The following is a 144,179-nucleotide window of genomic DNA, read 5'->3' as shown; positions in this document are numbered from 1 at the left end:
ATCCCAAGTTGCAAAAGACAAAGTTCTGAGAGTTGAGGTCAGATCTGCAGAGCAGCAGCACGTCCTGTGGGCCGGCATCCAGACTGTCTGAGAAGGGCCCATGAAGCCTCAAAATCTACCTGTGATGTTATTCTATTTCCTTTACCTGCTATTCAAAACTCTGATTATAGAATATGATATGTAGTTCAGAAAACAGAACCTCAGGGGTGGCTGCTAACTTTTCAAACCCACCGGCTGTGCCTGGGAGAGAGGTGCACTTTTGCTCCTGTAAAGACTTAGGGTCTCGCAAACCCACACAGGTAGTTCTACTCTGTCCTATAGTGTCGATGTGCATAGACCTCAACTACGTGAAGTTTTTTTTTATTTGTGTGTTTCAAAAAAGAGAGTAGAATGTAGCATACTTCAGGAATATTCTCTTAGATGTTGTTTGGCAAAATGACTCTTCCACAAGCTAAGATTCACTTTCAGATTCGTTTGTGTAAAAGTATATACATGGCTCTTGAACAATTTTTACATTTGTGTGGGGGGCAGGATTGGCTCCTCCGTCTCAAAAGTTTGCCGACCCTCAGTCTACAGACTATGTGGCCAACCACAGACAGCCAAAAGGCACTCAGCAAAAGGCTGGGGTTGGGACTGGGGGAGGGCAGTGGAAATCGTGGACATCATAGTCAGTAAAGAGCATCGGAGCCACCTAGAAAAACAAATGTAGGAGGAAAGGATTCCGTGGGATGGGGCTTTTTAATATGTCATGGTCTGCCACAGGGGAAAGGAGTCAATTATGGGACTTCTAGTTCAAACAACATAGATTAAAACTCCCGAGAAGGCCTCCTGACTAAAAACTTCTGTGTAACAACAGAGGCCACAGGTGGTTTTGGCCCAAATTCACACCATTCTATAATAGAAGATCACAAAATTAGCATTTCTATTCAGTTGGTTCTATTTTTTATAACACTGCCCAGTAACGCCAAAGGTAATCATAAATCTTCTCTGAAGAACTTCATATTAATCATAAGTCAACTTATGAGCTGCTTATAGGATGGGGAAATAAATCACAAATATAAGGAAATTGGGCATCAAGAAGAAAATCAATGAAAACAATCAAGAGCAGAAATAGGTAATATTCACGGGTATCTGAATATCCAGACATAAAATGAGTATATGGAAAATATATAAAGAAACAAAACATACTACCAAATGATAAGCCAAGAATACTGACTTTAAAGAACTAAGCCTGGCTCAGTATTAGAAAATCAACGTAATACACCATATCAACAGAGCACAGGAAGATAACTACATGATCCTCTCTACAGATGTAGAAAAAGCATTCGAAGACAGAAGAATGGAATCTAAAGAAATCCCTCAGTAGGATTCAGGGTACATGTGAAAAGGCAGCACTCAACATAATACTTAATGGACAAGACTGAGCGCCTTCCTCTTGAAGTTGGGAAGAAGACAACAATATGAACGAATGTACAAGAACTGGATGAAGTAGGCAAATTCTCACAAGTACACACCCTACCCAAATTCTCAACAGATGCACAACAAGTGAAGAGAGGGAATCAATGATGAACCACAATAAAAGCCCCAACCCAGATGGTTTCACTTGAATATCAAATCTTTATAGAAAAACTGAAACCATGCTCTTTCAATATTGTTTAAACTCTTCCGAAGAAATACTCCATAATTCAGCGTATGAAGACAACATCACTCTGACACTGAAACCATAAAAAGACACTATAAATGAAAAAAACAACAACCATAGACCAAGATCCCTTATGAATACAGATGCAAAAATCCTCAACAAAATGCTACTGAACAGAATCCAACAGCAACAACACTCGTCCCCAGGGACAATGCGGGATTTACTGCAGGGGTACAGATGGTTCAACCTTAGGGAGCCAACAAAGAAGAACAATGACACGATCACCATCAGTGGATGCTCCATAAGAGCATTCTTGATAGAAGCGCAGCAGATTTGGCATAGAAGGGAAACAAAGATTCAGAGCATGCATGGGGTGCCTACCCCCAACCCAAACAGGGATTTTTCCTCCTCGAGTTTGTATTTAAATGTGTTTACAGAACAACCTTATCCCCTTCAAAGCACTCTCCAGTACACTGCATTCATTGGTCAAATCTGTGATTCCATTCTGGCAAACACCTTTCAGAGCATCTGCTTGGATGGCTGACAGCACTCCCTTGTTTTTTGCTTCACCTCTTCTAATCGCTGTCGTTTCATGTCCCTCCTCTTTCGCGGAAACAAAAATAAGTCCCAGGGAGCAAGGCCAGGTGAGTCAGGTGTGTGGGGCAAGAGAGGCATGTTGTTTTGTCGTCAAAGAGTGGTGCAGTGAGATGGCTGCATGAGCAGCGCATTATCATTGGGCAAAAGCAGTCCCCCATCTCCACACATCAGGCCTTCTGATGCACAATGCTATGCAAGCTTTCCAGAACCTCTGAACAGAAAGCTTGATTAACAGTCTGACCTGATGGAATGAACTACAAATTGACATTTTCATCCATTCGGGAAGTTGACAGATATCCAGAATGAGGTTTGACATCAATCAACATTTCACGTTCTTTTGAAACAAGAAAATTACTCATTGTACACTTGAGTTTTTCCCATAGCGCTGTCCTTGTAAGCTGTGTTCAACATCACAACTGTTTCTGCAGAATTCTTCCCTGCAGGAAACAAATTTCACAGCCACATGCTGTTCTCTTAAATCAGCCATCAGAACAAAACGAGGTGGGAGTGAAACTGCTTTCACACAAAAATTCAGTGGCCAGTGAGAACATTGGCCAAGAATCAATCTAAGTCTCCCACATGGAGGATGAGGATTCGACCACTGAGCCCCCACTGACCCCCTACTTTGCCTTAACACCCACTGTGGGTAAGTCCATTCTAACTCGCAGCAAGTGGTGGGACAGACAGAAGTGCTCCACAGGCTGTGTACGGTTGTTAGTCTTCATGGGAGCAGAAAGCCTCCTCTTTCTCAGTTAGAGATCACCATCCATCTGCTGCCCCCATGCCACCAAGGAAGTTCTTACAATTACGTGCATCTTTCAGGCCTGCTCTCAACAAGAGGGCAGAGTCCACGTCTGTCTGGTTCATCACCAAATGTAGGGCCTTGATCTGAGGTTTGAGTGAAACTACTTTCATGAAAAAGTTCACTGTGACCAGAGAGAACCTTCCCAGGAGACACCACTGGGTGCACTAAGTGGGAGTGAATTGTTCGATGCTCACCTAACGGGGGATATATATTAAGAAAGTTCCAGTCCACCTGGTGAAATTCTGGCTTTTGTTTTTTTGTTGTAAATAAACACAGAACAACCAACATTAGAGAAAGACTAAGAATTTCCCTCCGTCTTAGAACTGGGACAAATCAAGGGGGTCTGGTTCTCATCACTTCTATTCAACATTGTATTGGACATTCTAGTCAGAGAAATAGAAACAGAGAAAGAAATCAAAAGTAACCAGATTGGAAAGGAGCAATTAAAATAATCTCTCTTCACAGATACCTTCATATATAAATACACACACACACACACAAAGAGGCTTCAAAAAGTTCTGTGGAAATGCAATTAATATCATTCTCTATATAGAAAATCAAAGATTCCACCAAAAAATTTCTGCAATCAAGATAGGACTAGAAAAGGTGAAATGTCCATAAAAAAATTAAAATCAGCTGGGTTTCTAAACACCAGCAACGGGAATCTGAAAGGGAAATTCCAGAAACAATTCCATTTACAATAGCATCTAACAAAGAACATGAGAGTATCACATGATGAAAACAACAAAACACTTGTGTAGAACTACACCGCAGGCCTGGAGCCCCGTCCTCACCCCACCCCACAAGTGGGCTCTAAGAGAATCACCACTTTCTGGGCCAAAGAACCTTTAGCACAGAGTGTGCAGGAAATCCCTGGACCCTTCGGGCCCCTAGCCCTGCTTGGACATAGGCCTAGCCCGTCTGCTGAACCTCAGAAGCAGTGGCGGGGGCAGGGCTGCACAGGGGATCCCGCTAATGGCTCAGGCACAGGGAAGCGAGTGCTGGCATGGTGGACCAGTTCCCAGTGCTGATGCCCTAGTGATTCCTCCACTCTGTATGTGCTGAGCTCGCTGAGCTATGAAATGACGATCAAAATACCGCTGAAAGAGGTTAAAGCAGACTTCCATAAATTTAAGGATGACTCACTATAGTTAAGATGTCACCACGACCCAACGTGCTCTATAGATTCAATGTAATCCCAATAAAACACTGCTAAGCCTTCTTTGCAGAAATAAAGTTTTCACACCTCCAACTTCGAAGGCATGGTAAAAGACCCCAAATAAGTGTTGAAAGAACAACAAGGTAGGGGAACTCACACTTACTGGTTGGAAAACATACTACAGGTGCAGCAGTCCCCAAGACTGGTCCAGGTCCAACAGGGGACACACAGATCAGAGGCATACAACTCTGAGTCCAGAAGTGAACCCACATAGCTGTGCTCAACTGAATTTTGACAAGAGTGCTAAGTCCATTCAATAAGGAAATAAACAGTATTAGGAAACCTTCATTACAAATGGAGAAAAGTGGAGCAGAATCCATGCCTCACTCTAAAAAAAAATTAAATCAAGATGTTAATGTATACACTGAAACCATAAAATTATTAAAAGAGAGCAGAGTCAACACTTTTAACACTGGATTTTCTATGTACAAGAAATAAAAGATAAAATAAGTAACCTGGAAATCATAAAAATGAAAAAGTTCTGTTCATCAGAACACTGAGCCAAATCTGAGAAGGGAAGCTACTGACAGGAGAACATCTGTAGAGAATAAGATATTGGAGAGCAGCTAGAAAGCAGGTAAGGACCTGAACAGACCTTTCATCAAAAAGCCATTCAGTGGTCACCAAACGTATGAAGTGATGCTGGAAGTCAGCAGCCCTCAGAAAGATGCTGCCAAGTCAACCCACTGGGATGCAAAGTTACAAACAATAAAAAGGATCAAATGCTGGTGAAGAAGTGGGGAATGGGAGCCCATGTGCATTGCTGGTGGGAATGCAAAAGGTACAGCTACTGAGACAGCGCCTCCAAAAGGTAAAAGTAGAACTATCATGTGACCCAGCAATTCCACTACCAGGTATTGACCCAAAACACTTGAAACCAAGACTCAAAAAGAGTCTTACACCACTGTTCTCCGCACCAGCTTTCCTAACGGCCCCACCGGGGAATCCGCTAAAAGCCCACCAACAGATGACTGCTCAACAAAGCATGGTACTTACATGCAATAAGCACTAGTCAGCCAGGAGGAGAAAGTCAGTCTGGATACATGCTACAGCATGCATGGACCTTGTCGATATTATAGCGCGGGAAAGAAGTCAATCACCAAAGGAAAAATATTGTATGACCTCACGTATATAAAAATAGTGTAGGATCTCATGTATGTAGATGTGAAAATATATAGAGACCAACGTTTATGAGTGGGCCTCAGGGGTGGGAAGGTGTGTTTACCCTAGTGGTAATTCCTTTGAGTAAGTGTAGGGTGTATTGCTGAGAATTCTAATTGCGGTCAATAATTAGCACACCTGTAAAAGTTGAATTGGAAAAAGTTGTGTGATGAGTGTACTTATAAGCAAAGCAACACAGAGAATACCTGCTGAAGCTGCTCATGTGTAACCAAACACATAGTGGGTTTGGTTCCTTAGGCTGGAGGTTTAGGGTAACTGTATGTGGTCATAGAGCAACCTAGTTAATTGGCCTTATAACACGCTTAGTGCTTCTGTTCTATCTCCTGCTATATTGGTTGCAAGTGGTGATTCAAGGCACACTAACTGGTCTCCATTCCCTTGGAACAACAGAGGGGGGAAGAGTCCAGAATAGAGAAAGATCGGGGATGTTTGGCTAACTGCTCCCATCAATAATTCTGCCATCAGAGCATGAGAACTGGGTGGTGTCCAGATGCCACTACTGAACGCTTTGATCAAAGGCTCCACAGAAAAGATCCTGATCACGGGGGAAAATGTCCATTACATCTTCCCATTTTCATGGACTCTAGACTTTCTATAGCTGCACAGGGCAGATGAATCCCTTAAACTTTGCCCTAAAATCATCCTAAAAATCGTAACCAAAACATTCCTTGAAATACTCTTCAAACCAAACAGTAGTTTGGCTTAACTAGTGAAAAAGAAGAAGAAAAGGCTTGCCTTTAGAATTGCGTTTTGAAGAAACGCCTGCATGGGATCAAATTGACAACAGCAACACAAAAGGTTCCGTAGGAACACTGGGGGGATGGGGGCTGTTAGTGAACTTAGGTCAATGAGGAACAGCGCAGAACAGGAGGTGAGTGGTCATACAACTCAGACTGGAAGCAGTGTCACTGAGCGTCCATGCTGAAACTGTTGGGGTGAACTAGGTTCTGCTCTTTGTAGAACTCAACAGTAAACAACCAATTTTTTAAAAGAGGGAATAAAAAAGGAAACCAAACACAATTTTTAGCATGAAATGGAGAAGTCCAATGGAAGAACTAAAGAGTCTCATCAGATAGAGCTCATGAAGAATCACCTAGCTCCAACAATGATGAGCTCAGGGCTAACCTTCCATCCATTCCCAACTGTCCCCACCCTCCTTATGACTGGGACTAGCTGCTGAGTTCTAGTTACACCTTTACAGCCTATCTATTTCTCTTCTCTGAACAACAAAACTCACTGCCATCGAGTTGATTCTGACGCACGGCGACCCTATATGGCAGGGTGGAACTGCCTCTGAGTTTAAAGACTACAACTCTTTATAGGAGTGCTAGTTAGATGTTGTATCTTCTATCCCGCATGTCTCTAAATATCTCTTTTATAATTTCTATATCTCTGTTTTCAGCATTTGCATTCTGGTTATGTTTTTAAGTTGCCTTGTTCCATAAATTAAGTGTGGAAACATGTAAATGTTTTACATTGTCATAAAATAAATTATGGCTCATTAGACAAATGGCTGATTATAGAGCTGAAGCAAAAAAAAAAAAGATTAAGATGATGCGAAATATTTTGTAAAAGTAGTAAAAAGGAAGCAAAGACCCAGGAGCCAAAATGGAGCCCCTTCTCCTGGCCAAAGGTAGGGTTATTTGAGCATCAGTAACAACTACAATGGATTAAAGCACATGTATAATTCTACAATTTACTTACCCATCTAACTATACATTCTTTTAACATTTTAGCTATTATGATACATGTATATATTAGTTTTTATATGGTACAGCACTTGGGAACCTTACTAGATAAGAACAAACTGCCCTTTAAACAATTCTAGCAACGTTATGTGGATTTCAAATTAGAAGGAAAACATGTCAAGCACAGTATATTCCAAAATGGCAATAATTTATTGATAACAACAGAACAAGCAGAATTTTGACATTGTAATTGTTAACCTGCATTTTTGTATGATAATCACTATACTTGTGTCGTAAAATATTTTTAATAAACACCACAATTTTGAGCTTAACAAAACAAAACTACTGGATGCTACCTGCATATACTTACACTGCCACAGGAATTAGGTCCTCCATTGAAAAGGGAACAAGCCATCCTAACAATTTCTGCTTCAATCTTCCGGAGTCCAGGGAAGATATTTGCATGCAGTGGGTTACTCCATGAAAAATCTCTATAAGCCTAAAAAAAAAAATCCAGCATGTATTACATGAAAGAACATTACACTACATAGGACAAAGAGCAATGCACCAAACAACAATGTCTAGGTATTAGAAATAACACTAGGAATTGGAAAATCAAAGAAAGCTCCGTTCCCTGACCAAATAGTGCAGCTGGCCATGCAAATGTGTTAACTCATAAAGCGGGAAGGGAGAGAGTATGCGTGTAGTTCACAACACAGCTGTGGACGGCAAAGAGAATCAGTTTGGCGTCTTAGCTTTGACTAGCACTTTTAGGTCAAATGACCTAACAGAGGCAAAAGGAGATGGTTCCGCTAGCTACCTTATTGAGCTCTATTCTAATTGAAGAGTATAAGTCACGCAAAGAACTTACTTAAGATGTGATGAACTGAGTATATTTTTGCCTTAATTCTTTAGTAAAACAGTTGGGTGGTGGGGGGGGGGGGTGGTTCCCTTAAGGCCGGGAAGGTTACCTTTCTTTCCCATAGAGTTCTTCCCCAAAGAGCTTGCTTTTATTGAGATGATGGAAATATCCTGGTTGAACTGTAAACACCTTAATGGTGTGATATTTTAGTCTGGCCCTGGCCTGAAATCTGCCAACTGATTGGGCGATTATACGCACCTTGCAGGGATTGGTCCACCAAGAGAAGATAGGTCAGTTGTGGTCCTGGAGGGAAGGCTGTGCCTTGACACTGACCAGCAGTTTGCATATATGTACACACCAAGGTTCACAAAGAGAGAAGAGGGAGAAGAAAGAGGGAGAGATGGTGCGGAGACTCCTCAAAGAGCTGAGACATGGGTCTCAGTAAGAAGCCTGGAGAGGACCCTAAGGCAGACCAAGTGTCAACAAGGCTGAGTCAGCTTTTGACAGGAAAACCTGCCCCTGGGGATGCAGCTCAAAGATTCCAACAAACCTGCCCCACCGGCTATGGGGCAGTTAAGTAGTGTGGAGGCCAAAGGCAGGAAGGCCACCAGCAGAGAGGCCTGTCCCCAGGGAGCTGGGTTCTCCTGGAGGGGCGAGGGAGGGCTGAGAGAAAGGTCTGATGTCTTGCATGGCTGAGACGAGGTAGGGCACTATTGAGAAGTGCTAGGGGAGCTGTGCAGGTTTGGCCGGCAGCTTCCTGACCCTGACCCCCCAAGCTGTAGCCCGTTCCTTCGTAACCCCTAACTGGAAGGACAGTTCTTGAGTTCTGTGACAGAGCTTTGCAACAGATTGCTGACCCAAATGTAGGGGGGAGGGAAGAGAGTTGAGGGGGAGGGTGAACGGTCAGTGTCAGAGGAGGAGTGTTACAGCAGCTTAGAAAAGGAAGAAAATTTAGTTAAAAGAAAATGGCACTTCTGCATGACCTTTTGGAAATACTCTCATCTTTGGTGAGCTCTGCGCCCTATGAACTGGTTTGCAGTGATGCGCACAAGTGCGTAACACAAAGCAGTCCCTGCTGGGCAGTACAGCACTGGATTTGGGTACATGGTGCTCACAAATAGCCCGAGTCCTCGGGAAGAGTGTGCTGAGTGAATGTGGAGAGAATAACGTGATTCATCCCTCAGAACCAGGCGGATGTGGAAGAGGAAGAACAACAGAGTCAGAGCGAGATGTGTTCAGTAAAGAGATGAGGCACTTTATCCAGTGTGGATCTATGGGTCTCCGAACATCAATGACAGTCCTGCCCTGTGTCCTGTGGGGTCCTTATGGGTTGGAATGGGCCCGATGGCAGTGAGATGGGCTCCACATTGTACATAATGAGAAGCTCCTGAAAACTTTTGATGAATACAGAAGTTCTGATCAGCAAATCTATAATGCTTAGTAGGGTGTGAGCAGCTTCAGGCCTAAGAAACAAAGGCATTCAGATCATTCACATGACAAGAATAGACTTCAAAACCAAGTTTGATTGATTACCCCAAGAAGACATGAAAGGCAATACTAAAGTCAATAAAGGATAAAATTATTTAAATGAGAGACTATTGTGGGTTTCTGAGATGTAAATCGATATAGGAGTGGAAAGCCTTCTCTCTCTCCCGAGAAGCAGCTAGTAGTTCCGAGCTGCTGTTCCCGAGGTTAGCAGCCTGGCATGGAACCCACTTTGTACAGGCTGATGACATCTTTGGCATCTTGTGAGTCTGCCTCTGTGTGCGCAAAGAGAAACGTCCAAAGTGGTATGGTTTTATTTTCACCACAAATTTCTCTAAGTCACTGTGTCCAGTTAAAAAAGGAAGGGAGAACCCTAGAAGTATGTGCTACAGAGGACAGTCCTAACCTACAGGTTGGGGAGAGGGGCCAGCCTACCACGCCCACACAAAAGCAAACCAGGAAGGAAAAAAGAGAGAGCAAGGCTAGATCGCATACTGTCATACCCAGCCCTGAGGATGACATCCCTGCAAGGAGCTGCTGGGGCACAGAGAAGACTGAAGGACCGACAATAGCTTGAAACATGATGTCCCCTCGCTGGAGCCTACCACAACAAAGGACAATACTGTGGACACACGGCGGGGAGTGAGTTCAGCCTGACCACCCCCACAGTGGGGCGAACCAACATGGGAACATTACAGATCAGAAATGGACACAAAGCAAATCCACAAAGCCCCTGAGAGGTCCCAAACATAGACTTAAGACTAGGAGGGGCAGTTCCCTGAACCCCCAGAACAGATGGGGAGATAGTCATAAAGGTCAGTGGATACAGTTGGAATTATATATTCATTGTGGCGGTTTTTGCTAGTTTACTCCCCCTCTTGCTATTTAACCTTTTGTTTTCTTTTTTCTGTGTTATTGCTATTGTTTTGCCTACCAATATAAGATAGGCATAGGAAGTCAGCCAGAGGAGAAAGCAAGAGGGCTGATGGTTCTGGATGGATTTGAAGGCAGGAAGAGGCAGGGGAAAGGAGCAGTGAGCAAACAACTCGGGAATTAAGAACAGCAACAAAGGACGTAGAGACCCCAGTGGTGTTAAAATAACAACAATCTAGCTGAGAGGAATTATTAAGAGGTAGAAGGAGGGCAAGCATGATGGTGGGGCAGGAGGAAGGCAAAATGAAACAGAGGAAAGATCTAGAAAGCAAAGTTATGATTAGAGATATAAACATAGGTGTGCACTTTTATATATATATTCATTCATAAAAAGTGGTATGTATATTTATATGGCACTACATTGAGGAAGTGGACAGACTTAGGGCCTCTGCCCAAGCCCTCCCTCAATGCAAGAACACTTTGTTCTAACAAACTGCCCCTCTGTGATGCACACCCTCTTGACATAATTGCTGAAGACAAAGAAGGTGCATAAGCAAATGTGGTGCCAGGCTATCAGAAGATATAGTGTCTGGGGTCTTACAGGCTTGAAGTTAAACAAGCAGCCATGTAGCAGAGAAGCAACAAAGCCCACATGGAAGAAGCACACCAGCCTGTGCGATCACGAGGTGCTGACAGAATCCGGTAAGCAGGATCAGAATACCCCAAACAAAACAAAAACAAACATATTTTTGAGAATGAGGTGGATCAGAGCAGAGACCCCCAAAGCCATCAGTAGACAGTAGGACATCCCCTCACGGAAGGGTCACAAGAAAGGTTGTGTCAACAAGGGCGCAGTATAACACCCATGAAAGACACAATATTCCTCTTGTTCTTTGAGGCTATCTCACACCCACTATCATGACCACTGCCCTGCCTTTCAGTTCCTGCTAGGTCAGAGCATATACACTGGTACAGTAAGAGCTCGTGACATTCAGAATCCAGGTGAATAAACTCCTCAGGAACAGGAATGGGAGCAGTGATACCAGGAAGGTACAGGGAAGGGGAGGGGGAAAGAGGAGCAGATTTCATGGTTTGACCCGTAACAACCCCCACCCAGGGGACAAACTACAGAAATGTGGGTGAAGGGAAACAGCACTCAGTGTAAGGTCTGAAAATAGTAATAATTTATCATTTATCAAGGGGTCATTATAGTAGGAGGGAATACAGGGAGAGGAAAAGGAGGAACTGATACCAAGGGCTCAATAGAAAGCAAAAGTTTCGAAAATGATGATGAGGGGAGGAGGGGAAATGGGGAAAAAAGAAAGAAAAAGATGGTGAAAATGTATGTACCAGTATGTTTGATATACTTGATGTATAGGTTGTTGTAAGAGCCCCCAATTAAATTATATTTTTGAAAAGGGAGGCAGTGCAAGGAAATCAACTCAACTGTCAAGGAGCACCCATCCCAGGTGATGTGTCCATCCCGTGGTGGGGCTTACCTTAACGAGGAGCTCCGTGAGCTTCTGTTCCCCGTTGTACACGGCTCCCGAGGCACGCCCTTCTTGCCAGGAGACATCTGCGGAGTAAGGGAAGGCCACAGGTCAGTACACGGGAACCCTTGGGAAGACTCTTGGGATTTAGTCTGATACACTTAGGAATAGCCCCTCTGGATACAAAAGAACAAGACCACGTTGGAATGGGATTCCCGGGGTATTCTTATGTTATATCAGAAAGAAAACATTGTCCAGAAATTACTAAAAATGCAAAAAAATATTAATCTTCAGTTTTTCCCAATGGCTAATGGGAAAGTCAAGCACAGAACAAGACGGAAGGCCACCAGCCAGTGCGGGGGGGTGGAGGGGTGGGGGGGAAGGAGAGGACTGAAAGCAACCGCTGTGACTTCACCTGTGTGGAGTAGTCTGAGCTCCGTGGGGCTTTCCCAGGCTGCCATCGCCGGGAAGTTGGTTGCCAGGCCTTCGTTAGCATCTCTGGGTGGGATCACACTGCCAACGTTCAGCCAGAAGGCAATAGCTTAAAACTGTTGGCCTCACCAAGGCCTCCCTTGATGCCAGCAGCGGTGGCACAAGTGCTACAAGCCCTTAGGCACAATAAAGAAAGTTTAGTATAAAGTTGTCCTGATCCATGCTCACCCATCTTTGAAACGCACGGGCATTTTCCTGGTCCATGCTACTGCTCTGTCATCTAGCCCTGGTCTTCTCCCTCCTCTCCTTCCCATCCAGTGGTTGGGAGGTGGGGAAGCTGTCAGAACAGTTGGCAGAGAAAATAGACGCATTGCCGTTGAGTCAATTCTGACTCATAGCAACCCTAATGGGCAGCGCAAATTTGCCCGTGGGTTTGCAAGACGGTAACTCTTACCTCTTAAGGGGAGTACAAAATGTCATCTTTCTACTGACCTTGCGGTGAGCTGGGTCAGAGGCAAGGAACAGAGCCCAAGTCTAGACAAACGATGATGAGAGAGAATGACTATCCAGCACCCTGGACTCGGCCTCCACCCTTCAGCCGAGCCGGACCTCACGCCATTGCCACTGGCTGCTGGCATCAAGGGAAGCCTTGGTGGGGCAAACAGTTTTAAGCTATTGCCTTCTGGCTGAACGTTGGCAGTGTGATCCCACCCAGAGGTGGTGAGCAAGGCCTGGCAACCAACTTCCCGGCGATGGCAGCCTGGGAAAGCACCACAGAGCACAGACTACTCTACACAGGTAAGTCACAGCGGTTGCTTTCAGTCCTACCGCCCCCACCCCCCCACTGGCTGGTGGCCTTCTGTCTTGTTCTGTGCTGGAGCTTACTCGCACCTTAGGCTGCAACCCTGCAGATCTGGGGCACGGTCAGCTCTGCATAAAGCTCAGAGGCACAGTTCGTGGAGGAACACAGCCGGAGGCCAGAAGTGTCACTTCCTGCCCACAGAGCTCCCTCCCAACTTACTACTTCAGATCCACAAACCTAGTGACGCAGGGGCCATGGGTCCTTCTGCTGCAACCATGTCAAATCGTATGGAAAGCGGGTTTGTACAGAAACACACCGTCATGGAGTGAACGGCTTCACATGGCTCTTCCACCCAAGTCTCTGCAATTCCCACCAGTGACTGGGTGGCACTGTGCACGTAGGGCGAGTGTCACACCAATAGAGGGGACTGGTCAGTTGGAGTACTACCACCCCTCTCTGCTGTAAGGATGAGCTATCTGTGAGGCAGAAGCAGAGAGACAAATCCCTGGACCCCTGAAAAGGGAGCACATTTGAGATCTCCGTCTGAGCAGGAGGAGCCAAGGACAGGGTACCAGAGGCTGAGACAATGAGACCCTGAGACAGAACAGAGGAACAACTCCAAAACTTTGAGACTGTGAAGCTGAGCAGTGGGCTGGCTTACTGGCCCACAAGACAGAGGCCCAGACCACATGGCTGAGAAGAAAAGAGACATGGTTTTGGGCTGAGCAGATTTTAAAAAAAGACAAGAAAACTTCTGGTCCTATCTTGTGGTAATTTGTTAATTCTGCTCATATCCCCCCTAATTTGTGAGTGCTATCTGTGAGTTCTGTGTGGCCACTGCAATGAATTTGGGAACTCAGCACAGGAGTGCTGTCGGTTGCACTGCGGGTTTCAGAAGAAGGTACAGAAGAACAGAAGGAAGTGGCCTGGCTGACCCCTGTCTCACAACAACAGGAAAGCCAAAGGAGGGCAGACAGGGCCGTCCTGTGCCATTGACCGAGCACACACTGAAAAGCGTCCCGGGCCAGAGACCGCACAAAGGCCTCCGCTCTCTGGCAGGATGACAGCAGTTTGGACAGCAAATCCACAAACTGATCCCTGACCTACACCTCAGTCTAGAAAGCACTGGCAGGCTGTGAGCTCACTCTCGCACTGTCCCCAGGGGACACTGCTCAGCACCGAACCCATCTTCAACCAGAGGTGCCACCAGTCTTTTACAAACAGGAAGAGCCCACTGCTGTTGGGTTAATTCCACTCAAGAGGAACTTGATGGGCAGAATAGGACTGACCCTACCCGGTTTCCAAGGCTCTCAGTCTTTATGGAGTCAGACTGCTTCATCATTCTCCTAGGCGCAGGCCGGGGCTTCTAACCACGGACCTGCCATTGAACAGCCCAGTGCTAGCTTTGAGGGAGAAGCAGGAAGACAGATCCCTGGACCCCTGGAAGGGGAGTATATTGAGACCTGTCAGAGCTGACGAGACCGCACCAACAAGTTTCCAAGGGACTTGGTCCATGATGTCATTTCTTGTCCTTTTATTAGCACTACAGATTGTGGCAATGGCCAATACCTTAAGGAAAGCAACATTTGGGAGTAACCAGCCCTCTCAATCACAGGACCTTTCAATACACAGGCTTTAGGGGGACACCCCTAGGTTTACACCACGAATATGGACGCTTCAGTAAGTTCAAGTTTATTGTGCCAACCTGGCTGTAAACACATGAGGAGTATATTGCAGGGCAGAGAGACAAATGGTTCAGTGAGCCTCGCCTTTTGAGTTCTCAGGTCTCTTGCTTTGTGATGGCTGGACCAGGGAGCAGCGGCCTTAGCCAGTTCCCTGCTTGCGCTGGCAAGACTCACTTCCTGCAAGACAGCCCCAAGGAGATGCTGCATGAACCTACCCGATGCGGCCCTGGGTGCTGGAGCAGCCATGTGGAGACCACTGCCAGCACTGGGATGCTCACAAGTTCCTTGATTTGGTTTTCCTCGTGCAGTCGGAGTCAGCATGCGTGTTTTGTGAGATGGAGGAGGACTTTGTGGACTGGTGTCCAACATATGCATTAATGTTGGACTTGTGGGTTTGGGCAGCACTGGGTTGGGTTGTTTTTTGATGTGCACTTAACTTTTATATAAAACTCTCTCTTATACGTGAGTTTCTGTGGATTCGTTTCTCAAAAAGTACCCAATCTAACACAATACCCTAGACTCTATCTAATTCTGTACCACCCAAAGCACACCAACTAGGAATGGAAAATGTATTTGTCGAAATCCAATGTGGCAACCCTGACTGGACCCTCGAACCAAACCACACTCGCTGCTACTGAGCTTATTCTTTGCACAGAGTCAAACTGCCCCAGGGATTTCCAAGGTTGGTCACCTTGCGAGTTGGCAGCCTCATCTTTCTCCCAGGGAGCGGCTGTTGAGTTTGAGCTGCTGACCTTGTGATGACTAACTCATAAGTTACTATACTGAGATCCTAGAGTAGAAAAATGAGCACTAGTGATGGAAACACGGGGAGACTTTGTAGAGAACTTGTAATTTTGCATGACTTTGTATGAGAATCTGTAACTTGTAGTATTTTACCAATAGTAATCTCTCCGTTTTCACACTTGTGAAATGTGTCAGGGTTCTCTGAGCGGCTTCAAAACTTCAAGGTAAAAAGAAATCAAAAGTTAATGAATTTTTTAAAAAGATAATTGAATTGTTGCATAAACTTTCTCAAGCCCTTTTACATAAAGATATTACATATAAGGAGAAATTGGGTGAAGGTCTATGAGAACTCTGGACCATTTTGCAACTTTCCTATACATCTAAAATAATCTCAAATTAGAATGATTTGAAAAAAGTATTTTAAGTATGATCTTAAATTGTAATAAAAGGTGTCTGTGATAAAAATCGTTATAACATTTATAAAGCACTTACTGGATGCAACATATTTACACACAGGATTTCACTTACTCCTTTATAATATCCTTTCAGAAAAGTATGATTATTCTGGCCTCCATTATAGAGACATAGAAATGGAGACATACAGAAGTTATGTAACTCATCCAAGGTCATACTTTTGAAGTGAGTCTAGGCTAATCCAATGGGCTGTATTTTAATCACTAAGCTAGTCGGTGTATTTACCCTTCCCATACGTGCATACCCATAGCCTTAATAACATTCTGGTAGCAGAATATCAAAAGTGTTGTGACTGGGGCTCTGGTTCGTGCATGCGTGTGTTTATTCCACACAGTATGTGTTTAAGCCTGTCTCTGGGGTCAGTAGATGCCTGCATACAAGTCCTCTCCATAAAGTACTGGTCTCACTAGGGTGCCTTTAAAATGTTCCAGTCCCAACAGTGGCTTGCCAGGGGAACTACAGGCCCCTCTCTAACATTCAAAGCAGAGGGTCGGCTCCGAAAATAGTGGTGACTGCTCCTTGTGTTCCTAAGCAACGAGCAAAGGGGTCCCTGGAGGTGGAGAGGGTTACTCCATGTGCTGCTAAGCACAGGTGAGCAGTTCAGACTCACCAGTTCCTCTAATGAGGGAAGATGAGGCTGCCTGATTCTGTCAAGATGTGAAAGTCTCAGAACCCGAAGGACCAGTTCTGCTCTATCCTATTGGGTCACGGACACTTCAAATGCATTCAATGGCAGTGGGATTGTCAGGGGTGAGCATGGGGAAAGCTGAGCAGCTTCCTCAGACGTGACTCAGAGACACCTAAACAAGGCACCACTCTTCACAAACTTTCTCTAAGGACAGGGATGATCATGAGGGGCTTCCTAGGTTTAAAGAAAACGTAGTGCTTCACTGGTAGTAAAGGACCAGGAAAGCTTTTACCAGGAATATCCCTCATCCTAACGACGTGCCTGCTTATTCGTCAAGGGAGCAAAGTTGTCCCCGCAGAGTTTTGTTAGAAACCCTTAGCCCGCCCTTCAGACCTTGTCCCTTCAGACTTCGTTTGGCTGTGAGGTCTCAGAGAACACTGCAGAGGAGCACAGCCAGAGGCCCTCGAGGAGGCCAAGCTGTGAAAGGGACCCGGACAAACCGGTCTCCCACGGGCTCCTTCAGGGCAGGGCTGGGGAGAGGGGGCGCCACACTCAGAAGGGGACAGCCACCGGGAATCGAGGCAAGTGCTCAAAGCAGACACAGCACCGGGGTAAGGGCCCAAGGGCCCGCGCACAGCGAGCACCTACCCATCGCGCTGTACTCCTTGAGCTGCTCCAGCACTGCGGCCGCACTCAGACCCTGGGCCGGCAGGGCTCTCACATAGTCCTTGTGCATATACAGGAAGGACATGTTCCTATTAACATCACTCTTGACCTTGTTCAGTGTCTCTTGGATCTACAAAGGCAAGAAAAGGATGTGAAGGAGCCGGGAGGGCAGAGGGTGGTGAGAAGAAGAGCCAGTATGATATCCAGCAAGGACTCAATGGGCACCGGCCTGAGGCTCCACAGCTAGGAGAGTATCTTCTTCGTGGACAGCGGTGGAACTCTGCTGACCATTCACTGAGTTCTCGCATGTGTAATGATAGCCCCTCACACATCTGAAAAGCCAACTTCGCCCTCAGAGGTTGAAGAGGCACTCCATTCCCTCATAGGCCTCCCTCCACCACTCTGACATCAGCGCTGACACTGGGCGTGGTTCTGCTGAAGGCAGGCCTTCTGGGAGGGCAGTGTTTGGACCCTGCACTTGCCCTGGCAGCAGCTACAGCAATGGAAGGAGAGCCACCAATGGCACCAGCAATCAGGCCAAGCTACAGCATCCCGTGCAAGTGAGAAGGGGCTCCTTCGGTGCCACGAATTTGGGGACCCTGCACAACTCCCCATGTACCAAATAAGAATGGCCAGGAGGACTGCATTACATCTCAAGCTGTTCACATCTTGTAATGTTTGACGCTAATGTGCGTAGAAGCACGAAGGTCCTTTCTGCTTTGGCATGTGTCCGCCATGGCTCTTTAGTTAACATCCTCCTAGCCATAGCTTCAGAGGCATTTTCACTCGCGCACCAAATATGAGCAGCTACAGCCAAGTACTACTGATATGAGTTCAGGCAACAATGCTCAACCTACCTATGTTTAGGTAGCAGGAGGAGGGGCTTGCTTAAAGGGAAAAGCTCAGTCTAGCGTTTGCAGTTGCTGTGAGCCCACCCTGCCGGAGCTGTGCAAAGCCTGACAGCCCCAAGCCTGAGCAGGACAGAAGCTTGGGCTGGTGGTACATGCCCTGCCCAGACACCCACAAGTAGATATTTGTCGGGAAGTGTTGGGCTGCAGTTTCCTTGCTCTATCCTTCAGTGCTTCCAATCCCAGCCAGGCTCTCCTCAGGACTGCTGGGAGAGCTCCAGGTGCTCACAGAGCCAGAGCAGCTTGCTCAAAGTTACTTTGATTAATGTTTATCCAGTATATACAAACATGCATACTACACATACATGGTGTTCCCACAACATCCAATAATGTCTAAATCACTTAACATTGTATTTCACTAAATATATAGCTTTAAGTGACAAATACCCATAGGAAGCACAGAGATTCCCATGGAACTGTCTGTCAGCGAGGAGAACAGAAAGGAACTGCCAAGTCATGAAAAGCACTGAGGAGGAAAAGCACTAGAGCAGGGTAAAGGGGTAGAAGGACAGGGACTGCTCTTTGTGATCAAAGACGTGCAGGGTCGGTGTGGAGTTTGCCTTACATGTAATAGTTTATACCTATTACAGTGAATGGTCTCGGCAATATATCGACAAGACCTCATTCTTAACTAGTTCAATGGTCTCAGTGCCCACCCTGGATGATTAGAATACAGGCAGATCTGCACCTCAGGGAAATCTGCATAGGTAGGATATGCCAGGGGCATATTTGTAAAGTTGTGAATAAATGATGGCTCTGTATAAATCACATGCCATTTGAATAGCATGAAACAAATAAAATGATAATGAGCTGTATTAGAGAGGCCAGCACTACACATCTCCACTCCAATCCTTGCCCAATAGTGTCAACCTCATTACCCAATTCTAGTATACTAAAAGAATTGATTTCAAAGTGAAATCCTTACGTATTTGTCTATTAATTTTCAGTCCTTCCTACTAGCTCGCATTACCATGCCAGGAAGAACTTGGTGCTGTTTACCTTGTATGCCCCGTTTCCAGACAGTGTCTGCCTGTGAGCAGGCACTCAACAAATATGATAAGTAAATGGATGTGAATCAATGAATAAGAGAAACGCACACACACACACACACACACACACACCACTAAATGACTTAGAATCTGCTTCTGAAAAATGAAGGGTAACTACTTAGTCCCTCGGACCCTCGATTCCGTTAGTTTATAAATTTAAGAATAGGCTCTAGAACCCTAGCCTTCACGCTGGGTGATCAAGAGGAGAGTGAATGGATAAGAACAAAAAGATGGGGAATCTGAAGGAGAAATCTTACTATCTTTAGTGTGACGGTCAATACTCTGTAAGCCTTCTCTTACCCCGGCCTCTGACAGAGTGGAGTGCATTGACTCAAGGTCCATGCTCTGTAAGCCTTCTCTTACCCCGGCCTCTGACAGAGTGGAGTGCACTAACTCATGGTCCATGCTCGGTAAGAGCTTCTCTTACCCTGGCCCACGGCAGACGGAAAAGGATTCAGTTCACAGTCTACCCGCTATAAAACCTCTTACCCTGGCCTTACTCAGACTAATGGGGATTTATTTCTAGGACTTAATGTGACTGGCAAGTAAATACAAGGGGACTTCAAAATGCCCAAGGGAAATTTTCTGCTAATGCTTTATTTCATTTTCTCACTAATATTTTGAAAGCTTTTTGTAGAGATCTACTCATTCACATTCCCCTTCTCTACTCGAGTTATTACTTCAACTTCTCTCTCAGAAAACCAGCCTGGCCGCATGCGTTTGGGGAAGGTAGCACAATGGTGTGTCTGCATGTGTCTAAGTGTGGCCAGGAAAGGGAACTGGGATTCTCACTGAAAGCTAGCTCTTGGGCAGGGGCAAAAGAAGTCCAGAGAGAATGGAGGAAAGTCCAGGGGCAGGCAGGCTTCATGTGCCAAAGGCACACCCTGTTGATCTTCATCTGCCATAAAGACAAAAACAACAGGGTACAAAGGTGGATATCTTACCTTCAAGGGAAGGTGGAGGGTGGAGGGGACGCAGTGGAGGAGCACAGCGCAGATAGGTACAAAGACCAAGAGACTCACTTGTTATCTCCCTGAATGGCTGCACCTGCAATCAGCAAACTACGGCCAGGGGCCAAATCCAGTCTTTATACAGAAAAGTTGAGTAGAACACAGGCAGCTGCGTCCTTTCCCAGCTGTCCCATGGGTGCTTTCCTCCACACAGGCCAAAGCAGCTATGCCAGAGCCGACTGCCGGCAAAGCCTAACATGTTCCTTATCCAAGCTGTCCGAAGAGCCTACACAGCCCTGAATGGCATTAGCACGCAATCCCCGTTTAAACATCGAAATGGAATCCTGCTAAGACCTGCTCCAACGCTTCATTCCCCGTCTCTCAGGTCTCCAGTATTCCATGTTCATCAAGCTTCTCGCATCTCGCCGTGGCCCAGACAGATTTGTTGGGGAACAGCACAGGTCAGACTGTCTCTATCTTGACAGTGCTGACATTTGGGCCAGATCATTCTGTGGTGGTGGCTCTCCTGCACATCCAGGATGCTGACAGCCTCCCTGGCCTCCATCCAACCCCATGCATGACAACCCAATGTGCCTCCAAACACTGCCAAGCATTCCCTGAAGATGGGGACAAAGTTGCCCCGAGAATACTGGGATAAATGGATAGAAGAAAGAAAGTACCATCATTAAGGGGAGAAAAGAGAAAATCTACGAAGATTCTACACACCTTGCAGCCGACAAAAGGCATCTTTCTGGCCAGCTTAAAACATTTCTTCTTAAACCTTGACCATAAATAAATGTTCATGGAATAAACAGCTTATCATAATATGCAAACTATTCCTTATGTCGCCCGCAACCTCAACTTGTCTTCAGAATACATGTGGAAACATTTACTCTTCTCAAAATGTCTGCTTTCAACAATCTTCACAGGTACAGCTCAGTGACATTACATATATCCTTCATATTGCTCAACCACCACCATTACCCAGTCTTTACTGGCTGTTTTGATCATCTTAACAGAAGCTCAGTGCCGTCTACACATCGTGTCTTCCTTTTGCTTCCCTCCCGCTGACCTCGGAAAGTCACTAAGAAGAGTTGCTTTCTATGTATTTGCCTTTCCTAGAGACTGCTTTCCTATTTAATGAAACCTTTAAAATGTTTGAATAAATGCTACATAGTTCAAAAATACATTGATGGACACCTACACAGAAAGTGAGAGATTTCCCCATCTCTCATCTATCCCACCCCTGAAGCCAACCCCAAGCATTACTGGGTACTACTGAGTCAGAGTAACTCATAGCAACCTTGGGCACGCACGCATGCACGTGCACACACACACACACTAGACCCCATCTTATATCATCTCAACAATTGAGCCCACTGTTGCAACCACTATGTCTACTAATTTTGTTGAGGGTCAGTCATGCGTTTTCTCTGACCCTCTACCAAGGATGATGTCCACCTCCAGGGACTGACCACTCCTGATCACGTATCCAAAGTAAGTGATGCAAAGTCTTGACATTTACCATCCTGCTGTCCTTCATCCAAGAGAGACCTGTTCATTCATTGGCAGTCTGTGGCATGCTCAGTCTTCTTCACCATCCCATTATTCCAAGGTGTCCACTAAGCAATGGAAAGTGTCAGGCAAATCGTAGTCATCAAAGTAGCACTTTTCCTTTCTAAGGGCTTAGAGAGGTTCAGTGCAGACTTTTGCCCAATTCTTTCGTTTCTTTGTTTCTTTTTTTTAGCTTTATTGCTGCATAATTCACGGACCATACAATTCATTGGTTTAAATATATTAAAAGGAGTCCTGCTACATTCTTTGATTTCTTGACAGCTCAGAAACCTAAAGGGGCAGTTCCACTCTCTCCTAAGGGGTCGCTACAAGTCAGAATCACTTAATGGCCGTGATTTGGTTCATCCCATGGGTGTTGATGACACTTTCAAATAAAAGGAAAACCTGGTAACTTCACTATCTATCATGATGTTCCTTGTTGGTTCCGTTCTATTGACTTTGTTTCATGTTGAGGTATAATCTATATTGAAGGTCTCTCACCTTCATTAATAACTACCTGAAGTCCACTTCGTTTTCTTAAGCTTGGGTCACCTGCACATCAGAGATTCTTATGAGTCTTCCTCCAATCCTGATGCCACATTCTTTGTTACATAGTCCAGCTTCTGGGGTTAATTGCTCAGCTACACACTGAGTAAGTATAGTCAAAGTGTACAATTTCGACAGTTTTTCTGATATTAAAACCATAGAATATTCTCTTGATCTGTGCGAACAGATTTTTAAAATGGCAAACCTAACAAAGTAAAAGAATGAGATGATAAAAAAACACACTGAAGAAGTAAAAAGGGCAACAAACAGCACAACAGAAGCTGAAGAAATAAAAATAGTAACGAAACTATGAAGAACTTACTGAAAATTTTGAAGACCTAGAATGAATAACAAATTTCTGGAAGGATCTAAGTCCTCCAAATTATCACAGACTAAGATAGCAATGTTGAACAGACCCATAGCAAAGGAAGAAATGGAACAGGCCATGAAAAAAGTCTCCAACAAAAACAAAAAGGTTGAGTCCACAGAGCTTCACTGATGAATTATACCAAATCTTAACAGAAGAGCTGTCACCAATTCTATGCAAACATTTCTAGAATGTACTAAAAGATGGAGTACTGCCTAAATTATTTTATGAAGCAAGTATAATCATAATACCAAAATCAGTGAAATATGTTACTAAAAAGGAAAATTACATGCCAATATCCCTCATAAGCACAAACAGAAAAATTACCAGCAAAACCCCAGCAAATAAAACCCAACAACATAATCAGAAAGTAATATATTATGACCAAGTGAGATCTATACCAGGCATGAAAGGATAGTTTAACATTAATAAAATAATCACTATAACCCACCACATATATAAAAAAAATCACATGATCCTATCAGAAAAGGCATTTAGAAAATCGAATACCCATTCCTGATCAAAATTCTCAACAAAATAGAATGGGACATCCTCAGCATAATTAAATGCATGCTTATAAAACCAATGGTCCTCATTAGTCTCAACAAAGGGAGATTGAAATCATGTTTCTTGTGAATGAGACCCAAACAAGGATGTCCTTTGACTCCATCCTATTTAATATTATACTGGAAGCCTTAACAAGAGCAAGAAGGCCAGAAAGGAAATAAATGGCATTCAAGTAGCAACGAACTCACTCTCTCTATAGAAAATTCCAGAGACTCAGCAAGAAAACTACAGGAACTACCTGCAGATTCAGCAAAGTGGCAGGTACCAGATCAACAAGCAAAACAGTCAGATTTCTCTACAGTAACACAGAGAACTCTAACATGGATATACCATTTATAATAACCACCCCACATGAAATACTTCCTAATAAATCTAACCAGAGAAACTAAGACCTACACACAAAAAAGTAACAATAAAAGAATATATCATGAATAAGAAGACTTGTTAAAATAAATGCCAATACTACCGCAATCAGTTTATATATAAATATATATACACACACATATATATATATTATATATATAATGCAGTCCTGATCTAGAATCCATCATCATTCTTTCAAGAAAGAGAAAAATGAATCACCAACTTTATACTGAAAGGAGAAAGAACCAGATAAGCAAAGCACTATTAACCAAGGACAAAGTAGAAGACATTCACACTCACCCATCTCAAAGCCTACTCGCCAGCCATGGTCATCAAAATAGCCTGGTACTAGTACAACAACAGAGATGTAGACTGATGGTACAGAATCCAGAACCCAAAAGTAGATCTTTGATAAAAGTCTGAAACTCGTTAGATGAGAGACAGTCTCCTTAACAAATGGTGCTGATAAAACTGAACAGCCAATTATAGAAAAAGTAAACTGGACCCATATCTCACACCATATTGAAAATGAACTCACGATGAACCAAAGACTTCAATGTGAAACCTAAAAATAAAGACCATCAAAGAAAAATTGCAACAAGCTTACATGTCCTGATACATGACACAATATATCAACCATAACTTAAAATGGACAAGGAGCAGAAGACAAACTAGATGACAGGGACCACCTAAAAATTAAGATGCATAGGCACATCAAAAGAATTCAGTACAAGAGGAAAAGTAGAAATAATGAAGGGTGAAGTGGAAAGACAAGGACATGCATGAAACAAAGACTAGTGCAAACACAAGGCCATTACCAATTCCCCTTGAATCAATTCTAACTCATGGTAGGCCCATGTGTGTCAGAGAGAACGATGCCCCTTAGGGTTTTCAAGAGTTGATTTTTCATAAATGTACCAGCAAGCTTTCCTTCCTTCCGGCATTTTGTGAGTTGGGTGAACATTTACAGAGAACATCTGTTTTCCACTCGACACTTTATACTCATTTTGTTTCATGTCGTTGACTGCAGTCTCCACAATGGAATGACATATATCCCACTTCCTACCTGTGTGTTGAGCTCTGCCCCGTGTCTTCCTCGGTCATCATCATTTTTTCTGACCTTCCTCTTATTTTATATTGCTTTCTCCTTTACACAGGGAGCACTGTCTACTCATTAGTCAGTGATTGTGCTAGTCCAGGTGCACTAGAGAAACAAATCATAAAGAGTGGATGCTTGTGTGACGTCTGCCTCAGGGTAGTTTTTCTTCTTTGGCTAGCCAGAGGTCAGAAATTGCTAAGCTGTTTACTGGGTTGTTTTCTGGAAAGAATATGGGAAGTTAAACTTTTGTTCACATTTGTTGGCTAGTTATTCCTGTTTGAAATGATGAAAACGGATGTTGCTATTGTATATTTTGAGCTCAGGGGTAGAAATCTCCCTTGATTTTCTCAGAGACCATGCTGGTTAGCGGAAATGGCTGACAGAAATCCTGGGACTGGAATGATGTAGTCAGAGGCTTAATTCCATATTTTGTATCATTCAAATAGTTTTGATAAGGATTTAGATAAGCATTGAACTTGACTGCTTTAATACTTGAGTTTAGGATCTGATAATACTTTGTTTACACTGCTTTCTTCTGCTTATTATTTATATAATGATTGATGACATGATTATTGGGAAGTATAAATAGAGTTTGTATGCTGTTTTAGCCACCAATTTGAATATTCAAATGGTTAGGACAAGCCTGCAAAGAAGGCTCTGCAAGGAACAGCCCCACCCTGCTCCCCCAGTGCCACTGTCTCCATCTTTTTCTTCCCCCCTTTTCTCCTTCTCCATCCCTCTTTCCTCTTCTTTTTGTTGGAATGACATGTACATCTTTGGGTTTGATCTGTCTCCCTCCTGATTGCCTGTACCTAAGACCAGAAGGTGTGAGATAAGTGGCTTTTCTTCTATACCTACTGTGCTGGTTCTACTTACCTCAGTGGACTCTGTGCCACAGCTTTCTAATCCACTCATCTATCGATGGAAATTTAGTTTGTTTCCAATTCCTTGTGATTGTGAATTGTATCACAATAAACACTGGGATGCAGATGACTGGTCCTAGTGTATTTCTTACCTCTTCTGAGTATATGCCCAATACAGGGATTACTGGGTTGTAAGGTAACTCACTTTTTATTTGCTTTAAATATCTCCAGAGGGCTTTCCACAGTGGCTTTACGACCACCAGCAGTGGAAGAGAATTCCTATCTCACCATACCTCTCCAACATTTGTTGCTCTCTGATTTTCTGGTTTAGGCTATCCTCAAGGGTGTTTGGTAGTATCTCAGTTATTTTAATTTGCATTTCTCTGATGACTAATGATCAGGAGCATTTTCTCATATGTTTATTGGCCATTCAGGTCTCCTTCCTAGTGAAACTTCTGTTTAGGTTTGTTGCCCACTTCCTCAGGGGGTTAACTGTTTTCTTCTTTTTGCAGGCTATGAAGGTATTATTGTAGATTTTAGTAATAAGCCCTTTGTCTGTTGTGTCATTGCTAACTACCCTCTCCCAGTCTGTGGGTTCTCTTGTTACTCTTGGTGAAGTCATTTGTAGTGTTTTATCCTTAGTGTATCCCATTTGTCAGTTTCAGCTTCATCTGTGTGTGTACACTTCCCTATTACAGTTAGCCTATGTATTCCCTGCACCAAGGTTCTTAGGCTTGTCCCAATTCCTTTGTTGATGGCCCTGATAGTTTGGAGCTTTACTTGTAGGTCTATGATCCACCTTGAGTTTGTTCTTGTGCATGGAGTGAAGTAAGGGTCTTGTTTCATTTTTCTACAGGTGGAGATCCATTGTTTCCAGCACCACTTGTTAAAAAGAGGGCATCCACCTCCTATTTGATGCTTTTGGGGCCCTTGTCAAAAATCAGTTGTCTATCTGCTGATGGGTTTATTTCTGTTCTTCTCCATTGGTCTGAATATCTGCCATTATTCCAGTACCACACTGTTTTGACCACTGTGGCTGTATAAAGTGTTAAAGTCAGGCAAGGCAAGCCCTCCATCTTTGTCCTTCTTTAGGAGTTCTCTGGTAATTCTGGGCTTCTTCTCTCTCCATATGAAATTGGTGGTCAGTTTTTCCAATTCTTTGAAGAAGGTGGTTGGTATTTGAATTGGGACAGCTTTAAACTTATACAGTGCCTTGGGTAATATTGACATCTTAACTATATTGAGTCTTCTGATCCACGAGCATGGGATATTGTTCCATTTGTGGAAGTTTCTTGGTTTCCTATAGTAGGGTTGTGTGGTTTTCATTGTATAAGTCATTTGGTTTTTTGGGGTTTTTTTTTTTTGGTTAGACATATCTATAGATATTTCAGTTTGTTCTTGTCTATTATGAAGAATACTACCTTCATGATTTCCTCGTCCATGGTCTGGTCTGATGTATATAGCAAACCAATAGATTTCTGTTTGTTGATCTTGTATTCTGCCACTCTTCCATATTCCTCTATCACAGCCAGAACTCCTGTTGTGGAGCTTTGGGGGTTTTCAATGGATAGAATCATGTCCTCTGCAAATATCCATAGTTTTACCTCCTCATCTCCCAGACAGATACCTTTAATGTCCCTCAACTGTCTCACATTGTTAGCTAGACCTCTGGTACGATGTTGAAAAGCACTGGAGACAAAGGACATCCTTGTCTAATCCCCTTTTCAGTGGGATTGTTTCGTCTTTTTTTCTGTTAACTATGATGTTCTCTATTGGCTTTTTGCAAATAGCTTGTATTAACTTGAGGAATTCTCCTTCCATTCCTACCTTCTTGAGTGTCTTAAGGAATTGGTGTTGGATATGTTGTCAAATGTTTTTTCTCTATCAATATTATCATGTAATTCTTATCCTTTTTCTTGTCAATGTGGCAAATGATATTGATGGACTTTTAGATGTTAAACCATCTTTGCATCCTTGAAATGAATCCCACTTAATCATAATGTATGATCAATTTAATAGATTTCTGTATTCTATTGGTCAATATTTTCTTAGGGATTTTTTCCATCTATGTTCATTAGAGATATTGGTCTGTAGTTCTCTATTCCTATGGGATCCTTTACTTGCTTGGGTTTCAAAGTTATACTGTAGAATGAGTTTGGGAGTTTGCCATCTTTTCCTCTGCTCTAGAATAATTTGTGAAAGATTTGTGTGAGCTCTCCCCTAAATGCTTGGTAGAAATCTCCTCTGAAACCGTCTGGTCTTGAAGCTACTTTCATTGGTAGTTTCTTGATAACTGTATCGATTTCTACTTTTGCTATGGGTCTGTTGAGGTTCTCGACCTCTATCTGGGATAATCTAGAGAAGGATTGTTTTTCCAAGTATTTGTCCATGTCTTCCATGTTGTTGAATTCATTAGAATACAGACTTTCCCAGTAATTTGTGATTATCCTTTTAATATTGTTGTGGTTCATTGTGATTTCCTTGTTTCATCCCTCATTCTGGCTATTGATGTTTGCTCCTTCCTTTCCTTGGTAAGGTTTGCCAGAGGTCTGTCGATTCTGTTGATCCCTTCAAAACATGATTTTTTGCTGCACTGATTTTTGTATAGTTCTTTTGTCTTCCCTCTCATTTAACTCTGCCCTATTTTTATCATTTTATTTTAAAATTTTGCTATCAGAGGGGTTGTGTGTTGACTTTGTTCTAGTTGCTAGAGTTTTTGTGATAGTGTATCAGTCATAAATCTCTCTTAATTTTTCATATATGCATTGTTACCAAGCTTCCTGTGATAACTGCTTTTGCTGTATCCCATAGGTTTTGGTATGTGGTAGTCTTATTCTCATTAGTTTCTAGAAACTTCCTAATTTCCTCTCTGATCTGGGTCAGTACCCATTCGTGTTACAGAAGATCATTATGCATCCTCCAGCTGTTTGCTCTTGTTTTTCTGATCGTCCTTTGTTGAGCTCCAGCTTTATGGTGTAGTGGTCTGAGAGGGATGTCTGAGTGATCTCTATGTGTTTGAATTTACTCAGACTCAACTTCTGTCCCAACAGGTGGTTTATTTTCTAAAATGAGTCATGTGCACTTGAAAATAATGTGAATTTTTTTGGCATTTAGATAGAGAGATCTAACATATCAGGTTCAGTCACCTAATTGTAGTATTTAGTTCTGTAGCCTCCTTGCTGAGTTTCTTTCCCAGTGATCTATATTTCTCTGAGAGTGGTATATTAAAGTCACCTACAACAATTGTTGAGTATGTGGTTTCTTTTTCATCTTTGGAATAGTTTGATGAGTTTCATGGCTCTCTTCTTAGAGGAGTATAAATGTATTATGCTTACTGATTCCTGGTATACATATCTTGTGAGCATTATATACCTCCCATTCTTGTCTCTCATTATGGTTTACACCTTGGGGTCAATTTTGTCTGAGATTAAGATTGCAACTCCTGCTTTTGTTTTTCACTTAATTTTTTAATAAATCTTTTTATTGGGCTCTTACAGCTCTTTTTTAAAACGTCATTTTATTGGGGGTTTGTACAGCTCTTATTACAATCTATACATATATCCATTGTGTCAAGAACATTTGTACATTTGTTGCCATCATCATTCTCAAAACATGTGCTTTCTGCTTGAGTTCTTGTCATTAGCTCATCATTTATCCCTTCCTCCCCACTTCCCCTTCACTCATGAACCCTTGATAATTTATCATTATTATTCTGTCATATCTTACACTGTCTGACATCTCCCTTCACCCTCTTTTCTGTTGTCCATCCCCCAGGGAGGAAGTTATATGTAGATCCTTGTCATCTGTTTCCCCTTTCCAACTCACCCTTCCTCCACCCTCCCGGTATCACTGCTCTTAGCACAGGTCTTGAAGGGATCATTCTTCCCAGATTCCCCATTTCCGGTGCCTATCTATACCAGTGTACACACTCTGGTCTAGTCAAATTTTTAAGGTAGAACTGGGATAATGATAGTGGTCGTGGGGGTTGGGGAGAAGAAGCATTTAGGAAATAGAGGAAAAGTGTATATTTTATTGTTGCTACACTGCACCCCGACTGGCTCATCTCCTCCCTGTGACCCTTCTGTAATGGGAAGTCCTGTTGGCTACAGGTGGGTCTTGGGTCCCCACTCTGAACTCCCCCTCATTCACAATGATTTGATTTTTTGTTCTTTGATGCCTGGTACCTCTTCCCTTTGACACCTCGTGATCACACAGGCTGGTGTGCTTCTTCTGTGTGGGCTTTGTTGTTTCTGAGCAAGATGGCCACCTGTTTACCTTCAAACCTTTAAAACCCCAGAAGCTACATCTTTTGATAGCTGTGCACCATCAACTTTCTTCATCACATTTGTTTATGCACCCATTTTTCTTCAGCAATCATGTTAGGAAGGCGACTATCATGGAATGCCAGTTTAATAGAACAAAGTGTTCTTGCATCGAGGGAGTACTTGAGTGGAGGCCCAGTGTCCATATGCTACCTTAATACTAAACCTGTAAATATGTGCACATAGATCCCCATCCTCATATATAAATATACATATGTACATATGTACATGCCTATATTTAGACCTCTATAAATGTCCTTTGCCTCCTAGCTCTTTCCTCTATTTCCATTTATTTTTCTCTTGTCCCACTGTCATGCTCAGCCTTCGTTTGGGTTTCAGTAATTCCGCTCAGTTACATTACCCTTGATCACACCCTACTAGGCCTCCTACACCCTCCTCACCACCGATTTTGGATCACTTGTTGGTCCCTTGTGCCTGGATTTGTAAATAGCACTTCCTTTCCCCCCAACCTCTCCCTCTCCCATGTCCCCCAGGAACCATTGGTCCCTTTTTTTCCCCTCTAGATTATTCATCCAGCCTATCTTATTTAGACAGACCTGCAGAGATAATAATATGCACACCAAAAAAGAGAGCAAAACAAAGCCACAAAAGAAAACAAAACAACAACACTATCAAAAAACCAATGTCAAAAAGAAAAGAAAAGAAAAGCCTGTAGGTAGTTCAAGGACTGTTTGGGGCCTTTAGGAGGTTTTTTTTAAAAAAACATTTTATTAGGGACTCATACAACTCTTATCACAATCCATACATACATCAATTGTGTAAAGCACATCTGTACATTCTTTGCCCTCATCATTTTCAAAGCATTTGCTCTCCACTTAAGCCCACTTGCATCAGGTCCTCTTTTTTCCCCTCCCTCCCTGCTCCCCACTCCCTCATGAGCCCTTAATAATTTATAAATTATTATTTTGTGTTATCTTACCCTTTAGGAGTTTTTCCAGTCGAGTCTGATGGGGTGCCAAGTCCTGTCCTCAAATTCTATTTTTGGTATTCCCTGGGGGACTTTGTTGCTCTGTTCTCCTTGCTGTTCTGTTGCATGTCCTTAGTGTTTTGCCTCAGTGTGGTGGGATTTAGATTGGGCTCAATTCCCACACTGAGTCTCCAGTGCTGTCCCCTGTAGGGATATGGGTCAGTGAAGGATGTCGTGTCTCATAGTAGGGCCGGCCATATGGTCTACTTTGTGGATTGGTTTCTCTGAGTAGAAATATTGTCCTCAAGGTTTGGTGGGCCAACATTTGCTCCCGTGTGCTCTGATCACAATGTCCCTCTCTCTGAACTGAATCTTCAGTGCTGCCCTCTGAAATAAATTCTTCTGGGGAGAGGGACAGGTGTCCATGTAGTTGGGATTGGGTCCAGTCTCTCAGACCTCTCCACTGGTTCCCTGCTCCATGCCTGTATATTGCATTCACATCTTGGAGTATCTTACAGCTCTTATAACAATCCATACATCACTTCTATCAAGGACATTTGTACATATGTTGCTATCATCATTTTTATTAATATATCATTTTATTGAGGGCTCTTTTATTAATGCATCATGTTATTGTATCAAATACATTTGTACATATGCAATTCCTGCTTTTTTAACATTGCTGTTTGCCTGGTGTATTTTCTGCAAGCCTTTTATTTTTAGTCAATTTTTGCCTGTGAACATAATATGTGTCTTACAGGCATCAGATTGGTGGGTTATGTTTTCTGAGCAAGTCTGATAACCTTTGTCTTTTAATGGGCAAATTCAGGCCATTGACATTTATCATCTCGTACTTTTTGCATTGGTGTTTTCCTATCTCCTTTCATATCAGTGTGCTATGTTTATGTGAAGGGCTTCATTCTTGCCTTCTTTTCCCTCTGAAGCAATGTTATCTTGGTAATTATTTTTAGTGCATTGACTTCTGGATGTAGTTCTGCTTTATGTCGGTCTCATGCTTGTGGTTGGTGGATGCTGGTCTTCGGACAACAGTTTGTCAGCAAGGATTTTCTGCATTTCGGAAGATGTTACTCCACTCTCTCGTCCTCTCCATGCTATCGGCTGATAGGTCTGAGAACATTCTTAAATGAGCACCATTGCATGTGTCTTCCTTTCTTTTCCTCTTGCTCCACTTCAAATTTTCTGTTTTTCCCCAAAGTTGGATAATTTAAATATTATGTGCATTAGTGAGTTCTTCCTGGGGTTTAGTTTAATTGTCCTCTCTGCTTCCTGTATGAATATCTGATTCTCATTCATTAAGGTGGGGAAGTTTGCTTCCAGGAATTCCCTCTTTACTTTAGCTGTTGCCTTCTTCCTGTGTCTTGTTGTGGTAGACCAATTATTCAAATATTGTTACTCTTCATTGCATCTGTCATTGATCTCGGGTTTTTTATCCCACCTCTTTAACTATCTTGTTTCACTATCCCATTTGTTGAAGTCTGTCTGATAGTCCAGACTGCCTATATGATTCTCCACCTATTCTAGTTTGTTGATGAGGATCGTGACTTTGTGTTTTGTTTCTGTTACCTCATCAATTAATCTTTTTATTCCCCTTTTGCGTGTGGACTTCATCCCTTCTATGTGGACTTCATCTCCTCTATCAGGGACTTCATCTTCTCTAACATTTCATCCTTATTATGCATTGCTTCCCTCACATCCTGTATTAATCCAAGCAGCATTCTGAAGATTTCTTTTTGTTGCAGATCTACATCTGTTTCTTGTTAGAGTGTCCTTAGGTTTATGACTTCTGCTGCTGTTGTATTTTGTTGTTCTTGTTTAGGGTGTTGAAGTATGATGCTGTCTGCATGCCATTTTGGAAGAACTGAGCACCATGTTCCTGGGAGACTGGGGTTGGGGGGCCTGAGCTCTTTCTCTGTGACTGGTAAGATTGGTGTATTATTCTGTGCTGACTAGAAAAACAAATCCAGAGAGACTCATATGTGTATAAGAAACAGCTTTAGATAAAAGAGCAATTGTATATTGAGAAAAGTTCCCAGCCCAGTCCAGATCAAGTCCATAAGTCTGATATTAGCCCATATGTTCTATATCAGGCTATAATTTCCTCTTCAGACTCACACAACATATGCAATGACACCAAATACAGGAAGATCACAGGCCAGTGGGTGGAAAGTCTTGTGGCCCCAGTGGCAGTGGATGCATCTCAGCACTGGCATGGGTCTATCCTCACATCATTCCTCCTGCTCCAAGGTTCTGGCTTCATCAGCATAGCTCCATGTGGAATGTCAACAGGAATGTCACCCAATGAGAGTGTGTGTCCCACCTCTAGGGAGGAAGACAAGAGTTCCCAGAATCTTCAGGAGAAGGCTATGCCCACACAGAAGGCCTCACTGGCTATGGCCTGATTGACAGACTAGATTCCATCCCTTTGCAAGTTGACAGGAGATGATGTAGCTGCCACAAGTGGTTTTGAGGACTTTCTGTGTCCTACTATGGTGGTGGTTTGGGCTGTGACTATGGCCGGATGCAGTGGAGGTTCTCAGGAGGGTATGATGTGGGCAGAGACTATAGGTTTGATACTTGGATGAGTTGGGGTTGGCCTGCAATGTGGGCATGGGTCTGGTCTGGACAGTTGGCTACAATCTGCCATATTTTAAAGATGATCAGTGGTGTCCAAAACTGGTAAATCCAGTTTTGGGCTTGGCTGTGGCCTTCTTCCCCTGGATTTTCATGTTTTGTTATGTTAAATCCTAGGCTATGATCTGGGGATTAGAGTTCTGCCTTCCTGTTCTGCTAATAGACCAGTACTAGGTTTCTGGTGGCTTACATTCAAAGCTACCCAAAGGAACACAGCCTGGAATTTCAAGTGTTTAGATTTTTTAATATACAATTGGCTTGTTTAATGCCCTGGTATCAGGACTGTGCTTCACTGAACCCCAGGGAAGGAGGATCAGATTAGTTGAGTGGTTTGGGAGCCTACTGGATCTGAATTCTCCACCAGCTGTCACTCCCAGCTCTCCTGTACATTTCTATCATGGGTAAATATCCCAGCATCTCCTCAATTGCTACAAATTAGTGGTTTATTATCTATTGTTACCCACGCTGGGGAGAGGGGGAAAGGGGATTGCTGATGTAGTCACTCCATTCCTGACTGGGGAGGGAGGATACAGATCCTAAGAATGCAAGAGCCCCAGGGGCAACTCAATTGCTACAAATTAGTGATTTATTATCGTTACCCACAATGGGGAGAGGGGGAAAGGGAATTGCTGATGTAGTCACTCCATTTCTGGCTGGGGAGGGAGGATACAAAGCCCAAGAATGCAAGAGTGGGGTGGATGGCAGAAATGGGTACTTTGATGTGAGGTTTAGTGGCTAATTCTTTTTTTTTTGTTTGTCTTTTATTTATTTATGTTTTAACAATTTATTGGGGCTCATACAATTCTTATCACAGTTCATACATCTACATACATCAATTGTATAAAGCACTTCTGTACAGTCTTTGTAGTGGCTAATTCTTGGAGGGTCTTTAAGAGCCTGGTATTATGACTTCCTTTAGACAGCAGCCTGGGGAAATTATTGCACATTGCAAGTCTCATATGTTCAGTGTAGGAAGGGGTGACAGATGACCCTGCTGGACTAGGTGAGGGATTAGTGGAGCCCGAGGGCAGATGTAGTAAACTTAGAACATTTCATTGAGTTCTCAAATTGCTCCATGGGCAAAAAATATCACAGGGGGAGGTCAGAACCAGACTCTAGTACACTGTATCTATTTTTAGCACCCAGCCTCCCAATATTGGCCTCCGTACCTCTTAATTTCCTGATCTAAGGAAATCAATACCACAGCTGCAAATCAGGAAAATAAAAATGAATGGAATTCATACTTGTGAAATGCTTCTATTACTACTTTACCAACTATAAGGTACTATACAGCTTTCAAATGAAACCGATTTTTAAAATTAGACTCAAACAAAACCTCAAGAAGTCACAACATCCTATCATGAGTTTCAAAGCCATAAAAATACCACTATTTTACCATTAGTGACAGGCAGTATACTTACTCTCTGGCTGGAAGACAAATTCATATGCCCAGACGACCAGCAGGGTCCACAGGACACTCCATGCTATTAGCTGCCATGGCTCATACGTGATGCTGTGCTTATTGACGTAACTCTTCGCCTTTGTAGAATATACCTCCAAAATCTCAAAGTAAGGCTCAAAGGCCTTCTAGAAATGCAAGAGAAAATACTAAACATTCCTTACAGAAAGAAAACAGTCTATGTTGCTTAACTCCCCTTTTCCAAAGTCAAAGCCATTCACACTCAGACCTCACCCAGCAATACTCTCATCATCCTCTAGATTAGCAGTTCTCAATCTTCCTAATGCCTCAACCCTTCAATACAGTTCCTCATGTTGTGGTGACCCCCCCCCCCCAGCCATAAAATTATTTTCGTTGCTACTTCTTAACTGTAACTTTGTTACTGTTATGTATTGGATGATCCCTGTGAAAGAGTCATTCGACCACTAAAGGGGTCGTGATCTCCAAGTTGATAACCTCTATATCGAGCTAGCTCCTGCTCTAGGAACACCCGTGCACATGGCTACTCACCAGCTCTGTGAAAGTTTCTAATCTTGTCCGTCTTCTATTAAACAAAAAGTCTGAACTAATTCATCACTTCAACTCTCAGACTCTAATGACTTTCAGAAGTCACTGCCCCATTATCAAAGTAACCCTTTCTGCATGAATGTCACTTCTCTTTTCTACTTTATTCACCCTGCCCCAATCTCTTTTCTGTAAAAGGCCAGATAGCAAATAGTTCTAGAATTGGTGGGCCATATCATTACAATTAAACTCAGTGAAAAAAAGCAGCCACGGACAAGGCATAAAACAAATGAGAGAGGCACTGTTTTAATAGAAATTTTATTTAGGGACTCTACTTTGTTTTCCTATCAGTTTCACATGTCAAAAATCATTTTTTTGGTGTTCTGTTTTTTAATTAAAGAAAAAAAATTTAGCTCATGCACTGCACAAAAATGGGGCCTGGCTGGATTTACCGCAAGGTCATTTTTTGCTCACACCGGCTCTAAGGCCATATTTGATCATAAGGATCATAGGCCAGGGAGTGTAACTTCTGATTATTTATATCCTTTGAAATGCCTGACATAAGAAGAAGGGTGGAATCATCCATACACTAACCAGAATACCCCCCTCAAGAGAACACTCTCACCCATTAAACGTTCCTTAAGATCGCCTCTACAGCTTATCACACCTGGCTTGCTGTGTACTCCTCTTTCTTATCTCCATGACTAAGTGGTTAAGCTCATTAACCACTTATCACAGTACTCTGAACAAACGTTTATCTAATAATTTGTTATTCATTCACCTCTGTAACATTTATTAAGCAAGGCTTAAGGCATTATAGGAGAAAGACTAGGCTTTGTACTTCTGTTAACAGTTAAAACAGTCTCAGAAACTCACAGGGGCAGTTTTACCCTGTCCTATAAGGGACTGGGAGAATGAGGTTGGGGGAGGGAGTGGTGAGCAACAATGCCATAGACAGGGAACAACTGGGAAATTAAAATCAACAATGAGGATGTAGAGATCCTGGGGGTGTTTGAGAAAGAGCAATATAGCTGAGAGGAATGACTAAGAGACGGAAGTAGGTTGAGCATGATGGTGGGGCAGTAGGAAGGTACAAGGAGAGGAGCAATCTAGGAAGAAAAGATATTAATAGAGGTATAAGCATAGGTGTGTGCATATGTTAATATGCTAATCATAAAAATAAAAGTATTGGCCCATGTACATATATTTATATGGTAATACACTGAGGTTGTGGACAGACTTCAGTCCTCTGCTCATGCCCTCCCTCAATGCAAGAACACTTTGTTTTAACAACCTGGCCTTTTGTGATGCTCACCCTCCAACCACAACCACTGAAGACAAAATGGGTACATAAGCAAATGTTGTGGGGAAAAAAGTAGATGGTGTCCAGCTATCAAAAGATATAATGTCTGGGGTCTTAAAGGCTTGAAGTTAAACAAGTGACCATCTAGTAGAGAAGCAAAAGCCCGCATGGAAGAAGCACACCACCTTGTGTGATCATGAGGTGTCGCCAGGACCAGGTAACAGGTATCAGAAGATGCCCCCTCCCCCACAAAAAGGTTGCTGTTCCTTATAAAGACTGTGTGCCATACAGTGGTCAAGACTCACAGCCTAGAAAATTCAATAGGGAAGTTCATAGGGTCTATCTGAATTGAAATTGACTCAACAGCACAGATTGAAGGACAGTTTGGGAAATAGAACTAGCATAGTTTGGAAACTTACTAGATACGGGAGGTGTGGAATTAGGAAGTGGGGCCCAAAGGCCCACTGCTATTGAGTGTACTGAGTCATTCTATCAGACAGAGTACAACTGCCCCTTCAGGGTGCCAAGAGTATAAATCTTTACAAGAGCAGAATCTCATCTTTTTCCCTTGGAAGGCTGGTGAGTGTGAACCACCTAATTTGTGGTTAGTACCGTAACACCTAACAACGGGAAGAATCAAACAGTTCCAAAGTTTGAGAGAGCAGGTGACATCATCAACCATGACAAGACCAGAAGAGGCAGGAAAGACAGAAAAGGTCAAAGAGATTTTGAGAGAAAGGTCACTGATACTAGTTTAAGTTTCTATTGGATATTCACATACAATGTTTGAGTAGGATTATGGTAACTTAGGATGGCAGGTGTTAGATGAATGTTTGTTGAAAGCATTTACACACTTAGCAATTATACTGTGGTGTATAAAGTAATTAATGTTAGGCAAAAATTGGGTTCCCTAGAGGGTCATCCAAGAAACCACTTATTACAACCCCACCATAGTTCTTGGAGGCAATTCCCAAGAGCCCACTGTTGCTATGAACAATATCCACCCTGCAGAACAGCAGCAATGCTGCTCAAAATCTAAGACAGACCAGAGGCGCTTAGCATCATCACAAGTATTTTATGATCCCCGTCATTATGAAGAACCTTCCAGCATTAGAGTCATGCTTAAACCAGACAATTGAAGAATGCGTAAGAAGGGGATGACAGAAGGATAATCCTTTGGATCAGCTTTTCCTCTGAGAACGATGATGTGGTTGTGTGCTGTGGAACTGATTCCAATTCACAGCAACTCTAAAGGGCAGAGTGGAACTGCCCTAGGGTTCCTGCTGATAAATACTAGTTTCCAAAATGCAGAAAATAGATGTTATCAATGTCAAAAGATACCTGTAGATATTCAGCAAATAAAAATAAATAACTGGTAAATAACCAGGAAATGCAAACTAACTTAATTTTTCTAAACGTCAAGATTCGGGTATAAAGACATTCCTCATTGAGATGTATAAAATTATATTCAGAAGGAATATATATTTTTGGTAACTGCTATGATAAGATGATCATGGGAGTCCTGGACCTCCAAAAGGACACTTTAAGAGGAGATAAAAGGAGGCTGAAGTGGGTAACTCCTGGCAAACTTTTTTGGTAGGGAACTGCAACTAAAATCTCAAACTCCCTGCCACGGGGGTTAATTCTGACCCAAAAAGCAGAACTGCCCTGTGGTTTCCAAAGCTATAAATCGTTACCAAAGCTGGAGTCTCGTCGTTCTCAGTCGCTGGCTCTGTCCCAAGGTCTTTCACCAGCCTCGGTTACTACAAACAACCTACGCTCCCCAGTGATGGCAGTCACAGGACTGCCAGCTCTCAGCATTATTGGGCTCTGTGGGGTCATGCATTTATCTCTTTGGGAAAAAAGGACGAGGCAGTCCCTAAGGACCTTAAGACCAGCACAAACCCCAGGCTGGGCCCTGATGCAATACTCCAACTCTTGGGAAGCACTGAGTCTCAGGGCTGGACGGCACCCTCAGGATCAAGCCCAGCATTTGCTCTTTATAAGCAGAGCCCGAGGTGAATGGTGGGCCAAAGCTAAAGACGAGGAACCCAATCCTGCGGACTTGCTATTCAGACCTCGTTCAAGTCTTGAGTCTCAGTGTCCATTGGCAGCGATCACCAAACACGTAGCTTCCCAATTTTATTTTGCCTACTGTCCCCTTTAAAGAAAAAAAAATTATTTGATGCCACCGGCAATTAAAAGCTTTTGTACAATAGCCCATAATCCAGGATAAAGTGTAGATATCTGCTTCTGCAGCATCCCCACCCCCAACTGAATCATTCAGTGTCCCCAGGGGGTAGTTCCACCCATTTGGAGAAACACTGGTTTAACACACAGAATCCAACCACATCCCAAAAGCTTTCTTTGCACAGGCCATGTTCCTGGCAGAATCTACCCTGGATATATGGAATAGTTCATAACAAATTAATATTGTATAACCCAGGCCATGACTGTGGGTAAACCCCGAGCTAGAGATGGCATCAGAACTGCTAGAATTGTAATTACTATTTTCCAAGATGTTTGCGCTGCAGCAATCAAGACTTTACCTATGTACACCTGCATATATATCTATAAGACAATACTTAGGCTCCCATTTATTTCAAATCAGTCCATGTACTATACTTAGCTCAAGATATGGGAACGATGAATGGTCATCAATGAAGACCACCAACTTAGTACGCATCTCCTCACAAATATTTCACTCATCTGTGCCTCCATTTCTTTATCCAGATTAGAACAGATACAAGACTAGCACACTCACAAAATAAAATGGGGTATGTGTGTGTGTGTGACTTCAACTCTTTCTTAACAAAACAGAAGTTTTGGCACAGTTTCCAGAAGTAATGCATTCCTTCTTTCACATTTTTAATAAAAATTGGAAATATATTTCTCTAGAAAAAAAATAAAACAAAAGGGCTTTTATCAATGGATATACATTGATCACTGTCATTAGAGAAGAGCACAATTCTTTTAAAAAAGTATGTTAAAGGAAAAAACAAACTCTGATAAACCTTAATCATATGACCATCCAAGAAGCTACTGTTAAATGAGTCAATTAACCAGTTTCTCTATCATGTCATTACACAATAATCTGATGGTCGAGGTGTTAGCGGATGCTGAAAAGACATCCAACCAGTACTGAATAAACCCTATCATCCTTGGACAGCAAACAACTACTAGACTTTACAGGCACTACTAGTGGCCACTATACTTAGTGAGAAGGAACCCTTTCAACTCCCAAATCAATCCAAGGGATCAAGGCACTTTAGTGAATGTAACATAGTAGCAAATTCTGCTGGAAAATTCTAATCTGCAAACTTTATGAATTTGAGGTCTATTACCTGGTAGATCAGTGAGTCTCAAACTTTACAACGGACCCACAAAAAGTTATTCTTCTACGCAATCTAGTACACATAAAAACCCAAAGACATGAAACAAAGAAGTTTTAAGATAACCCCTTACCTAACTTACCACCTGTGATGCACTCATGTCTTTCTGTCCCACAAAGCTGGTAAAGCTGAGTCTTTGGGGCAGGAGGTTGACTTGGGAAGTGGTTTGCCTCTGGGAATTTAATTGGAAGAGCTGGGCTTGCTGACCCAAGCAAGTGGAACCAAGTGGTTTTGGGCTGAGCCTTACTAGGTTGGGGTACCCCTGGGCACTTAATTTAGGGGCTGTTTTTGCTGACCCATGGAGCTTGAGTTTAATGCCTTCAAGCTGATGTTTACAGTGTAGGGTACACCCTTGGAGCATTTATTAGCAGACCTGAAAGAACTTTGTAACATATCGCGATAAACAACTGTATCCTCAGCACTTCTCACTTTCATTAGAACCTGCTGACTTCTTTAATATTGTGAGTTTGTGTAGCCAGAATGGATATTAGAATTTAGAGATGAAGTGCAGAATAATTAAGACAACACATTCACTATCGGCAAAGAATGGGCAGAGAATCTCCTTGATCCAGACGACAGCTGACCCCTCGGTTGACAGCCCAATGTGTAACCCATTATGCTACCAAGTCAAGTTTCCAGCAACAATCCTGCAGAGAGGACTTTGATTTCTTCCTCGTCCATTTTCTCCACCTCTAGTAGTCAAAAACAGAACAAAGCCATGGTCGTCAAGTTCATTCTGACTCAAAGCAACTCTCTAAGGCAGTGTAGAACTGCTCTAGGGCTTCCAAGACTGTAAATCGATACAGACAGTGTCCTCTTTCTCCAAGAAGCAGGTGGTAGGTTTCAACTGCCAACCTTGCAATCAGCAGCCAAACACTTAAGCCACTGCATCACCAGGGCTCATTCACCTCTAATACTATTTATTATATTACTCAAAACAGCTTCTCCAGAACAGTCTGAAATATAAGCTTAAAAGCTGGGATAGACTATTGAGGAAAAGGAGAACTTGTTTCAGCTAACTCACCCACTGCCTTAAATACCTTCAGATCAAATGATGGGACCTCCAAAGACAAGATTCCCATTACAGAGTAAAGTGTAAATACAGAAAGGGCCCAATTTGCCTACTTATTCTTATAACAAAGAAAAGAAAATTACTTGAATCTTATTTCTATCACATTGTGCAGACTTTCAGAGTGTAAAGTAAACAAGTAAGAAAACAATGCTGTCTTTAAAGCCTTCAAAGGCAGAAAAATTTTCAGTGAAAAAACACATCAGAAACCCAAAGGGAAAATTCCCATGGGTCATTAAATACAAAGGAATTGAGCAACAGAACAAAACAACCATACCAAGGAAGTACAAATGGCTGTGATACAGAGATGTTTGAAGACAGTGACTCATCATTTGTTACAAGTTACAAAACAAACCATAAACTTCCTTGAAAGTCCACCATGTGAGTCAAAACACACTGACTCTTCTAATCCATAGAGACCCTATAAGGCAGAGCAGATCCATTTCTCTGTTAAGGTTTCTGAGGCTGTAAATGGTCCCAGGGGCATCACTCTCCTGCAGAGAGGTTTCTGGGTTTGGAACCACATACCCTGTGGTTAGCAGCCTAATGCTTAACCACTATGTGGGAAGTTTCTCTTCAATGCAAGTCCCACCGAGACCCAAAGGAAGCTGGTCTCCAACAAAGCAGACAGGCAAAGCTCCTGGGAAAGCCAAGGTTCTGAGCTCATCAAAGCTCACTCAAGGTCTGAAAGTCTATGTCAGGTGGCATTTTATTTATTTACTTATGGTCGGGGCAAGGCCTCAAGTGAGACAGATGTTGATTCTGTCAGCCAACAATTCTGAACACATCAAGCAAGGCACTACACCAAAAACCAAATCATTACCATCAAGTCGATTCTGACTCATGGGGACCCTGCATATAATTTCCAAGACTACAAATCTCTATGGGAGCAGATAACCTCATCTTTCTCTTGCAGAGTGGGTGGTGGTTTTGAACCACCGGCAGTCCATGTGTGCCTGATGGTGCCATTAGGGTTCCCAACAAGGCACTAGAACCAAAAGATCATCCTCACCGGAATCAGATCAGAATATATCACTTGGACCCAGGCTCCCTGTGCTGGGAAACACCTCGGCCCAAGGAAAGATTGATGATGGCTACTCTCCCCTTTCTCTACCCGCTGAAGGAAGCGTGACAGAATAGCAGAAGCCCAAAGCAGCCGCTGCACTGGTCCATATAGGGAGGCACTACGAATAATGGGCCAGCAGGACAGAACAGTCTGGAACCGGGGTGACCTAGCAGCTGCTGGGCAAGTCAAGAGCTGCCTACCTCCAATTTCCTGTTCCTTTAGCTAAATAGATTTGTATTGAAAATCTTTATTACTTTAGATTTTTCTGTTGAATACAGACAAACCAAACCTCGTGGATGCATTTAGCAATTGAGAAATCGAACAACTAGCAATTGAAGAGGTCTTGACAGTGGGAAGGGCTCCCTGAGAAAGAGTCCACACGGCTAACTGGCAGAGTCTGGTGGGAGCGATTCCAACAGCCAGCCAGGGAAGCTGAAGGGCAGGCTTTCTAAAGGCCCACAGGCCATCTGGATTCTAAGGCTACTCTTGGAACAAAGCTGCCCAGGGCTTCCCCAAGCGGTGGCCAAGCTTTGCCTCTGGATCTAATGCTTCTATTATGGTTCCTGAGAACACTCTTTTTTTTAACAATCCAAACCTCCCCAATTTTAAGATCGTATTTAAGCAGTAGCCCCATCTAATCCAGGCACTTCAGAGTGTTGGACAGTACCCCTTTGTTCCTCCAGACCCAAGATCCCACTGTCCCCTCCACTGCTGTCTGACGGCCAGAGGCTGCCTGATATGATTTATAGCAGCCAGGCCCCATTCCTCTGGTTACCAGGCAGGGTGGACAAATGGGAAGGTCCTGAAGGAGCTCTGCAGATGGGAAATGAAGGGATTTGATGAATGTGTCCCCTTGATCCCCTTCCTGCGGGCCACTAGCTGGCCAGGCTTCTCTGACAGACAGCACCAGCTAAGCTCTTTAAGGGGCTCAGATGTTTACAATTCTAACAAACACTTTTCCCACACAAATACCCTTTCTAAAAGACACTTGGTTGTAGAGTTTGGGGACTTTAATTTGAATTCGATTTTGTTATTCTATTTTAAGGAGCCCTGGTGGCCTAGTAGTTACCCCTTAGGGTGCTAAAATGAGCATTCAGAAACCAGCAGCTGCTCTTCGGGAGAAAGGTGAGGCTCTCTACTCCTGTGAAGAGTTACAGTCTTGAAAACGCACAGGGACAAGGTTTCCTGTGTCCTATAGATTCGCTGTGAGTCTGAGTCAGCAGGATGCAGGGAGTGTTGCCCCTCAGGCCTAGGGCTCTTTGCTGTCTTCACAGCCTGGGCTGGGATTTCAGAGCCCCACCCAACCTCTCTGTCAGTAGCCCCTTCTCCCCTCAATCCTCAATCCCACTTGTAGATACAACTAACTACTGCCAGCCTCCAGTCCTCCCCATCAACCACATGGCTCCAGTCTCCCCTCCTTCCACAGCATGCTTTCTTTCTCAGTAATTGGGGGGGGGGGGGCAAATATTGATGCATGTGAACTGACTCATCTGTAAATCAATGCCCTGTGGAATATTCGTAATCCCAGGTTACTTTCTAATTGTGTCAACAGCACATACAAACTGTATGTAATATCAGACTGGGAAAAGTCTAGTTAAGGTAAATGTTACTAGAAATTCCTTAAACAAAACCAACACACACTAGAATTGGAGTCTATCTATTTATAACTCACCTTTCCAATCTCCAAAGGCCAGAGAAGTAAAGTCCTACTTGTTGACACACTGTGTTTCTGCTTCACTTACAAGATTGACACCATGCCAAAGAGAGTGCTCGCCCAAGGCAAATGGTCAAGTTTTCAAAGTCCCAGCTCCAGTCCCGAGGCAGTCCCCCTGTTTGCTAGCTCATTTTACCAACAAGACACCAGACAGGCTCAAGGAACAGAGAAGCACTGTTTGGCATGGACCCATCATGTGCTCCTTCAAGCCCCACTTAATGACTCAGAGGGCAACCACCCCTGAAGACTCGGGGGTCAAAGATAAAGCTGTCAGGCTAGAAGACAATTGAGTTTTATACCCAGGAAGCAAAGCTGAGGGAGGCTTGCTGTTTCCAAAATTTAAAAAGAACACTGCAGAAACGCTACAAAGGGAGCATTTAATTTCATTCTGCTGCCCCCAAAAAACACAACACCCATGCTCACTCCCCTCCAGTGTACATCCAAAATCTACCAGAGCCTGATCCATGAGCAAAATAGCCCCAACTGGCGCATAAGAATCAGCCCATTAAATTCAAAGTAACAATTCACTGCCCTGCTTAGGGGCAAGCCCAGACTCCACTGATACCCACTTATCTCTGCTTCTCCACTTGGAGTTGTTGACAAGTTAAACTAGCTAGTCCTTTCTTGTGAGGGCTGTGTGCACTCATGACTGTTAGTTACTCCCCTCACCTCCACCCACATGTCAGTATCACTCTCTAGGTGTGACAACCAAAAGTGACTCTGCTGCTGTCAATACCAGGTAGCCCTTAAAACAAGGACAGAGCAAACTGGTCCATGGGGTTTTGAGAGCTGTGACCTTGGCCAGGCACCCCTGAAACACCAACCTTTTGGCTCAACCACTTGTGGCACCCAGGGACTTGCACTGTCTCCAGACATTGACAAGCGTGCCAGGGGGCATTTTTACCCAGGGTGGAAGGCAGCTAAGCAGTTCTGGTGGCTCTGTTGCCTAAGCATGGGACTGCTACTCCAAGGTCAGCAACCCGACAAAGGGTCACGATGAGGCAGAACCAACCAGATGCACTGCAGATGCATTGGCCTGATGGAACAAGCAGTCCCCCAGCTGACACACTGCTACACAATCTTTTCAGAATCTCTCCATAGAAAGCCTGATTAACAGTCTGACCTGGTGGAACAAACTCCGAATGCACTATCCCCTCACATCAAACGAGCAAATGAGCATTGGCTTTCCTGGGCTATCGCCTCATTTGTGGCAACCTGCACAGTGATCCCGCGCCGTGGCACTCAGGACAAGGTGACCACACAGGAGAAGGACCTTGGGAATGGTGGCTACAAATCAGCCTGCCTCGACTTCCCTCTGAGAGCATTCCATTCTCAGCGATGACCACCGTGCGTGTATCTTATTCCCTTTGAGACATGGGTGGAAAGTGGTGTAGCCTCAGCATGCCTTTTATGAGCAACTGTGCGCCAGGCAGGGAGAAGAGCCCAACCAAATCAGGGAGGGGACGGTGGAGTTCCGGGTCTGCCACACATGGCCTCCAGTTGACCTTCAAGTTTTATAGCACCCTAGACCCTGCACAGACATGGTCTCCAATCCAGTCACAAACCTACTTCCTCTTTTCATAAAAAAGGGTTTTTTAACGCTAATGTACTATTCTGAAATGTTGTCCAAAGGTTTTAATTTAATGCTTAAAATTAAAAAAAATTTTAATAGCATACACTAACGTAAGATTGTATAAAAACGTATTAGAAGGGAAACAGGCTCTCTATACACCCATTTCTAAATGTTCCCCAGGGGATGGAGTCACCAGTATCACTTCCCCTCTTCACCAGGCATCAGCCAGCAGCCACCACACTCAACAGAGATTGTCTTTGACAGCATCAAACACAAGAATCTGAAAGTAGACCAACTGGGGTTAAAATGTGGTTCAACCACTTAATTGCTTCCTCAAAGTTAGTTACTCCAAGTCTCTTCTTCCCACCATCACCCCCCCCCCCAGAACTCCCTCTAATAAGAAGACTACCAACATACTTTTCTAAGGGTTTCAGAGTAAAAATTCAGGATACAGAGTATCTATTTTCTGTACCTAACGCATAATAGATGCTCCATTTGTGTTAAAGGGAGCTGCTGATCTTGCTTGCCCCTCCTGTCTCCCCTTCTGCCCCTGCCACAGGACGGGCTATCCCTGATCAGAGAGTTCTACAAAGGATGCACACACAATGTAACTTGCACCACGGGATTATTTCTAACAGTGATAGTCCAGGAAATGCTGCCATGCACTAAAGAATTTCCCCCCAATTAATCTATGTCTTTTCTTTCCAGCTAGAGGGCAAAGAACGTGTCTTCCTCATCACAGAAAGTACCCAAGACAGACCCTAGGCTAAAACCAGGTGACGGTGGGTTAGTGCCCCACAGCAAATCCTGCCCTGATCCTTCTTTACCGTCTGTCTTACACAGCCCTCCCTGCACAGTTCAAGGAAGGGAGGGCCTCAGTCAGCAAGTACATGTGACAGACGTCGGGACCCAGTCAGATCTACAGGCAACCACCAAAGCAACGTCCCGAAATGTTCTAGACGTTCAGATAAGGAGGTGAAGGTAATGGTGGCTATCGCTTTAAGACACCACTATTCCAGTTAGCACTCTGAGGAAAAGCCATCATTGATCTGCTACAGGGAACTCACAGGCCTAAGAAGTGAAAAGCATTTCTCTGCATGTGGAGGCTTCCTGTGTAAATTCCCAAAATATACTGATCTACGAGGGGGCTGCAAAAACTTTGTGGAAAATGGAATTAAAAGGTGATGTACATTTTCCATGGACTTTATGGAAGCCCCTGCATATAAGAGGAAAAACAAACTGCCGATTATGACAAGTCATAAAGCATTAGCCCTGCAAGCTACCAAGAGTGCTGACCTGAGCGACGGAATCACAGGGGGGGCGGGGGGGAATGTGCTTTCTCCCAATTACCTATAGTCCTAACTTTCTAATATAAACAATGCCCTGGTACCAAGATTAAAAATTATCTAAGGTTGTTGATTACCTAGGAGTCTGTGGTTACCAGTAGACCTGGTAACCTGAACAGTTAACAGTTCAAAACCACCAGCCACTCTGTGGAGAAGATGGGGTTTCTACTCCCGTAAACAGTTACAGTATCAGACATACACAGGGGGTAGTTCTACCCTGTCCCATAGGATGTATATGAGTCAGCATCCACCTGATGGCAGTAGGTTAAACGAGTTTTTCTGGCTTATTATCTACTAGAAATTCATTACATTTGGGGCAAGAAACTCTGTTAGGGGACTTGTTCACTAGGATCCATGTTTAACTCAAGAATTTCCCTGTTTAACCTAAAACCATTTCAAACCTGAACGAATCACGACCCAGATTCCCTCTTTTACCCCTCTCCCGCAGACATACAGATCTTGCCATAAAGAAAATGTAAGAAATCCTCGCTGTTCATTTTCTTCATTCTCCCCATGATACCAACTCACTCTCGGGGATAGTTACAGGGAAGGTAGAAGACTGTTTTTAAAATCTCAGCTCTTGTACAAAAAGATTTCCGACTCAGAAGAGTGGCTCATGGAAAAAGAAATCCAAAACACTATAACCTTATCTTTTTTGTTATCACAAGCAGAATGCTAAGAGCCCTGGGGGCATAGCGGGTTATGAACTGGGCTGCTAACCACAAGGTCAGCAGTTCGAAACCACCAGTCACTCTGTAGGAAAAATACATGGGGTCCTCTACTCCCTTCAAGCCTCAGGAAGCCACAGGTGCAGTTCTGTCCTATCTATAGGCCCTCCATGAGCCAGAACTGATGCAGTGAGTATCTGAGTGACCTAGCTTCCCACGAGCCTCGCCCTACACAGCCCCTGTGGGATCTTCACTAGCTGAAGAGGGGCAACAAAATTCTCTTTAGTGCACATTGTGCTTGAGCAGATTTAAAAACAACAACGAGCACAGCAAGATCCCAGGGACCAAGGATCCTAGCATCCACCAGAGCAGCCAGCTTGGCCCAACCAAACCACGCATTCTGATTGGTGCCAGTCAAGCCCCATTGGGTAAGCGCTGGGCACAAGCAGCACTGGGACAGGTGCTCCTTCGCCTCTAGGCAGGAGAGGTGCTCCCTCTGCCTTGCACAAAGTCAAACTCTAGGTGATTAGTCAACCCGAATTAAGAGGCTGGGGGCTCTGCTTCCCCAACACAAAGCATCAGAGGTGAAGTCTGCCCTCTCAGATCACCCAGACTAAAATAAATCTTAGAGCCAAGAGCCCAGCAACCAGGTGGGTGTCTGGAAAACTCACCAAAGTCAGCAGGCCCCAGCTAGGCATCTTCCTCTTCTGGCCTTGCCTCTTTAAAAGGGACCTAGGTTTGTGCACTACTAAAGCTTTAAACTCTCCCTTCAGCCCTCCCAGAGATCAGGTTCACTCCATTATTTGGCAACCCAGCGAATCAGGATGTGGCTGGAGCTGAACTTCCCGCCCACAGACCAAAGGTATCCAGACTGAGGATCCCACAAAGCTTCCCACCCAGGTAAATACCCAGAAATGCCCAGGATGCCTGAGTCTGGCCCATTAGACCTAAAGACTCCCTGAGACCTGGCACTGGGGCAGCCGCACTCCCAGGGACTGGTCTCCACTGGAGTCCCTTTAGAAATAAACGGACCCTGAGGGGGTTATCTATCCTGGGTTCCCTGTGTTTCTGGCTCTTATCTGTAGCAGTGTGCATGTTCTGTTCTAATCTGATTTGTAAGGTAGAATTGAAGTCATGATAGTGGTGGTGGTGGGGAGGGTGGGAAGGGTTGAGGAAGCATTAAAGAACTAAAAGAAAGTTGTGTGTTTCGTAGGTGCTGTACTGCACCCTGACTGGCTCATCTCGTCCTTGTGACCCTTCTGTGAGGGGATGTACAATTCTCTATAGTTGGGTTTGAGGTCTCCACTCCTCACGCCCGCCAACCCCCATTTCACATTGGTATGATTTTGTTCTGGGTCTTATATGTCTGATACCTTATCCCATTGACACCTCATGATCACACCGGCTGGTGTGCTTCTTCCATGTGGGCTTTGCTGCTTCTGAGCTAGATGACCACTTGTTTCTCTTCAAGCCCTTAAGACCCCATAAGCTATATCTTTTGATAGCTGGCCACCATCAGCTTTCTTTCAGGGACAACAATGACAATAGAGACACCAGGAAGATGAGGAAAAGGTGGAGGTTAAAAGGGGAAATCAATCACAAGGATCAACTTATAATCCCCTCCCAGGGGGATGAGCAACAGAAAAGTGGGTGAAGGGTGACAGAGGATAAGGTGAGAATAATAATCTGTAACTTATGACGAGTTCATGAGGGGGGTGGACGGAAGAAGGGAGAAAAATGAGGAGCTGAAACCAGGGGCTCAAGTAAAAAGAAAATGCTTTGAAAATGATGATGGTAATGGATGTACAAATGTGCTCGGCACAGTGGATGACTGCATGGATTGTGAAACGTGATGCAAGAGGCCCCAATAAAAGTATTTAATAATAAAACAAGAGAAGGAAAGAAGCTGAGCTCGCAGTCGATCTCCTCCCTCCCACCCTGTGCCAGGGAAGAGTCAGCAAGCCCAGCCGCCCTGCGCCCGCTCCCACCCTGCAGGCAGTGCAGCCGCTCCCACTCCTGCTCCAGCTCCCCAGCCACCTGGGCGCTTGCGGAGGCGCCGCCCACCCTGCACTCGAAGCCCTCAGCCCACCTGGGCCCCGCGGCTCCGCTAGCCCCGATCCCGCCCACACCCTCCCCTGCACCTCCACCTGTGCGGGCCCGGACCCCACTCTCAGCCTGGCTGCCCCGCGTCCAGGACCCGCCCTACCGCCGCCAGGGTCCTCCCGAGCAGACCCTGCGCATGGCTGCCTCACCGTCCCTCCTCCCCGCTCCACACGCTGACAGGTCCTCCCGGGCCCGAACCCGAACCCGTCTCCTCCCGCCGCCCGGCCCGGACCCTACCCCCCAGCCCCGCCGCCGCCCCGGAGAAGGGGACCCCGCTTCCCGTTCCTCGTCTTGGGCACTCGCCCGCGCTGACCAGGCTCCACCCCGCGCTCTTCTTCCTCAGTGCGGGCCCTGGTCGGGCAGCGCGGCTCTCGGGCGCCCCCTGCCGCCGTCGTCGCCGCCTTCATCGCCTCAGCCGCCAAGATTGGAAAAACCAGGCCGCGCTGCTGGCCCCGCCCCACCGGAAGTGACTCCTGTGGCGTTCCCCCACCCCTCGCTGAGCCCACCACGTGGGCGGCGCGGGCCCCACTCAGAGTCCTCGACGTGCACACGGCCCGCCGCCTTCTGTGCACACGGCCCGCTGCGGGCCCAGGCGCCCTACCATGCTCCTTGCTGCGCACGCGACTCCCTGCCATGGCGGTGCGACCCAGGACCCTCTGCGAAGGTCACCCCGAAACCAGACCATACTCACTGCCCTGGAGTGGGTGTCGACCCCTAGCGACCCAGTAGGACGCGGTAGAAAGGCCCTTGTGAGTTTCCCACAGCCCAGTTTATCTCCCCCGCGGCTCACAAGGAGGCCATTATTTTCAAAATCTAACTTGCTGGCTGCAGTTTGGGGCCTGGAGCCCAGAGAAAGTCTGTCTGCAGAGCATTATGCAGTTCGTCCAACACAAGGACTCAAGATGGGTCTCTAAAGGAGGGCTTTGGGACTCTAGTGGTGACCCTGTGATTTCAACCATGTCTCTTTCATGGGTGGGAGACTTCATTTTTATAGTGAGATTATGGATTTCGAAAGAAAATTACATTAAAAAGCCCCTAGAAGAATGATGAGTCTCCCACCCCCAAATAGAGAGCAGAGATGAGGGACTTTGGGCCAAAATGCTACCAATACTAGTGTATTTTCCCAAGCAATGTTAGGAACCTGTAATGTTCAGGTGACACTGCCTAAGAGGCTCACCGAGACGACTCTTGATTTCTACAAAAAATGAATCTCCAGTACGTTTTCCAAGACTAGTCCATGGTGCCATTATGCTAATTTAGTAGACATGGAAAACTATACAAGAAATGGAATAATTTTGATGATGGAAAAGGTGGGTTTTTAGAAAGTAGCAAACAACAAATTAGAATATTGTTATCTGGGTGTAGTATTCTTTCATAGAATTTTTTGATAACACCTGTCTGGGTAATTTAGAGAAACAAATCAACAGAAACTCATGTATATGAGAGTTATATATAAAGGTTAATGGCACATTAAGAAAACAACCCACCTCAGGGCTTTCCAAGCCCACAAGTCCATCATTAACCCATAAGTCTAAAATCAATCCACAAAGTCCTCCTCCATCTCACAAAACACACACTATGATGCCTACTGCAGGAGGAAATCTGAATCAGTGAACGTGTAAGCATCTCAGCGCTGGCAGGGATTCTACACAGCTGATCCAGCACCCATGGCGGCATTAGGGTAGGTCCATGTGGCTCCTCCTCAGAGATGTCTTGCAGGAAGCAAGATACCTGAGAATCAGAAAGGTGAGGCTCATCAAGCCATTTATCTCTCCGACCTTCAAATAACCCCACGTGTTTTTCAGCCAGGTTTGCACAACAAACTTTATATCACACCTACTTGGAACCTTGAAATCTGAACAAAAATGTCCCTAACGATGCTACGCAACTCCATCCCCTTACAAAACGTTGTCACGACACTAATTTAGGGCATCGTGAGCTCTACATCATTCTCAGCTTTTGCTTTTAAGATAAATCCCTTCTTATCACACCCTTTCCCACTTCTGAGTTTCCAACCCAGAAGAGTCCTGAGGGAGTCCAGTAGTTTTTTTTCTTAGCTTCATCACCAAACCCCAACCCTTCAGAAATCCCAGACCTCTTTGCCAAGCAGAGCACTCACCCATGCCTCCATACCATACCTTTGCCTGACTTACTGCTTTTCCCTCTAAAAACAAACAATCTCTGTGTTTAAGAGTCAGCCAATGAGCTGTCAATACCCACTCATCAGGAGTTACTTTGGGCTTCCAAGCAGGCTGTCCTATCTTCACCTCCCCCTGGGCTTAGCCTGGGTTCTCTAGAGAAGGAAAATCAGTAAGCTTTTATATATACATAAACATTTATATCAAGAAAACAGCACATAGTTGTAGCTATGGGCATATTGAGTCCCAGCAGGTACCAAGTCTGTGGGTCATTTGTTAGGCTGAAGGATTTTCTCATAGCTGTGGGAGATGATGAAACCAAGCTCAATAGGAAGACAACAGGCACCCTTGGGAAAAGCCATGATAGGGGAAAATCACACGCTCCTACACAAGCATGTCCTGTATTTGCACTGAGGAGACCTGCTGGCATAGGGAGTTACACGTTGGCCTGCTAGCTGTAAGGGTAGCAGTTGGAACCCAGTAGCTGCTCTCTGAAAGAAAAATGAGACTTTCTGCTCCCATAAAGATTTCTAGCCTTGCAACCTCCTGGGGCAGCTCTACAGGGTCCCAATGAGTCAGAACCAACTCATGACAGTGAGTAGTTTGGTGTGTTGTCCTGAGACTATCCTGTAAATACCTGGACAGTACCATTATGTACCGTCTTCAACCAGGTGATCCCCACATTTACCCACTCCTCCCCACTCAACCCTTGCTTTCAGATATCCTGATTTTAAGGTGTCAATTGTCTTTCAGCCAACCATAATATTGTCATTTTCGTTCCTGCTTTGACTTTAGACCAGGGTTGCTCTGAGGAAGGACTACCATTACTCTGTGCATTTGGACATTTCCTCCTGTCTGAATTCTCTCTGGACTTTCAATACATCTCTCTGACTGTGTTTTTTACAGAGCCTGCATTTTCATTTCAGGACAATCCTCTTCCGATCCCTGATGTATTTTGTACTGAGAGGGAGTGTGGAACCGGAACGTCAGGGGTCCTGAAGTCTCTCAGCACAGTCAAACAGCCACAAGAGTCACAGAATGGCCAGAGCAGATCTTGGTTGTCACCTGGGTTCTCAAGGGAACTTCCAGGAGCTAGTTCCCTCTCTGAGATTCTGCATAAGAAGTACAATCAGCTTAAACTGTTGAAGGGCTGTCCATGTAACAAAGAGCCTTGGTGGAGCCATGGTTAAGCACTGGACAGGTGTCTGAGGTGCATCCCTTATTTGAATAACCTTTTACGTGAAAGTTTTGTTTGTTTGTTTTTCTTTCTTTCTTGTTTTTTTTTTTTACAGGAGAGAGCCAGAACACAGTCATTTCCCCATATTTGGGGAAATCGCAGGGGTCAGCACATCCGGAGTGCAATCGATAAGCCTCGCCCTGGGAAAACCACCTTCCTGAGAATGGTATCTCCCCTGCCAGGTAAGCATTCAGTGAAAGTTTTAAAGATCCAAGTGAGTCATTTTAAAAGGTGAGGTGACATCCACTGTGTTCACCACGCTTAGATTTTACACCCAGTCTTCAGGGATATTCCAGGAGAGGTTAGGATGGAGAAGGGCAGTGTGAGAGGGACAACTTAGGATGCCTTCAGAGTAAGAGTTCAAACTCATCCATTATTAAGTTTGATCCATGTAAATGAGCCCCTTCCACTGTGCCCAATCCGTCTTTTAATGCCTGAGTACAGGCCATTGATATTCAAGGTTATTATCTCCATCTGCAGACTCTGTGATGTCATCTTATACCTTTTGTGTTGGGTGTTTTCCAACTTTCCTTTATCATTAGTGTGTTGTGTGTGCGCGCGCGTGCGAGTGCGTGTGTGTGTGTGTGTGTGTGTGTGTGTGTCTGTGTAGCATTCTTGACTTCTTTCCATCCTTAAGCCAATGCGACCCTGGGGTCTGTTTTCTCTTTGCTGCCCTCTGGGTGAGGTTGTTGTATGTGGCGGTCTCTTATTTATGCTTGGTGAGTGTTGTTCTTTTGCCCATACTGGGTCAGCAAGGGAGGGTTTCTTCTAACCCAGCCTATTCTTTGAGTTTTTCCTTGTCTGGGAAGATTCTTACTTTTCCATATATCTTGATCGATAATTTGGCTGGGCAGAGGATTCTTGGGTTTGCATTATTTTCCTTCAATTGTTGAAATATGTTACTCTCTCCTCTTCTTCATATTTTCTGATGATAGGTCTGAGCATATTCTTATTTGGGAACCTTTATATGTGATTGCTTGTTTTTCCCTAGGTGCTCTCATGAATTTCTCCTTTTCCTCAAAGTTGGATAATTTAACTATTGTGTACCTTGGTGACCTCTTCTTGGGATCCAGTATAGCTGGTGTTCTTTTAGCCTCCTGAATGGTTGCCTGGTTTTCATTCATTAAGCTGAGGAAGTTTTCCTCCAAGATTTCTCTCACTATTGTTACAGATGACTTCTTTGTTGTGTTTTCCACAGGTAAGCCAATAATTCTAATGTTGTTCCACTTCATAGCATCAGACATAGCTCTTAAGTTTTCTTCGGCTTCTCTGATGATGTTATTAGATTTTTGTTCACGTTTGTTAAAGTCTGCTTGACTGTCCTCCAAGTCATGGATGCAGTTCTCTAATTCCTCCAGTAGATTCTCGATGTCTGTGATTCTTTTACTTGTTTTTGTTTCCTTGTCCCTAAGCTCCTAGATTTCCCTTTGGTTTATGACTTTTATCTCCTGTATCATTTCATCCTTTCTCTGTATTGTTTTCCACATATTCTGTATGACTTCAAGCAGCATTCTGAAAATTTCTTTTTGTGGCCGTTCAATGTCTGCTTCTTATATGCATGTCATTGTGTTTGGGGCATCTTCTGCCATTGCTTTTTGTGTCTCCTGTTATTTCTTTGAGGTCATTGGGGCTGCTGGCTGTTTGCATAGCGTTGTTTTAGAGGACCCAGGTGCCATTTTCCAGGGAGTCAAAGAGCACTGGCTCTCTCTGGGAGACTTACAGGAATGCTTCTTCGAACTGCCTACAGCTAATTTCACTATGGAATTAACCTACTACTTTATCCTCCTGTGGCCTCCCTCTCAGGAGAGTGCCCCAGAAGGCTGGTGTGTTGCCTGCTTTGGTGTTTCAGAGGTTGGGCAGAGGTTCCTGCAGCAGCTTGGAATGTTGAAGAGTGTTGGCCCAGCTGCTTTATGCCCCCAGGTACACAGGCAGGCATTCCCTGGTAAGAAGTTGAGCAGATTTTCCTCTGGTGTAGGTCAGCAGGACTTTCCCCAGTCTTGGGCTAGCTACACAGGGTGGAGCTCAAGTAGCTGGGTGTGGCGCAGGTGTAAATGTCCTAGGTTAAGGGGAGTGGTCTGGAGGTCAGCAGTGGCATGTGAGAGAACAGGAAAGAGACAAAGAAGAGGAAAAAATTTAAAGTATGTCTGCTTAGACTGTGTAGGGATATAGAAAAGAGAGGGAAACAAAAGAAACAATGTAGTTGAGTCCCTGCCAGTGGAGCTGGAAGGGTTCTGTCCCTGCCCTGAGGCAGCTGGTGTTAAACGGTGGCTGTGTTGAGAATAAGCCCCTTTTCGGGCTCCAGCAGAGACAGTGGTGGGGCCAAGGTCAAGCCCCATCAGACTTCCACTGAGGTAAGCCAAAAGCCCCCAGCCCCTCAAAACCCTGTGGGTTTGTGCCTACTTGTCTTTATGATACTCCTTTTGCATTCCAGCTGCATTGAATTTCCCTCTAAACAATACTCCTGGGCTGAATTCTGCGGATTCCCTCTGGTATGTGTCACTCTGTCGCCATCTTCCCAGAAGTCTCCAACATTTGAGTCTTAGAAGCTGTTTTTGTTTATTCTTATTTGAAATGGTGAATGTAATGGATGTTAAATTGTAATTCAGGGAAAACACCTCTTGAATTTCCCGGAGGCAAGAGCCAAGCTACTTAGACAAAAAGACTGACTGAAGTCCAGGGGCCTGGTTTGATCCCGTCAATGGGTCCTAGGCCATATTGCATGTGATTGGGATAGTCTAGATATGAAAATGATTTTGAACTTTAAAAAAGAATTGTTTATGACCTGGCTGACCTAGGATCATATTGATTTATCCTGTTTACAGTTAATGATACAATATTGGAAAATTTTAAAAAAGAACTTGCAACCCAACTGCCTTCTGCCATTACAAATGAATTTTGTCAAAAGGGACATGAGGAGTTGCCTGGAGAATTGTTTTTTTTGTTGGAGGACAAGTTGGAATCTTGGAAAATGTCATTCCCACATATGCCTTGAGTGCCAGTACATCTGCATTTGAGAAGACATGCAACTAGGACTGTTGGGAGCCTGAAAGGAGAAATCTAAATAAATAAATAGGTAGATAGATAGATAGATAGATAGATAGATAGATAGATAGATAGATAGATAAAGAAAGAAAGCTTTGGGTTTTTGAATCTTGAGCGAGTGCTTTGCTTGTGGATGTACCTAGGCTGTACCCATGAAAGACTTCTCGCCTTCTAGGAATTAAGTTAAACAACCTGTAAACTGCCCGAAATGCTCACAAAGCGACCACCTATATCTACTTGTTGAGTGGAATTGGAGGAAATGGAGAGACAAGTTGAGTCAGGCCACTGACACATGTGAACCTGGTTCACAGAGATTAGGGTGAGACAAGAATGGGCCCACTGGTCTGAAGTTTAAAGAGTGGCATTGAACCTGAGCATGGCCTAGCCCAAGGGTGGGCTAAGGTTGTTGAGAATTTGTCAAGGGGGCTGGTGTTCTGAAGTGGGAGTGATGTGGGGAACTCCTGAACTTGCTATGTACCCAGTGACCTAGTTTGAAATGGCTAGGACTGGGTTGACCTGATAAAGAGGAAGATGTTTGACCCTGTGGGATGGTGCACATTGTTTGTTGACTTGAATGGCTTACTCTAGATTTGACTGCTTATGGATGCAGACACACAGATTTCAACTGATTGAGGATTCTTCACATAAAGCACACGTTTGTCTCCTCAGAGCACTGGACTGATAAGGCATTTTAGAAACCGGATACCCCAAATGGGGGAGATACAGGCATGATGTGGCTGGCTTATAAACTTTGAGTGTGAGAAGATGTTGATAGGCTTATAGAATTAATATGTAGGTGTTCACAAAACTTCTATTGTTAGGCATTGAATATTTTAGCTATGTTGTAGAATAAGATTCAAATGAGCTTGATACCTTTTGGTTGCACATGTTTTAGTTGTATTCTGTTAGGCACGACCATGATTTTATTTGCTGGATGATTGTGTGTAGTAAAGAGGTGTAAAGGTGTCAAGTTGATGGGTTGTTTGTAGTAGTGAGATCTTATGTCAGCTTGCACTTGTACATAGTTGTGACAGGTTGTGTAGTCCAACCTGTCAATAGGGTCACAGCCTGACAATCCTTGCTGGGACGGGTGTGGCCATTTTGTAATAGAAACTGGGAGCATCCTTTGCCTTCATCCTTGCTGGGCCTCTGCCTCCAGGGGTGGCTCCAGGGGGGCTGCCAAACTCTAAGAACTGTTGGCACCCTTCCAGGTTTCCAGTATCCTTTGGATCCATGTAACTCTGACCCACCAACCTGTGAGCTCCCCGCTTCCTGCTTCACCCTCAGCACATCGGACCGTACCTGTGTGAGTCTGAAGAGGGCCCCAGCTACATCGGACCTATGGACTGACTTGTACTGGGATGGGAGGTGCCCTCTTGATGTAAAGTTGCTCCTTCATATAAAGTTCTTTCTTGAATATAGATGAGTATCGCTGGCTTGTTTTTATAGACGACCCAGCCAACACTTGTTCTCTGCCCCTTGGTGATTCTAGGAACTACATACTCTTAAAAAGGCTTTCCTTCTCTCTTGCCCTTTGTGTTCATCCAAGCTGGGACTCTGCCTATAGGTGTGGCTTCATGTGCCCCCCCCACCTCCCCATGCCCTGAAAACTGTAAGCACCCTTCTATGTTTCCATCAAACTTGGATTCACACAACTCTGCACCCACCAGCTTGTGAGTTCTTTGGTTCCTGCTTTACCCTTCTACATCATCATACTGAAACTATGCGAGTCTGAAGAAGGCTGCAGATACCATCGAACCTATGGACTTGAGTTGGACTGTGATGGGGTGCAAAAATGTGTTAATCTGCCCCAATATTGTCAGCAGCCTTTCATAGAGAAAAATAAAATTGAGCTTGAAAGGCTAAATGAAGTTTGTCACACATAAAACTGCTTTTAATCTCGCCCTTCTGTTTCAATAATTGAGATTTTAAGACACTGATAGCAATCTCAGACCATTTGGTTGATTTTAAATAGACCAGATCAACAGTCAAGAGAACTAGGAAGATGGCGTCCAGGTAGAATCACCCGCCTGGCACCTCCTGTTATTAAACCAGAAAATTAAGAGGTAAGCAGGCCAATACTGGGATGCTTGGTCTCATTATTCCCTTGTGACCCTTCTGTGATGAAATGTCCAATTATCTACAGATGGGCTTTGGGTCTCCACCCTGGCCCCCATCATTGGCATCAATATATTTGTTTGTTTTGCCATTATGGAAGTTAATATGGTGATACCTAAAACAAATGGAAATTGAGCAACCATATGACCCAGTAATACCCGGAAGAAGTAAGTAACAGTTCACAACCAGACATCGGTGCTCCAATGTTCAATGCAGCGCAGTTCACAATCTCAAAAGAATGGGAAAAAGTCTGAATTTCCATCAACTGACAAAGGATTAAAAAACTCTGGTGCATACATATAATGCAGTCCTGTGCATCTCTAAAAAGTAGTGAAGATTGCATGAAGCACATCGCCTCATGGGAAGAGTTGGAGGAAATAATGCTAAGGGAAGTAGGTCAATCACAAAAGGACAAGTACATTAGCCCATTGAGGTAAGCTTAGAAAGCACAAGGGGCAGAGGGGAAACGCCACCAAGTGCATAAATCTCTAGGGTGAGGTCCAGGCACTCTAGCAGGGGTCGGACCCAATCCAGGGATGCATGTGGCAGCCAACTAAAAAGGAGGGAAAACAGGGGGTGGGGAGAGGACATAGATAGTGGGGGAACAAGTCACTACCCCATGCAGGGGAGGGAATTTTTCATGTCTCCACAGGAAAGCAAGAACGGGACCAGACTCTCTGGACAGGAGCAGGAAAGCAAGGGCTGAACACCCCCCACCGGAAGCAAGCCAGAACAAAAGGTGCAAGATAAGACAACCAACACCAGCAAGTGAGACCAGATGTGCCCAGTACAAAGGAAGCTGCAAGAAGTCGACAAACAATTCTCTGAGTGGCCAACTCCCATCTGCTAATTGCCCCACCTGCTGGAAATTCCTCACCACCCCTTAAAGACCCATGTCCCGTGGCTGGCCGTGACTTCCCTGGGCTACTTGCTAGCCCACAGAACCTCGTCCGGGAGCTTCCCTCTAATACAGCTACTGCTGTTTCTGCTCTCTCTTGTCCTGTCAGCTATCTGTGTCCATCTCCTTGTGCCTCAGTTTCCTTTACACAGACCACAATCTGGGGTGCCAAGTCTCTAGGGCAGTGGTTCTCAACCTTCCTAATGCCGCAAACTTTTACTACAATTCCTCATGTTGTGGTGACCCCTCAACCATTAAACTATTTTTTGTTGCTACTTCATCACTGTAATTTTGCTACTGTCATGAACCGGGCGACCCCTGTGAAAGGGTCATTCAACCCCCAAAGGAGTCGCGACCCACAGGTTGAGAACCGCTGCTCTAAGGCAACATATAGGTATGAAAATGTGAACTAACAGAAAGGCCTGCTGGGCTGGCCCCAGTCCCAGCTACATGAATCCCATTCCCAGAAGAATGAACTACAGAGGAGGGCACTGAGGATACAGCCTGGGGAGAGTGGGCAACCTGGCCCACCATACTTCCAGGATAACATTCCTGCTCAAAGCAGCCAATGCACAGAGAGGACGGTGGTGCTGGCCCTACCATGAGCCCCACAGGTCTACAGGGGACAGCACTGGAGACACAGAGTGGGAATTGTGCCCGGTCTGACTCCCACCTCCTCCGCCACTGGAGCAAAACATGAAGGGAGTGCAGCAGAACAGAAAGGGGAGCAAAAAGATGAAGTACCCAAGTAATCCTGGAAATAGGCCTTGGAATCAGTGGGCAGGTTGTGGCTGATTGGGAGACATTCAGAAGGGTCAGCAGAAAGGCCTGAAACTACTGATAGGACTGGGGGGTTTTTTGATGGTAAGGGGGGGGGGCTCTTTTTCTTTTTTCTTTTCTTTTCCTTTTTCTCATGTCTATCCACATAGGACAGGCAGGATAAGATCCGGAGGAGAAAACAATTGAGCTGACTGTTCTGGGGGGACATGGGAAAGGAGGAGGTGGGAGAAAGTGAGGGGGAGCCAACTAACCTAGGGACAAGAGGACAATAAGAGACCTAAAATTGATGGTGAGGAGGACATAGAATGCCTGATGGGGTGGCTCAAGCGCAATTAGCTGAGAGAAAGTACTGAGAGTCGAATGAATGTCGAACATTATAGTGGGACAGGAGGAAAGAAAACAGAAATAGAGGGAAGAACTAAGAGGCAAAGGACATTTATGGAGGTATAAATGTAGGCATGCACATATGTAAATAAATATATATCATGATGGGAATATAGGTCTATGTACATATATTTAAATGTTAAGTTTTAAGGTAGCAGACGGGCATTGGGCCTCTACTCAAGTCCTCCCTCTCTCAGTGCAAGAACACTTTGTTCTAATGATCCAACATTTTGTGATGCTCACCTTCCGGACACAATTGCTGAAGTGATTTATTTTATTAAAGATCATTTTATTGAGGGCTCTTAAACAGTTCTTATAAAAATTCATACATCAATTGTATCAAGCATATTTGCACATATGTTGCGATCATTAATTTATTTTTTTCAGGGGAGAGCACGAACGCAGTCCCCCACTACCACAAATTATGCAGTTTCCCACATTTGGGGAAATGGCAGGGGTCAGCACATCTGAAGTACAATAGATAAGCCCTGCACTGGGAAAGCCACCTTCGTGATCATGGTATCTCCCCTGCCAGGGAAGTATGTCATCGTTATTTTTTAAACATTTATTTTCTATTTCAGCCCTGGTATCCGCCCATGTTTTTTCCCTCCCTCCCTGCTCCCACCCTTGGGGCCCCTGATAAAATGTAAATTATTCTTTTCATGGCTTACACTGACCACTGTCTCTCTTACCCCATGGTTTCTGTTGTTCATCCCCCACGGGGTGGTGGGGTGGTGGTGGAGGTGGTGTGGGTGGTTCTATGTCCATCACTGCGATCGACAAGCCTTCCTCCCTTCCTCTGTCCCGCTTACCTCTACCCTCCTGGTATCGTTACTCCTATTTCTGTCCCTGAGGGGTTTATCTTTCCTGAATTCTGTGTCCTGAGCTCTTATCTGTACCAGTGTACAGGCTCGTCTAGCCCGAATTGGAAGGCAGGACTGGGGTCATGATATTGGAGGGTGAGGCAGTCGCAAGGAAACAGAGCAATATTGTGTGTTTCATTGGTGCTATACTGTGCCCTTGTTGGCTAATCCCTTCCTGTGACCTTTCTGTGAGGGGATGTCCCATAGTCTACAGATGGGTTTCGGGGCTCTGCTCTGATCCCCCTTGTTCTCCACAATACAATTTTTCTTTGTTTGTTTGTTTTAGATTTTATGATGCCTGTTTCCTGATCCCATCAATACCTCATGATTTCACAGGCTGGTGTGCTTCTTCCATGTGGGCTTGTTGCTTCTGAGCTAGATGGCCGCTTGTTTAACTGCAAGCCTTTAAGACCCAAATGCCATATCTTTTGATAGCCGGGCACCAACAGCTTTCTTCACCACATTTGCTTTTGTATCCATTTTGTCTTCAGTGATCGTGCCAGGAGGGTGAGCATCGGAGAATGCCAGGCTGTTAGAACAAAGTGCTATTGCCTTGAGGGAGGGCTTGAGCAGAAGTCCAAAGTCAGTCCAGTACCTCAATGTCCTGCCATGTAAATACACGTGTATGGGCAAGTACCTCTATTTTTATGAATTAATACATTTACATATGTATACGCCCATGTTTATAGCCTCGCTTCCTAGATTTTCCTCTGCATCCTTTTACCTTCCTCCTGTCTCACCATCACACTCATCCTTCTTCTGCCTCTTTGTAATTCCGCTCAGATAGATTACTGTTGCTCCAACACCCCCAGGATTCATCCATCCCCCTCCAGGTTCTACATCCTCCTCCTTGTTGATTTTAATTTCCTAATTGTTTTCCTGTCCGTGGAATTGTTTGCTCACTACTCCCTCTCCCTACATCCTTATCCCCCCAAGTCCCTCCGGAACCCTTGGTCTTGTTGCTTTCTCTCAGGATTGCTTCCCATGCCTATCTTGTATTTGTAGACTAATGGAGACAAAACAAAAAGAAAACAAAAGATTGACTACAATGAGAAAATAAATAAAATAACGAGCAAAAAACCCTGAGAAAGCATACAATATTCCAAGTCTGTCTGCCAACCTTTGTGACTATCTCCCCACTGGTCCTGGGGAGTTCTGAGAACTGCCACTCCTAGCCTGAAGTCTACCTTTGGGGCTCTGCGGGGGCTTTGTGGCTTGGCTTTGCTCCCATTGCTGATCTATTATGTTTCCTTCTTGGTTTGCCCCACTGTCGGGCATTCAGCCCACACCCGCTCCCTACCATGTTTTCCCAGTATTGTCATCTGTCGCAGCCTGCTCCAGTGAGGGGACCACACATCTCAAGCTGTCCTTCACTCTACAGTCCTCTCTGTGCTTTAGCAGCTCCGTGGAGGGATGTCAACCTCAGGCCTTGGTGGGCCGATAAGGGGCCTAGACCCTCACTCTCTCTTTTCCTTCTTGGTTTGCTTCCGTGTGGATGTGGTAGGCCAGCCCCTCTCCCCAACCTGCAGGTTTAGTGTCGTCCTCTGTAAGCACGTACATCTAGGGGAGGGGTCAGTTTGGCTGTGATCGGGGCCAGCCCTGTAGCCCACTCTGTTCACGAGTTGCTCCACGTGGCTACATTTCCCTCAAGGTTTGGCATGCAGTGCTGGGGTCAGCATGCACACTCCATATCTGTAGAGACATAAATACCATCCCCTTGGGTGGGTTAGTGTCCTGCTCCCTCAGTGCCTTCGTTTTTTTTAACCTCTTTCTCCATCCCCCTTTCCCCTTCTTTGTGTTGGAATGACATGTACATCCTTGGATGTGGCCTGTCCCCCACCTGACTGCCTGGATCTCAACCCATATAATGTGAAAGAAGTGGCTTTTCTTCTGTACCTATTATGCTGATTATACTTACCTCCGGGGACTCATGTTGTCCTCCTTTAGTGATTAGCTACCTTCACTTAGCATAATTTCCTCCAACTCTTCTTTTGAGACAATGTGCTTCACGAGATCTTCGGTGCTTTTTAGTTATGCGTAGTACTCCAGTGTGTGTATGAGTTTTCTAATCCACTCATCTATCAATGGAAATTTAGGTTGTTTCCAATTGTTTGTGATTGTGAATTGCACCACAGTAAACATTGGAGCCCAAACAACTGGTCCTGGTCTACTGCTTACCTCTTCTGCCTATATAAATGCTCAGTAGAGGATTTCTGGGTCATAGGTAGTTCAATTTCCATTTACTTTAAATATCGCCAGATGGCTTTCCCTAGTGACTGTACGTAGCTACACAACCACCAGCAGCGGAGGAGAGTTCCGGTTTCCACAGTCCCTCCAATATTTGTTGCTCTCTGATTTTCTGATTTGGGATAACCTGAAAGTTGTTAGTTGGTACTTTATAGTTGTTTAATTTGCATTTATCTGATGGCTAATTGTTGGGAGCATTTTCTCATATCTTTTATGGCCTTTCAGGTCTCTTTCCTAGTGAAACTTCTGCTCATATCTTTTGCCCACTTCCTCGGGGGGTAACTGGGTTCTTCTTTTTACAGGCTAGCAAGGTATTGTAGATTTTAGTATGAAGCCCTTTTTCCATTGTGTCATTGTTAAAGTCCTCTCCCAGTTTGTTGGTTCTTTTGTTACTCTCTTGGTGAAGTCATTTATCACACACATGTGCTTTATCCTTAGTATATCCCATTTGTTAGTTTTGGTTTTATCTGTGCGTGTACAGTTCCCTCTTATGTCAGCTTATGTCAGCAGTTCCCAACCTGTGGGTCACGGCCCCTTTAGGGGTCAAACGACCCTTTCACATTGGTCATCTAAGACTATCTGAAAACACCTATTTCCGATCGTCTTAGGAACCAAGACACCGCTCTATCAGTCTCCATGAGGATCCGCCCATATGCAAATATACCTACATATGAGTACCCGGCATGAAGACTGTTACACATGCTACATCATGCTTCAAGACTAAATTTAATTTATTTGTAATTAGAAATAAATATTTCATAATATATAATTACATATTGTTTTGTGATTAATCACTATACTTTAATGATCTTGAATTGTCTGGTGCAGGAGCATTTTTCTTTAATTGCTGTTTATACTCAAGTATAAGGCAACCTGAATATCCTCGGAGGCACCTAAGTTTACCACAAAAATCGCATAAAAATGTGCTGAAAAAATAGGCTTATACTTGAGTATATAGGTATGTTATTTTTATGTTTTTCTCCCCTGGGATCTTTTTTTTTTTTTTTTGGTAGTTTCTTTCTTCTTTTAAATTGTTGGTAGTTTCTTGATAGCCATAGGTATTTCTTCTTTTGCTGTGGGTCTGTTAAATTTCTTGACCTGTATCTCAGATCATCAATTTTCCAAGTATTTGTTTATGTCTTCCACATTTTTATATTCATTTAAATACAGGTTTTCATGATGCTTTGGATGTTCCTTTTAATTTTGTTGGGGTCCATTTTGATTTCCCCAGTTTCATTCCTCATGCTGTCTGATTCCTCATGCTGATATTTCATTCCTCATGCTGATATTTGCTCCTTCTTTTCCTTGCTTAGGTTTGCCAGCAGTCTGTCGATTCTGTTGTTCCTTTCAAAGAACCAGCTTTTTGCTGCATTGTTCTCCTGTTTTCCCACTCTTTTAACTCAGTAGTGGTTTTTATTATTTATTTTCTTTTACTATTGAATGGGTTCTTCTGTTGACTCTGTTCTAATTGGTGGAGGTTTTGTGATAGCCTATCAGTGATATGTCTCTCCTTTTTCATATATGCATTAATCACTATCCAACTTCCTGTGATACCTGTTTTCGCTGTATCCCATTGGTTTTGCTATGGTGCATTCTCATTCTTGTTACTTTCTAGTAACTTCCTAATTTCCTCTCTAATCTGTGCTAGTACCCATTCATGTCGCAGAAGATTTTTATTCATCCCCCATTTGTTTTCTCTTTTTTTCTGGCTGTCCTTTTGTTGATCTCCAACTTTATGGCATGGTGGTCTGAGGGACATCTTAGTGATCTCTATGTGTTTGAATCTACTCAGGCTTGAGTGGTGTCCCAGTGAGTGTTCTATTTTTGAAAATGAGTCATATTCACTGGACAGGAAAGTGATTTTTTTGCATTTGGATGGAGAGTTCTATAAATGTCTTTCAGCTCTAGTCACCTAATTGAAGTGTTTAGCTCTGAAGCCTCCTTGATTAGCTTCTTTCCAGTTATCTATCTTTCTCTAATAGTAGTGTATTTAAGTCACTTACTATGATTGTTGAGTCTGTGATTTTTCTTTTCATCTTCTGAGTAGTTTGAAGAATTTCATTAGGGTCTCTTGTTAGGTACATATATATTTACAATGTTACTGGTGCCTGGTCTCCTGATCCCTTGAGTATTATACAGTACTCATCCTTGTCTCTTGCTATGGTTTGAACATTGAGGTCACTTTTTTCAGAGATTAGCATTGCAACTCCTGCTTTTTTTAAGTTGATGTTTGCCTGATGTATTTTCCACCAGCCTTTTATTCTTAGTCTATTTTTGTCTGCGAGTTTAAGATGTGTTTCTTGCAGGCAACAGATTGATGGGTTTTGTTTTCTGAACCAGCCTGCTAAGCTTTGTCTTTTGTTGTTGTTGTTGACTGGGAAGAGGTATCAGAAGGTGCTCAAAAACATGCAACCAACTTGATGTAAAGGGGCATGGATGCAATAGGGACCCAAAGCTCATCTGAAAAGCAACTTGACAGTCCCTCTCAGAAGGGCCACATAGTACAGATGATAAATTCATGGTGTGATATGGCACTGATGAACCACATAAATATCTTCTAGCTCCTCAATTTTTCTCCCTTTCCTATTAAATTATTTATTTGTTTTACCTTATTAATCATGTTAGATTCGTGCATGCTCATTTGTATGCTTAAGATTGTTTGGTACATGAAAAGCAAGATAGATAACCCTTCAGAAACAGTTACTTGATTAAAGGTTTTCTGAGGGTATTGGAAGAGGGGCAGGGAAAGGGGAGCTGATAACATCAATGATTATATAACTCCTCTTGAGGGGACTGAACAGCAGAATTGTATGTGAATTGGTATATAGCATTGTGTAAGAAATATCAATAAACTTTCACTAGTTTGTTTTATTTTTAAAGAGAGAATACCATGACTTGGGTCAGGTGCATTGTACTCTATAGCTGTGGTTCTCAACCCTCCTAATGCCCATCCCTTTCATACAGTTCCTCATGTTGTGGTGTCGCCCAACCATAAAATTATTTTTGTTGCTACTTCATAAATGTAACTTTGCTACTGTTATGAATCAGGCCACTCCTGTGAAACAGTCATATGACCACCACCCCCCGAAAGTGATCACCCACAGGTTGAGAACCGCTGCTCTAAAGACTTCTTGTCCAACGGATTTATCTAATGCAATATGTCATTTGATCTCTTCACTGCTGCTTACATGAACATTGATTGTGGATCCAAGTAGGACAAAATCCTTGATAAATTCAACCTTTTCCCAAATTATGATGATGTTATCTGTGGAGTATAAGCCTCAACAACCAAATGGGTCTAGGGGGGAGGTTGTGTAATTGAGGGGTAAATTAAAGAGACATCAGACAAGATAAAGCATGCAATGACTCACCTCTGCCATGGCTTCAGGAACCTCGTCTGAGCAGAGAGAGCAACAGAGACAGAGAGAGACTAACCTTGCCTTTTAATGGGCAAGTTCAAGCCATTGACATTAGAGTTTTACCACCATCTATGTATTCAGTACTGTCATCTTGTACCTTTTGTGTTGGGTGTTTTCCTATCTCCCTACATATCAGTGTGCTGTGTTTATGTGAGGGGCTTCATTCTTGCCTTCTTTTCTCTCTGAGGCAATGTTATCTTGATAGTTGTTTTTGGCATGTTGATTTCTGGATGGAGTTGTGCTATATGGCAGTCTCCTGATTGTTCTTAGTGGATGTTGGTCTTCTGACCACAGTGAGTTGGCAAGGATTTTCCTCAGCATTGGGTGTCTTATAGAGTATTCTTTGAGTTTTTTTCTTTTCTGGCAAGACTCTTACCTCACTGTCTATCTTAATAGATAGTTTGGCAGGGTAGAGTATTCTCAGGTTGGCATTTTTTCTTTCAACCTTTGTAAGATATTACTTCGCTCTCTTCTCCTCTTCATGGTATCTGCTCATATGTCTGAGCATATCCTTAAATGAGCACCATTGTAATTTACTACCGTTTTTCCTCTAGCTCCTCTTCAAATTTTCTATTTTTCCTCAAAGTTGGACAATTTAATTATTATGTGCCTTGGTGAGTTCTTCCTGGAGTTTAGTTTGGTTGTTGTCCTCTCTGCTTCCTTTATGAATACCTGCTGCTCATTCATCAAGGTAGGGAAGTTTACTTCGAGAAATTCCCTCACTACTTTAACTGTTGCCTTCTTCCTTGCACCTTGATGTGGTAGACGAATTACTCAAATATTCTTACTCTTCATTGCATACGTCATTGATTTTGAGATTTTTCTCCCACCTCCTTATTTATCTTGTTTGGCTGTCTTTCCCATTTGTTGAAGTCTGATTGTCCTCAAATCTCTGGTACGATTCTCTGCCTCTTCTAGCCTGTTGGTGCAGACCATGATCTTGTGTTTTGCTTCGATTACTTCATCCATTAGTTCTTGTATTTACCTTTGTTGTGTGGGCTGCATCCCCTCTATTATGGGCGTCAGCTTCTCTATCTTTGTGTCCTTATTCTGTGTTTCTCCCCTCATATGCTGTATTACTACAAGTAGCATTCTGAAGAATTCTTTTTGTGGCAGATCAACATCTGATTCTTTTATGAGTGTCATGAGGTTTATGACTTCCTCTGCTGCTGCATTTTGTTTTCTTGTTGATGGTGTTGAGGTATGTTGCTGTTCACGCGTCATTTTGGAAGAACTTGGGCACCATGTTCATTGGAGAACAGGGGTCCTGAGCTCTTTGTCTGTGAAACCAATAAGAGTGTTTTTGAGGACTACCTGTGGCCAACAATGATGGTGGGTCAGATTGCTATGTAGGCAGGGTGCTGGTTTGGGGTGGTGCTGAAGCTTGGGCACAGGCCTGGTCTGGACTGCCCACAATTTAAAGAAATTTAAAGACTCTCTATAGAGCCCCAAAGTGGTAGATCCAGAATTAGGTTTAGGCTGTAACAATCAGAACATGTTGGCTTTTCCTGTTTTGTTGTGTTAAAATCCTAGGCTCTGTTCTGGTGAGTGGAATCCTGGCTGTCTTGTTATGTTAATGCTATGCTAATGGCCAGAGTTCTGGCAGCTTACATTAAAAGTCACACAAAAGTACACAGCCTGGAACTGAAAGCATATTTTAAAATGTATTGTTTTTTAATTTTTATAATGGGCTTGTGGGTGTCCTTGTATTGGGGCTGTACTGCTATGTCCCCTATGGAAAGGATGGATACCAAATTAGAAGAGAGGGTTTAGGCCAAACTGGATCTGAATTCTCCCCCAGCTGCACTTCTGTGTCACTCCAGGCTCTGTGCTGGACAACAATGCAGATTGTGCTCTGGGGATCTGTGTGCTGTCACAGGTAAATACCTCTGTGGCACTTTGGTTGCTGTACATTAATATCTAGTTGTCTATCGTTATCCACATTGGTAGGTGTGGAGCTGGGGAGAGGGGAAAAGAAGATTGCAGATACAGTCACTCCGCTTCTGGCTAGGGAGGGGGCTGCAAAGTCCGAGACTGCAGAAGCTAGGTTTGTAGCAGAGAGGAGAACTCCGGTGTAAGGTCTTGTCGCTAGTTCTTGGAGGCTCTGTGAGAATCAGATTATCACTACTTTTAGAAAACAGCTTGGGGAAACTACTTCTTGCTGCAGGACTCAGAGCTTGCATGCAGAAAGGGGTGATGGCTATCGTCCTTTACGACCTAGAGATGGGTTAACAGAGCCTGCAGGCGGACTCTGTGAACTTAGAGCATTTCAGCGAGTTCTCAAATCACTTCGTGGGTGAACATCACCAGGGGATGTCTGAACCATACCCTAGTACACCAAATCTATTTTTTAGCACCCAGCATCCCAGTATTGGCCTCTTTACCACTTAATTTTCTGGTTTAACAATAGGAGGTGCCAGACAGATGATTCTACCTGGACGCCATTTTCCCTGTTCTCTTGTCTGTCGATCAGGTCTATTTTAAATCAAACAAATCGCCCGAGATTGCTAACAGTGTCTTAAAATCTCAATTATTAAAACAGAAAGGGGAGATGAAAAGTAGTTTTATGTGTGGCAAACTTCATTTAGACATCAAACTCAATTTTGTTTTTCTCTATGAAAAGCTCCTAACAAAATTGGGGCAGATAAACACATTTTCACACCCCATCCCAGTTTAAGTCCATTGTTCTGATGGTGTCTTGGGCCTTCTTCAGACTCATGTAGTTGCAGTCTGATGATGCAGAAGGGTAAAACGGGAACCAAAGAGCTCACAAGCTCTGGGTGCAGAGTTGTGTGGATCTACGGTTGATGAAAATATAGAAGAGTGCCAACAGTTTTCAGGTCGAGGGGGGGACACATGAAGGCACGCCTAGAGGCAGATCCCAGCAAGGATGAACACAAAGGGCCAGAGAGAAGGACGCTCCAAGTTTCTCTTACAAAAAGGTCAGGCACCTCCTAGCAAGGACCATTAGGCTGTGACCCCATTGACAGGTTGGCCTCCACTCCTACAACCTGATAGACACTCTAAACTCTACGCACATCTTCTCACTGGTGCCATGTTGGCACACAAAATATAACTACCACAGGCAGCGAAGGGCATCAATCCAGAATAAGTATCTATTTTGGTAAAGGAAAACAGCAACTCCTCCACTATAGGAGTCCAATGGAAGGACCTTGCCATCAGCTTGTCTCCCAGAGTATAGGTGACTTATCAGGGACCCAGGGTCACCAATGCTAGCAAGAGATGTTACCAGTTCAGCCTTCATCCTGTTTCCATGCATGACCTTATTCCTATACCCACATCACTTCACTCATGATCCCATTAAGCAAGGATAAGGTAGCTGTGGAAGGAAACTCACAAACTTAAAGACACACCATTGTATTTCTCTAAGCTTCCTTCAGAGGAGAGAGTATTTTTCCCTACCATGATAATTCTGTATCATTCTAGGAATTCTTATATAAAACTCCTCCCTGAATAGCCTTGTCAGTCATCATATCAGCTTGCTTCTTTCCAAAAATATGGTCATCTAGGCACACCCTTCATCTCTGACCCCAGATCTATGTACATTTTGCATCTTATGTTCTAGTCCAGTGGATTTCTTTTTTTTTTTTTTCTTCTTTTACATTTTATTAGGGACTCCAACAACTCTTACCACAATCCATACATATACATACATCAATTGTACAAAGCACACCCATACACTCCCTGTCCCAATCACTCTCAAGGCATTTGCTCTTCACCTAAGCCCCTTGCATCAGGTCCTCCTTTTTTTCCCCCCCTCCCTCCCTTTTCCCCCCTCCCTCATATGCCCTTGGTAATTTATACCTCGTTATTTTGTCATATCTTGCCCTATTCGGGGTCTCCCTTCCCCCATTCACTGCTGTCCCTCTCCCAGGGAAGAGGTCACATGTGGCTCCTTGTAATCAGTTCCCCCTTTCCAACCCACTCACCCTCCACTCTCCCAGCATCGTCCCTCACGCCCTTGGTCCTGGAGGTATCATCCACCCTGGATTCCCTGTATCTCCAACCCTCATATGTACCAGTGTACAGCCTCTGTCCTATCCAGCCCTGCGAGGTAGAATTCGGATCATTGTAGTTGGGGGGAGGAAGCATCCAGGATCTGGGGGAAAGCTGTGTTCTTCATCGATACTACCTCACACCCTAATTAACCCATCTCCTCTCCTAAGCCCCTCTATGAGGGGATCTCCATTGGCTGACACTTGGGCCTTGGGTCTCCACTCTGCACTTCCCCCTTCATTTAATATAATATATATATACACATACATATATACATATACACATAAATACACATACATACACACACTTATATCTTTTTTTTTTTTTTGCATGATGCCTTATATCTGGTCCCTTGGGCACCTCGTGATCGCACTGGCCGGTGTGCTTCTTCCATGTGGGCTTATTTGTTTCTGAGCGAGATGGCCGCTTGTTCACCTTCAAGCCTTTAAGACCCCAGACACTATCTCTTTTGATAGCCGGGCACCATCAGCTTTCTTCACCACATTTGCTTATGCACCCATTTGTCTTCAGCGATCCTATCATGGAGGTGTGCAGTCAATGATATGATTTTTTGTTCTTTGATGCCTGGTAACTGATCCCTTTGGGACCACTCGATCACACAGGCTGGTGTGTTCTTCCATGTGGACTTTGTTGCTTCTGAACTAGATGGCCGCTTGTTTATCTTCAAGCCTTTAAGACCCCAGTCACTATCTCTTTTGATAGCCGGGCACCATCAGCTTTCTTCACCACATTTACTTGTTCACCCATGTTGGCTCCAGCTGTTGTGTCGGGAGAGTGAGCATCATAGAGTTCCAATTTAATAAAAGAAGGTATTCATGCATAGAGGGAGTGTTTGAGTAGAGGCCCAAGGTCCTTCCGCCACCTTAATACTTGACCTATAAATATAGACACAAAGATCTATTTCCCCAACCTCCTATATATATTTGCATGTACATGTCTTTGTCTAGACCTCCATGAATGCCCTTTGACTCCTAGCTCTTTCCTCCATCTCCCTTGACCTTCCTCCTGCCCTACTACCATGCTTCATTGCCACCTGGGCTAGAGTATACCTCTTCTCTAAGCAACCTTACCCTCGATCATTTCCCACCAGGCCTGCCACTCCCCCTTCTCTACCCTTTGGGGTCCCATGTTTTTCCCTTGTCCCTGGGTTTGTTAACACCACTTCCTTACCCCCCCCTACCCCCCACCCCAAGTCCCCCCGGAACTGTCGGTTCTAGTCCAGTGGATTTCAACCTTCTTAATACCGTGACCCTTTAATACAGTTACTCATGTTGTGGTAACCCCACAACCATAAAATTTTCATTGTTACTTCATAACTGTAATTTTGCTACTGTTATGAATTGAATGATTCTGTGAAAGGGTCATTCAACCCTCCAAAGGTTCACAACTCACTGGTTGAGAACCACTGTTCTAGACAGAAATAGCCTGCCTGAAGCCTGGTTCACTGGGAAGATTCGGCCTTTTCATGGACCTGCAGGACCACCCTGTGCAAGGTTACAATGCCATATCTGAAGATATCTAACTCATAACATCATCCAGAATAATTTATGAACCTTAGATATTTGTTTTCATTCAACTGACCATAAGGAACTCTATGAGCCATAGGTATGGATAGAAGGATTGTGGCATCAAGGATTAGGATTAGCTATGCTGTGATAGCTAAAACCTTATGTAGTACACACGTGCTCTTAGATAAACCTATTTGGTCCCCTCTTATATAGAGTTCCATTTTTTTATAGAATTTATGTTTAACCATGGGCTGGGTAGATCAACTGATACCTGCCTCATTTGGGCCCATTTATCATGGGCAAGACAGCAAGCTAAGCATCATTTCACAGTAGAGGCTATTTGCAGAAGACAGATTGTCTTACCCTAAAATCCTTGGCCCTCCTCTGAGATTCTTCTAATTAAGGGTTGCCAAAATGTTCATAGACCATCTCAGTCTACCACACATGCTTTGATACCAACATCCGGCCAGATGATGAAAGCCAAGTGGCAGCAGTACACCAGAGGCTATTCTAGTTGGAGTTTCTTACTGCTCTGGATGCTCCTCAAAGCATTCCACCTTTGCTGTCATCACTGAAGTGGCTGGTGGCAAGTGAGGTACATACTCTCTTCAAAACCCAAATCTGTCTGTCAGGCATTGTGAATTTGGCTGACCAGTGAATGTCAGGTCAACAGCAATCATACCACTAGAGGCAAGGCTTTGGGGGCCAAGCTACTGTCTTAGATCTGGCATGAAGTATATGACATTCAAGGACTGTGCAGGAGTGGTTATTGGACATTTGTAAGGACACTTCATTCTCAGTGACAGCTTGTTTTGTTTCCATGGATGCCGCAGGCTGAGAAAGTCCTATGCCTTTTTACCAGCTGAGTTGGCACTTCATTCAGCCCCGACCAGGCCTGCGTGCCAGACTCAGTTCCCTGGAGACCTAGGGGTCTGCAGGCCCTCGTCCAGTTAGCTACAGGCAGCTGAAGAGGAATTCATGGACAGACTGGAAGTAGCAGAGACAATCTCCTGGGGACCTGGAATCAGCGTGTGAGAAGCTACAGCATGACATCTGGAGAAGGCATCTCAGCCTCCACCACCAAACACTAGATGCTGCAGCCGACACTGCTAATGGGGCCCAGAGTGGTCATGTAGAGTGCCGCCCTGCAGTTTGGTGTAGTGTAGCTGTCACCGGGAGCAGGGCAGACTTTTATCCATGGTCCTTGACAGCTTCTAGTCCATATCTGAAGGCACATCTCTTTGAGGAAGCCGGAGCCATGTGGCTATAGTCAATCTATGAGAGATGTGACAGAGGTGATCAGAATTTCAGTTTCTATAGTGGGAAGCGGGGTTGCTTCCCAACAAGACTTAAAGGGCCAACACCTTTCCCCAAGAAGGGTGAGCATTCAGACACCAGGGTGTGTCAGCAAGGCTAGGTTTCTACGTGTGACCCTGGTCTCCCCTGTTTGCCTCTTACCTGCTCACATAAGACGAAAGTCCCTCGAGCCTCTTAACATGTCTGCGGAGGGACACAGACTAGCCTTCTGGCAGGGGCTGTTTCACTGTCACCTGGACTCCACTGGGGATGCCTTCACTCACAAGGTCACTTACAGGTGTTTCCAGGCTCTCAGCCAGGGCCACACGGGCAAGCCAAGTTTCATGCCAACGACCTGAGCTGTAGACATCTCAACTCAGGGTGCAGAGACAGACCTGGTTCCAAACAGAAAACAGAGGGTGATGGGAGAAAAAAAAAAGTTTTTTACACCGTTATAAGAGAGTACTCAGGGATCCAAAAGGCACATTTAGAGACCCTTGATCATAATTCTCCCTGACCCCCAGCCTTTCCCTGCTTTTCAAAGAGCAGGGTATATAATACGTTGTTATCTATATTGGTCCCAAAGTAGTAATTTCAGTGTTGCTCCCCACACCCAGAAAAGGGGCCTCGGGATACCCCTTTTCTCCTTCAGCCAGAAGCCACAGTCTGGGCCCCGCTCCACACCGAGCCCCTCATGCTCCCCGGGAATACCTTTGGGTGGGGAGTAGGCGGGCACATTTAGTCCAGACCATCACCTCTGCTCTTGGCTTCTCGTCGACATACATGGGCGATCGCTTCCAGCCTTCCGCCGGTGTTGGCCCAAGTCTTCCCATGACGTTTCCCGTGAGTTCTGGAACCTAGAGAGCTAAAACCAGTGTCAGGGCAGCTGTGCTGAGTAATAAGCCCAAGGCCGCCCACAGCGGTGAGATGTGTGCTGGGGGCTGTTTCCCCTCCTTTACCATATGCTTTCAGGGCACACTGACACTCCGGCTAGGAACCCCCTCCTTTCCCTCGAGGGCTGTTTGCTCTTCTGGGTCCCCTTGGCTTCAGGGACCGAGTGGGGAAGACAGTTCACCATGTAGCCCAGGGTCTGCCAACTGGCTTCACGCAGAAACCAAGCCCCGTGGGAAATATAGGAAAGGACTTACCTGGGTAGACTTTCCAGAGCTGTGGACAATACGCAAGATATGCAGGGAAGTCTCTTCTGAGGATCATGAAGTGCATCATCTAGGTGGACAACTGAAGATTCTCAGCAGGGCCAGAAACTAAGCTGTGTAGACCTGAGTCCTTCTAGCAGACGTGGTATGGCCTCCCAGCCAGTCTGACCAGTACCAGACAGTGTCTGCTCACCTGAGCACTAAACAGATGTCAGTTCATTGCGGGTTCTTTGCTCAGTGTCTGCTGCTGCAAACTGCCTGTCCTAGAAGCCTCTGCACAGAAGATTCAGGAGTCCCCTGCAGGAAGGGTGGTCTTGCTCCTTGCATGCCGGTTCTGTGTCTGCAGGAGGATTTTCTGCTGCTCCATCGCAATCACTGTCATAGTGGCTACTGCTTATGTGTTAAGTTTACAGTCAACATTATAACATGCAGCTCTAAGGCCCTCACTGATCAAAGTCCCCCACTCTGCACTGCAAATGTCTACACATGGACCAAGGGTCTTCTTTCCAAGCTGAACAACCTCTGGTTTTGACTTCATCACATCCTCCAACAAATATTTTGGTTCAAATACGTACATACTTCCACAGAAAACCAATCCTGACTGGATGTCTAATGACCCAGATCCCTCAGGAATGAAGGTTGCTGTCACCCCCCCAGGCAAACACCATGGCCAGCTGAGTTGAAGGGCTGAAGGCAAAGGGAATACAGAGAAGACATGTTCTATGTACTGGATACAATTAGTTTATTTTCATTTATATGTATGGTAGATGTGTGATGTTAGGTTTAAATGTTATTTAATTAATGTATGGAAATTATCTATGGCTAAAGAATGGTGTAATGGTGCCAAGTTGGCAAGGAGTTGACTGTGATAGATAGGTTTATTCGGCCAACCCGACCAATTGAAACATGTGGGATCAATCAGGTCGTAGTTTGCTTGGAACACAAAGAGATAAATGGATCTACAAGGCGTGCGCCCCTCTGCCTTGCTCTCTGGTGATTGGAACATGCAGGAACGTGCAGCTGTTTTAGCTAGTTCTCTGCCTCAACCTGTGTGCGACGCTACCTGTGGGCAAAGCTAACCTATGGATTGTGTCATTACAGATAGTGGTCACGAGGAAGAGTTCTGATGTAGGAATCCATATAAAGAGCTTCCAGGGCGGACCCTTTGGCTGGGGGTAGTGGGGCGACATGTTCCAGTAAATGCTCCCCCTTCTGGAAACCCAATGGTTCTGGAACCTGGGCTCTGTGAGCGGCCCCTGAAGGTCAGTTTGCTCACCTTCATATTTCCAGCATCTAGCCTAGTATCTGGCCATCGTCAGCACTTAACACATACACCTTAGGTTAGCTATTTCCTCCTGGATCTCAGAGTCCCCTTCTGGGTAAGAGTCAATAATTTCCAAGTCTCCTTCCAAGATGCTGATCAGGTGAGCTCATACCACTTGAAATTTTGATTAGAAGTCACTGGCCTGCCCTCTCCCCTGCCTCTTCACCCAAAGCCAATCTCAGGCCAGACGGACCACCTGGAGCTGTGGGAAATGAGTACCTCCATGGTGAGGGTGGGCCAAGGCTGCTCTAGACTTGACAGTAAAGCCAAGGACCCATTCATCCTCTTCTCCCTCGAGTCCTCTGCCCCTCATTTGCTCCTCGCATACCAGGAACATGGTATCCGCCATTGGCACTGACCGCAGGAAAGGCCACCACAGAGGGAACGCTCTTTGCAGAGGTACCTCCTGAATAATGGTGGTGTAGGCATTTCATGCAGTCAAAGTGCTCAGCTGCTAACTGAAAGGTTGGAGATACCAATCCACTCAGGGGTGGCTCAGAACAAAGGGCTGGCAACCTACTTCTTAAAAGTAGCCACTGAACCCACTTCAGAGAGCAGTTTTACTCTGACACATATGGGGTCCACAAGAGTCAAAACTGAGTCGATGGCAAACCATGGCAGTGACCACTGACTGTGAGGGGCTGTAAGAGGACATGCCCTGGTGGGAGTCTGGGGCAGAGAGGGCATCCAGAAGGCCAAGAGTGACAGACACTTGGACACATGCCTCCCAGAGATTGGCAAAGGGGTGGAGGGAGGAACTTCAGAAAGCAACCTGCCCTCTGCTCAGAGGCTGAGGCATGAGTTTGGCACAGAGGTGTGGGAGATAGGCAGACGACGGGGCTACAGGGGAGGGGGAGGAAGAGAAGTTGAGGGCAGATCATCAGAGCCTCCAGGCAATAAGCTAAGCCATGGCCCCCTCTCACGCCTCTGTCTCAGGGGAGACAGCGATACATGATGTCCTCTCGGCCCTGGACCACCTTGGACCTTTTCAGCAATCTGAGCTCCTAGCTTGCTCTGTGAGCCCAGGTCATCCATTGGCGCCCCGGGGGCCTGCATGTCTCTGCTTGGACAGGAAGAAGGTTCCTATAGGGCCTTTACAATTGATAGCTGTCAGCCTGCCACACAAAGGGGGCTGTCGCTCTGCTTGAAGCCTACCATACTACCCCCAGGGGCCCATCCCCCCTTCCCTCAGAACCCAGCCATCCCTGTGGCCCCAGTGACATTGAAAAACATGCTGTTCTCCATCCTACTCAATGGGCCATGTGCCAGCACCTGCCTTATCCCCAGGAGCCATCTGTCATTGTCTCAATATGTTGGTGGGAAAATGACTTCATTAGCTCCTCCTCAGCCATCCGTCCCCTGGTGCAGAGACAAATGAAGCCTCCTGCCCCCCAGTCAGGGATGGCTCAGAGCTCTGAGGGCAGCTTCTTAAATGCTTCCCAGGCACGTCTGCTTCCCATACCATTCTTCCACGTGAAGTCAGAGGGATGCTCCACAGGGCACGGGGAGCAGCCTGAGCAGGTATCCCCAACTACCCCCTCCCACTGTCACTGAAGTCCCTACTGAGGTGCTCCAGTCTCCGGGGTCCATATATGCAAATGCACCTCAAAGGGAGAGAGCACTTGACTGGGAGACACAGATCTAGATTTGCTGTGTGAACTTGATCAACTGAACCCAACTCCAATCCTGGGCCCCATAATTAAATTTAAAAGTTGGTCTATGTGTTAGTCCAGGTAGACTACACAATCACATTCACAGACTCATATGCATACAAGCACATTTAATATTGCAAGAACATCCCAGAAGAGTCCAGTCCATAAGTCTGATATTCGCCCATAGATCCTCTTCAGACTCATGAAACACATGCAACGACACTGAATGCAGGATGGATCCAGTGGCAGCGTAAGCATCCTAGTGGCGTCAGGAGTCTCAACGTGGCTTCTCCAGCTAAGGGCACTAGCGTAGTTCCATGCATCTTATCAGTAGAGCTTCTCAAAGGGAGTCAGTGGAGAGAAGCCTTCCATCTCCAATGAGGAAAAACCAGATTTCCCAGAATTCTCAGGAGAAGGCCATGCCCACACACAGAGGCCTCACTGGCTATGACCCAATTGACAGACTAGACCCCACCCCTTCACTCTTAATCCTCTCAACTCCCAAATTGACACCAGATTAAGTGACTACCAGTCTAGCATCTAGATGATCACCAAGCCCTGAGGAGGGAAAGCTCTGGGATTCGGAGCGCCGACATTTCTTGGAGAAAGGAAGCACATTCTGATGCCCTCTTCTTGCAGGTGGCTCAGGTCTGTCAGCACGGGCACACTGGCTGGCAAACAGGGCTTTCCACTAAACACCACCTTCTTGAACCTGGGCTTAATTTGGAACTTCTCGTTACCACTGGCTGCGGCCTCAGGGTTCTCCCAAGCAGTAGGCCGTGCGCACACCTGAGGCCAACCCCTGCCACAGTGCCTTCGTTGATGATGGGACCACAAGGTTGGGAGAAGCTTCCTCCCAAGGATTCTCAGACCCACAAAACCATCGCGCCTCCCCAGTCGATGGAGACTGTGTGTGATGAGAGACGTAGGCGGTGACTCCTGATGGGCTCCCCTGGAGCTCAAGAGACGTCACCTCCCTGCCATTCAACACTGGAAACCCCTGGGTTTCAAAACAACCCGAGAACGGCAACTTGCCTGTATTGGAGCGCTATCCAGGGAACTCAATTACTAAAGCCAAGTTGGATCTCCCAGTGTGGCACTCCAGAGAAACAGCCAGTCCATGGATAAGTCCATGGGCTTTGGGCAAGCTTCCTTTCAGGACTCTGGGGGTAAAGCTGAAGCAGCCATGCTAACTGTCCAATGAGTGTGCTGACTCATCTTTTTCTAGGGAGGTGGGGGCTGTGTCCACACCGGCATGTATGTATTGGCACCCCATGGGGAAATGAGGCAGACTCATGAGTGTATATTAATGTGATGTTATCCACCAACATCAGCTGAGAGGAAGGACTCAGAGAAGGGAGAACAAGCCTCTCAGCAATTGTGGTTTATTTGAAAAGTTTATGGGTCTTTTTATCCCAATTACCTAGCCATGCTTCTCCCTCCTCCCCCTCTCCCAACACAGTCCTGGCCTGACAGGGCCCTGGTCTCAAGACTCTGCTCTGAGGAGTTGAAAACACAGCAACTGCAAGGCCCTAGTTTTCTTTTATTGTTGTTGTTGTTGTTGCTGACTCTGCTCTAATTGCTGGAGGCCCTAGGGATGCAACAAGGGGTGTGTATCCTGGCTGTTTGCCCAGAGTTTAGGGAGGAAGAGTCCGTGGAGGAAGTTGGGCAGTGAGGGTGACAGACTCAGGACCACAAGGAGAGTGGGTGCTGGGCTGGAGAGACACTTCGTCTATCTGGACCGAGGCTGTGTAAGAGGGAGAGTAGAGAGGCCTTTGAAGTCAGTCAAAGAATTTAGAAACTGATCCCATAGGCAGGCTGTTTTAGAAGGCCTTTAGTAGCAAAAATGGCTAGACCTGGGGATGCGGGGACTCAGAGAGTATCTCACCCAACCATTTGTCTTATAGGTGGGAGACATGAGATCCAGAGGTGGGAAGGGATATGTTTAAAGTCACTTTGGTGTCTTAAAAACAGGGTCAGGCACGGTAAATTCAAACTACTGCCCACTCCATGCCAGAGTAAGTATCTTCAGTGGGGGTGGGAGGAGGGGGCACCATAAGAGCCCTGGGGTCACTGTTGCCTCTGGATTCAGGACATGGTTCTGTGGCTCACAGTGTGGTCAGCCCGCAGGCTTCCTGCTTTTTCCTTGGAGACAGAGAATGTATCCAGGTTTTAGCACTAAGGCCCTGACAGTCACTCGACACCAGGAGGCAATTAATGACTGCTACGTTCAGCACCAAGAGTCAGTGGACAGCTCCTGGCTGCGCAGCCAGGAGACTAGCAGGCCCTTAAGGTGTGAGGAGCAGTGGACAGAGGGGCTGGTTTACTGGCTTCTTTACTGGGAGACCCAGATGTAAAGTGAATGGTTGTGATACTTATCCCTCTCCTCGCTAATAATAAGTGGCCTGATTTGTTAAGTGGAGACAGATCCGAAGATGTCATTTCAAAAATGAAACGAGCCCATCTGTACTGCCTTTATGTACTGCGCAGATGCTTGGTGGGGGACAGGCTTCCAGGGCTTGGGGCCTGTCTTTAACCCCCCCCCCAACTCTCCCTCTCCTTCCACCTCACTGGGCCTGCGTCCCCTGCCTGGTGACCCTTCTGTTGGCAGCTCTCCTTTCTCTCGTGCATTGCCCCCCTCTCTGCCAACCACCCCCCACCCCTTGTAGTCCTTCCTGCCTCTGCCTCTTTTCCTCCTCTGAGCTCTCCTCCCTCCTTCTCTCATGCTCCCTGGACTGTATATCTCTCACTGACGCCCTTAAGTTTACCAACACCCTTCAAATATTGCTCCCAAGGACCAAGGTTCGCTAGTACTTGAAACCCAGAACCCACTCCTGGGACACAATCACCGGAGCCATCTTTCTTCTTCCCAGGTTTCCCACCCCCGAGGATCTGCCTGAGCCTCCTGATGTGGCATGATGACATCTGGGATAGGTTTATTGCGCCAAGGAGGCTCCTGTAGGAACATGTGGGCGCAGTCTAAATCAGTTTGCAGTTTGATTGGAGGGCGACCAAGATAACTGGCTCTGCTAGGCTGTTGGCTGAGCTAGTGATTTGCCTCAACCATGTGCTCCACTACCTGTGTGCCAAACCAACCCGTGGATCATGCAGCCCTGTGTGCATCACTTGGGCTGTATGGGGCTTGCTTTGCTTTCCTCCTGTGCTATGCCTCAATTTCTCATCTTCCTGCTGTTGCCACCCTACCTGTGTCTGCTGCCTGCAGGCAGACTCTGCTCATGTTGCCTGGGGGCAGATTCCACTGTGTTCTTCCTTGACCTTAGATCAGCAGCAGGTGTGAGTTGAAGGACCTTCAGTATATTAACTGTTCCAAGAACGTGAGTTGAACTGAGCCTTTTGTACTGCTCTGTGGACTAATTGACATAAATACTTGAGTATAAGTATACCTAAATATCAATCATAGCATATAATTTTACCACAAAAACAGCATTAAAATGTGGTGAAAACTTGGCATGAGTATATACAGTAGCTATTGTGTTCCATCTTGCTAAATAAACCTATTATATGTGGGTCCTGGTAGAGAACCCTGCCTAACACAATTGGTACTGGGAGTGGTTCTACATAAACAGGATCATCAATATGGGTTTCCTGAACTGGTCCTCCAGCCTTTGTGAGCCTAATAGTACTGAGAATGCTGCCCCCGGAAGCCTGGATGAGTCTGCCACTGTTACTAGAAAGGGTGGGGTTGATCCATGGTGTGCAGTGGCCAAGTTAATATCCACGACATCACCACCAATAGATGAAGTGCTGGTGAAAGGAGAGGCTCCGAGTGATCATGTGTTTGATTTTTCCAGCAGTTTTGTCAGGATGACAAGGAGAGGGAAGCTGGTTGGCTGGTCCTCCTTACAATGGAAAGTGTGATCAAGGAGATGGATAATCTAGAACCTCAGAAGCACAGCTCAAGTGCCGAATAGAAGACCTAAAAGCTTCTGCATGTGCTACAAAGGAGAGCCTTCTCTCCTCTAGTAATAGAGCAGACGTTGCTGAGAACAAAGCCAGAGTCTGATCATGCAAGAAGCTGAATTACAGTGACAGCTGAATTGTAGGTCTAGAACAGAGGCTGGTATTAAAGTAAGGGCATTAATCACAAAGAATTGGGATCCTGAAACGTGGATGGGAACATATGGGCTGATGATCCAGAAGAGGAGGCTATTGAGCCCCTAGAGTCTATTGAGCCACCCCAGTCAATAGATCCATGCTTCCCATCCGAGGGGATTAACCCACTATTAATCAGTAAAACAATTCACACTTGAGCAGATTAACCAAACTGTTCAAGCTGAAACCTGGAGCATTGCCTGGGGGAGATACTGTACAAGATATTGCTGAGAGCCCCCAGGAAACACCCTCACCACCTGTTATTTCCACTGGACATGTTACCAGAATTGCCTCCGAAAGCTCCTAAAGGTGAAGTGCAGATGATGGCCCGGGAAGAAGTGCTGCATACTCACGAAGACCCAAGTTTTCTAATCTGTACAAGCAGAGGCCTGGGGATATCCTTGGGAATGGTTTCTGAGGGTGTGGGGAACGTAAGAGTAGATCGGTCTGAGCTTCCTGATACGGCCCCTAAGCACAGATGCCTCTTTCAAGGTCTCACCTCGAGAGGCTATGAGAGGATCTAATAGCTTCTCTGGTTGGTTCCCGGAAGCAGGGGCTGCCAGATGGCCTAGATTAGACCAACTTGAGGAACCTGACCTGCCTTGGTACACTGTAGAAGAAGGCACCCAAGAGCTTAGAGAAATTGGTATGTTGAAATGGATCCATCAGGATAATCCATAGACCCGCAAAAGGAGTGCCCGAAGGCATACCTGTCACTATGACCATCAGACCCTGGTTCCTAACTCAGGGGACAGGAATCAAGTCAGCTGCTGTAGTCCCACAGCTCTTCCATTCGTGGACACTTTGGGTGGGGGTTGATGGCAGCGGTTCTCAATCTGTGAGATGTGACCCCTTTGGGGGTGGAACAACCCTATCACAGGGGCTGCCCAATTCATAACTGTAGCAAATTACAGTTATGAAATAGCAACAAAAAGAATTTTATGGTTGGGGGGTCAGCAAAATATGAGGAACTGTATTAAAAGGTCGCGGCATGAGGAAGGTTGAGAACTGCTGGTTTATGGTTTTCAAGGCAGGCCGACATGCCTGGTCCCCGCCTTTTTAAAATTCCACAGTCGGACTGATCTTTGCCACAGCGGTGTAACGTCCCTGTTGCAGATGAGACCGCTGACGCTCATGGCAGAGCCCGAAGTAGAATACAGACCCCTGTCCAGGAGGTCTTCCTCTGCAAGATCGCACATGCTCAGGGCAGCGACGAAACAGAGCACCAGTATTAAATGAAACATGAAGACCCTCGGATGCCAGATAGAAAGGTGAGCACTGTGTGGGAGGCAACAGGTGAGCATCCATGAAATGAATACCAGCCCCGGTGTTGGGCAAAGTGCTGGCCGGAAATAAAGCTCATGCAGGTCACCCACGGGCAAGGTGGCTCGAGCTATGAGACCCAGGGCCCCACTGCCCTCTTTGAGCAACTGAGAGATCCTAAACAGGGCTAAGGATCCTTGGCCCATGCCTCTACCACTTCAACGCCTTCATTGGCATCTGTCCCGTAGGGCTGCCCGCTGTGTAACTGAAACCCCTGAGCTCAGAGGGCCTCTCGGGAGTATGGTGTCTCTTTCTAATAGATAAGAGGTGGAGGGCTCCCCAGTCTAACTCTTGCTACTCTCAGCCCATGCGATTGGATCCAACCCAAGTGGTTCCGGGGCAAGGCCAGTCGATTGCAGTTTCCATTCTCAGAAAAGGGAGCTCCATGACAGACAACAGAGCCACACGCACACACACACACATACATCACTCACATATACCATTGGAATGTGGGAGGGAGCTGAGGGGGGCACCATAGATCATCCATGCTTGCAGCCCTCCCACATCTGAATGCACATCTCCAACATCTGCTCCGGGGGGTGGGGCGGGGGAGCCAAGGATGATAAAATGATGAAAGATAATGACTGAAGTTCATTGTTCAGTTCCTGGGGACACCGATGTCACAGACACAGGAGTGATTGTCTCCTCCAGTAGCCACGTGCACAGATGCACAGAGTCGCTCACATAGGGACTCAATTTGAGGTCATAAGGTCTAGAAATGTTCCCAGACTGTCCTTTCATCCCAAGGTCACAGTGGCCCCTGACAGCCTCTCTGGCTGTAGAGGTCCCTTCAAAAGCTGCACCCTCCATACCAGCACCCAGGCTCCCACCCAGAGACAGGGAGTGGCTCAGGGTCAGCCGGGGGTGGAGGAGACACTGGAAGTGTTAGCACACTCAATGGGACCCTTGTTTCTCCATTACACCAGCTGGCCAAGGTCAGTGTGGCCGACTGGGCCTGGGTCCCTGGAGCCCCAGCAATGCAGCTGGGGAGACCGAGGGGCAGGTCCTGCACTGTGTTGACTGGGACACTCCATTTCAGCAGCTGTTGAGAAGCATGCCATCGCCACGTGCACAGCCCTTCCCCGGACACGCACAGGCACCACCCACTCTTGGCACTCACAGTGCACTGCAGAACAATCAGGAGGAAAACACACACACACACACACACACACAGACACAGACACACACGTGCACACGTGCAGGCAGGTGGCCAGCTAGACTCGACTACAGTGTAGGAAGAATGCTTCAGATACACGGCTGTGAGCTGCAGGACACCTCGTCTGGCAGCCTGGCTCTCCCAGCCAGCAGCCCCTTAGACGGCTAAGGGAGACCTTCTAGACAGAGCTGACTATCAGGGAGTCCCTGAGAAGAGGATGGAGCAGAGGTACATTTGCCTGACTTGTCCTAAGAACGCCCTTGACCACCAAATGGACTCATTTCCCCTGGGGCCTGATCAGGAGTAGCTTGCTGTTCCCCGAGGAGGAGAGAGGCACACTATATGACATCATAGAGGAGGACAGGGTCTCAACTGAGACTGGGCCCCCACATGGTGAGGGGAGAGGGCAGGGAGTGGGCACAGGGCTGGGTCCTGTCCTGCATCACCCTGAGGAAAGAGTCATGAGAAGGAATCCCCCAGGCGCTCACACGCATTGGTGCTGGCCCATCATGCTTTGCTTGTCTTAAGAGAGTTCCTCATCTTAAGCTGCTCCCTGTAGGCCAAGGCTGAGGAATGTCCGGAACCTGAGGCTACAGTGTCCTAGTACCTTGGGGAGCTGAGTTAAGAGGGAAAAGAGCTAGAAAAACGCACTAAGGGAGAGGGAAATCTCGCCAGAGGGCTCTCCCCTCCTGCTCACACCTATCCAGGTAAGAAGGAACTGCTGGTTCCTTCAGACAAACATAAGGGAGGGGGAGCTGGTCTTCACGTGAGAGCTTCAGGCTTGGGGAAAGGGGAGCACCAACACCGGGGATGTGCATCTGCCCCTGGGTGCTCACACTGCTCTGGTGCTCAGAAAGACAGAAGGGAGCCTGGTGTCTGACCACCTTCACCACAGGGAGGGTTCAGGCTGGCTCTGCTCACTGCCCATTCATAGAGGCAGCTCGATCCAGACAGTCGCATTAGCGACTCTGTAAGCCAGGCTCCCTTCCCAACAAAGCAACGGGAGCATCATGGGAAACAAGAAGCCCTCAATGTGGCATCATCCAAGTGTCATATGGGACAGCAAGCGTGCAGAGGACAAGTGAGGGGACGTCTGTACCAGTCTGAGCAGGCATGCGAGGCCCCACCACTTGTGCTCTGCTCAGTTGTGCTCTGCACAGAGTGACCACACATTGAGTAAGGTGAAAGCTAGAGGTTAGAGAAGGAGATGGTTAGAACACTTCCTAGTGTAGCACTTAAAACACGGGCAAAATCACTATGTGATGAAGCCCGCCTTCAGGAAAGGATGGTGAAAGGTGGAAGGAGAGTCCTGAGGGCCGAGCTGTCTTGCCATCCGGGTGGCTGTGCGCTATGGAGTAAGGCCAGATGTCGAAGCTGTGCGAGGTCCGTGCCACACCCGGGGAACTTCTGAAGGCCAGGCTCAGCGGGGCTTGGGAGAGCCATTCATCTGGCTGCCCGAGGTCACTGTGTCTGTAGTGAAGAGACTGTCCAGGTAGGACAAGCCGACCTCTGTCACCATGTTCCGGTCAACTATTGTCTGGACCAGGCCGTAGATAGCACCCTACAAATCCAAGCAAGTCACATAGTCAGTGATTGCGGGGCAGCAGCAAGACTAAGGTTTGGTTTCCAATCTCTTTTCTGTAGCCCTGGCTTCCCACATGGCCCCATCCTGCAGCATCCACCAGGTCACCTCCATCCCAGCCAGGCGTGTCTATCGCACAGACAGCAGCCATAGGACATTGGTCATAGGTACTGGCCAGCCTGTCTTTTCTGTCTAAAGAAACCCTCTTATGGGATTTACCATGGACAATTCCAGAAAAAAACATTATTTGTTGACCTGGTGTCAAGATGTCCTTTAGAAATGCACAAAACCACCACCTGTTTGGTTCAGCAGGTCTTAGATTTCAGCTGCTCTACAGAGACGGGGTGTCTCATGGGAGCCCTCAGCCCCCCTGGGAATGGGGGAGGCAGAATTCCTCCAATGAACAAACAGGTAAGAGGTCTGCGGGACAGGAACGGAGTGGACCAGGCACCGGTCATTCCTTCTTCCACAGGATCCCTGTCCCTGCACCCCCACCGCCCCCAGGCGAGTGAGAGCCAGTGTCCCTACCATTCCGGTGGTCTTTGCTTTGGGGTTCTTCATGATTTGGGTGACAGATTCCCGGACGTCCTTCAGAAACTGTATGGCTACTCGATTCCGGGTATGGAGTAACGTGATGCCGAAATGGATACTGTGGGTGGGAGAGAGGAGGATGCGCAGTTTTTAGGACAGCATCCCACAAGCAGGCGTCCACGTCCAAGTCATGGGGACATTGCTGCATCTGGTTTGCCACCAACCATGCTGCCCTCAGGCACGCAAGCCCCGAGTCCGCTTCAGCACAGCTAGTTGGAAGGAGAGCCAGACCTGTCATGCCGCCCTCCTGCCCAAGTCAGGCCTCTGCACACAGCCATGCTCCCACCAATGAGACTCTTCTGTCTTAGAACCACTCTGACAGCTCAGGGCTACTGGCCGAAATCTTGAGGAACTTTGGACAAAGAAGCAATGAACACAGCTGGAAGGAGGAAGGGCACAGGGGCACTGAGAAGGCCTGGTCGCGGGTCAGAGGAGAAAGCAGATGGGATCGTGAGCACTGAGCAGGCTGGTCAGCTACAGCGGACTCTTCCTCTCCAAGCGTGGAGGCTGCGTAGCTAGGAAAGCGCACTAACTAAGCTCCTGGCAGGCTCTGAACGAATACAGAGCAGCAGAGGGTTCCCAGCTAACTATTAATCAGGAATTACAAGGCACATTGGAAACACAGGTGTTGTCATGTCATAGACTGAAGGGCACAGGGATAGAAAGAGAATGGAGGGAAAGCTCCTTCACCTTTGGTCCCAGGAGGCTGTACCGAAGTTTACCAGGCACTGAAGTAGCTTACGCCTTATTTAGAAAGGTGTAAAGGCCTTAGAGGCTACATCTCACGATGCCAGGGGACAAGGAAGAAGAAACTCTAGACTCTAGCAGCCAAAGTCCACCTTCAGAAGCCCAGGCTCTCTGCCAGCCAACGAGCAAGGGGAGGAGAAGAGGATTCCTCAAGCTTACCTGGGCGGGAACTGCAAGGGGTTCAGGTGCCAGCCTTTAGCACTCATCAGGTTATACAGGTGGTAGATGTCAAAGTCATTGGAGCCCAGAGCAATGACGGACAACTGAGGATCCCCGATGACAAAGATGCCTTTGATATTCTTCAACCTGAAAACCAGAGGAGAGAAAAGAGGAAGTCCAGTCACACAGGCGTCTCCTTAATTACCTGTGGACCTCTGGTTTTCTCACCTTATAAATAGAGTAAGCTAGGCGGGGATAGTAGGTTGTATGGGTGTGTTTGGGGGGTGGGGGACATGGGTCAATGCTATGAATATTCAGAGCTCCAAGGCCCACCCAGGTCACATGCACCTGTGTCCCTAATTCCTAGCCTGTCTGCCCAACTTCAACCGGTGACATGCGCACAGGGCCATGCGAACACCAGGCTGGCCAAGGAGGACCTGACTCAGTGTGGTGCCAAATCAAGGCTGTAGGACGAGACGTCACCACAGTCCCCAAGCCGCGTCACACATCCTCAGTGTGCACTTTCCTATGGCACTGAAAGAAAGTCCAATTCACAGAGCGGGGAGGAGGGTGGGATTCTGGGAAATTCATCCCTCCACCCCTACAGTGCTGAAAAGTCCACAGTCATGTATGTAATCCCCAGAGAAAGGGAGGTTACAGTGTCCCTCAATCGGCAGCACAGAGAGACCACACGTGGGCATTTACAAATGGCACTTGGCTGCTGACCCCTCCCCTTCACCTTCCAACATCCCATGGTCAGGGAGAGGGAGGGCGGGCAACATGTGGACAGAGAGTGCAGCCAGTTCCAGGCTGACAGGAGCCCAGCTTTCAACCTCCTCCCTTGTCCACGCCCTCTCTCACTCTTGAGACTCTGTATTCCAGCAACTGTCCAGTGTGATTCCTGAACCACCAGCACCAGATCTCCTGGAAATGTGCTAGAAATCCACACCCTGGATCTGTCAGTCTGAACCGTCTGTCTACCACCACCCTGTGCGGCTCCCCTGGGCAAGACGTATCCAGGGAATTGGTGGCCTGCAGAGCAGCCCTGATGTCCGGCTACCCAGATACTGCGCTGTCACAACAGAGCACGGAGCTGACTGTCCTGCCAAGCCAGCACCACACTCCTCCCTGGCCACCCTCCACGCTGGTCTCAAGGGATCACACTGGGGCTCAGCTAAGGGAGGATGAAAATGCCTGGGCCTACGAGCTACAACAAAATCCCCAAACCCAAGGGACAAAGCAGAATCCCAGTGGCCCACACGTACTCTGCTTTGAGGAAGCGAGTGGTTTTGATGATGTGCTTGGTCGCCTCCACATAGCCGTTCTCACCGAAGTGCATCAGGGTGGCCCAGCAGGCTGCACTAATGCCGCCAGGACGGGAGCCGGCCATGGTGGGGGAGGCGTAGACGCCACCCTGCCAGTCTGTAGTCACAAAGAACTGGTAGCTCCTATACTTCTGGTCACTGTACAAGATCACCGAGGAGCCTTTGGGGGCATAGCCATACTGAGAGGGAAGAAGCAGAGAGGTCAGAGTGCAGGCTTGACCAGACAGCTTACCAGCTAGTGTCACACCCGTTTCCTCAGCAGTTTCTCTGTAGTCTGTGTCCCACTCACCTTAAGGATTCAAATTCATGTCACGGGTGGAAAGGGCATACGGGATGTGCAAGGGGACGAACCTGAGGCCCAGGGAAGGACAGTGCAGGCCCAGTGAGGGGTTGACCTCCTGTCACCGGGCACTTGCTCTCCCCTGTTTCCACCATGTACGTCAGAGTGAAGGTTCTACTGGACGCCGGAGCAGACAGCACGAATTAACATCACGATCGAAGTAAGCGTCTAGGGGAACCTGACTCAGGGAGCCCGAAGCACGTCTTCTAGGGGTTGTACAGCAGTTGCTGAGCGGCTGCTGGTCAGCAACCCAGCACTAAGTTGCTGCACAGCGGACTCCTTCCTGAGCATCACAAGCCAAGCCTTTCACTTGTGACGTTTCCTTTTTGTGAGCGCCGTGATGCTCTGAATCAAAAGTCGACTTAAGCTGGCTTTATAAATAAACTATGTGACTGCTTTCCTGATGAAAACATGCCCTGTCAATCAGCTCTCACTGACGCCATGTGGGACGACTCATTCTCTGATCACACAGACAGATGGTAAGGAGAACAGGCTGGAGATTGTAGGGAAAGATGGATCATGAGGAAAATGAATCGATCCCTTAGCAAAGACCAAGAGGTCTTACCTAGGCTCATTTAGAGCAGGCTCAGCGAGCACACCCAAATCAGGGGCCATTCCTGAGGATGCCGGGAGTTCTCCCGCACCTGGAGACCATCTGTAGAGTCCCGACCATGGTTCCTAGGACATGCCGTGGAGGTTACGCTTTGGGCTGTGATCCACATGGGTGACAGTTTGAAACCACCAGCCTCTACTCGGGAGAAATAAGGGACTTTCTACTCCCATAAGAGTTAGGGTTTTGGAAATTTCCAGGGGAAGTTCTATAAGGTCAATAGGATGGCAATGACTGGTCAGTACTGTGTACCTTGATTGTGACTCCGTCCACCTGAGGTGACAGGCACAGGCATTGCAAATCTCACAAGCCAGCAGTTCCTAAGCACATGGTTCTTCTCGTCTCCAAGGTTCAGGAACCCAGGAGCATGGGAGTCATGAAATTCCCATAGTCTTTACTCGCTCACTGCCATGGAGTCAATGATGACTCACAGTGACACCTCCCTGCCACCCCCCACAATCCCCACCCACGCCAGGGTTGGGTTTCTGAGAATGTAACTCTTTCCAGGAGCAGAAAGCTCCCTCTTTCTCCCACAGAGCGGCTGGTGGTTTCAACCTGCCACCCATATTTGGATCACAGTTCAACTGGTAACCACTACAGCACCAGGGCTGCTGCCACACTCCCAGGAACGCCGCCATCAGCGCCCCTCTTCTCCCGGCCACACTCACTAAGCTCAAGGCTTCAGGGAAGGTTTTTACAGGGGCAACTAAAGGAGTCACACAGTCCCTCAGGCAGCCAGCGGACACCTATCCTCTCCTGGCCACTGCTAAGACACAGGCTACAGGTTCTGGTTCACTGCAGCCTGGCACCCCTACCTCCCGTTCTTAGCTGCTGAGGTACTTGCCCCCATGAGAGCAGCTTCCAGGTATTTGTTCTGTTCAAGGAAGGCTTCAGCCAGCTAATGTAGTGTAGTCACAGAGCCAACTGGCTCCTCTGGTTCCCACTCGCTGTCCTCAGGCTCAGCTCACCTTATGAGTGTCCGCGGAAATGCTGGTCACACCCTCCACCTGGAAATCAAACGGCTGCTCCAGGGGGTAGCCTGCCTTCTCCATGAAGACGAGGAGGAAGCCGCCCAGACAAGCATCTACGTGCAGAGGTATTTTGTACTTGACAGCCAGCTAGTTTGAGAAACAAGAACATTTTACAAGATGCTGGGGGAGAGGTGCCTATCAAGACCAGACTCCTGGGGTCTGTCTCGGTGTTTGTTTTTTTTAAAATGGCTGGCTATTTTGGTTTAAGCCGAACAAATCTCATCTTTCAAATACACTTATTCTTCAAACTATTCACCGAAAACGTACACTCTCTGAGTTCTATTCAAATACAAGCTCAAAGTCACTGCACAATCCAGTAGGAAGCGGGTGGTGCCCTGAGGGGGTAAGTCCTTTAGTAACTGCAGCGGGAAGAGGTGTGAAGGGCAACCCATTGAACACCATCCTCTGGTGAGCAGGTTCCCAAGGGTGGCTATTCCTCATCTGAAGCTCAAGGTCATTCTCACTGCAGAATGACGAGTTCAAACAGAGGCCTCTGCCCTGTATTATTCCTCCCCAAGAACAGAAGCTAGTGCCTTTCGGCCCAGAGCTGCAGGCTGACCGCAGGGCTGAAGAATGCTCTTGAGGAAAGCTGTGGTCTGCCCTAGGACCAGCGCCGCTCCTCCTTGCCACGCAGGCACCAGTGGATTCCACGTGAAGATCCCACACTGGCCGCTAGACCAGCCCATGGCTCTCGTGTACCTTGGCCACTTCCGGGACCGGGTCGATCACACCATGAGGAAACTGTGGGGCGGAGCAGACGAGCATGGCGGTGTTCCGGGAGATGGCTCTTTTCATGGCCTGAGGACACAGGGTTAGAGGAAAGTGAACATCCATGTCACCACTGTGCTCTCTTCTGCTGCCAAGTGCATCTTGGGCACTAGTTGTAGTCAGCTGCTCCCCCTCCCCAGGCTGGGAGGAGCCCATCCCTGTGGCAGCACCCAAGCACACCCCAGGGGACCCATTTGGGGGAAACTACCTGTGAGCAAAATATAAGGGGAGGCTGGGGGAAGGTGGGAGAGGTGTGCGGAGACTAGTGGGTTGGCTGGCAAACGATCCAAATGTACGTCCCAGCCCAAGGTCTCTAGCAGGGACACCAGGAATGAGGTTGTTTACTTTGCCAGGTGTGTTTCTTCATCAGTGAACAGTAATAATATCAACAGGTTCAGGACCTTCCTGGCAGGGTGCAAGGCTCAACTGTCCAGCTGAGAAGCCTCTGAGAACTGCAGTCCTGCCCAAATCCTCAGCACACAAAGTCCGATGATTACAACAACAACAGCAGGAGGACCTCTATCAGGCCGATCAAAGCCACGGCGAGAGTCTCGGGGTTTAGTTTGTCCTTTATCGACAGAGAAGAGGAAGGTGATGGTTTCCAAGCAAAACCCAAGGCTGTAAAGACCTGGGCTGGCGATTGGATCATGTCCCCATGGGGAGTCACGTAGCCATGAAAAGACTGAAGCTCCATCAATCACCACTGGCAGTGCCACTTGGCATAGCCTGGCTGCTACAGCCCGGGGCCCTGTGGAGACGTTGGAGGTAGCTCTGGGGAAGCTAGTGTGTCCCATGTATTTCCTGCTTCTCAGAGTCCAGGGCAGACAACACACCCTCCAGGGCCACTCACCCGCACATCCACCTCCATCATTTTGTTCAGTGGAACTCGCACGATCTTCATCCCGAAATAATTGGCTGCTTTGTCAAAGGCAGCATGGGCAGTTTGGGGGACCACCCTATGCGACAGGGAGACAACAGGTAAATTCAGATAGGATTTCCAAGAGTCCACAAGCACACTTCTGATATTCTCCCCCACATTTCCTTAGATGGTCTATACATTGGTTTTACATTTCAAGCAAACCCAGAATATGATCAACAGACTTCTCCATAGAAATTTCTGCGGACACTGTGCATATTTGCTTTCTGATCTCCCTCAGTCACACCTCTCTTACACTTCCACTGTCCCCTAGGGTTTCAACAGCTCAGTGCTGAGCAATGACAGACCCACCAGGGACTCCCAGAAGAAAAAATCTGGAAACAGATTCATGCTCTTTGACTAAGTATGAATGACAGCACGAGACCGGGTGCAAATGAATTCCAAACCATTGCCCAGCCCCCGGGGAGAAAGCCCTGAACCCAAAGATGCCGCGTGCCCACACTGTGCCTGGCGTGGCTGCACAAGGGGCATCCAACGGCCACAATGTTGGCTGTGGGGCCGCAGGCCCGTCTCAGAAAAGATTCTTCTTGAGTTTGGTTTTGTCCCTCTCCAGTCAGGCGCTGGGCTGAGATTTCCTAAGGGGACCCTGGGCAGTCTATTGAGGCGTCTTTTGATGACCTGAGATGAGCAGAGCTTTCCTGAGACTTCAGATCGCTGAACCTAAATGACACAGGACTCACAAAGATAGCCCTCCCACTCTGTGCCCCCACGCGGAAAGAAGGCTCTCCTCACTGCTGAGGACTGATCACGGATAAACTTGGGCTGGGGCAGGAGGGAGCTAGTGGGCAGACAGAGGGGAGAGTGGCATACATGTGTCAAGAGGAAGCCCTACGGTCTGGCTCAGGTTCACCTGGCAGTGCTCCTCCACACAGATGTGGAATGACAGGAAGAAACCACCACGAATACGTACATCTCTGGGTACTTGATCCCATTATCAAAGGCCAGGTCCCGATAGGCTTTGCAGGCCATCAATATGCTTTCTGTCCCGCCAGAGGTTACCTGGAATAAAGAGGAGATGCCATGTGGGTGCGGGAGCTAGGAAGAGCCCTTAGGACGCCCCTCCTTCCCAGGCCTCGAAATTTCTGACCCAGAAACAGAAGTGAGCTGGGTAGCATGCTGGGCGGCACACAGTGGAGGCATCATGAGAAGGGAAAGGGGCTTTGCTAGCTAGTCTAGAACCAGTTCAGGGAAGGGTCAAATTCCTAAGAGTGAGCAAAATTCCCACAACTGTCTAATTCAATGGTTCTCAACCTTCCTAATACCTCCACCCCTTAATACAGTTCCTCATGTTGTGGTGACCTCCAACAATAAAATTATTTTTGTTGCTACTCTGCAACTCTAATTTTGCTACTGTATGATCATAATGTAAATATCTGATATGCAGGATGTATTTTCATTATAAATTGAACATAATTAAAACATAGTGATTAATCACTAAAGCAGTATGTAATTATATCTTGTGAATATTTATCTCTAATGACAAATAAATGAAAGTTGTTCTTGAAGCATAGGTAACAGTCTTCACACCGGGTCCTCGTAGGTGGGCAATCAGCATGTGGACAGACCCGCCTAGAGACAGATAGAGGCGCAGCGTTCGGTCCCTAAGACCATGAGAAATATGTGTTTTCCAATGATCTTAGGCAACCCCTGTGAAAAGGTCATTTAACCTCCAAAGTGGTTGTGACCCACAGGTTGAGAACCGCTGGTCTAGACAAAGGCATTCTTGTCCAGAGCCCATCTACGGGAAACCATTTCCATCTCCATCGTCTCATCTCGTCCATTTGTGATTTCACAGGGCCCTCAACTCCACTCAAAAGCATCAGAATCACTGGCTTTGACTTTCAAATATCAAAATCCTTTCAGGAAGGTGCAATGATGGGGTTACCCACAATGCTAGTAAGCCGTGCACCACAGAGGCTGCAACACTGGGCTCAAACGTCACAACTGTGATGACAAAGGACTGGTGACGTTTACTCTGTCCATCACAGGGTCCTGAGAGTGGGAATGGAACTCGGTGGTGCCCAGCTAGAACAATGCCATGCACGGGAGGCACACACAGTTTGCACGTTCGGGATTCCATGGGGATGGAGGTGACCTACTCAAGCTACTGCCCTTAGATGGTCTGTGAACATTGAGACAACTGGTTTCCTAACGCCACCTGGAAGTCAAAGAATGGTCTAGGGACTTAATAAATGCCATGTTTTCTTGAGAGCTGTGTTGTCGGGTTTTTTTAAAATAACAGAATCATCTATGTACACTTTTGGCAAACAGAGCTCCACAGGTCAGATGAGGGTTATGTTTTGGGCAAATCAGTCATTGTGCTTTAAGAAAATGACACTTGACCACCAGCTATTATTGAACTTATTCTGCGCTTGTTTCCCTTACCACACAGTCATTGAGAAATCATCTTGAATAAAATTCTACTCAGATATGGCATTATTGATGCTGCTCCATAGTACCCACATGATGTTGAGCCACCTTCCTTTGGAATGGCCATAGATACAGATATCTTCCCGCCAGTTCGTCAGGTAGGCTACTCTCCAAATGTCTTGGCACAGATGAGTGAGCCCTTGTACTAGAGAATCGATCTGCAGAAGTGGGTTACAGTCTAGGAACCGATGGGGCAGTTGGCTCTTTCATACAGGGTCACTATTTCTTGGCACTGTCTTGAGCACACACAACAAAAGACTCCACACTTGTAAGGGTGGGGATGAATTCAGTCATCCCAAAACTCCTAGCACCTAGCACAGTCATGGAGTGAGTGCCTGGGAGATGCAAACTGTGAATGTGCCCTGCTGCTGCTAATCTAAAGGTTGAAAGTTCGACTCCTCCCAGAGGTGCTAAGGGAGAAATCCTTGGAGACTGAGTTCAGAAACATCAGGCATTGAAAACCATATGGGACACAGTGCTACAGAGACCAGACACATGGATGGGCACAAGCAGAAGTCAACTCCAACGCAACTGTGTTTTTAGCATATTAGTAGCTGGCAACTAATAGACGCCCAGCTAACATTTCCTGAGGGCGAACTTGAGCCTTCATTACATCATGGTCCCCACAGGCTCTTTATATTCATATTCATCTGTCTACGTTTTGGTAATATCTGAAAGAAAGAAAATCTTCCAAATAAATAAAAAGGCAGAGCACTGAGCTAGATGGACATCTTAGTTTTATCATCACTAGAGACTGACAAAATCTTAGATAGGAGCTAAGTGTTTAATGTACAAGGAAGAAACTTGAGCTCCTGGAAGATCATACCCATTCACCCAATGTCATATTTTAACATCTACTGATAAGTAAAACTGAGATTTGTTATCCAGTGTGGTGTAAGATGAGATGGAATGAGAAAAGTCATGACTAAAATTTCCTAAAACCCACACAGAGGGCAAACATACCACTGGATACCAAATCCCAGTGGTCAGAAGAAACCATTAGCTGAGAAAAGTCAGGCATGTTTTCACTCAGCAAGTCTTCATGAAGCATGTGACCACTGTGTCCACACAGACATGCACGCAATCAGCTGGGGCACCAGGCACGCGCTTTGTGGCACTGTGCATCCCAAGTTGCAAAAGACAAAGTTCTGAGAGTTGAGGTCAGATGTGCAGAGCAGCAGCATGTCCTGTGGGCCGGCATCCAGTCTGACTCAGAAGGTACCATGGGGAGGCAAAGTCAGCAAAGGACCAGCAGTGTTCGATTCTTCAGTCATTAAACACTGACCTCAGCAAAAATACTCCCAGACCTCTGGTCAATGACTCCCTATGTCCTTGTTTACAACTAATCAATTCTAAATAATCAATTTTGGGCAAAGTCCTGTTTGCTTGTGATGGTAAAAACAGGACCAAGTAAACTCTAATTTTTATTTTTGACTTTGCCACTTCTCTGTCTAAACGTGCTCCCACTTTCATAAGTTTTCCTTCACCGCATCCCCAAGGAGGAAGAAATGTAATTACAAAGTTAAAAAACACAACCGAGAAGCCTCCATATCTACCTGTGATGTTATTCAACTCCCTTGAGCTGCTATACAAAACTCTGGTTATAGAATATGATATGTAGTTCAGAAATCAGAGCCGGCTGCGCCTGGGAGAGAGGTGCTCTTTCTGCTCCTGTAAAGACTCAGGGTCTCGCAAATCCACACAGGTAGTTCTACTCTGCCATATAGGGTCGATGTGCATAGACCTCAACTACGTGAAGGTTTTGTGTTTGTGTGTCTCAGAAAACGAGAGCAGAATGTAGCTCACTTCAGAATATTGTCTTAGATGTTGTTTGGCCAAATGACTCTTCCACAAGCTAAGATTCACTTTCAGGTAACAGTAATTTCATTTGTTTGTAAAAGTATGCATATGGCTCTTGAAAATTTTTTACATTGTTGTGTGGGGCAGGATTGGCTCTTCCGTCTCAAAAGTTTGCCGACCCTCAGTCTACAGACTATGTGGCCAACCACAGACAGCCAAAAGGCATTCAGCAAAAGTCTGGGGTGGGGGTAGGGGGAGGGCAGTGGAAATTGTGGACATCATAGTCAATAAAGAGCACCAGAGCCACCTAGAAAAACAAATGTATGGAAGAAAAAATTCCATGGGACGGGGCCTTTTAATATGTAATGGTCTGCCACAGGGGGAAGGAGCCATTTATGGGACTTGTAGTTCCAACAAGATAGATTAAAAACCCCGAGAAGACCTCCTGACTAAAAAGCTCTGTGTAACAACAGAGGCCACACGCATTTGAGAGCTGAATTTACACCATTATGTAAAGGAAGATCACAAAATAAGCATTTCTGTTCAATTGGTTCTATTTTTTATAACACTTTCCAGTAATGACAAAGGTAATCCCAAAGCTTCCCTGAAAAACTTCATGTTAATCCTAAGTCACCTTATGAGCTGCTTAGAGAGGGCCAAAAAAAAAATCACAAATATAAGGAAATTTGGCATCAAGAGTAAAGTCACTGAAAACAATCAAGAGCAGAAATAGGTAATATTCACAGATATATGAATGACGAGACATGAATGATTATATGGAAAATATCTAAAGAAACAAAAGATACTATCAAAATGATACGGCAAGAATAGTGACTTTAAAGAACTAAACCTGGCTCAGTATTAGAAAATCAACGCAATATACCACATCAACAGAACATAAGAAAACTACACGATCCTCACTACAGATGTAGAAAAATCATTCGATGAAAGACAACACCTTCTCTTGATGAAGCCCAACAGAAGAATGGAATCTAAAGAAATCCCTCAGTAGGATTCAGGGTACATGTGAAAAGGCAGCACTCAACATAATACTCAATGGACAAGACTGAGCGCCTTCCTCTTGAAGTTGGGAAGAAGACAACAATATGAACGAATGTACAAGAACTGGATGAAGTAGGCAAATTCTCACAAGTACACACCCTACCCAAATTCTCAACAGATGCACAACAAGTGAAGAGAGGGAATCAATGATGAACCACAATAAAAGCCCCAACCCAGATGGTTTCACTTGAATATCAAATCTTTATAGAAAAACTGAAACCATGCTCTTTCAATATTGTTTAAACTCTTCCGAAGAAATACTCCATAATTCAGCGTATGAAGACAACATCACTCTGACACTGAAACCATAAAAAGACACTATAAATGAAAAAAACAACAACTATAGGCCAAGATCCCTTATGAATACAGATGCAAAAATCCTCAACAAAATGCTACTGAACAGAATCCAACAGCAACAACACTCGTCCCCAGGGACAATGCGGGATTTACTGCAGGGGTACAGATGGTTCAACCTTAGGGAGCCAACAAAGAAGAACAATGACACGATCACCATCAGTGGATGCGCAAAACGCATTCCATAAGAGCATTCTTGATAGAAGCGCAGCAGATTTGGCATAGAAGGGAAACAAAGATTCAGAGCATGCATGGAGGTGCCTACCCCCAACCCAAACACGGATTTTTCCTCCTCGAGTTTGTATTTAAATGTGTTTACAGAACAACCTTATCCCCTTCAAAGCACTCTCCAGTACACTGCATTCATTGGTCAAATCTGTGATTCCATTCTGGCAAACACCTTTCAGAGCATCTGCTTGGATGGCTGACAGCACTCCCTCATTTTTTTCTTCACCTCTTCTAATCGCTGTCGTTTCATGTCCCTCCTCTTTCGTGGAAACAAAAATAAGTCCCAGGCAGCAAGGCCAGGTCAGTCAGGTGTGTGGGGTAAGAGGGGCATGTTGTTTTGTTGTCAAAGAGTGGTGCACTGAGATGGCTGCATGAGCAGTGCATTATCATTGGGCAAAAGCAGTCCCCCATCTGCCACACATCAGGCCTTCTGATGCACACTGCTATGCAAGCTTTCCAGAACCTCTGAACAGAAAGCTTGATTAACAGTCTGACCTGATGGAATGAACTACAAATTGACATTTTCATCCATTCGGGAAGTTGAGAGATATCCAGAATGTGGTTTGACATCAATCAACATTTCACGTTTTTTTGAAACGAGAAAATTACTCATTGTACACTTGAGTTTTTCCCATAGCGCTGTCCTTGTAAGCTGTGTTCAACATCACAACTGTTTCTGCAGAATTCTTCCCTGCAGGAAACAAATTTCACAGCCACATGCTGTTCTCTTAAATCAGCCATCAGAACAAAACGAGGTGGGAGCGAAATTGCTTTCACAGAAAAATTCAGTGGCCAGCGAGAACATTGGCCAAGAATCTATCTAAGTCTCCCACATGGAGGATGAGGATTCGACCACTGAGTCCCCACTGCTCCCCTACTTTGCCTTAACACCCACTGTGGGTAAGTCCATTCTGACTCACAACAAGTGGTGGGACAGACAGAAGTGCTCCACAGGCTGTGTAAGGCTGTTAGTCTTCATGGGAGCAGAAAGCCTCCACTTTCTCTTTTAGAGATCACCATCCATCTGCTGCCCCCATGCCACCAAGGAAGTTCTTACAATTACGTGCATCTTTCAGGCCTGCTCTCAACAAGAGGGCAGAGTCCACGTCTGTCTGGTTCATCACCAAATGTAGGGCCTTGATCTGAGGTTTGAGTGAAACTACTTTCATGAAAAAGTTCACTGTGACCAGAGAGAACCTTCCCAGGCGACACCACTAGGTGCACTAACTGGGAGTGAATTGCTTGATGCTCTTTATATATACTAAGAAAGCTCCACTCCACCCGGCGAAATTCTGGCTTTTGTTCTGTTTTTGTTGTAAATGAACACGGAACAACCAATATTAGAGAAAGACTGAGAAGTTCCCTCCGTCTCAGAACTGGAGCAAATCAAGGGGGTCTGGATCTCATCACTTCTATTCAATATTGTATTGGACATTCCCACAGAGAAAGAAATTTAAAGCAACCGGACTGGAAAGGAGCAATTGAAATCATCTCTCGTCACAGATATCTTCATATATAAATACAAACACACACCCAAAGAGGCTTCAAAAAGTTCTGTGGAAATGCAATTAATATGATTCTCTACATAGAAAATCAAAGATTCCACAAAAAAATTTATGGAGCCAAGAGAGGTTTAGCAAAGGTGAAACGTCCACAAACAAATTAAAATCAGCTGGGTTTCTAAACACCAGCAACTGAAATCTGAAAGGGAAATTCCGGAAACAATTCCATTTACAATAGCATCTAAGACAATAAAATACGCAGGATAAATCTAACAAAGAACATGAGGGTATCACACGATGAAAACAACAAAACACTTGTGTAGAACTACACTGCAGGCCTGGAGCCCCGTCCTCACCCCTCCCCTCAAGCGGGCTCTAGGAGAATCACCACTTTCTGGGCCAAAGAACCTTTAGCACAGAGTGTGCAGGAAATCCCTGGACCCTTCGGTCCCCTAGCCCTGCTTGGACATAGGCCTAGCCCTTCCGCTGAACCTTGGAAGCAGTGGCGGGGGCAGGGCTGCACAGGGGATCCCGACAATGGTCAGGCACAGGGAAGCAAGTGCTGGGATGGTGGACCAGTTCCCAGTGCTGATGCCGTAGTGATTCCTCCACTCTGTATGTGCTGAACTCGCAGAGCTATGAAATGACGATCAAAATACCGCTGAAAGAGGTTAAAGAAGACTTCCATAAATTTAAGGATGCCTTACTATAGTTAAGATGTCACCACGACCCAATGTGCTCTATAGATTCAATGTAATCCCAATAAAACACTGCTAAGCCTTCTTTGCAGAAATAAAGTTTTCACACCTCCAACTTCGAAGGCATGGTAAAAGACCCCAAATAAGTGTTGAAAGAACAACAAGGTAGGGGAAATCACACTTACTGGTTGGAAAACATACTACAGGTACAGCAGTCCCCAAACCTGGTCCAGGTCCAACAGGGGACACACAGATCAGAGGCATACAACTCTGAGTCCAGAAGTGAACCCACATAGCTGTGCTCAACTGAATTTTGACAAGAGTGCTAAGGCCATTCAATAAGGAAATGAACAGTTTTGGGAAAACTGCATTTCCAAATGGAGAAAAGTGGAGCAGAATCCATGCCTCACACTAAAAAAAATCTCAAATCAAATCAAGATGTTAATGTACACACTGAAACCATAAAATTATTAAGAGAGGAGGTCAACACTTTTAACACTGGATTTTCTATGTACAAGAAGCAAAAGCTAAAATAAATCACTGGAACTCATAAAAATGAAAACGCTCTGTTCATAGGACACTGAGCCAAATCCGACAAGGTAATCTACTGACAGGAGAACATCTGTGGAAATAAGATATTGTGAGCAGCTAGAAAGCAGTTAAAGACATGAACAGACCTTTCATCGAAAAGACATTCAGTGGTCACCAAACGTATGAAGTGATGCTGGAAGTCAGCAGCCCTCAGAAAGATGCTGCCAAGTCAACCCACTGGGATGCAAAGTTACAAACAATAAAAAGGATCAAATGCTGGTGAGGAAGTGGGGAACGGGAGCCCATGTGCATTGCTGGTGGGAATGCAAAAGGTACAGCTACTGAGACAGCGCCTCCAAAAGGTAAAAGTAGAACTATCATGTGACCCAGCAATTCCACTACCAGGTATTGACCCAAAACACTTGAAACCAAGACTCAAAAAGAGTCTTACACCACTGTTCTCCGCACCAGTTTTCCTAACGGCCCCACCGGGGAATCCCCTAAAAGCCCATCAACAGATGAGTGCTCAACAAAGCATGGTACTTACATGCAATAAGCACTAGTCAGCCAAGAGGAGAAAGTCAGTCTGGATACATGCTACAGCATGCATGGACCTTGACGATATTATATTTATAGCGAGGGAAAGAAGTCAATCACAAAAGGAAAAATATTGTATGACCTCACGTATACAAAATGATAATAGATGTGCAAATGTATAGAGACAACGTTTATGAGTGGGCCTCATGGGTGGGAAGATGTGTTTGCACTGACGGTAATTCCTTTGAGTAAGAGTAAGGTGTATTGCTGAGAATTCTAATTGCGGTCAATAATTAGCACACCTGTAAAAGTTGAATTGGAAAAAGTTGTGTGATGAGTGTACTTATAAGCAAAGCAACACAGAGAATACCTGCTGAAGCTGCTCATGTGTAACCAAACACATAGTGGGTTTGGTTCCTTAGGCTGGAGGTTTAGGGTAACTGTATGGGGTCATGGAGCAACCTAGTTAATTGGCCTTATAACACACTTAGTGCTTCTGTTCTATCTCCTGCTATATTGGTTGCAAGTGGTGATTCAAGGCACATTATCTGGTCTCCGTTCTATAGCCACACAGGGAAAATGAATCCCTGAAACATTGCCCTAAAATCATCCTAAAAACCTTCAACCAAAACATTCCTTAAAATATTCCTCAAGCCAAACAGTAGTTTGGCTTAACTAGTGAAAAAGAAGAAGAAAAGATTTGCCTTTAGAATTGCGTTTTGAAGAACCGCCTGCATGGGATCAAATTGACAACAGCAACACAAAAGGTTCGGCAGGAACACTGGCGGGTGGGGGGCTGTTAGTGAACTTAGGTCAATGAGGAACAGCGCAGAACAGGAGGTGAGTGGTCATACAACTCAGATTGGAAGCAGTGTCACTGAGCGTCCATGCTGAAACTGTTGGGGTGAACTAGGTTTTGCTCTTTGTAGTCTCAACAATAAACAACCAATTTTTTAAAAGAGGGAATAAAAAAGGAAACCAAACACAATTTTTAGCATGAAATGGAGAAGTCCAATGGAAGAACTAAAGAGTCTCATCAGATAGAGCTCATGAAGAATCACCTAGCTCCAACAATGATGAGCTCAGGGCTAACCTTCCATCCATTCCCAACTGTCCCCACCCCCCCTTATGACTGGGAATAGCTGCTGAGTTCTAGTTACACCTTTACAGTCTATCTATTTCTCTTCTCTGAACAACAAAACTCACTGCCATCGAGTTGATTCTGACGCATGGCGACCCTATATGGCAGGGTGGAACTGCCTCTGAGTTTAAAGACTACAACTCTTTATAGGAGTGCTAGTTAGATGTTGTATCTTCTATCCCGCATGTCTCTAAATATCTCTTTTATAATTTCTATATCTCTGTTTTTAGCATTTGCATTCTGGTTATGTTTTTAAGTTGCCTTGTTCCATAAATTAAGTGTGGAAACATGAAAATGTTTTACATTGTCATAAAATAATTTAAGGCTCATTAGACAAATGGCTGATTATAGGGCTGAAGCAAAAAAGAAGATTAAGATGATGCGAAATATTTTGTCAAAGTAGTAAACAGGAAGCAAAGACCCGGGAGCCAAAATGGAGCCCCTTCTCCTGGCCAAAGGTAGGGTTATTTGAGCATCAGTAACACCTATAATGGATTAAAGTACATGTATAATTCTACAATTTACTTACCCATCTAACTATACATTCTTTTAACATTTTAGCTATTATGGCTATGATACATGCATATAATAGTTTTTCTATGGTATATCCCAAAGGGCAGAATTGTTGGTTCCCAACAACTGGAAATCTTACTGGATAAGAACAAACTGCCCTTTAAACAATTCTAGCAACTTTATGTGGATTTCAAATTAGAGGGAAAAATTCCAAGAACAGTATATTCCAAAAAGGCGACAGTTTATTGATTACAACAGAACAAGCAGAATTTTGACATTGTAATTGTTAACCTGCATTTTTGAATAATAATCACTATACTTGTATAGTAGTATATTTTTAATAAACACCACAATTTTGAGCTTAACAAAACAAAACTACTGGATGCTTCCTGCATGTACTTACGCTGCCACAGGAATTAGGTCCTCCATTGAAAAGGGAACAAGCCATCCTAACAATTTCCGCTTCAATCTTCCGGAGTCCAGGGAAGATATTTGCATGCAGTGGGTTACTCCATGCAAAATCTCCATAAGCCTAAAAAAATCCAGCATGTATTACATGAAAGAACATTACACTACATAGGACAAAGAGCCATGCACCAAACAACAATGTCTAGGTATTAGAAATAACACTAGGAATTGGAAAATCAAAGAAAGCTCATTTCCCTGACCAAATAGTGCAGCTGGCCATGCAAATGTGTTAACTCATAAAGCGGGAAGGGAGAGAGTATGCGTGTGGTTCACAACACAGCCGTGGACGGCGAAGAGAATCAGTTTGGCGTCTTAGGTTTGACTAGCACTCTTAGGTCAAATGACCTAACAGAGGCAAAAGGAAATGGTTCCGCTAGCTCCTTTATTGAGCTCTATTATAATTCAAGAGTATAATTCACGAAAAGAACTTACATAAGATGTAATGAACTGAGTATTTTTATGTGGCCTTTTGCCTTAGTTCTTTAGTAAAACAGCAGGGGGGGGGGGTGGGGATTTCCCTTAAGGCCGGGGAGGTTACCTTTCTTTCCCATAGAGTTCTTCCCCAAAGAGCTTGCTTTTATTGAGATGATGGAAATATCCTGGTTGAACTGTAAACACCTTAATGGTGTGATATTTTAGTCTGGCCCTGGCCTGAAATCTGCCAACTGATTGGGCGATTATACGCACCTTGCAGGGATTGGTCCAGCAAGAGAAGATAGGTCAGTTGTGGTCCTGGAGGGAAGGCTGTGCCTTGACACTGACCAGCAGTTTGCATATATGTACACACCAAGGTTCACAAAGAGAGAAGAGGGAGAAGAAAGAGGGAGAGATGGTGCGGAGACTCCTCAAAGAGCTGAGACAGAAGCCTGGAGAGAACCCTGAGGCAGACCAAGTGTCAACAAGGCTGAGTCAGCATTTGACAGCAAAACCTGCCCCTGGGGATGCAGCTCAAAGACTCCAACAAACCTGCCCCACCGGCTATGGGGCAGTTAAGTAGTGTGGAGGCCAAAGGCAGGAAGGCCACCAGCAGAGAGGCCTGTCCCCACGGAGCTGGGTTCTCATGGAGGGGCGAGGGAGGGCTGAGAGAAAGGTCTGATGTCTTGCATGGCTGAGACGAGGTAGGGCACTATTGAGAAGCGCTAGGGGAGCTGTGCAGGTTTGGCCGGCAGCTTCCTGACCCTGACCCCCCAAGCTGTAGCCCATTCCTTCGTAACCCCTAACTGGAAGGACAGTTCTTGAGTTCTGTGACAGAGCTTTGCAACAGATTGCTGACCCAAATGTAGGGGGGAGGGAAGAGAGTTGAGGGGGAGGGAGAACGGTCAGTGTCAGAGGAGGAGTGTTACAGCAGCTTAGAAAAGGAAGAAAATTTAGTTAAAAGAGAATGGCACTTCTGCATGACCTTTTGGAAATACTCTCATCTTTGGTGAGCTCTGCCCCCTATGACCTGGTTTGCAGTGATGCGCACAAGTGCGTAACACAAAGCAGTCCCTGCTGGGCAGTGCAGCACTGGATTCGGGCACATGGTGCTCACAGACAGCCCGAGTCCTCTGGAAGAGTGTGCTGAGTGAATGTGGAGAGAATAACGGGATTCATCCCTCAGAACCAGGCGGATGTGGAAGAGGAAGAACAACAGAGTCAGAGCGAGATGTGTTCAGTAAAGAGATGAGGCACTTTAGCCAGTGTGGATCTATGGGTCTCCGAACATCAGGGATAGTCCTGCCCTGTGTCCTGTGGGGTCCTAGGAGTTGGAATGGGCCCGATGGCAGTGAGATGGGCTCCACATTGTACCTAGTGAGAATCCCCTGAAAAGTTTTGATGAATACAGAAGTTCTGATCAGCAAATCTATAATGCTTAGTACGGTGTGAGCAGCTTCAGGCCTAAGAAACAAAGGCATTCGGTTCATTTATATGACAAGAATTGACTTCAAAAGCAAGTTTGCTTGATTACCCAAAGAAGATGTGAGAGGCAATTGTCTTTGAGATTCAGCGACACAGCAAATAGGCTCACGATTCGGGGCGTTTTCTCTCCCCAGCAAACACGTTCCACCTTACCAGAAACATCCCCGGGGATGGCATTATCTACTCTAGGCACGGTGTCTAGGATCCAAACAAAAAACCAGAACTCACTGCCACTAAGCTGACTCATTGAATTGCCCCCGTGGGTTTCTGAGATGTAAATCGATATAGGAGTGGAAAGCCTTCTCTCTCTCCCGAGAAGCAACTAGTAGTTCCGAGCTGCTGTTCCCAAGGTTAGCAGCCTGGCATGGAACCCACTTTGTACAGGCTGATGACATCTTTGGCATCTTGTGAGTCTGCCTCTGTGTGCGCAAAGAGAAACTTCCAAAGTGGTCTGGTTTCATTTTCACCACAAATTTCTCTAAGTCACTGTGTCCAGTTAAAAAAGGAAGGGAGAAACCTAGAAGTATGTGCTGCAGAGGACAGCCCTAACCTACAGGTTGGGGAGAGGGGCCAGCCTGCCACGCCCACACAAAAGCAAACCAGGAAGGAAAAAAGAGAGAGCAAGGCTAGATCGCATACTGTCATATCCAGCCCTGAGGATGACATCCCTGCAAGGAGCTGCTGGGGCACAGAGAAGACTGAAGGACCGACAATAGCTTGAAACATGATGTCCCCTCGCTGGAGCCTACCACAACAAAGGACAATACTGTGGACACACGGCGGGGAGTGAGTTCAGCCTGACCACCCCCACAGTGGGGCGAATCAACATGGGAACATTACAGATCAGAAATGGACACAAAGCAAATCCACAAAGCCCCTGAGAGGTCCCAAACATAGACTTAAGACTAGGAGGGGCAGTTCCCTGAACCCCCAGAACAGACGGGGAGATAGTCATAAAGGTCAGTGGATACAGTTGGAATTACATATTCATTGTGGCGGTTTTTGCTAGTTTACTCCCCCTCTTGCTATTTAACCTTTTGTTTTCTTTTTTCTGTGTTATTGTTATTGTTTTGCCTACCAATATAAGATAGGCATAGGAAGTCAGCCAGAGGAGAAAGCAAGAGGGCTGATGGTTCTGGATGGATTTGAAGGCAGGAAGAGGCAGGGGAAAGGAGCCATAGACGGGAACAACTAGGGAATTAAGAACAGCAACAAAGAGGACGTAGAGACCCCAGTGGTGTTGGAATAACAACAATCTAGCGGAGAGGAATTATTAAGAGGCAGAAGAAGGGCAAGCATGATGGTGGGGCAGGAGGAAGGCAAAAGGAAACAGAGGAAAGATCTAGGAAGCAAAGATATGGTTAGAGATGTAAACATATGTGGGCACTTATGTAAATATATTGATTCATAAAAAGTGGTACATATATTTATATGGCACTACATTGAGGAAGTGGACAGACTTAGGGCCTCTGCTCAAGCCCTCCCTCAATGCAAAAGCACTTTGTTCTAACAACCTGGTCTTCGGTGATACTCACCCTCCTGAAACAATCACTGAAGACAAACTGGGTGAATAAGCAAATGTGGTGCAGAAAGCTGATGATGCCAGGCTATCAGAAGATATAGTGTCTGGGGTCTTACAGGCTTGAAGTTAAACAAGTGCCCATCTTGCAGAGAAGCAACAAGCCCACATGGAAGAAGTACACCAGCCTGTGCGATCATGAGGTACTGAGAGAATCAGGTAATGAGGATCAGAAGACACAAAACAAAACAAAAAATCCATACTGTTGAGAATGTGGGGGTCAGAGCAGAGATCCCAACCCCATCAGTAGACAATAGGACATCCCCTCACGGAAGGGTCACAAGGAAGGGATGTGTCAACCAGGGTAAAGTATAGCACCCATGAAATACCCAATACTCCTTTGGTTCTTTGAGGTTTCCTCACCCCCTGCTACCAGCCCTGCTATCAATTCCTGCTAGACTGGAGCATGTACACCGGTACAGATAAGAGCTCAGGACATTCAGAATCCAAGTCAGTAAACCGCTCAGGAACAGATGTGGGAGCAGTCATACCCGGAAGGTAGGGGGAAAGTGGGGCAGCGGGCAGAGAGGAGGAAAGGGAGCAGATGTCAATGACCGACACGTAACAAACCCCATCCATGAGACAAACTACAGAAATGTGGGTGAAGGGAAACAGCAGTCAGTGTAAAATCTGAAAATAGTAATAATTTATAATTTATCAAGGTCCATGAGAGTCGGAGGAGATGCAGGGAGGGTAAAAAGAGAAGCTGATACCAAGGGCTCAATAGAAAGTAAACGTTTAGAAAGTGTTGATGACATTATACATACCAACATGCTAGATATAACTGATGTATAGGTTGTTGTAAGAACTGTAAGAGCCCCCCATAAAATGATATTTTTTATAAATGGAGGGAGAGCAAGGAGGTCAACTCAACCATCCGGGAGCACCCATCCCAGGTGATGTGTCCATCCCGTGCTGGGACTTACCTTAACAAGGAGCTCCGTGAGCTTCTGTTCCCCGTTGTACACACCTCCCGAGGCACGCCCTTCTTGCCAGGAGACATCTGTGGAGTAAGGGAAGGCCACCAGGTCAGTACACAGGGACCTTTGGGACGACTTTTGGGGTCTAGTTTGATACAGTCAGGAATCATCCCTCTGAATATAAAAGAACAAGACCACATTGGATTGGGATTCCAGGGGTTCTCTTGTGTTATATCAGAAAGAAAACATCATCCAGAAATTACTTACAATGCAAAAAAAAAAAGAATAATCTTCCGTTTTTCCCAGTGGCTGCTGGGAAAGTCATCGAGAGCCCTTAATCCAGCCTCACCCGCCTTTGAAAAGCACAGGTATTTTCTTGGTCCATGTGACTATTCTGTCAGCTGTGCCTCGGCTTGCTTCTCCTCTCCTTCCCATCCAGGTGTTGGGAGGTGGGGCAGCTGTTAGAACAGTTGGCAGAGAAAATAACCAAAAAGACATACTGCCACTGAGTCAATTCTGACTCATAGTGACCCTACTGGACAGCACAAACATTGCCCCTGTGGGTTTGCAAGACTGTAACTCTTACCTCTTAAGGGGAGTACAAAATGTCATCTTTCTACTGACCTTGCAGTGAGCTGGGTCAGAGGCAAGGAACAGAGCCCAAGTCTAGACAAACGATGATGAGAGAGAATGACTATGCAGCACCCTGGACTCGGCCTCCACCCTTCAGCCGAGCCGGACCTCACGCCATCGCCACTGGCTGCTGGCATCAAGGGAGGCCTTGGTGGGGCAAACAATTTAAAGCTCTTGCCTTCTGGCTGAACGTTGGCAGTGTGATCCCACCCAGAGGTGGTGAGCAAGGCCTGGCAACCAACTTCCCAGCAATGGCAGCCTGGGAAAGCCCCATGGAGCACAGACTACTCCACACAGGTGAAGTCACAGCGGTCGCTTTCTCACACCCCGCCCCCACACTGGCTGGTGGCCTTCCATCTTGTTCTGTGCTGGAGCTTACCCCCACCATAGGCTGCAACCCTGCAGATCTGGGGCACGGTCAGCACTGCATAAAGTTCAGAGGCACAGTTCCCAGAGGAACACAGCCGGTGGCCAGAAGTGTCACTTCCTGCCCACAGTGCTCGCTCCCAACTTACTACTTCAGATCCACAAACCTAGTGATGTGGGGGCCGTGGGTCCTTCTGCTGCAACCATGTCAAATCGTATGGAAACCGGGTAACAAGAAGCCTAGTACAGCAACACACCGTCATGGAGTGAACGGCTTCACATGGCTCTTCCACCCAAATCTCTGCAATTCCCACCGGTGACTGGGTGGCACTGTGCACATAGGGTGAGTGTCACACCAATAGAGGGGACTGGTCAGTTGGAGTACTACCACCCCTCTCTGCTGTAAGGATGAGCTATCTGTGAGGCAGAAGCAGAGAGACAAATCCCTGGACCCCTGGAAAGGGAGCACATTTGAGATCTCCATCTGAGCGGGAGGAGCCAAGGACATGGTACCAGAGGTTGAGACCAGGAGACCCTGAGACAGAACAGAGGGACAACTCCAAAACGTTGAGACTGTGAGGCTGAGCAAGACAGAGGCGCCAGACTGCTTGGCTGAAAGGTGAGAATCAAATAGAGACCTGGCTGTGGCTGAGGAGAGGTGTGGATATGGGCAAAATAAAAGAGATATTCTGTGGTAATTTGTTAATACTGCTCATATCCCCCCTAATTTGTGAGTGCTATCTGTGAGTTCTGTGTGGCCACTGCAATGAATTTGGGAACTCAGCACAGGAGTGCTGTCGGCTGCACTGCGGGTTTCAGAAGAAGGTACAGAAGAACAGAAGGAAGTGGCCTGGCTGACCCCTGTCTCACAACAACAGGAAAGCCAAAGGAGGGCAGACAGGGCCGTCCTGTGCCATTGACCGAGCACACACTGAAAAGCGTCCCGGGCCAGAGACCGCACAAAGGCCTCCGCTCTCTGGCAGGATGACAGCAATTTGGACAGCAAATCCACAAGCAGATCCCTGACCTACACCTCAGTCTAGCAAGCACTGGCAGGCTGTGAGCTCGCTCTGACACTGTCCCCAGGGGACACTGCTCAGCATCAAACTCATCTTCAACCAGGGGTGCCACCAGTCTTTTACAAACAGGAAGAGCCCACTGCTGTTGGGTTAATTCCACTCAAGAGGAACTTGATGGGCAGAATAGGACTGACCCTACCCGGTTTCCAAGGCTCTCAGTCTTTATGGAGTCAGACTGCTTCATCATTCTCCTAGGCGCAGCCCGGGGCTTCTAACCACGGACCTGCCATTGAACAGCCCAGTGCTAGCTTTGAGGGAGAAGCAGGAAGACAGATCCCTGGACTCCTGGAAGGGGAGCAAACTGAGACCTGTCAGAGCTGACGAGACCAATGCTCAACTCACAGCACCAACAAGTTTCCAAGGGACTTGGTCCATGATGTCATTTCTTGTCCTTTGATTAGCACTACAGAATGTGGCAATGGCCAATACCTTAAGGAAAGCAACATTTGGGAGCAACCAGCCCTCTCAATCACAGGACCTTTCAATACACAGGCTTTAGGGGGACACCCCAAGTTTACACCACAAATATGGACGCTTCAGTAAGTTCAAGTTTATTGTGCCAACCTGGCTGTAAACACATGAGGAGTATATTGCAGGGCAGAGAGACAAATGGCTCAGTGAGCCTCGCCTTTTGAGTTCTCAGGTCTCTTGCTTTGTGGTGGCTGGACCAGGGAGCAGCGGCCTTAGCCAGTTCCCTGCTTGCGCTGGCAAGACTCACTTCCTGCAAGACAGCCCCAAGGAGAAGCCGCCTGAACCTACCCGATGCGGCCCTGGGTGCTGGAGCAGCCGTGTGGAGACCCCTGCCAGCACTGGGATGCTTACATGTTCCTTGATTTGGTTTTCCTCGTGCAATCGGAGTCAGCGTGCGTGTTTTGTAAGATGGAGGGGCAGTTTGTGGACTGGTGTCCAACATATGCATTAATGTTGGACTTGTGGGTTTGGGCAGCACTGGGTTGGGTTGTTTTTTGATGTGCACTTAACGTTTATATAAAACTCTCTCTTATACGTGAGTTTCTGTGGATTCGTTTCTCGAAAAGTACCCAATCTAACACAATACTCTAGACTCTATCTAATTCTGTACCACCCAAAGCACACCAACTAGGAATGGAAAATGTATTTGTCGAAATCCAATGTGGCAACCCTGACTGGACCCTCGAACCAAACCACACTCACTGCTACTGAGCCTATTCTTTGCACAGAGTCAAACTGCCCCAGGGATTTCCAAGGTTGGTCACTTTACGAGCTGGCAGCCTCATCTTTCTCCCAGGGAGCGGCTGTTGAGTTTGAGCTGCTGACCTTGTGATGACTAACTCATAAGTTACTATACTGAGACCCTAGAGTAGAAAAATGAGCACCAGTGATGGAAACACGGGGAGACTTTGTAGAGAACTTGTAATTTTGCATGACTTTGTATGAGAATCTGTAACTTGTAGTATTTTACCAATAGTAATCTCTCCGTTTTCACACTTGTGAAATGTGTCAGGTTTCTCTCAGTGGCTTCAAAACTTCAAGGTAAAAAGAAATCAAAAGTTAATGAATTTTTTAAAAAGATAATTGAATTGTTGCATAAACTTTCTGAAGCCCTTTCACATAAAGATATTACATATAAGGAGAAATTGGGTGAAGGGTCTATGAGAACTCTGGACCATTTTGCAACTTTCCTATACATCTAAAATAATCTCAAATTAGAATGATTTGAAAAAAGTATTTTAAGTATGATCTTAAATTGTAATAAAAGGTGTCTGTGATAAAAATCGTTATAACATTTATAAAGCACTTACTGGATGCAACATATTTATACACAGGATTTCACTTACTCCTTTATAATATCCTTTAAGAAAAGTATGATTATTCTGGCCTCCATTATAGAGACATAGAAATGGAGACATACAGAAGTTATGTAACTCATCCAAGGTCATACTTTTGAAGTGAGTCTAGGCTAATTCAATGGGCTGTATTTTAATCACTAAGCTAGTCGGTTTATTTACCCTTCCCATACGTGCATACCCATAACCTTAATAACATTCTGGTAGCAGAATATCAAAAGTGTTGCGACTGGGGCTCTGGTTCGTCCATGCGTGTGTTTATTCCACACAGTATGTGTTTAAGCCTGTCTCTGGGGTCAGTAGATGCCTGCACACAAGTCCTCTCCATAATGTACTGGTCTCAATAGGGTGCCTTTAAAATGTTCCAGTCCCAGCAGTGGCTTGCCAGGGGAACTACAGGCCCCTCTCTAACATTCAAAGCAGAGGGTCGGCTCCGAAAGTAGTGGTGACTGCTCCTTGTGTTCCTAAGCAACGAGCAAAGGGGTCCCTAGAGGTGGAGAGGGTTATTCCATGTTCTGCTAAGCACAGGTAAGCAGTTCAGACTCACCAGTTCCTCTAATGAGGGAAGATGAGGCTGTCTGATTCTGTCAAGATGTGAAAGTCTCAGAACCCGAAGGACCAGTTCTGCTCTATCCTATTGGGTCACGGACACTTCAAATGCATTCAATGGCAGTGGGATTGTCAGGGGTGAGCATGGGGAAAGCTGGGCAGCTTCCTCAGACGTGACTCAGAGACACCTAAACAAGGCACCACTCTTCATAAACTTTCTCTAAGGACAGGGATGATCATGAGGGGCTTCCTAGGTTTAAAGAAAACGTAGTGCTGCACTGGTAGTAAAGGACCAGGAAAGCTTTTACCAGGAATATCCCTCATCCTAACGACGTGCCTGCTCATTCGTCAAGGGAGCAAAGTTGTCCCCGCAGAGTTTTGTTAGAAACCCTTAGCCCGCCCTTCAGACCTTGTCCCTTCAGACTTCGTTTGGCTGGAGGTCTCAGAGAACACTGCAGAGGAGCACAGCCGGAGGCCCTCGAGGAGGCCAAGCTGTGAAAGGGACCCGGACAAACCGGTCTCCCACGGGCTCCTTCAGGGCAGGGCTGGGGACAGGGGGCGCCACACTCAGAAGGGGACAGCCACCGGGAATCGGGGCAAGTGCTCAAAGCAGACACAGCACGGGGGTAAGGGCCCAAGGGCCCGCGCACAGCGAGCACCTACCCATCGCGCTGTACTCCTTGAGCTGCTCCAGCACGGCGGCCGCACTCAGACCCTGGGCCGGCAGGGCCCTCACATACTCCTTGTCCACTTTCAGGAAGGACATGTTCCTATTAACATCACTCTTGAGCTTGTCCTGTTTCTCTTGGATCTACAAAGGCAAGAAAAGGATGTGAAGGAGCCGGGAGGGCAGAGGGTGGTGAGAAGAAGAGCCAGTATGATATCCAGCAAGGACTCAATGGGCACCGGCCTGAGGCTCCACAGCTAGGAGAGTATCTTCTTCGTGGACAGCGGTGGCACTCTGCTGACCATTCACTGAGTTCTCGCATGTGCAATGATAGCCCCTCACACATCTGAAAAGCCAACGTCGTCCTCCGAGGTTGAAGAGGCACTCCCTTCCCTCATAGGCCTCCCTCCACCACTCTGACATCAGTGCTGACACTGGGCGTGGTTCTGCTGAAGGCAGGCCTTCTGGGAGGGCAGTGTTTGGACCCTGCACTTGCCCTGGCAGCAGCTACAGCAATGGAAGGAGAGCCACCAATGGCACCAGCAATCAGGCCAAGCTACAGCATCCCGTGCAAGTGAGAAGGGGCTCCTTCGGTGCCACGAATTAGGGGACCATGCACATCTCCCCACGTACCAAATAAGAATGGCCAGGAGGACTGCATTACATCTCAAACTGTTCACAGCTTGTTCTGTTTGACGCTAACGTGCGTAGAGGCACGAAGGTCCTTTCTGCTTTGGCATGTGTCAGCTATGTCTCTTTAGTTAACATCCTCCTAGCCATAGCTTCAGAGGCATTTTCTTTCACTCACTGACTCACACACCAAATATGAGCAGCTACAGGTAAGTACTGCTGAGTTCAGGTAACAATGCTCAACTGACTTTTATTCAGGGAGCAGGAGGAGGGGCTAGCTAAAAGGGACAGCCTCAGTCTAGCGTCTGCAGTTGCTGTGAGTCCACCTTGCTGGAGCTTTGCAAAGCCTGACAGCCCCAAGCCTGAGCAGGACAGAAGTTTGGGCTGGTGGTACATGCCCTGCCCAGACACCCACAAGTAGATGTTTGTCAGGAAGTGTTGGGCTGCAGTTTCCTTGCTGCATCCCTCAGGGCTTCCAATCCCAGCCAGGCTCTCCTCAGGACTGCTGGGAGAGCTCCAGGTGCTCACAGAGCCAGAGCAGCTTGCTCAAAGTTACTTTGATTAATGTGTATCCAGTATATACAAAAATGCATACTAGACATACTACAGTGTTCGCACAACATCCAAAAGAGTCTAACTCATATGACATCATTTTATCACCAAAAGCATAGCAGACATTGATGCATACCCGTACTAAGCCACAGATTCCCATGGAGCTGTCTGTCAGCGAGGAGGACGGAAAGGAGGAAAAGCACTAGAGCAGGGTAAGGGGGTAGAAGGACAGCAGCTGCTCTTTGTGATCAAAGAAGTGCCGGGTCGGTGTGGAGTTTGCCTTACATGTAAGAGTTTATACCTATTACAGTGATTGTTCGCAGCAATATATTGACAAATGTTTGAAGTACGAGACCTCATTCTAAACTAGTTGAATGGTCTCTTTGCCCACCCTGGATGATTAGAATACAGACAGATATGGCTCTCAGGGAAATCTGCACAGGAGGATATGCTAGGGGCATAGTTGTAAAGTTGTGAATAAAGGATGTGTATGTATACATGGCATGACATTATATTAACATGAAACACATAAAAATGATAATGAGCTATGTTAGAGAGCACAGCACTACACATCTCGACTCCAATCCTTGCCCATGTCTACACCAACCTACCCAATTCTAGCTTCCGAATAGAACGGATCTCAAAGTGAAATCCTTAATTTGCCTATGAATTTCCATCTTTCCTACTAAAACATCAGTATCACACCAGGAAACACATGGTGATGCCAGCGTCCAGAGTATCCGGTAGTAAATGGGCACTCAGAAAATGTGCCGAACAAATGAGTATGAGTGCATAAGAGAAACAAAGACACACAGATACACACACACACACACACACACACACACACACACACACCCCACTGAATGACTTAGAATCTGCTTCTGAAAAATGAAGGGTAATTACATAGCCCCTCAGGCCCCTCTAATTCTGGTACTTTACAGATTTAACAATGGGTCTGGAACCCAAGCCTTCATTTGTCTCAAAAGCTGGATGTTCCTATATTGTCTATGAGGAGGGTCAGAAGAGAAACATGAGAAATCTGACATCTTTTGCCGTATGGTCAATCCTCTGTAAGACCTCCTGTGACCCTGGACTCTCCCAGACTAATGGGAATTTATTTCTACGACTTAAAGTGACTCAGGATGTAAATACAAGGGGACTTCAAATTGTCTGTGGAAAAAATTATCCTATAGCTCTTATCCATTTTCTCACTAATATTTGGAAAGCTTTTAGTAGAAGTCTACTCATTCTCATTCCCCTTCTCTACTCGAGTTATTACTTCGACTTCTATCTCAGAAAACCAGCCTGGCCGCATGCGTTTGGGGAAGGTAGGACAATGGTCTGCCTGCATGTGTCTAAGTGTGGTCAGGAAAGGGAACTGGGATTCTCACTGAGAGCTAGCTCTTGGGCAGGGGCAAACGAAGTCCAGAGAGAATGGAGGAAAGTCCAGGGGCAGGCAGGCTTCATGTGCCAAAGGTACACCCTGTTGATCTTCATCTGCCATAAAGACAAAAACAACAGGGTACAAAGGTGGCTATCTTACCGTCAAGGGAAGGTGAAGGGTGGAGGGTGGAGGGGACCCAGCGCAGATAGGTACAAAGACCAAGAGACTCACTTGTTATCTCCCTGAATGGCTGCACCTGCAATCAGCAAACTACGGCCAGGGGCCAAATCCGGTCTTTATACAGAAAAGTTGAGTAGAACACAGGCAGCTGCGTCCTTTCCCAGCTGTCCCATGGGTGCTTTCCTCCACACAGGCCAAAGCAGCTATACCAGAGCCGACTGCCGGCAAAGCCTAACATGTTCCTTATCCAAGCTTTCCGAAGGGCCTACACATCCCTGAGCGGCATTAGCACACAATCCCCAGATAAACATCGAAATGGAAAACCACTGAGACCTGCTCCAAGGCTTCAGGCCCCGTCTCTCAGGTCTCCGGTATTCCATGTTCATCAAGCTTCTCACATCTTGCCGTGGCCCAGACAGATTTGTTGAGGAACAGCACAGGTCAGATTGTCTCTACTTTGACAGTGCTGACATTTGGGCCAGATCATTCTGTGGTGGTGGCTCTCCTGCACATCCAGGATGCTGACAGCCTCCCTGGCCTCCATCCAACCCCACGAGTGACAACCCAACCTGCCTCCAAACACTGACAAGCATTGCCTGAAGATGGGGACAAAGTCGCCCCGAGAATACTGGGATAAATGAGTAGAAGAAAGAAAATACCATCATTAATGGGAGGAAAGAGAAAATCTACAAAGATTCCACTCACCTTGCGGCCCACAAAGGGCATCTTCCTGGCCAGCTTAAAACATTTCTTCTTAAACCTTGACCATAAACCTAATAGAAGCAAATGGTTCTATTAGGCAAATAAATGTTCATGGAATAAACAGCTCATCATAATATGCATGCTATTCAGTATGACACCAGCAACCTCAACTTGCCTTCAGAATACAGGAGGAAAGATGTACTCTTCTCAAGATGTCTGCTTTCGACAATCTTCACAGGTACAGCTCAGTGACATTACGCATGTCCATCATACTGCTCAACCATCACCATTACCCAATCTTTCTTGACTCTTTCGATCATCTCAACAGAAGCTCAGTGCCCTACATCAGGTCTTGCTTTCCCTTCCCTCCCACTGACGTGTTGCTTTCTATGTTTGTGCCTATTCTGGAAATTGCTTTCCTATTGAATGAAACCTTTAAGTTTTTGATTAAATGCTCCATAGTTCCAAAATACGTCAATAGACACATACACAGAAAGTGAGACAATTCCTTCTCTCATCTATCCCCACCCCTGAAAAAAACCTCACAGAGCACTGTTGGGTACTACTTAGTCAGAGCAACTCATAGCAACCCGCTACGCGTTCACATACACACACACACACAAACACACACACACACACACACACACACACAACCCTGTCTTTTGTCTACTAATTTTGTTGAGGGTCAGCCATACGTTTTCTCTGACCCTCTCCAAGGATGATGTCCACCTCCAGGGACTGATTGCTCCTGATCATGTATCCAAAGTAAGTGACACAAGTCTTGACATCAAACATTAGGGTGTCCTTTATCCAAGAGAGACCTGTTCATTCATCGGCAGTCCGTGGCATGCTCAGTCTTCTTCACCATCCCATTATTGCAAGGCGTCTTTTAAGCAATGGAAAATGTCATGCCTTGGGTCAGGCAAACTTACACCATCAAAGTGACCATTTTGTTTTCTAAGATCTTAGAGAGGCTCATTGCAGACATTTGCTCCATGAAATGCATTCTTTGGTTTCTTTGTTTCTTTTTAGCTTTATTGCTGCATAATTCATGGGCCATGTAATTCATTGGTTTAAATATTTAAACAGGAGTCCTGCAACATTCTTTGATTTCTTGACAGCTCAGAAAACTGAAGGGGCAGTTCCACTCTGTCCTAAGAGGTCGCTATGAGTCAGAATCACTTAATGGCCGTGGATTTGGTTCATCCCATGGGTGTTGATGACACTTTCAAATAAAACGAAACCCTGGTAACTTCACTATCTACCAGGATGTTGCTTGTTGGTTCCATTGTATTAACTTTGTTTCATGTTGAGGTATAATCTATACTGAAGGTCTTTCACCTTCATTGATAACTACCTGAAGTCCACTTCATTTTCTTAAGCTTAGGTCACCTGCACATCAGAGATTCTTATGAGTCTTCCTCCAATCCTGATGCCACATTCTTCTTTACATAGTCCAGCTTCTGGAGTTAATTTCCCAGAATGCAGACTGAGTACATCCAGTCAAAGGATACAACTTCAGCACACAACTTTTCTGGTATTAAGACCATAGAGCATTCCCTTGTTCTGTGCTAATAGATTAAAAAACTGGCAAATCTAACAAAGTAATGGAATGAGATCATATAAATAACATAATGAAGAAATAAAACGGGCAACATCACATCAGAAGCTGAAGAACAATAGTGACAAAAAACTATTAAGAACAATACTGACAAATGTGAAAACCTAGAATAAAAAAGCATATTTCTAAAGGCATACTTACACCTTCAAACTATCACATACTGAGGTAGAAACATTGAACAGACCCATAGCAAAGGAAGAAATTGAACAGGGTATGTAAAAATTCCCATCAACAAAAACAAAGAAGACTGAGACCACAAAGCTTCACTGGCAAATTCAACCAAACATTCACAGGCTGTCACTAATTCTATCCAAACATTTCTAGAATGTACTAAAACATGGAGTGCTCCCTAATGCTTTTTATGAAGCAAGCATAATTGTAATACTCCAAATCAGGCAAAACATTACTAAAAAAATAATTTGTATGCCAATATCGCTCATGATCTCAAACAAAAGTCAAGCAAATAAAACCCAACAATATATTGGAAAGTTATATATCATGATCAAGTAGGCACAACACCAGGCATCCAAGGATAGTTCAACATTAGTAAAATAATCACTATAACCTACCACATAAATAAAAAGAACCACACGATCCTATCAGAAAAGGCATTTTAGAAAATCCATTGGCCATTCCTGACAAAAATTCTGAACAGAATAGAAAGGGAAATCCTCAGCATAACTAAATGTTGATGTATAAAACCAATGGTCCTCATTAGTCTCAACAAAGGGAGACTGAAATCATGTTTCTTGTGAATGAGACCCAAACAAGGATGTCCTTTGACTCCATCCTATTCAATTTTATATTGGAAGCATTAACAAGAGCAAGAAGGCCAGAAAGGAAATAAATGGCATTCAAGTGGCAACGAACTCACTCTCTCTATAGAAAAGTCCAGAGACTCAGCAAGAAAACTACAGGAACTACCTGCAGGTTCAGCAAAGTGACAGGGACAAGATCAACACGAAAAACAGATGTTTCTACACTCCCACAGAGAACCCTAGAATGGACATTCCATTTACAATAACCACCCACATGAAATACTTCCTAAAAGATCTAACCAGAGAAACTAAGACCTACGCACAGAAAAAGTAACAATGGAAGAATATATCATACATAGGAAGACTTGTTAAAATAAATGCCAATACTACCAGAATCAGTTTATATATGTAATGCAGTTCTGATTTAGAATCCACCATCATTCTTTAAAGACAGAGAAAAATGAATCACCAACTTCATACTGAAAGGAGAAAGAGCAAGAAAAGCAAAGCACTATTAACCAAGAACAAAGTAGAAGGCATTCACACTCACCCAACTCAAAGCCTACTACCCAGCCATGGTCATCAAAATAGCCTGGTACTGGTACAACAACAGAGATGTAGACTGGTGGTACAGAATTCAGAACCCAGAAGTAGATCTTTGATAAAAGTCTGAAACTCAGTAGATGAGAAAGAGACAGTCTCCTGAACAAAAGGTGATGACAAAACTAAACAGCCAATTATAGAAAAAGGAATCAGGACCTGTTATGTAGCTGGCATAGGCACTGGGGTACCCTTTCACATGCTCAGAGGTTCCAGCTTCCAGCCAGGAAGGGGTGGGACACATAGGTGGGCATTACACCTGGACTGGCCCATTTGGGCTAGATGAATTCAATTCAGCCAATGTGGTTGACCGGTATCATTGACCACACCTCCCAGGGGAGGACTTGCAAAGGCAGCACCCAGAGCCCACCAGGGGACATTTGCATCTTTAGAGCAGCTTCTCGGCAGGCAGCGTGGGGGTGAAGGGCCCTGAGGGTGCCTGTGGAAATCTGAAACTTCTATCTTTCATGCCACTCATCGGGATCATGAACCAGGCTTCGCCATGAATTCTTTCTCACGCAAAGCCAAGGACCAAAGTTTATCTATCCCATGAGAGAGATCTAACAGACCCATACTTTCACCCTATTGAAAATGAACACAAGACAGACCAAAGACTTCGAAGTTAAACCTAAAAAGAAAGGTATCACAGAAAAATTGTGACAAGCTCACAGGTCCTGATACATAGGAAAATATATTATCAACCATAACTTAATATGTACAAAGAGCAGAAGACAAAATAGATGACGGGGACCACCTAAAAATTAAAACACATAGGCACATCAAAAGAATTCAGTAGAAGAGAAAAGTAGAAACCGCAGCCTGGGGGATAAATTGGCAATGACGTATCATACAAGGAATAAGTCTACAAAATGTATAGAAACTTCAGCACTTCAAAAGAAAGACCAAAAGTTCAATTAGAAAATGGGCAGAAGTTATTAACATGCAAGAAGACATTCAAGCAGTCAGCAAACACATGAGAAAACGCTTACAATCGTTAGCCATTTGACAGATCCAACAAAAGACGGCAATGAGAGGGATCATCCCACACCAGCACGAGTAGCAAACAACAGGAACACCCAGAGCTGTTGAGGGGCAGAGACTGGAATCCTCATACAGTTTTGATGACATTTTTAATGGGACAAAGAGAGTGGAAAATAGTTCAGCATTTCCTTAGAAAGCTGTAAAGCCATACACCACATACCCTAGCAATCCTACGAGCTCTCTATCTTTAGGAAACAAGAGCTGTGACACCACTAGACAAATGCCCAACCGTGCTCATGGCAGCAATATTCACAATAGCAAAACGATGTAAACAACCTGAACGCCCATGACAGAACAGATAAACAAAGTATGATGGGAACACACAATGGAATAGAATACAATGGTAAGAGGCCAACAACCAATCTGGGGGGACACCTGAGGACATGGATGCACCTGGAGGGCATTTTGCTGAGTGAGATAAATGACTCACAAAGGACAATACTGCATGAGGCCGCTCTTATAGAAAGTCAAAGGAAGGTTACACGCCCATACAAACATTGTCTGGTGGTCACCAGGGTGGGAGAAGACCTGCAGGGCAAGATCAGAGACCAGCGAGTAGACAGTGCTCCCTGTGTGACGGAGAAAGCAATATCAACTAAGAGGAAGGTCAGCAAAAAATGATGCCGACCGAGGAGGACACTGGGAGGACATACAGGTAGGAAGTGGGATATATGTCATTCCATTGTGGAGACTGCAGTCAACGACATGAAACAAAATGAGAACAAAGTGTCGAGTGGAAAACAGATGTTCTCTGTAAACGTTCACCCAACTCACAAAATGCAGGAAGGAAGGAAGGAAGGAAAGCTTGATGGTGCATTTATGAAAAATCAACTCTTGAAGACCCTGTGGAACACAGCTCTTCCCTGACACACGTGGGCTTACCATGAGGTACACGGATTCCATGACAATTGGTAATGGCCCTGCATCTGCACTAGTCTTTGTTTCAATGTGTCCGTGGCTTTCCACTTCGCCCTTCAGTGGCTCGCACTGGAGCGGACACGAGAACGGCTGGGACAAAACCAGGACACTGAGGTACACTGCATGCACAGCTGCGGGGATCTTCTGTATGAAAATAGTGTGGTCTCTCCTAACGTCTGCAGTTTCCTTTATTAATCAAGATCTGTCCTAGATAACTTTAAGTAGTATCAAAACGGCCTGACAACCAAATATAGCCTAAGGTTAAATAGTTAAGGTGCTAGTTATCAGAACATTCCCAACAATGTTACAGTTGAAGAAATACAAAAACACTTCCTTATTTAACAGAAAAAGTAACTAAGTAATGAGATGGAAACCAGTCCAAACATCTGCAAATGGTCAGTACTCTAACCAGGTGGAGGTAAAAGAACAGATTGATTTTATGAAAGCCACAAGAGAAAATGATGCAGGGCAAAAAGAAGAGATTGCAGGATCAAAGATGGGAGAAATTAAATATGATAAGATAGTATAGTCATGGGCTGAACATAAGCTATCTCAAACATGTAATTCCCAAAGGAGCAGAAAGTAAACTCGTCAGAAATGTCTAAGGTAATACATCGAAAATACCAGTAAGAACCACGGTACATGACTCTACAGCTGACAAATTCCTGCCACATGAATTACTCTAGAATCTTCCTGGGAGCCCTGTGACGAGGTCAGACAGGCATTGCGATACCCATTGTGCTGTGAAGACGCAGGCTAAGAGAATTTAGGAGAGTTGCACAAGATGACACACTGGACGCTGGGAGTGTTTACTGCTTCCACTCACGACAGAAGACTGATTTCTGCTGATGCACTATGAGCGACCCAAGGTAAAAGCACTATTAAGAACAGTTTCAGCTGCTCACCTTCCTGACACAACCACTGAAGACAAAGCTAGTGAGTGGGCAAATGTGGTGAAGAAAGCTGATGGTGCCCGGCTATCAAAAGATATAGTGTTTGGGGATCTTAAAGGCTTGAAGGTAAACAAGTGGCCATCTAGCTCAGAAGCAAAAAAGCCCACATGGAAAAAGCACACCAGCCTGTGTGATCACGAGGTGCTGAAGGGATCAGTTATCAGGCATCAAAGAACAAAAAAAAATCATATAATTGTGTGTTCATCTCTATGATAAGATTTATGAAGATAAATAGGTGCATAAGCAAATGTGGTGAAGAAAGCTGATAATGCCCGGCTATCAAAAGATATAGCGTCTGGGGTCTTAAAGGCTTGAAGGTAAAGAAGCGACCATCTAGCTGAGAAGTAACAAAGACCACATGGAAGAAGCACACCAGCCTGTGCTATCATGAGGTGTGGACGGGATCAGGTATTAGGCCTCATCAGAACAAAAAAAATGACCATAGTGATTGAGTGGGGGGAGTGCGGAGTGGAGACCCAAAGCCCATTTGGAGGCCACTGGATATTCCTTTACAGAAGGGTCTCAGGGAGGAGATGAGCCAGTCAGGGTGTGATGTAGCAACGATGAAAAGTACATTTAGTTCCTAAATGCTTCTTCCTTCCCCACCATCATGATCCCAATTCTACCTTGCAAGTCTGGCTAGATCAGAGAATATACAGTTAGGAACTGGAAACACAAGGAATCCAGGGTGGATGATCCCTTCAGGACCAGTGGTGTGAGTGTGATGCTGGGAGGGTGGAGGACAGTGGGTTGGAAAGGAGAAACTGTTTACAAGGATCTATGTGTGACCTCCTCCCTGGGGGACGGACAACAGAAAAGTGGGTGAAGGGAGTAGTCGGACAGGTCAAGATATAACAAAAATAGTAATTTGTAAGTTGTCAAGGGTTCATGAGGGAGGGGAAGCGGGGAGGGAAGGGAATTGAGGAGCTGATGCCAGGGGCTGAAGTGGAGAGAAATATTTTGAGAATAATGAAGGCAATGAATGTACAAATGTGCTTTACATAATAGATGTATAGATTGTGATAAGAGTTGTAAGAGCCCCTAATAAAACGATTTTAAAAAAGAGCAGTATCAGCTGATAAGCATGGAGCAGCATTATGGAAGAGATAACCACTCAGAGAGTGCTAAGCCCTGCCCAGAACACTCTGCCTGCCCATTCTCATGTCAAGTGTACAGTTCTTAAGTGCCAGGTCCTCTGAGCTTATTCCAGAATTACCTTTCCCCATTCCCCCTTTCAGGAGAGGATTTAGGGATTAAAGATCAGCAAAGTTGTATCAGTAGTCCAAACTTCAGTCTCCTCTTGAGAAATATAGTAATAATATCTTAATTGTAAAGCAATTATTAGAATACTTTTACAGTAGCAACGCCCTAGAGCAAAAGCAGTGGTGATGGTGGTGGTGGCAATTCTCCCCAAACTGTCCCCATACTCTAGAGGGCAGACATTTTGAGCCTGCTAAAATTCTAGTCAGAACTTAAAAACTTAAACAGGGTGCTGTAGATGTGTATGAGATTGCTAAGATCGTACAGCTCTGAGCTGCAAACACTGCCGTCTGGTTCCACCGGACTCAGATTTAGCTACAGGCACATTGGTCACAGGACTTCAAGTTGGGTCTTCTGGCCTATCTGTAATATTTTCAAAATTTCCTATATTGAACATGTATTTCTTTTATATCAGAAAACAGTACATGTTATAAAAAAATAATCAAAAATGGCTCGATGCAAGCTCATAAAGATTAAATGTCATTTCCCATTAATAGATGGTTATTAATAATTTTCTCATGACTGCTCAGAGGTCAGGCTATGCGTGTTTGAACACGAAGGGCAGGTGAACCCAAGGAGGCTGTGCCTTTCCTGCCAGTTCGGCAGATCACAAGGGCACGGTGAGCTGCAGAACCACGCACGAGGGGAAGCCCTGAACAGACTGTGATCACAGAAGGAAACACAAACCGCGCTAGCCCAAACTTGCTTCATAAATGCACCTTCTTCAAAAGAAGCCTGTCATTTCTGCTGCTCCTCAGAGTCCTATGAATGGGACACTTCTTGTGAGATGGCAGACACCACACTCATTAGACAAAAGGCTTCCTGAGACAGAAAGAAGCCTGAGCTGAAAGACAGGGCTTTCCCCACAGCCAAACCAGAGGCAGCAAAATGTAGTCACACTACACAATTACAAGACAATCTGGCAAAGAGTAGGAATAGAGACAGGAGAACATTGTTTTTGTGTTTTTTTCATAGTTCAAGGTGTTATTTGATTCTGTGGTCTATTGCTGCACCAATAACATACTTTTAAAATTAATATAATTAAAAATCACTTTATTGGGAGCTCATACAACTCTTATCACAATCCATTCATCCATCCATTGTATCAAGCACATTTGTACATTTGTTGCCATCATCATTCTCAAAACATTTGTTTTCTACCTGAGCTGGTATCAGCTCCTCATTTCTCCCCTTCCCTTCCCCCTCCCTCATGAAGCCTTGATAATTTATAAACTATTATTATTTTGTCATACCTTACACTATCCGACATCTCCCTTCACCCACTTTTCTGTTGTTCATCCCACAGGGAGGGGGTAATATACAGATCCGTGTATTCGGTTACCCCTTTGCACACCACCCTCCCGGTATCACCACACTCACCACTGGTCCTGAAGCAATCATCTGCCCTGGATTCCCTGTGTTTCCAGTTACTATGTGTACCAGCGTACATCCTCTGGTCTAGCCGGATTTGTAAGGTAGAATTGCTATCGTGATAGTAGTGTGGGGGGAGTAGAAAAATGGGAAGCATTTAGGAACTAGAGGAAAATGATTCCTTGTCGCTCCTGACTGGTTCATCTCTTCCCTGAGACCCTTCTGTAAGGAAATGTCCAGTTGCCTACAGATGGATCTTAGGTCCTCAATCTTTACTCCCTCTCATTCACAATGATTTGATTTTTTTCTTCTTCTTTGATGCCTGATACCTGATTCCCTTCAGCACATCGTAATCGCACAGGCTGGTGTGCTTCATCCATGAGGTTTGTTGCTTCTGAGCGAGATGGCTGCCTGTTTACCTTCAATCCTTTAAGACCCCAGACGCTATATTTTTTGATAGCTGGACACCATCAACTGTCTTCACCACATTTGCTTATGCACCCATTTGTCTTTAGTGATCGTATTGGGCAGGTGAGCACACATTGATATGATATTTTGTTCTTTGATGCCTGATAACTGATCTCTTCTGTACCTTGTAACCACATGGGCTGGTGTGCTTCTTCCATGTGGCTTTGTTGCTTCTGAGCTAGATGGCTGCTTATTTACCTTCAAGTCTTTAAGACCCTAGACACTATATCTTTTGATAGTCAGACTCCATCAGCTTTCTTCACCATATTTGCTTATGCACCCGCTTTGTCTTCAGCGATCTTGTCCCAAAGTTGGGCATCATGGAATGCCAGTTTAATAGAACAAAGTATTCTTGCACTGAGGAAGTACTTGAGTGGAGGCCCAATGTTTATCTGCTACCTTAATACTAAACCTATAAATATATGCACATACATCAATTCCTCCAAGCTCATATATAAATATATTTACATATGTACATGCCCTTTTTTAGACCTCTATAAATGCCCTTTGCCTCCCAGTTCTTTCCTTTATTTCCTTTTACTTTCCTCATGTCCCACTATCATGCTCAGCCTTCAATTGGGGTTCAGTAATTTGACAGAAGAACTTTTTAAAACATTTAAATAGTTTGGGCATGACTCATTCTACTTAATTCGAAAGCAATAAGCACTGAAATTTGCCTCTTGGTTGTCAATTTTGCAAGGCTTACTAGGTCTTGAACAGAACAACGGCTACCTTTATGGTGAAGATGCATACACACACACACACTAACACACACATTATCAAAGCACAAAAACTAGCTTCTAAAGTTGAAGTTACTGGGGGAAGAAGTAGTAAACAGAAATGTACAGTTAAAGAGGCTGGTCAATGTGCTAAGGTTCCTTTCCCCAAGATGTTAACTCAGACACCCTATGAAGAATGAGAGAAGAGGGGCAGAGAGATTGCTACAGAAGATCCTCCACAAACTCCACCTTTTGTGTTTGGATAAAATAAAGCAAAAGTTACCCAGCACAGCCTACTGGGGAAAATGATTCACGAAGCAGTCCCAGGCAGCAGGACTCTGGGTGAGGAAAAAGAGGTGGGCAAGGGAGAGCCTTACACCTTAGGAAGGAGGAAGGATTTGCTAGCTGACCACTTCCACACTGCTCATCTTTTGAAGAACGTCTCCTCGTCAATCAAGCGTCCTGAGGAGTCCCTGCCAACGAAGCTCAAAGGACAGTAGCCCTGAAGTGAAAGTTCAGCTCTAAGAGGACAGGGACCCTATCTCACTTGTATCAGTCTCACAGGGGCCGAGCACAGTGCCTACCCAACAATGGAGATACGCACGGTCGCTGCATGAACGTTACTCTAAATTCAGCTAACCTTTATTGAGGAAGGTAAACCCAAATGAAAGCAATACATTCCTGTTTTAGCAACTCCAGGCAAGAAACCAGAATTCGAGAAGGTTTAAGTCACACTGAGCTATCTAAGGATCCTTCTAAAGCCCAGCTTCCGAGGAGTTTCTACGTGAGCTGCTCTAATACAGACGTGGGGAAGTGTCTGACCTGACATCACAAGAAGGAAGGAAGGAGATGCAAACTTACCAGAACAAAGTCCATCTCTATCAGATGGAGGTCAGACACGCCTTTACCCTCCAACCTTCTCACTGACCCGGACACCAACCCGAAACTCTACTTCTCGGCGGGCCTCCATCATTCCTCGCAATGGCCACGAGAGCTCGAGACAGCACTCCCAAGTATGGAGGTCCTTGAGGAAGTTAACAGGTTACAATTCGGGATCAAAAATTCTCAGGATATAGTTCTGCCAATTAGGAGGACTCTTCTCTGCTGTGCGCCCAGGCACACGTCTCTCAGGTCCTCCATCGCTCAGGCATGTGGTCCCTTGGCCTCTTCCCTGCCCAGGAAACATATAAAGCTCTTTTAGAACTGCCAATAATAAATGCGCGGCACTCTAACTTAAGCTGATGCTCGGCAACATCAGCAAACCCAGCTCCCTCACTAAGTGCCTGGGAAGTTCTGACTTGGCAAGAGAGCCTCCTGACCAGTGGTACTCACTTCCCCTGGCTCTGTGTGCTGGGATCCTGGACGCTGCTGCTTCTCCTGCGCCACGGCTCTGCTGCTTCCTTGGTCTTACAACTGTGTCTCTTCGGTTGAAGAGGTTCGGTGGGCACGATTCTTGAGGTCCAAAGGAGGTTCTCCACTCTTAGCTCTGCTCTCTTGATGGTAGTGAATGTCCTCTTCCTGCTTCTTACCCAGCCCCAACAGACAAAATGCATATGTACCAATCTGCATGGTCTCCCCCAGTCTTTTGGAGGGAGTTACAAAGACAATGGTTAGAAGAGCCATATCAAGAAAATCCCACGTACCACAGCTGCAACTCAAGGAAATCAACATAAATGGCACTCACACTCACACAACAGTCCTATTATAACCTCACCAACTATAACGTATTGTACAGCTTTCAAGTGAATCAGATTTAAAAAACCAGAACCAAACAAAAACTCAAGCCGCCACGCCACTGGGCCATGAGTTTCAATGCTAGAAAAATGCCACCACTATGCTTTTAGTGACAGGCAGTATACTTACTCTCTGACTGGAAGACAAATCCATATACCCAGACGACCAGCAGGGTCCACAGGACACTCCATGCTATTAGCTGCCATGGCTCGTACTTGGTGCAGTGCCCATTGACGTAATTCTTGGCCTTTGTAGAGTATACTTCCAAAATCTCAAAGTAGGGTTCAAAGACCTTCTAGAAATCAAGAGAAAATTCAAAACACTAGTTTTGGAAATCTCTGTTGCTTAACTTTCCTTTTCCAAAGCCAAGGACATTCACGGTCAGACTCCGCCCACAATACTCTCGCCATCCTCTGGTTCGCTCTAGCTCCTGCTCTAGGAGCACCTGCGCATCCAGCCACTCACCAGCTCTGTGCATGTGGACACGCTTTCAAAGCTTGTGTCTCTTCTGTTAAACAAAAAGCCTGAGCTAGTGCATCACTTCAACTCTCAGGCTCTCTAGTGACTGCCAGTATTCACTGGTCCATTCTCAAAGGAACCGTTGCTGCATAAACGTCATTTCTCTTCTCCACTTTAGTTCAACCTGCCCCAATCCCTTTTCTGTAAAGAGCGGCCAGATAGCAAATATTTCTAGGCTTGGTGGGCCACATCATTACAATTAAACTCAGTGAAAAAGCAGTCATAGACAAAGCATAAAACAAATGAGAGAGGCTATTTCAATAGAAATTTTATTTATGGACACTCTAAGTTTTCCTATTAGTTCACATGTCAAAAAACATTTCTTTGGTTTTTTTGGTTTTCTAATTTAAAAAAAAAAGATAAGTCATTCTTAGCTCGTGCGCTACATGAATAGGGGCTGGCTGGATTTGCCGCTAGGCCATTTTTGCCCACACTTGCTCTAAGGCCATATTTGACCATAAGGCTCTTAAGATCAGGGAGTGTGGCTAATAATTATTTGTATCCCTTGCAATGCCTGGCACAAGAACAAGGGTGGAATCATCCATCAACTAACCAGGATACCTCACTCAAGAGAATAATCTCATTCTTTAAACATTCCTAAAGAACTCACCTATGCCTTTATCTACAACTTATCACAACCTATCTTGCAGTTTCCTCATCTCTTTCTTATCTTCCCGACTCTGTGGTTAAGCTCCTTGAGGAATTCATTGCTCTGAACAAAATAGGTTTATCTGATAGCTCATTTATTCACCTATTCACACTTACTAAGCAAGGCTTTAGGCAGTACAGGAGAAAAGACTGGGCTTTCTACTTCATTATAGTTAACAGTGACAGTGTCGGAAACTACAGGGGAAGTTCTACCCTGTCCTATAGGGTTGCTATGAGTCAGAAACAACTCCTAGGCAGTGAGTCTGGTTTGCTTTTGGTTAAGGTACTAGATGAGAAAAGACATCACAGCTCCTTTATCCTTAACTGAGCTTACAATCAATTGGGAGAAGCATGTGTGCACAAACATGCACACACATGCACATGCAGCCATATATGTACACACACACACATAAACAAATCATCAAATTCTCCAGGGTAAGGAAGCTGTGATGGCTCATTGTCTGGAAGTTTCTAACACAAAATTCCATTGAATATACCCTCTGAAATGTGTGCTTTCAGCTCCACAACTGAAACAGGAAGGTGGAGGAATCTAAAGTTAACACTAAAATCTGGGCTGTTTTGGTGATCTGTTACAAGTGCAAGGAAAAGTCCTAACAGAAAATCGTCTGTGACATTCCCCGAAGTTCTCTGGCTCTGACTCTGCTGAAGTCATTGAACAGCTTTGAGACTGGAGGCTGGTGATAACAAAAAGAAAGAAAACAAATTGACTGCCATCGAGTCCACGCTAATTCATATTGACCTAGAGGATTGCAGGATAGAGTTGTCTTGCTCCTGTGAGTTTCTGAGGATATAAATCTTTACAGAAACAGGAAGTGACCTCTTCCTCCCATGGAGCAGCTATTAGGTTAGAATTAGCAATCCTGTGGTTAGCAGCCCCACTAGGAACCCACTATGCCACCAGGACTCCTACATAATCAATAGCAATGCAAAATCATCTCCACTTGTAAACACTAAAATTCTGTCCTGCTTAGTAGGCAGAGATGCAGTTGACTTCCCTCGCTCACTAGGAAATAACAAGCTTTGCCTTAATTTGCATATTCATTTCAAGAATTCTGGATAAAAAAATTATGTCTATTCCTGGAACTTCACCTTTGAACCAAGTTAAACCTACCGAGTTTCTTTATTAAAATTAAAATCTTTAACATGTATTCAGTTGGTATTTATAAGAGAGCTATGGTTTTACCTTTTAAAAAATAGTATCGGACATATCAGATCAGAGCACACGGGAGCAGATGAAGGGGCAGGAGGAGAGAGTGGAACACAGCCCAACCCACCAAGCCCTGAGGATGATGTTCCCGCTCAGGGCAGTGAGAGCACACCGAGGATCACAGGGCTGGCCCTACTATGAGACATGATGTCTCTCATTGACCCATAGCTACGGGAGACAACATTGGAGACACAGTCTTTGAAACCCAGGGCAGTTCTACCCTGCCATATGGGCTCGCTGTGCGTCAGCATCAACTCGATGGCAGTGAGTTTTGTTGTTTTTCAGAGAAGGAAAATAGATAAACTATAAAGCAGTGGTTCTCAACCTTCTAGTGCCACAACCCTTTAATACAGTTCCTTATGTTGTGACCCCAATCATAAAATCATTTTGTTGCTGCTTCATAACTAAATTTGCTACTGTTATGAATCATAATTTAAGTCATAATGTGTTTTCCAATGACCTTGGGCAACCCCTGTGAAAGGGTCGTTCAACCCCCCAAAGGGGTCGTGACCCACAGGTTGAGAACAGCTGCAGTAAAGGTATAACTACAACGCAGTGACTGTTCCCAATCATAAGAGGGTGGAATGCGAGAGAACAACATGGCTGGCCCCACTATGACACATGATGCCCCTCAGTGACTAAGGGCGATAGAGGACAGCACCGGAGACACAGTGTGGGAATTGCACCTGACCTGATCCCACCACACCGAGGCAAAGCACTGGGGGAGTGCAGCGGAACAGCAAGGGAATGGAGTAGCAAGGTCCCCAGGGAATGCTGAAAGTGGACTTTGGGGCCAGGGCGTGGTGCCCCAACAGACTGGACTGGAAAACGCTCCTAAGGGCCAGCAAACGATCCTTGAACGAACAAGTTTTTCTTTTGTGAAGTGTTTTGTTTTGTACTTTGTCAGTGGTTTGTTTTTGTTGTTTTGTTGTCTGGTTGTATACTGTTACTTTGTTTTCCTCTGTCTTGTTTTCGTGCATGTTAATGTCTCCAGAGGTCTGTCTGAATAGGACAGGCTGGATGAACTATCTGGAGGAATAACAACGGGACCGACAGTTCCTGGGGGACTTGGGGTGGGGGAGGGCTAGGGGGGTAAGGAAGTGGTGTTAACAAACACAGGGACAAGGGAACAACATAGGACCCAAAATGATAGTGAGGGGGGAGTGGGAGGACTGGTGGGGAATGATCAAGGGTAAGGTTGCGTAGAGAAGAGGTATAGCTGTAGCCCAGGTGGAGACAGAGCATGGTAGTGGGTCAGGAGGAAAGTCAAGGAAGATGGAGGAAGGAGCTGGGAGTCAAGGGGCATTTATGGAGGTCTAGACAAAGACATGCACATGCAAATATATATATGAGGTCTAGACAAAGACATGTACATGCAAATATAATAGATCTAAGTGTCTACATTTATAGGTTTAGAATTAAGGTGGCGGAAGGACCTTGGGCCTCTACTCAAGCACTCCCTCAATGCATGAATACTTTCTTTTATTAAATTTGCACTCTATGATGCTCACTCTCCCGACACAACTGCTGGAGCCAAAGCAGGTGAACAAGTAAATGTGGTGAAGAAAGCTGATGGTGCCCGGCTATCAAAAGAGATAGTGACTGGGGTCTTAAAGGCTTGAAGATAAACAAGTGGCCATCTAGCTCAGAAGCAACAAAGTCCACATGGAGGAACACACCAACATGTGTGATCGCGTGGTCCCAAATGGATCAGTTATCAGACATCAAAGAACAAAAAATCATATCATTGGCTGCACACCTCCATGATACGATCGCTGAAGACAAACAGGTGCATAAGCAAATGTGGCGAAGAAAGCTGATGGTGCCCGGCTATCAAAAGAGATAGTGTCTGGGGTCTTAAAGGCTTGAAGGTGAACAGGCAGCCATCTAGCTCAGAAGCAATAAAGCCCACATGGAAGAAGCACACCAGCCAGTGCGATCACGAGGTGCCAAAGGGACCATGTATAAGGCATCATGCAAAAAAAAAAGGAAAAAGAATATATGTGTGTGTGTGTGTGTGTGTGAATGAAGGGGGAAGTGCAGAGTGGAGACCCAAGGCTCAAGTGTCGGCCACTGGAGATCCCCTCACAGAGGGGTTTAGGAGAGGAGACGGGTCAGTCAGGGTGCGAAGTAGTACCGACGAAGAACACAGCTTTCCCCCAGATCCTGGATGCTTCCTCCCCCCAACTACCATGATCCGAATTCTACCTTGCAGGACTGGATAGGGCAGAGACTGTACACTGGTGCATATGGGAGCTGGAGGCACAGGGATTCCAGGGTGAACGATACCTTCAGGACCAGGGGTGTGAGGGGCGAGACTGGGAGAGTGGAGGGTGAGTGGGTTGGAAAGGGGGAACTGATTAAAAGGATCCACATGTGACCTCCTCCCTGGGAGATGGACAGCAGAGAAGGGGGGTGGGGAGGGAGACTCCAGATAGGGCAAGATATGACAAAATAACAATCTGTGGATTATCAAGGGAGAGGGGAGCGGGGAGGGAGGGGGAAAAAAAGAGGACCTGGTGCAGAGAGTTTAAGTGGAGAGCAAATGCTTTGAGAATGATTAGGGCAAAGAATGTATGGATGTGCTTTATACAATTGATGTATGTATATGTGTGGATTGAGATAAGAGTTGTATGAGCCCCTAATAAAATGTAAAAAAAGAAAAGAAAAATAAGAAAGAAAATGATTAGGGCAAAGAATGTACAGATATGCTTTATACAATTGATGTATGTATATGCATGGATTGTGATAAGAGTTGTATGAGCCCCTAATAAAATGTTTTTTTAAAAAGAATTTTTTAAAAGACAGAAAAAAATAGTATCTTTTACAGAGATGGAGATCTTCTCATTTTCCCACATGCAAAAGTGGTTGCCTTTACAAAATCTTGCAAATAACCACAAAGGCTCAGAGTATGTGAAAGGCCCATCCCTGGGGTCCATGTTTTCCCAAATCTAAGATGCATCAGAGAGTTCCAGGGTTGCAAATTGTCCCATTCACTGCCAAAAGACCCCATGCAAACAGAAAACATGCAAAAGAGAACCCTGACTGGATTTATTCATGACTTAAAATTCTCCAGAAAAAGTCTGAAGACTGCAGTAAAAAGGAATGATCATGAACTTCTTCATGCTACTAAAGAGTTGAGCCTTGAAAATATTAATCTCAGTAAGAGAAATTCAAACAGACCATATATGTGCAGGGACTGTCTGATCCCGTCTATGTGAAATCTTCACAATAGAGAAATGTACAGAGACAAAAGGTAGATTAGTGGTTACCAGGGGGAGAAAGGAGGCGGTTATAAATGAATTATGTACACCAAAAATGTGTCAAATTGGTTAGGCTAGGATTTTGTATTTATCCTCAGTATTCGTTAATCTCTACCATTTTGTGATCTGATATAATTACCTGTGAATTGTAAATCCTATATTCTAAGATATTAATGAGGCAGGATTAGAAAAATTAAGATAATGAGGCCGGATAGACTCTACAGGAATAGGCTATACCTTGAAACAATCTCTTTGGAAATATGAAAGGGATTACACAAGCTAGCAAAGATCAGAGGGACCGACCACCATCACCACCATCATAGAATCAGATCGCAGTTGGGTGGGGGATGGAGGGAAAATAGAGGAGCTGATACCAAGGGCTCAAGCAGAAAGAAAATTTTTTGAAAATGATAATGGCAACAAATGTACTAATGTGCTTGACACATGGAGGTATGTATGGATTGTGGTAAGAACTGGAAGAGCCCCCAATAAAATAAAAAAGAATCAAATGTTAGACCAACTGGGATTAAATTGTGGTTCCACCACTTAATTGCTTCCTCTAAATTAGTTACTCCAAGTCTCTTCTTCCCGCCATCACCCCCCCCCCAGAACCCCCTCTAATAAGAAGACTACCAACATACTTTTCTAAGGGTTTCAGAGTAAAAATTCAGAATACAGAGTATCTATTTTCTGTACCTAACGCATAATAGATGCTCCATTTGTGTTAAAGGGAGCTGCTGATCTTGCTGATCTTGCTTGCCCCTCATGTCTCCCCTTCTGCCCCTGGCACAGGATGGGATATCCCTGATCAGAGAGTTCTACAAAGGATGCACACACAATGTAACTTGCACCACGGGATTATTTCTAACAGTGATAGTCCAGGAAATGCTGCCATGCACTGAAGAATTTCCCCCCCATTAATTTTTGTCTTTTCTTTCCAGCTAGAGGGCAAAGAACGTGTCTTCCTCATCACAGAAAGTACCCAAGACAGACCCTGGGCTAAAACCAGGTGACGGTGGGTTAGTGCCCCACGGCAAATCCTGCCCTGATCCTTCTTTACCGTCTGTCTTACATAGCCCTCCCTGCACAGTTCAAGGAAGGGAGGGCCTCAGTCAGCAAGTACCTGTGACAGACGTCAGGACCCAGTCAGATCTACAGGCAACCACCAAAGCAACGTCCCGAAATGTTCTAGACGTTCAGGTAAGGAGGTGAAGGTAATGGTGGCTATCGCTTTAAGACACCACTATTCCAGTTAGCACTCTGAGGAAAAGCCATCATTGCTCTGTACAGGGAACTCACAGGCCTAAGAAGTGAAAAGCATTTCTCTGCATGTGGAGGCTTCCTGTGTAAATTCCCAAAATATACTGATCTACGAGGGGGCTGCAAAAACTTTGTGGAAAATGGAATTAAAAGGTGATGTACATTTTCCATGGACTTTATGGAAGCCCCTGCATATAAGAGGAAAAACAAACTGCCGATTATGACAAGTCATAAAGCATTAGCCCTGCAAGCTACCAAGAGTGCTGACCTGAGCGACGGAATAATGGGGGAGGGGGCGGGGGGGGGAATGTGCTTTCTCCCAATTACCTATAGTCCTAACTTTCTAATATAAACAATGCCCTGGTTTGAAGATTAAAAACAACGTAAGGTTGTTTATTACCTAGGAGTCTGTGGTAACAAGTAGGGCTTCAATCTGAACGGTTAGCAGTTCAAACCACCAGCTACTCTGGGGGAGAAAGAAGGTGCTTTCTACTCCCTTAAACAGTTACAGTCTCAGAAGACCACAGGGGCAGTTCTACCCTGTCCTGTAGGGTTTTTATGAGTCAGCATCGACATGTGGCAGTAAGTTTAGATGGGAGCTTTTCTGGCTTATTATCTACTGGAAACCCATTCAATTTGGGGTAAGAAACTGTTAGGGGCCTTGTTCAGAAGGATCTCTGTTTAACTCAAGTATTTCCCTGTCTCACGTAAAATCACTTGCAACCAGAACGAACCACGAACCTGATACCCTCTTTCTGCCCTTCTCACACAGACATTACACATTATGCCATATAATAGAAAATATAAGAAATCCCCGCTGTTCGTTTTCTCCAATGGCCCAGTGATACCAACTCACTCTCTAGAATACTTAAAAGGAAGGTATGAGATTATTTTTAAATCATAACTCTTGCACAAGATTTCAGACTCAGAAGATTTGCTGATTAGAAACAAAACCAGAAACACCATGATAGCTTCTTCTCTATCACTAGCAGAATGCAAAGAGCCCTGGGGCCACAGCGGGTTATGAACTAGGTTGCTAACCACAAGGTCAGCAGTTCAAAAGGACCAGCCACTCTGTGGAGAAGATGGGGTTTCTACTCCAGTAAACAGTTACAGTATCAGACATACACAGGGGTAGTTCTACCCTGTCCCATAGGATGGATGAGTCAGCATCCACCTGATGGCAGTAGGTTAAACGAGAGTTTTTCTGGCTTATTATCTACTAGAAATTCATTACATTTGGGGCAAGAAACTCTGTTAGGGGACTTGTTCACTAGGATCCATGTTTAACTCAAGAATTTCCCTGTTTAACCTAAAACCATTTCAAACCTGAACGAATCACGACCCAGATTCCCTCTTTTACCCCTCTCCCGCAGACATACAGACCTTGCCATAAAGAAAATGTAAGAATCCTCGCCGTTCATTTTCTTCATTCTCCCCATGATACCAACTCACTCTCGGGGATAGTTACAGGGAAGGTAGAAGACGGTTTTTAAAATCTCAGCTCTTGTACAAAAAGATTCCCGACTAAGAAGAGTGGCTCATGGAAAAAGAAACCCAAAACACTGTAATCTTATCTTTTTTGTTATCACAAGCAGAATGCTAAGAGCCCTGGGGGCATAGCGGGTTATGAACTGGACTGCTAACCACAAGGTCAGCAGTTCAAAACCACCAGTCACTCTGTAGGAAAAATACATGGGGTCCTCTACTCCCTTCAAGCCTCAGGAAGCCACAGGTGCAGTTCTGTCCTATCCTATAGGCCCTCCATGAGCCAGAACTGATGCAGTGAGTATCTGAGTGACCTAGCTTCCCACGAGCCTCGCCCTACACAGCCCCCGTGGGATCTTCACTAGCTGAAGAGGGGCAAGGAAATTCTCTTTAGTGCACATTGTGCTTGAGCAGATTTAAAAACAACAATGAGCACAGCAAGATCCCAGGGACCAAGGATCCTAGCGTCCACCAGAGCAGCCAGCTTGGCCCAACCAAACCACGCATTCTCACTGGTCCCAGTCATGCCCCATTGGGTAAGCGCTGGGCACAAGCAGCACTGGGACAGGTGCTCCTTCGCCTCTAGACAGGAGAGGTGCTCCCTCTGCCTTGCACAAAGTCAAACTCTAGGTTTGGGAAACAGTTACAAAATGAAACAAAAAAATGCACCCTGGTAGGATGAGATGAGAAGAGAGCAGTTAAGAGGTTTTAAGTTCTACATAGGTCCATGATCAGTCAACCGGAATTAAGAGGCTGGGGGCTCTGCTTCCCCAACACAGAGGTGAAGTCTGCCCTCTCAGATCACCCAGACTGAAATAAATCTTAGAGCCAAGAGCCCAGAAACCAGGTGGGTGTCTGGGAAACTCACCAAAGTCAGCAGGCCCCAGCTAGGCATCTTCCTCTTCTGGCCTTGCCTCTTTAAAAGGGACCTAGGTTTGTGCACTTCTAAAGCTTTAAACTCTCCCTTCAGCCCTCCCAGAGATCAGGTTCACTCCATTATTTGGCAACCCAGCGAATCAGGATGGGGCTGGAGCTGAACTTCCCGCCCACAGACCAAAGGAATCCAGACTCAGGATCCCACAAAGCTTCCAACCCAGGTAAATACCCAGAAATGCCCAGGATGCCTGAGTCTGGTCCATTAGACCTAAAGACTCCCTGAGACCTGCCAATGGGGCAGCCCCACTCCCAGGGACTGGCCTCCACTGGAGTCCCTTTAGAAATAAACGGACCCTGAGGGGGTTATCTATCCTGGGTTCCCTGTGTTTCTGGCTCTTATCTGTAGCAGTGTGCATGTTCTGTTCTAATCTGATTTGTAAGGTAGAATTGAAGTCATGGTAGTGGTGGTGGTTGGGAGGGTGGGAAGGGTTGAGGAAGCATTAAAGAACTAGAAGAAAGTTGTGTGTTTCGTAGGTGCTGTACTGCACCCTGACTGGCTCATCTCATCCTTGTGACCCTTCTGTGAGGGGATGTACAATTGTCTATATTTGGGTTTGAGGTCTCCACTCCTCACGCTCACCAACCCCCATTTCACATTGGTATGATTTTGTTCTGGGTCTTATATGTCTGATACCTTATCCCATTGACACCTCATGATCACACAGGCTGGTGTGCTTCTTTCATGTGGGCTTTGTTTCTGCTGAGCTAGATGACCACTTGTTTCTCTTCAAGCCTTTAAGACCCCATAAGCTATATCTTTTGATAGCTGGCCACCATCAGCTTTCTTTCAGGGCCAAAAATGACAATAGAGACACCAGGAAGATGAGGAAAAGGTGGGGGTTGAAAGGGGAAATCAATCACAAGGATCAACTTATAATCCCCTCCCAGGGGGATGAGCAACAGAAAAGTGGGTGAAGGGTGACAGAGGATAAGGTGAGAATAATAATCTATAACTTATGACGGGTTCATGAGGGGGGTGGACGGAAGGAGGGAGAAAAATGAGGAGCTGAAACCAGGGGCTCAAGTAAAAAGAAAATGCTTTAAAAATGATGATGGCAATGGATGTACAAATGTGCTTGGCACAGTGGATGACTGCATGGATTGTGTAAGAGCCCCCAATCAAAGTATTTAATAATAAAATAAGAGAAGGAAAGAAGCTGAGCTCGCAGTCGATCTCCTCCCTCCCACCCTGTCCCGGCGAAGAGTCAGCAAGCCCAGCCGCCCCGCGCCCGCTCCCACCCGCAGGCAGGGCAGCAGCTCCCGCTCCCGCTCCCACTCCTGCTTCCGCTCTGGCTCCCCTGCCACCTGCGCCCTCCCTGGGCGCTCGCGGAGGCGCCGCCCACCCTGCACACGAAGCCCTCAGCCCACCTGGGCCCCGCGGCTCCGCTCGCCCCGGTCGCGCCCACACCCTCCCCTGCACCTCCACCTGCGCGGGCCCGGAACCCACTCTCAGCCCTGCTGCCCCGCGTCCAGGACCCGCCCCACCGCCGCCAGGGTCCTCCCGAGCAGACCCTGCACGCGGCTGCCTCACCCTCCCTCCTCCCCGCTCCACACGCTGACAGACAGGTCCTCCCGGGCCCGAACCCGTCCCCTCCCGCCACCCGGCCCGGACCCTACCCCCCAGCCCCGCCGCCGCCTCGGAGAAGGGGACCCCTCTTCCCGTTCCTCGTCTCGGGCACTAGCCCTCGCCAACCGGGCTCCACCCCGCGCTCTTCTTCCTCAGCGCGGGCCCTGGTCGGGCAGCGCGGCTCTCGGGCGCCCCCTGCCGCCGTCGCCGCCGCCGCCATCGCCTCAGCCGGGGAGATTGGAAAACCGGGCCCCGCTGCTGGCCCCGCCCCACCGGAAGTGGCTCCTGCTGCGTCCCCCCACCCCTCGCTGAGCCCACCACGTGGGCGGCGCGGGCCCCGCTCACTGTCCTCGACGTGCACACGGCCCGCCACCTTCTGTGCACACGGCCCGCTGGGGGCCCAGGCGCCCTACCATGCTCCGTGCTGCGGACGCGACTCCCTGCCATGGCGGCGCGACCCAGGACCCTCTGCGAAGGTCACCCTGAAACCAGACCATACTCACTGCCCTGGAGTGCGTGTCGACCCCTAGCGACCCAGTAGGACGCAGTGGAAAGGCCCTTGTGAGTTTCCCACAGCCCAGTTTTTCTCCCCCGCGGCTCACAAGGAGGCCATTATTTTCAAAATCTAACTTGCTGGCTGCAGTTTGGGGCCTGGAGCCCAGAGAAAGTCTGTCTGCAGAGCATTATGCAGTTCGTCCAACACAAGGACTCAAGATGGGTCTCTAAAGGAGGGCTTTGGGACTCTAGTGGTGACCCTGTGATTTCAACCATGTCTCTTTCATGGGTGGGAGACTTCATTTTTATAGTGAGATTATGGATTTCGAAAGAAAATTACATTAAAAAGCCCCTAGAAGAATGATCAGTCTCCCACCCCCAAATAAAGAGCAGAGATGAGGGACTTTGGGCCAAAATGCTACCAATACTAGTGTATTTTCCCAAGCAATGTTAGGAACCTGTAATGTTCAGGTGACACTGCCCACGAGGCTCACCGAGACGACTCTTGATTTCTACAAAAAATGAATCTCCAGTACGTTTTCCAAGACTAGTCCATGGTGCCATTATGCTAATTTAGTAGACATGGAAAACTATACAAGAAATGGAATAATTTTGATGATGGAAAAGGTGGGTTTTTAGAAAGTAGCAAACAACAAATTAGAATATTGTTATCCGGGTGTAGTATTCTTTCATAGAATTTTTTGATAACACCTGTCTGGGTAATTTAGAGAAACAAATCAACAGAAACTCATGTATATGAGAGTTATATATAAAGGTTAATGGCACATTAAGAAAACAACCCGCCTCAGGGCTTTCCAAGCCCACAAGTCCATCATTAACCCATATGTCTAAAACCAATCCACAAAGTCCTCCTCCATCTCACAAAACACACACTATGATGCCTACTGCAGGAGGAAAGCTGAATCAGTGAACGTGTAAGCATCTCAGCGCTGGCAGGGATTCTACACAGCTGCTCCAGCACCCAGGGCGGCATTAGGGTAGGTCCATGTGGCTCCTCCTCAGAGATGTCTTGCAGGAAGCAAGATACCTGAGAATCAGAAAGGTGAGGCTCATCAAGCCATTTATCTCTCCGACCTTCAAATAACCCCACGTGTTTTTCAGCCAGGTTTGCACAACAAACTTTATATCACACCTACTTGGAACCTTGAAATCTGAACAAAAATGTCCCTAACGATGCTACGCAATTCCATCCCCTAACAAAACGTTGTCACGACACTAATTTAGGGCATCGTGAGCTCTGCATCATTCTCAGCTTTTGCTTTTAGGATAAATCCCTTCTTATCACACCCTTTCCCACTTCTGAGTTTCCCACCCAGAAGAGTCCTGAGGGAGTCCAGTAGTTTTTTTTATCAGCTTCATCACCAAACCCCAACCCTTCAGAAATCCCAGACCTCTTTGCCAAGCAGAGCACTCACCCATGCCTCCACACCATACCTTTGCCTGACTTACTGCTTTTCCCTCTAACAACAAACAATCTCTGTGTTTAAGGGTCAGCCAATGAGCTGTCAATACCCACTCATCAGGAGTTACTTTGGGCTTCCAAGCAGGCTGTCCTATCTTCACCTCCCCCTGGGCTTAGCCTGGGTTCTCTAGAGAAGGAAAATCAGTAAGCTTTTATATATACATAAACATTTATATCAAGAAAACAGCACATAGTTGTAGCTATGGGCATATTGAGTCCCAGCAGGTACCAAGTCTGTGGGTCATTTGTTAGGCTGAAGGATTTTCTCATAGCTGTGGGAGATGATGAAACCAAGCTCAGTAGGAAGACAACAGGCACCCTTGGGAAAAGCCATGATAGGGGAAAATCACACGCTCCTACACAAGCATGTCCTGTATTTGCACTGAGGAGACCTGCTGGCATAGGGAGTTACACGTTGGCCTGCTAGCTGTAAGGGTAGCAGTTGGAACCCAGTAGCTGCTCTCTGAAAGAAAAATGAGACTTTCTGCTCCCATAAAGATTTCTAGCCTTGCAACCTCCTGGGGCAGCTCTACAGGGTCCCAATGAGTCAGAACCAACTCATGACAGTGAGTAGTTTGGTGTGTTGTCCTGAGACTATCCTGTAAATACCTGGACAGTACCATTATGTACCGTCTTCAACCAGGTGATCCCCACATTTACCCACTCCTCCCCACTCAGCCCTTGCTTTCGGATATCCTGATTTTAAGGTGTCAGTTGTCTTTCAGCCAACCATAATATTGCCGTTTTCGTTCCTGCTTTGACTTTAGACCAGGGTTGCTCTGAGGGAGGATTACCTTTACTCTGTGCATTTGGACATTTCCTCCTGTCTGAATTCTCTCTGGACTTTCAATACATCTCTTTGACTGCGTTTTTACAGAGCCTGCATTTTCATTCCAGGACAATCCTCTTCCGATCCCTGATGTATTTTGTACTGAGAGGGAGTGTGGAACCGGAACATCAGGGGTCCTGAAGTCTCTCAGCACAGTCAAACAGCCACAAGAGTCACAGAATGGCCAGAGCAGATCTTGGTTGTCACCTGGGTTCTCAAGGGAACTTCCAGGAGCTAGTTCCCTCTCTGAGATTCTGCATAAGAAGTACAATCAGCTTAAACTGTTGAAGGGCTGTCCATGTAACAAAGAGCCTTGGTGGAGCCATGGTTAAGCACTGGACAGGTGTCTGAGGTGCATCCCTTATTTGAATAACCTTTTCCGTGAAAGTTTTGTTTGTTTGTTTTTGTTTTTCTTTCTTTCTTTCTTTTTTTTTTTTTACAGGAGAGAGCCAGAACACAGTCATTTCCCCATATTTGGGGAAATCGCAGGGGTCAGCACATCCGGAGTGCAATCGATAAGCCTTACCCTGGGAAAACCACCTTCCTGAGAATGTTATCTCCCCTGCCAGGTAAGTATTCAGTGAAAGTTTTAAAGATCCAAGTGAGTCATTTTAAATGGTGAGGTGCCATCCACTGTGTTCACCACGCTTAGATTTTACACCCAGTCTTCAGGGATATTCCAGGAGAGGTTAGGATGGAGAAGGGCAGTGTGAGAGGGACAACTTAGGATGCCTTCAGAGTAAGAGTTCAAACTCATCCATTATTAAGTTTGATCCATGTACATGAGCCCCTTCACTGGGAATATATTAGTTCACTGTGCCCAATCAGTCTTTTAATGCCTGAGTACAGGCCATTGATATTCAAGGTTATTATCTCCATCTGCAGACTCTGTGATGTCATCTTATACCTTTTGTGTTGGGTGTTTTCCAACTTTCCTTTCTCATTAGTGTGTTGTGTGTGTGTGCGCGCGCGCGTGTGTGTGTGTGTGTGTGTGTGTGTAGTATTCTTGACTTCTTTCCATCCTTAAGCCAATGCGACCCTGGGGTCTGTTTTCTCTTTGCTGCCCTCTGGGTGAGGTTGTTGTATGTGGCGGTCTCTTATTTATGCTTGGTGAGTGTTGTTCTTTTGCCCATACTGGGTCAGCAAGGGAGGGTTTCTTCAAACCCAGCCTATTCTTTGAGTTTTTCCTTGTCCTGGAAGATTCTTACTTTTCCATATATCTTGATCGATAATTTGGCTGGGCAGAGGATTCTTGGGTTTGCATTATTTTCCTTCAATTGTTGAAATATGTTACTCTCTCCTCTTCTTCATATTTTCTGATGATAGGTCTGAGCATATTCTTATTTGGGAACCTTTATATGTGATTGCTTGTTTTTCCCTAGGTGCTCTCATGAATTTCTCCTTTTCCTCAAAGTTGGATAATTTAACTATTGTGTACCTTGGTGACCTCTTCTTGGGATCCAGTATAGCTGGTGTTCTTTTAGCCTCCTGAATGGTTGCCTGGTTTTCATTCATTAAGCTGAGGAAGTTTTCCTCCAAGATTTCTCTCACTATTGTTACAGATGACTTCTTTGTTGTGTTTTCCACAGGTAAGCCAATAATTCTAATGTTGTTCCACTTCATAGCATCAGACATAGCTCTTAAGTTTTCTTCGGCTTCTCTGATGATGTTATTAGATTTTTGTTCACGTTTGTTAAAGTCTGCTTGACTGTCCTCCAAGTCATGGATGCAGTTCTCTAATTCCTCCAGTAGATTCTCGATGTCTGTGATTCTTTTACTTGTTTTTGTTTCCTTGTCCCTAAGCTCCTAGATTTCCCTTTGGTTTATGACTTTTATCTCCTGTATCATTTCATCCTTTCTCTGTATTGTTTTCCACATATTCTGTATGACTTCAAGCAGCATTCTGAAAATTTCTTTTTGTGGCCGTTCAATGTCTGCTTCTTATATGCATGTCATTGTGTTTGGGGCATCTTCTGCCATTGCTTTTTGTGTCTCCTGTTTTTTCGTTGAGGTCATTGGGGCTGCTGGCTGTTTGCATAGCGTTGTTTTAGAGGACCCAGGTGCCATTTTCCAGGGAGTCAAAGAGCACTGGCTCTCTCTGGGAGACTTACAGGAATGCTTCTTCGAACTGCCTACAGCTAATTTCACTATGGAATTAACCTACTACTTTATCCTCCTGTGGCCTCCCTCTCAGGAGAGTGCCCCAGAAGGCTGGTGTGTTGCCTGCTTTGGTGTTTCAGAGGTTGGGCAGAGGTTCCTGCAGCAGCTTGGAATGTTGAAGAGTGTTGGCCCAGCTGCTTTATGCCCCCAGGTACACAGGCAGGCATTCCCTGGTAAGAAGTTGAGCAGATTTTCCTCTGGTGCAGGT

At 45.6% G+C, this 144,179-nt stretch overlaps 1 protein-coding gene, 1 non-coding gene and 3 pseudogenes across 2 annotated transcripts; all 5 read right to left on the bottom strand.

Moving 5' to 3' along the window:
* Positions 1–48,249, bottom strand: part of LOC142429228 (sphingosine-1-phosphate lyase 1-like) — a 55,807-nt pseudogene extending 7,558 nt beyond the window's left edge.
* Positions 48,250–53,075: 4,826 nt separating this feature from the next.
* LOC142429934 (U1 spliceosomal RNA) lies at positions 53,076–53,204 on the bottom strand (annotated as a pseudogene).
* Positions 53,205–60,620: 7,416 nt separating this feature from the next.
* LOC142430151 (U1 spliceosomal RNA) lies at positions 60,621–60,779 on the bottom strand. Its single transcript, XR_012780616.1, has one exon. It is a non-coding gene; the product is annotated as a U1 spliceosomal RNA (small nuclear RNA).
* Positions 60,780–85,752: 24,973 nt separating this feature from the next.
* On the bottom strand, positions 85,753–137,396 carry LOC142429049 (sphingosine-1-phosphate lyase 1-like). The gene is made up of 14 exons (XM_075534026.1): positions 137,370–137,396; positions 128,225–128,390; positions 116,656–116,723; positions 113,201–113,348; positions 108,091–108,167; positions 103,622–103,750; positions 93,333–93,421; positions 92,336–92,441; positions 91,417–91,515; positions 90,655–90,804; positions 88,677–88,915; positions 87,412–87,558; positions 86,443–86,563; positions 85,753–85,893 (listed from the first exon to the last, which is right to left on the bottom strand). Exons 1-14 carry the CDS (start codon positions 137,394–137,396, stop codon positions 85,753–85,755), a joined length of 1,707 nt encoding a protein of 568 aa, XP_075390141.1.
* Positions 137,397–142,259: 4,863 nt separating this feature from the next.
* Positions 142,260–142,388, bottom strand: LOC142429935 (U1 spliceosomal RNA; annotated as a pseudogene).
* Between the last annotated feature and the right edge of the window lie 1,791 nt (positions 142,389–144,179).

Source organism: Tenrec ecaudatus, chromosome 16 (assembly GCF_050624435.1).
Source record: "Tenrec ecaudatus isolate mTenEca1 chromosome 16, mTenEca1.hap1, whole genome shotgun sequence".
In the NCBI taxonomy this organism is placed as follows: Eukaryota; Metazoa; Chordata; class Mammalia; order Afrosoricida; family Tenrecidae; genus Tenrec; species Tenrec ecaudatus.
The sequence above is the reverse complement of the archived record's forward strand: the minus strand, read 5'-3'. Positions and strand labels throughout refer to the sequence as shown.

Coding starts and splice junctions, on each gene's coding strand:
- LOC142429049 (XM_075534026.1), bottom strand. CDS start 137,396: ATGCCTAGCTGGGGCCTGCTGACTTTG. Junction 108,168..113,200: donor CAAGGAGTACAGCGCGATGG/GTAGGTGCTCGC, acceptor CTTACTCCACAG/ATGTCTCCTGGCAAGAAGGG. Junction 92,442..93,332: donor GGGATCAAGTACCCAGAGAT/GTACGTATTCGT, acceptor CCTGTCGCATAG/GGTGGTCCCCCAAACTGCCC.